We start from the raw sequence: 144,179 nt of genomic DNA on the forward strand, positions 1-144,179 counted from the left end.
ATGTTTTCAATCCACACACATGAGTCTCGGAAGATTGTGCTCTCTTGTAATGGGGCTAAATATGGGGTTAAGTATAGCAGAAAGAATTTCATTCAGATCTCCTACAGTACAGTACATAGAAATATTAGTTATAGCTTGAAATTCTTATTTTAAACAATAACTTAAAAAAAGAACAGATTCTGACCTTTGCTCTCATTTAACGTAACCACTGCAGCTCTCTGCCAAACTATCCTCTCTCTTCTTTAATGGTGTTTCCTTCATGTACCATTGTCATGTAAACTGTCTTAATGTTGGAAGAAATGGCTTTTCTAGTATTTTTAAAAGAAACATACCATTTATTGTACATCTGGAAATAATGCATTATATAGCTTTCTTGCAGCATTTGTTTTCTACTATCTATTTTGGGAACCTAACAAATTTCAAAACCTTTTATTGAGATTAGTTAAGTATATATGCAAGTCTTGCTGACAAGTCATTTTTCAAAACCTTATCCTATGTCACTGGGTGGGTGGTCCCCTAGTCAGAAAGAGAATTTGGAGAGGGCTGGGGTTGAAGGGAAGAGGTACATAGAGTTGATTGATTTGTCCAATATCAGGTAGGTTACTACACAAATCCTATGGGGCTTTTTATTATGTTATTGTCATTTTGTGTGTGTGTGTGATATAAGTAATAATTCAGTTATAATTCATACTATAGGAAATATTTAGCAGATCCCCTCACACACATGAATAACATCCAATAATTTTCACAAAAAACTATAAGGGTCATTTTACATTATATAGGCTCTCCAACAACTTCTAATCTAAGTGAAATACCCTCTTGGGCTACTACTTCCACCAAGTATATACACACATAATACAGCAAAACTTCACTAATATGCACACTTTGCCATTTTTTGTGAAAATTCTAATCTCTCCCACTTCTCACTACATATTCCCCAGAATGCTGCAGTGAGTTTTATTTAAGATTAGATTATTTTTATGTTATATTATATCATGTTTACTAATACATCATTAAATGTTCTCATAAATAATTAAAACCAAGCTATAGCCTCTGATTCTGCGGACGTAAGCATGTGTGTAGCTATATGCACATGTGTAGTTCCAATGACTTCAGTGGGGCTAATCAAGAACCTGATTCAGTGCCTATCAAGGCAATCATATTCTTAGCATTGATTTCCAGGGGTGCGGCATCAAGCCTCATCTGAGCAAAGTATGCACAGGCTTAAATCTTTAGAGGATCAGGGCTCATTGCAGAATAAAATGAATAAAGTAACTTTTCTGATGCAGCATCCTTTCTTTTTTGTTTGTTCCTTGAGTAAGTCACAAAATTCAGTAATTCACAGTGGAGCTCTCGTTTATTAGTGAGTGTGTAAGGTTCTACTTTAGGACATGTAGACAGCCGCATGCCTCTGACTTCTATTAAAAGTTGCTTGTAGGCTCAGCCTGCAATACATGATGTGGGCAAACAGCACACACACTCTCCCTCTGCTCCAGGAGACACTGTTGCCCATTGCCTAAACCACACTGAGGGCCTGACTAGCATAGCTGAAACCTGAAATATTCCTCAAATCTTACTTCACCTGGAAATAATGCAGTAAGCACTCCATGCTGTGGTGATAGATGTGGTGCAAGAACCTGAATAGAATCCAAATAACACCTTTGAAATAAATTATTAAACATGAAAAAACATGACATTGTATAGGAAAATTAACAACCCAGCATTAAAACATGAACTTCTCAAACAATCACACTAGACAATATTTTAACAGACCAAAAACTACATGCAACTTCATTTACAGCAGCAGAGAAATAAATAACAGCATGACTTTCAATTGTCACTGTTTAGAAAACAGGAGTAACACTTGTGGGAGAGATTCTTGGCTCCTGCAGAAAAACTGAGTAATGGAATTTGAGCTCAGGAACGAAGATGATTGTAGGGGAATGAAATTCTCCCCCTTCCAACCAGGAGTCAGGATATAGGGTAACAGTGCAGCTAGTCCACAAGTACCACTATAAGCTGCTGTAGAAGAAGCAGGCAGCTGTGCCTCTCCATCTATATGTAGAAATAATGGCTGGTAGATCTGTTCAGGTTGCTGACCCCAGTGGCCATGCCCCCACCATTCTCCTCTAGGATCCACAAGTTCCCCTCCATCCTCCTTCAGAGTGGGCTGCCATGGAGCCTTGATTCAAGATGCACAAGAAGCTGAGTAGTCCTTCTAACTGGCCTCTGCTAAGTCTGGCCTCCAGTGCAGTTACAGAAGTTCTGCTGCATTTCGGACCTTTCACACCTCTTCTCCAGCAAGGTGGATTTCTCCCATGGTTCATAATTATGAAAATAAATCTGCTTCAATCTCTTTCTCAAAGGCAGCCTAAGTAAACTTTGTAGCCTCCACTTTCTTGGCTTCAGTAAGTTTCATAACATCCTCAGGAGAACTGATCACAAAAATATGTATGTCCCACAAAATTTACTTTCAACTTGGCCAGGTACCATACTGCTGTAGCGATGCCAAGGTACCAAAGCTCTTTTTGACATCATCAAAGGTGTCTTTGTCTGTATGTTGTCTGCAGATTTGAAAACCTTTAGAATACTGTTTCTTCAGGAAAGTGAGACACTGGGCCCAGTGGGTTTTGTGAATGTATATATTCTAACAGTTCTGCACATACATGTGTTAGTCTGTTTAAAGTATGAGTGTTCAAGAGCATATACCAAAGATTCCCCCCAAAAGGGAAATTGACTTTGAATATTTACCCATAAGGTTTTTTACACTCCTAACTGATATTGGTGACACATTTTCAGAAAGTCTTTATAGGCTTCGTAACTCTTACAGCCATTTTGCAAAACATTTAATATATAACTTGCTTGATTCCACTTCTTCTGGGGCCTCAACAATCTACCAATTTATTAATTCTCACTTTTAGTTTTCATTAACATGGTGTTCAGAGAATAGTATTTTAATCTAATCTAAGTATCCTGTACAGAAATTAGTATACATCTATTCTGTTATAAAAGGATCAAAACTATTCCTTACCCTCATTTTAGGCTGCTTTCTGAGTTGCAGCAGCCTCAGTAATTTGTTGTTATTACTTTTATAATTTTATATATAATATTTGTAACAGGGTTAGCACCCTCCTCTTGCGAGCACCTACTCTGGTTGGGTGTATCTGCATTCTTTCAGTAAGTAGTCCCAGCCCTGGTATGGGGCCATATCCCCAGGGCTTTCTCCCTGAAGACACTATATTCCTGCAGCCCTCCCCAGGCTCAGTCCCTACTCAGTCCCCACAGCCAGCCATGAGCTTCCTCAATGCTCTCCCGGTCCCTGCTACCAAACTGTCTTAGGCACAGTCCTAGCAGCAGCCTCTCACTCTCCCGGTCCCTGACAGCAGACTGTCTTTAGTACTACTGCTCTTCCAGCCAAGCACACAGTCCTTTCTTCTCCAGCTCCAAGCATCAACTAACTGCTGCACTATTCTGCAGCTCCTTTTATATAGTTTTATATAGCCCCTGATTGGTTGTTCCAGCAGCCCCTCTGATTGGTTGCTTCCTTGCAACCACTCTAGGCCACTTGGGGGACCTCTCCACTGCTCCTTTCCTGGGATGGGTGTGGCAGAACCCTGAGGCTTCTAGCCTTTGGGCCTAGTCCACCCCATCACAATATTGTTTATTTATATAGCATGAATAATGTCCTAAAATATCTTCAGGCGGAATGTGGCTGAACTGTTTCATGCCTTGAGCTGTATAAAGCTTTATAATGGAATTGTGCTCTGAAGATAGCTGAATTTTTGTATTATTGTAATTATTATTTTTTTACAGAAATCGTGGATTGGGGCTCCATTGTGGTAGGCACTGTACATACACATCTTTAAAAGATAGTTCCTGCCCCAAAGAGTTTACAATCTAAATTACATCAGGACACAACAGGTGGACAAAGCAATGAGTGGGTGGGATGGAGGAGAGATAGAAGTGGAGAATGAGATAACAGTTAAACAAGTATATTTCAGCACAATGAGCATTAGTTCACCACCTGCCTAGCCATTGTTGACTCTCAATGTCTCAAAAACATATGATGGATGAGGTAATGCCTAGGTGGATTTTGTTGGAGAGTTTTTCCTATAGTTAAGAAGGCACATAGGTGAAAGAATGAAAGCATTTTGAAAAAGCTGAAATGCAGTGGAAGCTGAGAATGTTGGTGGAGTTTGGATAGTGATTGATGTCACAATGAGTTAATGGACAAGCTGGACAGCTCGGGGCTAAGTTATAAGATCACTTCATGTAGAATCACCAGCTGAAGTTTTGGTATGGTCTTCCTAGCCTGAAGGTGATCAAGCCTTGCAGTACTGTGACTTGGTCAGCATTTAAGATGAAAGAGTCATAGAGTTAAGCACCAGAAGGGACCACCAGATCATCTAGTCTGACTTCCTGTATCTCACAGGCCTCCAATACCACCTAGCACCTGAACACTAAACCCAACAACTGAAAAGGCACAATCTCTTGGCTTTCCAAAAAGTGAAAGAAGACATCTCTCTGGCCTGTATCTTCAGACACAGACTTGGACAAATAAGACTTAACAAATGGAAAAAGTAAAAAATAAAATAAAATACAATAAAATAAACCTATTAACAACAATAGCAAAAACACCTGTGTAACGTTACAGTGTGTATTAATGCTACATGCTATTTTCAGTCTCATCTTTCTGTAACCATATTCTTGTCCACTTGATTCAACAAGAAAAGTCACATGGCAAGATACACAGTGCCTGTAACACATCAAGAATGGGTCCTCACCTGACACTCCTAAGACAATTTGCCCAGCACAAGGAAGCAGTTATCGGCTGGTGGCTCCTTCATGGGGCTGTGAGCATAGGCGTGTACTTGGCGCGGTTTACCCGTCCCAGACACCTGCCCTTTCTGTGGTGTGAGGGAGACCCTGGCTCACATTTACTTGGAGTGCGCCAGGTTGCAGCCCCTATACCGGCTCCTCACCAATATTATGTTGCGTTTCTGGCTGCACTTTTCCCCTCACCTTCTTATTTACGCACTCCCTATTCATGGCCCCACAAAGTCACGGGACTTCCTGGTCAACTTCCTCTTAGCCTGACTAAACTGGCCATCTATAAAACCAGGGAGAGGAGGTTGGCTGATGGAGGCTCCTGTGACTGTGGGGCCTGTTTCCAATCCTCTGTCCGTTCATGTATCCGGGTAGAGTTCCTCTGGGCAGCGTCCACTGGCTCCCTTGACACCTTTGAGGAGCAGCGGGCGCTGTCCGGGGTTCTCTGCTCGGTGTCCCCGTCAGGTTCCCTTCTTTTGACCCTTTGACCACACTCTTGTCCCTGTTATTACATTAGTTGTCCCCTGAACTTAGTTGGTTTTTTGGGTCTGGTAGATCCTCCTCTTAGGCTGGAGGAGGGTGGGCTTCCGTCCACTCACTTCCTGGATCTCAATAGGTACAAGGAAGCAGTTAAGTAGTGTTAATAGTCCAGGCTGTATGCGGAATTGTAAATGACTAGCAAATAAGCTATTAATTAAAATAGAAATTGAATCCATCTTATAGGATTCTCAAAAGGTCTTGTTGGAGTGCTCCTATAATATAGCTAGAGGCAGTATTTTAATTTTCAAATAATCCAACTCTATAATTAAAGTTACATTTTGCTGTAAATTTTAAAATATTAATAAAACTTGAATAAATCTGGCCAAAGTGTTGGTAGGCAAAAACAGAAGTATGCTAATGACTACCTTTTTCAAAGAGATATGTATGAAAGAGCCACATTCCAACTGACAAAGTTCACTGGTCTAGTTTAGTTGTGCTTTGTAATTCTAATTAAGTTTTCTTTATCAATCAGTTTTTAAAACAATTTTTTCCTTTCATGGTTCTGAATCAGACATTTAATTAAATTTATCTAGAAAATGTAATAACAAATCTTAGGCCATCTTTGTTTTAAATGCTTTGTTGTTTTTTGCCACCAAGGATGCAATATTAAGAAAAATTAATAGGTGATGTATAAAGTGGTGTACATTAATTGTTAATATGTGCATGCTTGGAGAATTTCCAGAAGTCTAGCTAAAAACTGTCTTCAGGCTGAAACATGGGGTTTCACAAAGTTTCTAATTTTTAACTCATATTTTGTGTTCTATGGCTGATATCAAGTGTGTCTTTGATCTGCAGGCAATCACAGACCTTGAGAAAGCTGATGGGCATGCCAGCTATTTTGTAAAATATGGAGTAAAATAGCTGGAGACAGTGGAAACCTTAGGCAAAGACACTACGTCACATGCAAGGCCTGGCAGCTGTAAAGCCATGTGAGCTGAGGGGTTTCCGTGCAAATTGAATGCAGATGCAGGGGCTGGGGCATTGATTGGCTGGAAATGTGTATGAAGAGCTCTGTGTGACTTGAAAGCTTGTCTCTTTCACCAACAGAAGTTGGTCCAATAAAAGGTATTACCTCACCCACATTGTATGTGTCAGAGGCAGAAAACAACCAGAATGCCAACAAGAATGCCAGGAGAAAGTGAGCAGAAAGCCAGAGAAACAGTCGTCAGCATGGACCAGCCACAGGTTTTTAACTGCAATGAGACATACTCTAAGAGGCTATTCTGAGAGAGAGAGTGAGATGTCATGTGCTCCACTGTGAGCGGTATGCTGAGAAACACCCAGCTGTATATCTCATTATCACAATGCCTAGAGAAAATCAGTTCCTGGAGCAGCTAGCATAAGCTCCACATAGGTAAGGTCTAAGTGATGCTTGTTGGTAGGATGGCCATATTTCCCCATGCTGAATACAGGACACCTGGTAAAATTACTCATATTCAAGTAAGTTCAATGGCAATTAATCGTACAAACGTTCAAATTAACATCAAGTTGACTGAGCCCCTGTTAAAAAGAAATACTGCGTAGTTGGATTCTTTTTATTTACCTTGTTATCTTTAAGGCTCTAGGGTTCACATGGGGAGAGGTCACACACACACACACATTCTGGTACACCTCTCTCACACAGAGGGGTGACCCATCGACTTGATCCTCCCTGCAGTTGCTCTCTGCCCTCCATGCCTGGCTGGGCCTGCCCCCCCCCCCAAGGAACCGCCTGTCCTTGTACCTGGTGCTGCATCTTCGAAGGCAAAACATGGAGGGGCACACAGGGTCACTTGACCTCCCACCCCCGATTCCTGCCAGAGTTCATACCAGAATGTGGCCAGCAGCAGCCTTTCCTCATTGGGCGGGAGGGAAGAGACAGGAGCTGCTTCCAGTCGCAGGGGAGGAAGAGAGGGGAAGGGATGACCTGCCACGCGCCTTTGCAGAGCTCATCTCTTCTCTCCGTCACACAACCTCCCCTGTGGCTGGAAGCTGCTTGTCCCTTCCTGCCCGCACAGTGTCGAAAGGCAGCTAACACCTCCAGACTACTGCTGGCCACCGACATAACCCAGCCACCTCCTGTACCCTGGCTATAGCATGGGCAGGAAGGGGTTAAGCCCTAAGGATGCATTGTGCACCAGGGCCCAGGGAACCTGACTGCAGGGCCTTCAACTAACCTGGCCAGAGAGGTGGCTCACAACAGGGGTGGGTGCCTAGGGGATGGAGCAGCCCTAGCCCTGCACTCCCTGGGGGCAGGACCCAGGGCAGGGGGGGTGGGGAGGTGAAAAGGGTGCTAAGCCCCTGCCCAGGGGCATGAACAGGCTGAGGGGTGGAGAGGCTTCCCCGTGCCAATGCTGTGTGGGGCTTTGGCACATGCAGGGCTCGGCTCCTCATGGCCAGCGCCCCATGCAGGAGGCTCTTGGTCCAGCCAGAGGCAGTGGGGGAAGGAAGGAGCCTGCCGGCCAGGATGTTAGTGACCTCAGCTCTCTGATCAGGAGCTGGATTTCTGCACAGCCCTGGGAGTGGAAAACGCCCTGCCGGGGGCAATATGGAGGAGCAGCCGGGCTGGGGGGGCAAAGGGGTAAAGCAGGGAGAGGACAGCGAGAAGGGGAGCATGTAAAGGGCCGATGGGTGGGCAGCAGAGGCAACATTCAACTGGCCGCCACCTGGCACCTGTCCACACTCACCAACCAGCGAGCAGCCAGTGCTGGCCAGAAACTGGACGCAGGACGGGGCCCTGCTGGCTGAGAGCAGGCACGCAGTACATGGTGCGCTGACCGACTAGCAGGGGGAGTGGCCGGACCCAGTGTGCTGCAGCTATGCCCCGCCACCAGTCTTGCACATCCACACCCATCGTCAGCCACGGGACCCCCACACTCACTGCTGGTGGGCAGGCGGCTGGTGAGCAGGGATCAGGCCAGCAGCAGGATCCGCCAGTACTGATGGGAGGAGACAGAAAATACAGGGCAATTTGCCCGTTTTTAAGAAAAAGTCAGGACACCTTCAGGAGGGCTTAAATATGGGACTGTCCCTTTAAAAATGGGACATCTGGTCACCCTACTTGTTGGCAAAGGGAAATGGTTGGAAGAATTAGCCAGGCCTCTGCCCTCACTTGTCCTTAAACCATAGAGCCACCATTTCTCAAAGCTGTGTGATGCCTCAGGGTCCAGTTTGACCCATCAATGAGCTTGGATAATCAGGTAGCATCAGCGACTTAAAATGTCATATGTCACTTCCAGCTTACTAAGAAATTTCACCTTTTCTTCCCAGATGAAGACCTGTCCACAGTGATCCATGCATGGGTTATCTCCAGACTGGAGTACTGTAATTCACTGCTCCTGAAACCAAATATGAAAACAATGCAAAGACACCCAGCAGATACAAGATGCAGTTTAGGTTTGTGTGAGCACATCAGTTCTGTGCTCCAGACCTTCCACTGATTTCCTGTCTGCTGACAGTCTAATGCCTTGGTCCTAATTTTCAAAGCAATTACATTTTCAAAGCTGTAACATTTTCAAAGTTGCCTAAGTCCCATTTTCAAAAGGGCAGATTGCAAAGGTATTTTGGCACCTAAAGATAACTCCCATTGACTCCTAGGGGCCAAGACTGCCTAGGCACTTTTGTAAATCCTACTATATCATAGAATATCAGGGTTGGAAGGTACCTCAAGAGGTCATCTAGTCCAACCCCCTGCTCAAAAGCAGGACCAATTCCCAACTAAATCATCCCAGCCAGGGCTTTGTCAAGCCGGGCCTTAAAAACCTCCAAGGAAGGAGACTCCACCACCTTCCTAGGTAACGCATTCCAGTGTTTCACCACCCTCCTAGTGAAATAGTTTTTCCTAATATCCAACCTGGACCTCCCCCACTGCAACTTGAGACCATTGCTCCTTGTTCTGTCATCTGCCACCACTGAGAACAGCCGAGCTCCATCCTCTTTGGAACCCCCCTTCAGGTAGTTGAAGGCTGCTATCAAATCCCCCCTCATTCTTCTCTTCTGGAGACTAAACAATCCCAGTTCCCTCAGCCTCTCCTCATAAGTCATGTGCTCCAGACCCCTAATCATTTTTGTTGCCCTCCGTTGGACTCTTTCCAATTTTTCCACATCCTTCTTGTAGTGTGGGGCCCAAAACTGGACACAGTATTCCAGATGAGGCCTCACCAATGTCGAATAAAGGGGAACGATCACGTTCCTCGATCTGCTGGCAATGCCCCTACTTATACAGCCCAAAATGCCGTTAGCCTTCTTGGCAACAAGAGCACACTGTTGACTCATATCCAGCTTCTCGTCCACTGTGACCCCCTAGGTCCTTTTCTGCAGAACTGCTACCTAGCCCTTCGGTCCCTAGTCTGTAGCAGTGCATGGGATTCTTCCGTCCTAAGTACAGGACTCTGCACTTGTCCTTGTTGAACCTCATCAGGTTTTTTTTGGCCCAATCCTCTAATTTGTCTAGGTCCCTCTGTATCCGATCCCTTCCCTCTAGTGTATCTACCACGCCTCCTAGTTTAGTGTCATCTGCAAACTTGCTGAGAGTGCAGTCCACACCATCCTCCAGATCATTAATAAAGATATTAAACAAAACCGGCCCCAGGACCGACCCTTGGGGCACTCCGCTTGAAACCGGCTGCCAACTAGACATGGAGCCATTGATCACTACCCATTGAGCCTGACGATCTAGCCAGCTTTCTATCCACCTTACAGTCCATTCATCCAGCCCATACTTCTTTAACTTGGCGGCAAGAATACTGTGGGAGACCGTATCAAAAGCTTTGCTAAAGTCAGGGAATAACACATCCACTGCTTTCCCCTCATCCACAGAGCCTGTTATCTCATCATAGAAAGCAATTAGGTTAGTCAGGCACGACTTCCCCTTCGTGAATCCATGCTGACTGTTCCTGATCACTTTCTTCTCCTCTAAATATTTCATAATTGATTCCTTGAGGACCTGCTCCATGATTTTTCCAGGGACTGAGGTAAGGCTGACTGGCCTGTAGTTCCCCGGATCCTCCTTCTTCCCTTTTTTAAAGATGGGCACTACATTAGCCTTTTTCCAGTCATCTGGGACCTCCCCCGATCGCCATGAGTTTTCAAAAATAATGGCTAATGGCTCTGCAATCTCACCCGCCAACTCCTTTAGCACCCTCGGATGCAGCGCATCTGGCCCCATGGACTTGTGCACGTCCAGTTTTTCTAAATAGTCCCGAACCACTTCTTTCTCCACAGAGGGCTGGTCACCTTCTCCCCATACTGTACTGCCCAGTGCAGCAATCTGGGAGCTGACCTTGTGCGTGAAGACAGAGGCAAAAAAATCATTGAGTACATTAGCTTTTTCCACATCCTTGGTCACTAGGTTGCCTCCCTCATTCAGTAAGGGGCCTAAACTTTCCTTGATTTTCTTCTTGTTGCTAACATACCTGAAGAAACCCTTCTTGTTACTCTTAACATCTCTTGCTAACTGCAACTCCAAGTGTGATTTGGCCTTCCTGATTTCACTCCTGCATGCCTGAGCAATATTTTTATACTCCTCCCTGGTCATTTGTCCAATCTTCCACTTCTAGTAAGCTTCTTTTTTGCATTTAAGATCAGCAAGGATTTCACTGTTTAGCCAAGCTGGTCGCCTGCCATATTTACTATTCTTTCTACACATCGGGATGGTTTGTTCCTGCAACCGCAATAAGGATTCTTTAAAATACAGCCAGCTCTCCTGGACCCCTTTGCCCTTCATGTTATTCTCCCAGGGGATCCTGCCCATCTGTTCCCCGAGGGAGTCAAAGTCTGCTTTTCTGAAGTCCAGGGTCCGTATTCTGCTGCTCTCCTTTCTTCCTTGTGTCAGGATCCTGAACTCGACCATCTCATGGTCACTGCCTCCCAGGTTCCCATCCACTTTTGCTTCCCCTACTAATTCTTCCCTGTTTGTGAGCAGCAGGTCAAGAAAAGCTCTGCCCCTAGTTGGTTCCTCCAGCACTTGCACCAGGAAATTGTCCCCTACGCTTTCCAAAAACTTCCTGGATTGTCTGTGCACCGCTGTATTGCTCTCCCAGCAGATATCAGGGTGATTAAAGTCTCCCATGAGAACCAGGGCCTGCGATCTAGCAACTTCTACTAGTTGCCAGAAGAAAGCCTCATCCACCTCATCCCCCTGGTCTGGTGGTCTATAGCGGACTCCAACCACGACATCACCCTTGTTGCTCACACTTCTCAACTTTATCCAGAGACTCTCAGGTTTTTCTGCAGTTTCATACCAGAGCTCTGAGCAGTCATACTCCTCTCTTACATACAACGCAACTCCCCCACCTTTTCTGCCCTGCCTGTCCTTCCTGAACAGTTTATATCCATCCATGACAGTACTCCAGTCATGTGAGTTATCCCACCAAGTCTTGTTATTCCAATCACATCATAGTTCCCTGACTATGCCAGGACTTCCAGTTCTCCCTGCTTGTTTCCCAGGCTTCTTGCATTTGTGTATAGGCACTTGATAACTCATTGATCGTCCCTCTTTCTCAGCATGAGCCAGGAGTCCTCCCCTCTTGTGCACTCCTGCTTGTGCTTCCTCCCAGGATCCCATTTCCGCACTTACCTCAGGGCTTTGGTCTCCTTCCCCCTAGTTTAAACTAGTGAACCTAGTTTAAAGCCCTCCTCACTATGTTAGCCAGCCTGCTGGCGAAGATGCTCTTCCCTCTCTTCGTTAGGTGGAGCTCGTCTCTGCCTAGCACTCCTCCTTCTTGGAACACCATCCCATGGTCGAAGAATCCAAAGCCTTCTCTTCGACAACACCTGCATAGCCATTCGTTGACTTCCACGATTCGACGGTCTCTACCCCGGCCTTTTCCTTGCACAGGAGGATGGACGAGAACACCACTTGCGCCTCAAACTCCTTTATCCTTCTTCCCAGAGCCACGTAGTCTGCAGTCTATGCATCCGAAGAAGTGAGGTTTTTACTCACGAAAGCTTATGCCCAAATAAATCTGTTAGTCTTTAAGGTGCCACCAGACTCTTTGTTGTTTTTGTAGTCTGCAGTGATCCACTCAAGGTCATTCTTGGCAGTATCATTGGTGCCCACGTGGAGAAGCAGGAAGGAGTAGCGATCCGAGGGCTTGATGAGTCTCGGCAGTCTCTCCGTCACATCGTGTATCCTAGCTCCTGGCAAGCAGCAGACCTCTCGGTTTTCCCGGTCGGGGCAGCAGATAGATGACTCAGTCCCCCTGAGGAGGGAGTCCCCGACCACCACCACCTTCCTCCTCCTCTTGGGAGTGGTGGTCATGGAACCCCCATCCCTAGGACAGTGCATCTTTTGCCTTCCAATCGGTGGAGTCTCCTTCTGCTCCCTTCCCTCAAATGGGTCATCTAGTCCTCTCTCCGCATTAGTACCTGTAGAGAGAACATGGAAATGATTGCTCACCTGTATCTCCATTGCTGTTGCATGGACGCTCCTCTTTCTCCTTCTGGAGGTCACATGCTGCCAAACCTCTTCACAATCCTTCTGTCCCTGCTGCGCCTGCTCTGAATCTTCAGAACATTGTGGCCGTAGAAGCATCTCCTGACGTCTGTCCAGGAAATCTTCATTTTCCCTCATGCAACGCAGAGTCGATACTCATTTCTCCAGCCCTCGAACCTTCTCTTCCAATATGGAGACCAGCTTGCACTTTGTACAGACAAAGTCGCTTCTGTCCAACACCTGGATCCAGATGGATATTGGCAATTGTTTGCCTCAAACCCCAAACTGTACAATCTAAGTAGATAATAAGTTTAGCTGCTCCTGTTTCAGTGGAGAAATCTGTATGTACTCTGATGGATCCCAGATCAACAGCACTGAAAAAAACTCACATAGCTGGTGGATCCTGCCAATTTTTAACCTCAATCCCTTAACTTGTGTTGTCTATACAGTGTGTGTGTGTGTGTGTATATATATAAAACTCCTAGGGCACCGAAAAACTCAGACCCTGCTGCAAACTGGGGCAGCAGTACCAATGGATAAATGTACCTGGCACAAAGTCAGCTGGATCCTACCATTTTTTGGACCCAAGCACCTAATTCATCAAAATAGACAACATGTTACCATTCCCGTCTTGGCTAGAAAAATCCAGGCTCTGACAAAGCTCCATGTAAGAACAATGCAAAACCACCTATTTAACAGCTAAGTCTTGCTGCATTCAGCACCCTTTTGGGTGATAAACTTCTAAATTCTACTGCGGGGAGATCAAGTGCAGCTGCTCCTACTCTATCTGGTCCCTGATAACTGGATGGATCCAGCAGGTTCCATGTGTTGGATCTGAGTTTTTGCAGTGCTGCTGTGCCCTAGGCCAGTTTTTGTTGTTGGGTTTTGTTGTTGTTGCAGTTGGACCAGCCATCCCTTTAGCTGTTAGGTTAAACTGTAGGGACCGATGGGGCAACATTTGGCTGGATCCAGGGGTTTGACTTGGGTTTTTCCAGGACGCATGTGCTAGGATCTAGAATGCTTTGCTGCAGTTGGAGCCGCATTTGTCTTGACCTGATTTGGGGTTTTTAAGATTTGGAGCTTCACGGCCAAAACTTGGCTGGATGCAGCTGCAGGATCTGGGGTTTTAACGCGCCCTTGCTGCGGCTCTAGATTTGCTTGGTCCAGTGAGGACCTTTGTTCTCTATTCTGATGGTACAATTTGGGGCTAAACAATCTGCAGGACGGAGGCAGGTAGCTGAAGCTCAGAGGGAGACAGCTTTTCCCTCTGCAGGCAAGGTTTGAGCGGCGCTAACAGAGCCCCTTTCCGAGTCTCCTGGCGGTGCCGGCAGGCCGGCCGGGCGGGATGCTGGTGGGGCGGGGTGGCCAGGGCACGTCACTGGGGGCGCGCTCTAGGCCCGGGATAAATGGCTGGGAGCAAAGGGGAAGCAAGCGCTGAGCTCCTGGCACGGGCAGCTGCAGGGAGCAGGAGGGGGCCTTCGAGAGGCCGGAGCGAGCGCGGGAAGGGGACTCCCACGTCCAGAGCGGAGGGCAGGGAAAGGGTCTACGCTGAGGGGCTGGGACTGGTGCACAAACTTCTCGCAGAGTTTGCAGGCGCAGCCTCCAGCGCGCCCCGGCTCCTACTCAGCTGTCCGGGCAAATCCGGCGCGTCTCCCGGCTCTGCGAGGCGGGGAGGAGACGCGGGCGGGCGGCGGACCGAACTCGGCTGTGGCTGGGTGGCTGCAGCCTGGACCTGGGTGTCCGAAAGGCCGGGAGAGGTAAGGGCTTGGCTCAGCCTCGCTTGGGAACGGCTCCGCGCCTTTCAGCCCTGACTCCCGCAACAATCAGCAGCGCCCCAACTGCGACCCTGCGCGCGCCACACCCCCCCCCCCCCCCGCCCTGCGGTTCTTCCCACGCACGAGTCGGGAACTTCCCGGGAAGACCCAGCTCCCTGCCTGGCTTTTTGTCCAGTTCGCCTCGCCTTCCCAGCCGGGGCCGTGTAACAAAGGGCCTGAGGAGGGAGGGGCAGGGGGAGAGCTCCAGGTCTGACCTGCTGGAAGATTTAACTCTCCGCAGAGTTGTTGCTCCATCGCGCGCTCACAGGACGCGTGCTGCTGAGAAGCAACTTTGGGGCAGCAGCAGTTGATTTGTCCTTAGAAGCCGGGCGGGTGTGTGGTTGAAATGCAGCCCAGGGAAGGCAGATGGATGGAGATATATTCATAGGAACGGGAGCCAAAAAGCCAGACTTTCTCATTTCGGCATCTTTATTTAATGTCTAACAGGTGTGGAAAGTGCAATTTGGCCCAGTAGAATAATACGCTATATCTTCCCTATTGGAACATTGGGTATACTGGGCACCTAGGCAGCTTCTCTGTGCATTTTCTTCAAGATGCCAAATGTTCCTTTCCCCGTCTACCCTCCACAGCTAGGTCGATAACTGGAGTGCTAGGGGATTGGTGTTACAGTGTTAATATATTTTGAATTGGGATGAGGGAGCTACTGTAGATAGAGAGCGCTGCAGCTTTCCAAACGGTAAACCTTCAAGCAGTAGCAGGCATCAGAAGAACATTCTTGATGGGAGAACTGCATTTTAAAACCTTCTCTTAAAATAATTCATCACTTTTGTTCTGCAAGCATAATAAATAAACCCTGTTTGACTAACAGGTTTTAATAATCTAAGTTTTGTTGTTAAGTTTGGAGACTCAAAATATTTTTAAATCATAAAACAAAAGCTTTGATAGTTCTGATTTTTTAAAGCATATTTCACATTCTTTTTTGGGGTTGTTTTCATTTTGGGAGTCGCTGCAAGAGGACCTAATATATTATAGAGGACCTAATTCATTTAATCATCTAATTTAGATTGCTTAAAGGCACTATCAGATGAAGGCAGTTTATGAAAAAATTCCTTTTATTTATGCAGACTCTTAAGTGTACTTTACATAACTACCTGAATGATCTTCAATTCATGAGGTCAAAGCCACACTGTAAAGGATGGGTGTCTATGTTCTCTGGCATCCCTAAAAACCACACTGGCACACTCCCCTCCCAACTACAGTTTGACTTTTGTTATTTAACAGATTAATTCAGGCCAACATTTTAACCTCAGAATCACTTTACTCTCTCTTATGCCTTTGCAGCCAACAGACCTGGAAGAAAGATTTTGTCCTGGAATTAACCCTGGGGAGTCTTGAGGTCATTCATCATGAAGTGTGTAGCACAGGAATGGCTCAGAGTAACTGTCTTGCTATTCATAGCTCAAACAGTTTCTGCAATGGTTCTTCCCAATGGTACATTATTAGAGGAACTTTTGGAAAAGTACATGGACGAGGATGGTGAGTGGTGGATCGCCAAGCAAAGAGGGAAAAGGGCTATCACAGACAGTGATATGCAAAGTATCTTGGATCTTCATAATAAATTACGGAGTCAGGTGTATCCACCAGCTTCCAATATGGAATATATGGTAAGGATAAATTGATAGTGGTGTCTAGAAAGAAATGTTAATGCAGTAGTTGCTGTCATTGTGTAAAATAGCATATTTTCAGTCATTGTTTCTTGATGTTTGTCTGTTTTAAAACATTGTTATAAAAGGATGAAATGCAACACTATCTTCAGGAGCTAAAAGATAAGCAGGGTGCTAAACTAGAAACATTGCATTGCAAAATAACACAGGTTCTTCCTAGCTCCTAAACTGGTATATTTCTATGTTTAATATATTAGTATGTGATAATTTCCCTTAGTTTTGGGCCTATTTATTTATTTTGCCTCAGTGTATATTTGGTATTTGTTGAACCTAAAGCTTTCACTTTTCTTAATTTCTGTGGTGTTGTTGTGTGGTGTGTGTTTTTTTTTTTTTTTTGTTTTTTTTAAAATAGGATAACTTAGGTTTCATTATGACTAGGGCCCTACCAAATTCAGGGTCCATTTTGGTCAATTTCTAGCTCATAGGATTTTAAAAATAGTCAATTTCATGGTTTCGGATGTTTATATCTGAATTTCAGGGTGTTGTAATTGTGGGGGTCCTGACCCAAAGGGAGGCCATGGAGGGGTGGGGGGGTAGCCACAAGGCCATTGTAGGGGGGGGGGGTTGTGGGATTGCCACCCTTTATTTCTGTGCTGCTGCTGGTAGGGATGCTGCCATCAGAGCTGGGCAGCCGGAGAGCAGTGGCTGCTGGCTGGGTGCGCAGCTCTAAAGCGAGCATCACCGCCAGAAGCAGTGCAGAAGTGAGGGTCACAGGGCATGGGGAGTTGGTTACCATATGTTCCAGTTTTCCTGGCAACCTCCTGTCAGAGTCCAGGGCTGACAGCCACCCTCACTTCTGCGCTGCCTTTAGAGCTGGGCTCCCAGCCAGCAGCTGCGGAGCTTCCTGCAGCCTGGGGAGGTCCCCAGAGATGGGGCTTCATGAGTGGCCCCTGCATGGGAAGAGGAAGTCCCATCCTTAATCAGCTTGGGCCAGGATTAGCAGCTGGAGCCTGGTGCACGGTAGGAGCCCCCGGCTGGGGCACTCACAGCCCTGCCCTTGCCCTCCAATAGCCAGATTTTTGTGGTCCAGGACACATTTTTCACAGCCAGGAAATTGGTAGGGCCCTATTTATGATCCTACTAACTTATTGGAGCACATTGGGAATACTAAAATTCTATCCTTGGAACTCCTCAAAAGGCCAGTGGCCTGACAAGAATGGGGCAATTGTATTATTACTCTTACATCTGCAGAAAAATTAAAACTTTTGTCACAATGTTCATGTTTTATTTTTCTGACTATACAAATATCAAGGAGATTGCATTATTATAGGCAGGGCTGATTGTACCCCTTTTACTAAGGTTGCCCAACAGTTCCCATCATAAGATCCTGTTTCAGTTGCTTATAATTTAGCCAAACTTGAACTGCTCAGGCTGAAATTTTCCATGCCAGGTATCTGCCACAGGCTAGTGGGTTTTTTGTTAATTTCAGCCACAACAGTTCAGCCATATGCAAAAATGAGGCTAGGAAAAAATGTTTAGTTCTTGCTAGAAAATTCTGATGACCATTGAAAAGCATGCTTTCAAACAGGAAATTGTTAAGGCAGTGCTTTTGTTATCCATGTGAAATCCACCCAAGTTTAAGACAAGTTAGAAGCCTTTGAAAAAATCTCAGTTTGCACATGCTCAGTAGAGACTTCTTAGAACTTTAGCAGCTAAAGTTCCTGACAATTCTATTTGTGCTGAACATTCTCCAGCGCGGGGCTGAGCAGGCCCTACTGTGGGCCAGGTTTGGGCATCTGAATTGAAAGCAGGAAGACAATTTCGTCTTTGCTGTCAATGACCCCAGTGCTGGGCTCAGGCCTGGAGGAAGAACCTTCCTTCTTTGAATGCAGAGGGAACAATAGGCGGACCTGTGCAGGGTGGGGTGAGGTAGATGGGACAAGGAGTCGAGAGAGGGATTGAGACTGGGACTAGAGGCTAGTTGGTGGTGGGGCAGGAGGAACTGGGACTTGACAGGAAGACTGGGACTCAGAGCTGAGGGGGGACTGACTCACCAGGCAAAGACATTGGAAGGCAGGAAAGGAAACAGGTGAGGGAAGATACTGGATGAGGAACCTTGGCAGGAGACTGGAATTGGTTGGTTAAATAAACTGTGACAATGAAGTGGTGGGATAGATGTAGGTGGATGCTGTGGTTGGATCAAGAGCCCCAAGAAGGAGTTTGGAACAGGGAGGTATTGAAGATAGGGAATGTGGGTGGGAGGTAGCTGGAGGCCAGGGTGGGGGGAAAGAAACAGATTGGATGAGGAGCCAGGAAATGGGGACCTGAAACTTACTCAACAAGGAGACTTGGGACATGGTGCTAGGGGTGGGAGGGAACTAGGACTGGTTAGTCAAGAAGACTGAGACTAGGAAATTGGGGGAGAGTGGGATAGAGAGTCAAGAGTGCTGAGACTAGGATTGGGTGGGCCAGGAGGCTGGGACTGGGATGGAAAAAAATTTGAAGAGTAGAGACTGGGACAAGGAGAATGGGACTGGGATGTGGTGCCAGGGATGGGGAAGATATAGGAATGGGTCAGCAGGGCTTTGGAGCTGTGCTCTGGCTCCACTCCAGCTCCAGGCAAAAACCTGTAGTTCCCCTGCTCTGGAGCTGCTCCGGGCTCCGCTCCAAAGCCTGGGTCAGGGACAGGTTGGGAAGGAAGTTATGGAAGAGGTTATGCTGGAGTGAAATGGACAGAGTCTGTTCCCACTAGAACACACTTCCCCCAAGAGCCTGGAATGGAACCCAGGTTTCCTGAGTCTCATCTATCCTTTCTCTGCTATCCACAAATATTTGTGAAACCCACTGGCAAAGCCTCTCATCCTCCTCTAGTGTTGGCCCACTTAGAGGGTAACAACTTACTACTGCTATCACTTACTCTGTTAGCTCAAGTGCCAGAGGTGAGTGTAGTGGATATAAAGGTTCCAATTCTGCTGATGACCCACGTGGGTGTCAATATAATGCTACATAGTGAGGTTTCTGATTTTTCAGTTTGCTTTTTTCATAACCTAGGAAATTACAAACAAAAAACAATGTTAAAAGAAAATAAGGTTGCAAAGTGAAGCAAACACTCAAAAGTTAGGAAATACTATAATTAAGGTTAATTACCTTCTCCACTTGTAAAGTAACTCCCTTCTCTTCATGTGCCAATATATATTTATGCCTGTATCTGTTATTTTCACTCCATGCATCTGAAGTGGGGTTTTTACCTATGAAAGCTTATGCCCAAATAAATCTGTTAGTCTTTAAGGTGCCACCGGACTTCTTGTTGTTTTTGTGGATACAGACTAACACAGCTACCCCTCTGATATAATTAAGATTGCCTATGCAACCTTAATGCCACCCCTTGTGTGTATGTGTTACGATACAGTCTTTAATTATATGGTCAAATACTAATTTTTCTACAGGACTACTGCCTAATTCACTGGCCAGGATGGATTTGCTCATAGATTATAAGGCCAGAAGGGACCACTGTGATCATTTAGTTTGATCTCCTGTGTAATACTAATAGGTCTTCCCCAAATTAATTCCTATTTGAACTAGAGCATATTTTTCTAGAAAAAACATCTTAACCAGGGTTGTTTAGTGTGGGACATTGTTGTCTGTAGGCATCCCTGCTTTGTGTTGTCCAAGTTGGAAAGCATATAATGAAAGAGACAGGAGATAGCAGGAAGAGAAAGGATAGTCTCGTGGTTAGGGCAGTTGAATACAGTATACCCAGGCGAACTGAATTCTGTCCCTGCCCTTTAGACAGGTTTCCTGTATGATTCTGAGCAAGGCATTTAAACCAAACTCTTATAGCGGTCACTAATTGTGTTTTCCTCATTTTCTGGGTGCCTGACTTGACACCATGGGGTCTGATTTGTGGAAGTGTTGAGTACTCACAGTGCAATGGAAGTCCATGGGACCTATGTTTTGAACAAACAATGTTATATAATGTTAAGTACTCTGAAAAATCAGAGCCTGTGTGTCTCAAATTGGGCACCCAAACTTAGTGAACACTTCTGAAATTAATCTTTATATGCCTCAGTTCCCCATCTGTACAATAGAGAAAATACCACCTCTCAGCGGTGTTGTGACAATAAATGCTCAAAATGAGTTAGGCTCCTAACTTCTATTTAGGCTTCTCACTTCCACTGATTTCAGTAAAAGTTAGGCTCAAATTCCTTTTGAGCATTCAGCCCTTAGATAGTATAGTGATGAGCAGGACCGTCCCTAGGGTGGTGCGGGGCCCGGGATAACCCCCAATTCTGGCCCAGGCCCCACCCTCACTCCACCCCTTCTCCCAAGTCCCTGCCCCTGCTCTGCCCCCACCCCTATCCTGCCTCTTTCCAGCCTCCGCCCGCTCCCCCGAGCGATGCCAGGAGCCAGGCAATCGGATTAGGCTGGGTCTGGGCTGTTTGTTGCTGCTGGCACCAGGCCGCCCCGCTAACCACCCAGGCTGCCCTGGACCTAGTGTCCCAAAGCATGGGGCCCCCCAAAGCGCAGGGCCTGGGGCAGTTGCCCCGGTCTGTCCTATGGACAGGATGGCTCTGGTGATGAGCAGCAGAGAAAAGTTTGTGAGGAAATTAATAATGCCATCTCCAGAGCAGAGTTGAATTAAGTGCATTACGTAAAGCACGGGAGTACATACTGAAGAAAAATATGAATACAAAGACTTGGATAGCTGTTTATTATTTGAATTCCGTCCATTCTGTGCACTGAATGACGCCAGGGCCCCGTGGAAAAAATCATATGTGATCATGTAATGACTGTATTGTAAGGCATAAACATCTAGTGTTGCACAGGCAATCTTAATTCTGGTATTTCCTAACTTTCAAGTGCTTGACTTTGCAACTTTAACATTTTTTTGGGGGGGGAAAGGGGGAGTAGGTAATATAGTATATAAGAGAATTAAATGCTGAGACCATCAGTACACATTTTCATGGTCCAAGACAACACACTTTAGTAATAGAAAAGAGCAGTTTTTCTTAAAGAAATATTGCCTTTCAAAATAAGGAATAGCCACTTGCAGAATGTCTGGTTTTAGGAGTTGTATGGTCCTATGATTTCTGGTTCTGGGTTTCAAAACCTAAGATTAAAGTAGGCAAGATTTGTTGGCTGCTTTTAGATATTGTTAGCATTACAGTTGGGTGCTGGTTTATGACTGGGTTCCTAGATGTGCCTATAATACAAATAATAAATTGATGATGATAAAACTGAGCCTTGGCTGTTAATTGAAAAATAAAGATGGGGGACCAAATTTTATACTCTGATTTGAAGCACAAGCAACAATAAAAAATGAATTGTAGAGACCCCATGCAGATTTTTATGCCCATTAAAAAAATTTCTGCTAGTATTTTACATTAGGAACATCAGGTCTTATTGAAAGTTGAGCTGCACCGTTCCTTAGTAGCCCTAAGCTGTGGAGGAAGAAAGGCTCTTTCTTTAACAGAGAAAGCTTTTATCCTAAAACTTTGTCAAATTTGACAGGAGTTGAGCAGGATTTAATAAAAACAAAAGGGTGGGGAAAAAAATCAAAGTTTAAAAGGTTCTCCTATTCTCTTGTGTGCTCCCTGAGTGGAGTGGGGTAGGGAGAAGAGTCCTGTGCTTCCCTACCCCCCCCTTTGATATTCCCAAGGGGAGTGTATCCAGGTTGCTGGGACTACAAAGTATAGCTGGCTGTAGCGGGGTGGTAACCCCGCTCTGGTCCAGAGAGGGCTGTGGCTGGAGAAAGCAGCTTTTAGGCTGAGCTGATTGGGGGAAGTGGCTGCAGCTGGGGCCATGCCCCAAACAGACTCAGCTGGCCCTAGAAAGGCCAGGGCAGCCAGAAGCTCAGCAGTCCACACTCACTCACCCCCCCTCCCCTCCCCTCCTCAAGAGCCTGGCTGCAGGGAACTAGAGCAGAGTACCTGGGTGGAGCAGGGCTGGGGAAAGGCTGAGGAGCTCCAGCCTGGAAAGCCCCAGACTGCAGCCTAGTGTTAGGCTAGGAGGTACTAGGGGTTGCAGAGGGCAGCCCGGAGATAGGCAAGGTTGGGTTTGGGCCTGCTGCCTTGGCCTGTGATGAGTAGGCTGATACTGCAGTCTGCCCCAGGGAGTGGGACTAGATAGTGACTGGCAGCAGCTGGATACTGAGGCGAGGTAGGGTTAGTGGGTGGGGTTCCCCTGGGAGGGGAGACCTAGCAGTGTGGGTACTGCAAGGGCACAGCACCCTGGACAAGGGGCAGCGGGGTCCTGGGAGGGACATGGGGCCCAGAAGTAGAGCAAGGCAGATCACCAGCCTGCAGGGGGCGCTCCGGAGGCTGGGTCGAGCTAATTCCCCGAGAGACCAGCAGGAGGCGCCACAGGAGGCGCTTGTGTTACACTGGCCCTTACTTGAGATGTGCATGGGAGAGACTTCTTACACCCTCTGTTCTTTGGCAGTAGCCAATATAAAGATTCAGGAGGCAGACAGAGGGAAAGAATAATATTAATAAAATAAATGAACAATCATGCATGATTTCCTGATGACATTACAATGACTGGATTTTGATTTTTGCCTCAGCCTGAGATGTTGATTTGCAATGTCAACTGTATATGATGATGTTACACTATAATACCCCTGTGAGAATTTTGTGCCACTGCGCAATACAGAATTCTGCAGTAATGTTGGGCTGGGCCTGCAGAATTTTCTTTTCCTCCCCTCCACACCCCCATTGGGCTGCAGAGATGTTGGCTGCCACTAGGAGTCACTGGACCCAGCAAAGCCCAGCTCGCAAATAGACAAGGCCAGTGAGGTGGGAGAGGGAGGAATCTCGAGGGTTCCCAGGACTCCCTGGAGGAAGGATGCAGCAGTGTGCAGGAAACTCTGTGGAAACCTTGGGCTCTAAGAGGGTAGGGTCTATGAGTGTCTGGGCCAGGGGCCCTGCAGCTGGCCTCTGGGGGATAGGGGATTTGAGTGTCTGGCCCCCTGGCTGGGCTCTATTGGGGAAGGGGCAGAGAAGCAGGAACTGGGTTGTCATGGGGGTTTCTTTAACTTTCTACTCCAGGGGGAATTTTTGTGTGTGTCTATACTGTTGATGAAATTTGGAGGAGAAATAAAATAGTAATAGATGTACCCACCAAGATCTGCAACAAGATCTGGCAGACTGGTGAGTGGCCCTCCATCTGGACACAGTCACTAATCATCACTCTGCTAAAGAAAGGCAACCTGCAATTGTCAAAATTACCAGAACATAAGCTTAATTAGCCATCCCAGCAAAGTGATGTTGAAAGTCATATTGAACAGATTGACGCAGCAAGCGTAGAATATCATCACTGGAGAACACCAAAAGCCAGCCTGCTGGAAGAAGTACCACAGAACAGATTTTCAGCCTTTGTGTTCTATGTGAGAAGTACTTACAACACCAGCAGGACATCTACCACATCATTGTTGACTTTAAGAAGGCATTTGACAGAGTATGGCATGAAGCTCTCTGGGCAACCATGAAGAAGTACAATGTTGGTTGTGAGCTTATTCTTACCATTAAAGAACTGTATGTTAAGGCCAGCAGTGCAGTTCTTGTCAATGGCATAACAGGAATGGTTTTGCACCACTGTTGGAGTCCGGCAAGGCTGCCTTGTTTTGCGCACACTATGCAACATCTACTTGGAGCACATAATGACTAGAAGATCACACATGCACAGTCAGCACTGGGGGTGGGGGGTGAACAATCTCAAATCTTCGGTTCACTGATGACATTGATGGCCTAGCAGGCAGCAAAGATGAACTTGGTAACCTTGTGAAACGATTGGATGAAACCTCCGCAAAATGGCATGCAAATCAGTGCAGAGAAAACCAAACTGATAACAAACATGATGGGATCAGCTCACATATCATGGTCAGTGGACAAGAGCTGGAGACAGTGGAACAGTTCAAGTATTTGGGGGCAATCATCACTGATAAAGGATCCAAGGCAGAAATTCATGCAAGAACTGCGCAAACAGCAGCACTGGCAAAGCTAAAGCCAATTTGGAGGAATAAGAACATCTTCCTAGAATCCAAACTGAAACTGCTGCATGCACTGGTCATCTCCATTTTTCTGTATGCATGCAGAACTTGAACAGAAAATACAGGTAGTAGAGATGAGATACTTTGGTTAAATCCTGGGCATCTCCTACTTCAACCATGTCACTAATGAAGAGGTCCACAACATCATCACCCAATGCGCTGGGTCATATGAAGACCTCCTGATGACTGTGAAGAAGCACAAGCTGAAGTGGTACGGCCATGTAACAAGATCATCTGGCCTATCCAAGATCATCCTCCAAGGGACAGTACAGGGAAAGAGGAGAAGAGGTAGACAGAAGAAGAGTGGACAGGAGTGGACTTCGGGGAGACTTGAGCACTGACACACAATCGTCAGGGGTGGAGACAATTGGTTGGTTGCTCATCAATGATGGTTCCCCAACGACCAATGCGGTTATGGAACTTGATGATGATATTGATACAGACATACTTGCTGATAGGTATTTTGAAATAAATTTCCAAAATAATTGAAACTGGTGTGATTATATAGTGTTTTGACAAATAAAATTTGCAGAATTTTATAGACTTAAAATTTTTGGCACAGAATTCCCCCCAGGAGTAACTGTAATTATGATATGGCTCTTGGAGATTCCACTGCATCTGTTGGTGTTTATGGCTGGCTACTAATTATTTAGACCCTGATATTTTATAAAATAAGCTTTCACTTTAAATCCTAGTTTTCTTTTTTGCTATGAACCTTACCTTTCCTGTCATGTACAGAAAAGTTTTAGTCCAGAAATGTATCAAATCACAAGCTACCATAAGATCTGTATTAGCACTAGCTGTGTATAGTTACATTGCTTCTTTTTTTACAGGACACTCTCTTGAACAGTAAGGCAGTTTTTGAACCCACCCTCAAATAGTTATTCACATGAACCCCACCCACAATGTGACAGCAGTAGAATCAATACATCACTTTAGGTTATGAGAGAGTCATAACATGCATTATGAAAATACTACATTCAAGGGAAATGTACATATGTTATGTAAATGTAGGCCCGTATTCTGCCTTCCATTGTACAAGTATGCTACTGCAAGAAGCATGAATAAGGAGTTTATCCTCTTCTTGTTCCCCACTGCCCCCTTGTGCACCTGTGCAGGAGGAGCAGGTCAGGTCTCACTAGCACTCAAGGGAGCACAACGAGGAAACAACTCTGCTTTCTGACTGTCTACACCCTCTGAGGAGCAGCATGTGTTGTGTAATGTGCTCCATTCAGCCTCTAGCAGTTACTCTGGTGTGTAGCATATACTAAGCTAAGGTGTTTGCTAATCTGTTTTAAAAACATGCAGATTTTTAAAACTGTCATTTCCGATCCTGCACCCTTGATTATGGTGTTTGCATTCTAGACTCTGCATTACTTCAAAGGACACCTGATTTACTCTATAGTGAGTGTAGTTTTAAATATCTTGTTGAAGTTCATAGTGCAGGAGTACATGAGGCAATATGCTGTGTTTGTGGCTATATTCTTCATTTGGCATTTCACCATTCTTGGAAAACCATTCATGGCCTTATAGACTCGTCTGCCATGAATGTTATCCTTTAAATAATTCAGTAAGTAGCATCAAAAGGACACTTAATCAAATAAACCATGGAAGTATTACAAATCAGAAAGGCCTGGTAGCCATATTTACATTTGTACTGTTTGGAAAATACAAGGAACTCTTTCTACAAGCTATTTACTCCTGTATTCCTAATAGGTGGTCAGGGAGCTCCATGTGCTGTTCCCGCCCTTGAGCACTGGCTCCACAGCTCCCATTGGCCTGGAGCCCGCACCCCAGCTCCCTGTCCCGGCACAGAGCCCCCTCCTGCACCCAAACTCCCTCCCGGAGCCAACACTGCTTCCCACACCCCCAACCCCTTGCTTCAGACTTGAGCCCCCTCCTGCACCCCAATCCACAGACCTGAGCCCCTTCCTGCACCCACACTCCCTCTTATGCACCCCCATCTCCTACCCCAACTCTGAGCCCCCTCCCATACTCAGAACCCCTCAGCCCCAGCCCAGAAACCCATCTTGCACCACAAACCCCTCATCCCCAGCCCCACTTCAGAGCCCATACCTCCATCCAGAGCCCTCACCCCCTCCTGCACCCCAGCCTAGAGCCCCCTCCCACACTCCGAACCCCTCGGACCGAGCCCCACTCCAGAGTCCACACCTCCAGCCAAAGCCCTTTGCACTGTACAGGAGTTGGCCGGGGCTTGACCCACTCCAGGGCGGCGGGGAGCCACACCGACTCACTACCTGCTGGGGCTTGAGTGCTTTGTCTGGCTGCGGGGTCTTGCCCGGCAGCCCTTGCAGTCCTGAAAGATACAGGAAGCCTGACCCCAGCTCAGGGTGAGCACCAGCATTAGGTCAGGGCTTAGACCCTTAGTTAGGGTTGAGCAACAGTAAACAAAGTATTTAGCCCAGGCCCTAGGTCAGGGCGGGGCAACAAACACTGAGGCAGAGTTCAGGCCCTCAGGCAGGGCTGAGCCACAGTAATAGGCCTGAGCCTCAACAGGCCTGGGAGAGGAGGAGACTGTTGAGGAGACCACAGGTTGGGTGGCAGGGGAGGACGCAGACCCTCCCACTCCACTGCGTCCCAGCCCGGGGCCCTAGCAGCGGCAGAAGACCCGCTGCTTCATCAGTGGGGATCCTGGCCGCACCACACTGACGTCGGCTCTGGCAATGCTGCAGCTAGACTGGGGTCGGCTGCCCCCGGGCTACTTCCAGACTCCCCCTCTGGGCCTACCTAGGTGCTGGCATCGGCCTCGGGGGGGATCCTGGACCATGGGTTCGTCTGGCCAGGGATCGTTTGGTAAGTCCGGGAGCTCCTCCGGATAGGAGGTGCAGGGCAGGCCCGGCGGGTGCTTTGGGTAGTAGGCTCCGGTCAGGCCTGGGGGCTCCTCGGGGTAGCGGGCGCAGGGCAGGCCTAGCAGCTCCTCGGGGTAGTGGGCGCAGGGCAGGCCCGGCGGCTCCTGGCGGTCACTCCGGGCCACGGAGGTTTCCCAGCCCCAAGCTAGGCTGGAGATGTCTGGCCTCTCCAGCTGCTGGAGCCAGACTGAGTTCTGGGGGTCCGGTTTTATTTATTTAGTCTTCCTGTGGCCTGATTCTCTATATAAATTACCATAAATCTATAACTTAAGAATTTTTAAAATATATTTTATTTCACAAACCTGGGGAAGGAGATAAAACCAATGACACTTTTTTTTTACCTCAGACCCAGTTCTATTTTCAGATGTAGCCTTATGGTATTGGCAACTATACATGTGTATATGAATGCAGCATTTGATCCCGATTTTGTTTATTTGTCACAGAAAACGAAAAAATAAATAATTAACATCTACAGAACTGTTCTCAAATGCTTGCTCAAGTTTTCTGTTTTTACTTAATCCTTACTCAGGCAAATTCCCCTTGAAGTTAAGAATACAGCATAATACAAAACTTTGGGTGATGCTGACTCATTGCTACACAAAGCCGTTCTGTGAATGTGATGGTAAGCTGTTATTCAGCCCACCAACCTGTTGGCAGGCTGAGATCGTGGCTAAAGACCTTACTCGGACACCATAAGGTTCTTTTGGACCACAGGGTCTATATAAGTCTGGATCCAGTAGTCCCATCCTCCCTACCCATTCCTGTCAGCCCCATCTATGGTAAACTGTTTATCAGCCCCATTTTAAAGCACACTCCAGTTACAGAGTCATTATGGGTATGTCTGTACTACCTGCCAGATTGGCGGGCAGTGATCAATCCAGCAGGGATCAATTTATTGTGTCTAGTCTAGATGCGATAAATCGATCCCTGAGCGTTCTCCCGTCGACTCCTGTACTCCAGCGCTGCAAGAGGCGCAGGCAGAGTCAATGGGGGAGCAGCCGCAGTTGACTCACCATGGTGAAGACATCACGGTAAGTCGATTTAAGTACGTCAACTTCAGCTACATTATTCACTTAGCTGAAGTTGCATAACTTAGATTGATTTCTCCTCCCCTCCCTTCCCCCCCAGTGTAGACCAGGGCTATGTGTGGTGGAGCCAGTCTCTGTCGGTGTATTGTGAAGAACTAAAAGGGAGCTTAGAAAGTGTACAAGGACTTTCACTGGCCTTCCACACTTTGGTGAATTTCTCCATTCTGTGCATCAATGCCCATATTTAAGTTCCTAGGCCTTTCTGAAACATCTCTGGCGTGTCTGGTTTTTTTGTCATCTTGTCAGTTTTTCCAAAGCTTCACAGGGACACTTGAAAAAACACAATTCCCATTCCTTTAGTGCTGAGAACTATAGTCTGTGGAATCCTTTAAGTGGCTGGAGGGCACTTAAAAAAACAACCTAGCTCCCTTTTAAGAGCGAACTTGTCTGCTTCCTTTCCGGCTTTCCACTTTCCTGCTTCACTTCAAAGCCTGGTGGAAGTGCTTCAGCTTCTTTGCCCAGTGCTAAGAGGCTACTGACGCTGCCTCAAAGAATACTGTGACGTTGACTTGTCCTCTTATTCTATCTGGCATTTTTCAGCAAAAGATTCTGCAGCTTGAAAGTGGCCCAGTGAACAAGTGGGTAAGTCCATGTTATGACTTTGATGTAATGCCAGTAGCAACTAAGTGGCTCCAGCAACAGAAGCTGGAAGTGGGAAAGCAGCAGATTGGTTTACTGTTTCAAAATTTAAAAGAGCTTTACCAAAATAAAAATTACAAAAGTAGGAGGGATGCAATTCATCTGTCATTTTTATTTTGCTGTCAGAGAATTTCTTCACCACTGTTAGCAAAATTATTAATTTGCAGTAGCAGAACATAGAGCGTAAGCAGTAAAATCTATAGTGAAGACAGAAAGAATTGTTAATTTACACTGAGTAACTCTAACATGTCTTCTCCATATTATCCGACTGGGAATCTGATTTAATTTAAGATTTGTTTATTGAGAAACATTGACTGAAACTCTCCTGAATACTATGTAGATGACAGGCCAAATTCATCCAAAAAGAGGTGCCATCAACCCTTGATTTTACATGAACAAAGTAGCTTGTGAGGCCAAAAGTCACTCTTAAAAGAAAGCAGCTTTTGTCCGTAATGAGAACCCTTTTTTCATATTTTGTGAAAACAATACCATTTCGTAACATAAAATGAATTTACTTCAGTCATTATATCCAATGTTTGGGGTGCATTTACAAGAAAGACAAGTATTCGTTAAATAGCTCACCATATTTGCCCTGGGTCCCATATTGGCCCTAAAATCAAAATGGCAAGCAACTCTCACTTGAAGACAGTCGCTCAACTCTGTTTTTTATGGAAAATATTTAAGCAGATCTCTTACAGGGGTGCTAAATCATGTCTTATTACTCTGTCGTCCTTTCCAATATTCCATTTCTACTGCATTAAAATCAGATTCACAGGAGTCACCATTAAAAAGCTAATATTCATCAGACCATAGTATCTGAGACACTGCAATTACTTCCCGCAACACCTCTTGATATATTATATGGTAACAGTTGTTAAAAACTGGCTTGTAATGGTGGTAGGAGGTGATTAAAGGAATATTTAAGGCTCTGATCTTCACACAGGAGGATATATGTAAATATGAATAAGTTGTAATAGAAGTGGACTAAACAACTTTGTCAATAGAAGGTGTTGGGAAATTAATATTATCGCAGTTCTTTTGCTACTCCATAACACTATTGCTCTTAGAATATACAGTTAATAAGATGATTTTAAAATATTGTGGATTTTATCTAGTTTTAAAACAGCAACATTGACATTGCAGACAAGACACCTTAGAAATCTGAATATTTCAGCAAGATCTTAATATGTTTAGATTACACTAAAAATAAAATGTAATTCATCATTTGTGCTGTTCTTATTTTTGTTTTTGACTCTTCTAACACCAAAACTGCAAACGCATGAAACTGCAATAAAGGGTTACTTCAGAAATTGGTGTGGTTTACTCAGTGTTCAGGAACAATATTTTTGGCTTCAGACCACTCTGCTGTTTCCAGGGAAAAGCCACAGTTTTTCCTGCTTTCTACTCTTTTCCAAAAGAGTAGCTGAAGCCTCTGGGTCTGTGTAGGGATCTTTTTAAAACGTTTTATAAACATCCGTCTGTCACAACTGGAAGATGACAAAGTTCTTGCCACTTTCCTTCCAGTTAGTTTTCAGTGCTATAGTTGAAAATGGGTTCATACTTTCCTCAGTAAGGGAAAGTATAATAATGTCATCTATTCCCTCTTTTTTTACTATCCTAAATATGCTTGATTAATAATGGAACTGGTAGTCTTTAGGGTGGTATAGTTGTTTTTGTATTTGGAAGAAGGGTTATGTAATGGTTGGAGCAGAAATGGAGCATTTGATCTCAACTTCTGTCACTCTCTGTGTGGCCTTAAGTAAGACACTAAGTCCAAAGTTGTCATGGCTAAATTCAAGAGCTAGATGCATATTTAACTATTTAAATAAGTGACCTGATTTTCAGAGGTACTGAGCATCACCACTTTCCATTGATTTCTTTCAGGTGCCTAAATATAAATTTAGATGTCTAACTTCAGTCATCTGCATTGGAGAATTTGACCTTAACTACTCATTGTGTCAGTGTACTCCTCTGTATTAAACAGTATAATAATTTTTACCTATATTGAAATGATATTGAGAGGATTAAGTGTCTGTAAAGTGCTTTGAGATCTTTGGATGGGATGTGCAATGAAATTCAACTTCTTATTATTACATGGAACATATAGTCATCATAAAGTGAGGCTCTGGGCACCTTGTCTTTCTTACTAGCATAATATGCTGGTGATTTTTATTTATTTTTGGCTTATTTGACCATGGTATTTTTCATCCAATATTTCATCCTTCCTTTTTTCCCTCTCTCAATGTAATTGGTCTTAAAGAATACAGTGGAAACTATTAAAACTTAAATACCATACTGTACCATGGTATTTTTGTTAAAACTCTACTCCCAATATTTAGAATGTATACTGCTGTGAGGTATTTATACCATGCCATGGTAAATGTTTACTTTCAGTGGTACTCACTGTACTTATTTCCATCTTTAGCAAGTTTAAATTTACTTCCATAGAATCACGGAAATGTAAGGCTGGAAGGACTTTGAGGTTATCATGTCCAGCCCCTGCGCTGAGGCAGGACTGAGTATTACACCTCTACCTCGATATAATGCTGTCCTCGGGAGCCAAAAAATCTTACCGTGTTATAGGTGAAACCGCATTATATCGAATTTGCTTTGATCCACCGTAGTGCGCAGCCCCGCCCCCCCGGAGCACTGCTTTACCGCGTTATATTCAAATTTGTGTTATATCGGGTCGTGTTATATGGGGGTAGAGGTGGATCTATACCATCCCTTATAGGTATTTGTCCAACCTGTTCTTAAAAACCTCCAGTGACAGGGATTTGGCTCCTTTGGAAGCCTGCTCCAGTGCTTAACAATTCTTATACACGTCTACCCTGAGATAGATATAGAGAGATATTGATATAGATATATCTATCTATATAAAACGCGGTAAAGCAGCGCTCCGGAGGGGCGGGGCTGTGCACTCCGGCGGATCAAAATAAGTTCGATATAACGTGGTTTCACCTATAATGCGGTAAGATTTTTTTTTTTGGCTCCCGAGGAAAGCATTATATCGGGGTAGAGGCGTAGTTAGAAAGCTTTTCCTAATATCTAATTTAAATCTCCCTTGCTGCCTTGCTGCAGATTTAAGCCCATTACTACTTGTTCTACCTTCAGTGGACATGAAGAACAATTGATCACATTCCTCTTTTAACAGCCCTTAATACAGTTGAGCACTTCTCTTCTCAAGACTAAACATACCCCCCCCCCTTTTTTTTTACCTTTCCTCATAGGTCAGGTTTTCTAAACCTTTGATCATTTTTGTTGCTCTCCTCTGGCCACTCCCTAGTTTGTCCAGAATTAGACACAGTATTCCAGCTGAGGCCTCACAAGTGCTGAGTACAGTGGAAGAATTATCTCCTGTCTTTGACATATGATGCTCCTGTTAATGCAACCCAGAATGACATTAGCCTTTTTATTTCCTACTCTATCATGTTGTTGACTCAGATTCAATGTGTGATATGCTTTAGCCCCCAGATCCTTGTCAGTAGTACTGCCTACCCCATTATTCCCTATTTTGCAGTTGTGCATTTGATTGTTGATCCCTAAGTGTAGTACTTTGCACTTGTCTTTATTGAATTTCATCTGTAATTCCCTGGATCCCCTTTGTTTCCCTATTTAAAGATAGGTATTATGTTTGCCTTTCTCCAGTCCCCTGGGACTTCACCTGTCCTCCATGAGTTCTCAAAGACACTTGCTAATGGTTACTAGGTTGCTTCTGCTAGCTCCTCATTACCCTAGGGTGAATTTAATCAGGTCTTGCAGAGTTTAATACATCTAACTTACCTAAATATTCTTTAACCAATTTTTTCCTTATTTTGGCTTGTGTTCCTTTACGCTGGTTGTTAATATTAATAGAATTGAGTATCTGATCACCGTCTTTTTAGTGAAGACTGAAACAAAACAGGCATTAAACACCTCAGCCTTCAATACACTGCTTTATGCCTTTTTTCCCCTTACCCAGAGTATGTGAATTTCTATCTAGCTATGTAAAATGTTATTTCAGTATTCTATCTCCCGCTAGAAAGTGCTTTGGGATTCTGTTTGAAGGTGTTACAAGGTAGCTAGATGCTGCACAGTTCTAGTGCATGAAAGATTAACTCAGATCCCTGCTTGTCACATGGGTGATCAAGGATGAGAGCATAACTGCAGAGGAAAAGTAGCTGTGTAAATGGTTCCTTAGGAAGAAGGGTACGTTTTTCTTCTTCTCTCAGCAGACTAAAAAGCTGGAAGGGTCTCTGGCAATTAGGACCCATTGTTCTGAGTGTCTTTGTTTGTTTTTTTGGAACTCCTTTTTTTATAAATCAATAAAAGCAAGCCTTAAGGAAAGGGATTGAAACTCTGCCACTGGTCAGTATTATTCATCTTCTTTGGCTGGGGATTCTGCCCATTGGCCTACAAAAAGGATGCCCTCAGTGCTTAATGTGTAATGAAAGAGGTGCCGGAGCTCAAGCAATTAGATGCTGGGGCTCAAGCAATTTTTTACATTCATAACTGATGCAGCGAGCTCAGGTGTGCTGGGGCTCTGAACTGCTGAACCTAGAGGTGCTGGGGTCAGCCCTGACAAGCCCTGACACAAATTAAGCACTGGCTGCCCTATACAGATATATGAGCACATGGTAGCAACAGGAAGAAATGAAAACAAGTGACTGCACACACAGCTGCCAGACTTTAGAATAGTTGCTGTGAAGAGAGTCATTATTACAGTTCATTGTTGAATATTGAGCCAGGGCGATGTTAGGGGTGTTAGAGCTCGAATGCTTGGTCTCCTCGGCTTTAGACAGAAGGTAACAGATTGACTGGGATTGCTGAATGACTCTGTCCCAACTTCTGGAAATTAATTTTTAAAGTCCAATCCTCTTTTAATGCCTGTCCTCTCAGTTACATCAGTCAGTTTTAAAATTCATATCTTGGGTTCTGAATAGTAGTAATGAAAAAGTGCTCCTCTTTTCCACCTGATGCTATTGAAATCAATGGCAAAATTCCCATAGACTTCAACAGAATCTGGATTTGGCTTCATGTTAGCAAAGACAAAAGCAAAATTTGGCAAGCTATCTGTTTGCTATTAACAAGCTTTGAAGGTCCAGCTCAAGAGTCTGATTAAATTGATATTCTTAATACCTTAATTTTGAATAGAGAAGTTGCTTCACACAGTTGATTTCCATAGAAGCATGCCACTCTGAGGATGAGTCTCATGCATTGTAGTCATATACATTTTTGAGATTTGTATTCTCTTTTCAGACCTATTACTAAAGTAGACTTTGCATCAATAGCCACCAGCAACTTTGCAAGCTATGTTTTTCTGATTAACCCCCAAACAAATATATATATTTATCCACTTAAAAAGAGCCTTGTCCAGACAGATGTAAGAACAAGATCCTGTGTGGTCTTTTCAATGTGTGGATTTTTCACATCCCTGAGAAACATAGTTGTACCCATGTAATTCCTAGTGTAGACCTGGCCTGAGTCAGTATAATGATTGTCTTCTTCCTGAATGCCATGAGTTCTGACATGAACCAGAAAAAAAAAATAAAAATCTGAAGGCTTGTCTACAGGGGGACACCCAAGAAAATTTAATCTGAATTAACTAAAAGTGTGAATTTGAAGTGGATTAGTTAAACTGCATTAAAGCCCTGTTGGGAAAACCTCATTCAAAAGTAAAGCGGCCTTAATTCAGTTTAGTTTAATTCAATTCCAGAGTGAATTAAGCTAAACCAAATTTAGACCACTTTAATTTTCAATAACATCTTCACAGGGACCTAATCTACTTCACATTCACACCTTTAGTTAATATGGATTCATTTTCCTGGTTGTAACTCTTCATTCCACCACCTTCCTATATGCCAGAAATACGAGAGAAAGATTGACAATAGATACTGTTATTAAGAAGCTTAGTTCTGTTGTGTTTTCTGGATAATTTTACTTCACTGAATGTTTAATAATATGTCCACGTAAAATATAATTTTATGTGAAATTGTTGTATAGTGCCCAGAGCAAGAATAAATGAAATAAAAAACACCTTCCGATTAATCCTTTTTGTTTTGATGCTAGAGGTAATTTTTCACTGCACTGTAGATGGATAGCTCTACTTGATGTCAAGAACACAGTTTCAGCTGGGAAGGGGCCATGGTCTTAATGTATTGTCCACCCATTTCTCCACAATTTCCCCCCTCTCTCCTTTTCAAAAGAATCCATTAACCAAATGAAACCATCTGATAGACAAGAAAATCACCATACTTTTCTGTCAATATGCTATGGTAGCTAAGTGCACTGTCCTCTTCTACTGGTTGGTCCATACAGAGAATAAGATTCATAGATTCTAGGACTGGAAGGGATCTCAAGAGGTCATCGAGTCCAGTCCCCTGCCCTCATGGCAGGACCAAATACTGTCGAGACCATTCCTGATAGACATTTATCTAACCTACTCTTAAATATCTCCAGAGATGGAGATTCCACAACCTCCCTAGGCAATTTATTCCAGTGTTTAACCACCCTGACAGGAACTTTTTCCTAATGTCCAACCTAAACCTCCCTTGCTGCAGTTTAAGCCCATTGCTTCTTGTTCTATCCTTAGAGGCTAAGGTGAACAAGTTTTCTCCCTCCTCCTTATGACACCCTTTTAGATACCTGAAAACTGCTATCATGTCCCCTCTCAGTCTTCTCTTTTCCAAACTAAACAAACCCAATTCTTTCAGCCTTCCTTCATAGGTCATGTTCTCAAGACTTTTAATCATTCTTGTTGCTCTTCTCTGGACGCTCTCCAATTTCTCCACATCTTTCTTGAAATGTGGTGCCCAGAACTGGACACGATACTCCAGTTGAGGCCTAACCAGCGCAGAGTAGAGCGGAAGAATGACTTCTCGTATCTTGCTCACAACACAGCTGTTAATACATCCCAGAATCATGTTTGCTTTTTTTGCAACAGCATCACACTGTTGACTCATATTTAGCTTGTGGTCCACTATAACCCCTAGATCCCTTTCTGCCGTACTCCTTCCTAGACAGTCTCTTCCCATTCTGTATGTGTGTCAGTTTTCAACTCAGATGGTAGAATCAGATGCTTTTGGTACTTAGGTTCAGTCCCCATAGACCACTTATCATGTGGGGGATATATTATAATACTTATTTTAGATGGGAGCACAATGGAAGCAGATGGCTGAGGCCTTCTTCCATAAAAACCACAGAGGAGAATTACTTGAACTCCTGAATGCTCTGGAGTAACTTCATGAGTGGTGTGTGTGTTTGGAGGGGAAGAAGATAAGGAATTTGGCATTATTTGCTGCAGAAGCAAAGTTTATATGCATAGTCTCTCTGCTTTCTGGTTGGCTCCAGATCTTTCCTCAGCTCAGTGCCACTTACATTTTCTTTATGACCAGGTTTCACTTAAAAAATGATTATCTGCCAAACAATTGCCTATTTTCTTTAATACACATTTTAGTCATGACTTTTCATCAGGACAGCTCATTTCCTCTTTTATCGTGTCAATGAATTAATTAAAATAATATTAAATTAATATCAAACATTGATATTGTATCGTATGCCAGATATAGCAGTAAAATGGGCAACTTGATAGAATTTAATTTTATAATTAAAATGTGTATAAAAGGGAAATCAACTCTAAGTGATATAGCTTTGAACAAAATATTGTAAACTTTAATGACCTTACAGGCAAACCGGTGAAGAAAGAAAGAGATTGCATTTATATTGTGTTTTTTGTTTCGCTTTTTTAGTTTAAGAGATAAAGTGAAGAAGTAAGGCTAATGTTTGCAATCAAACATGTTTTTGCTATTAAGTTAGTTGAAATACACTTGTGCTGAAAGAGGCGATAAATAAAAGAACTGAAACCAAATAGTGTGTGTATAAAGACACTTGACCACAGAGTGTAATGATCAGAAATTTAACTGTTTTATTAATAATATATGGACTCAGCTCATCCATACATACTAAGATTCTACCATTGATGTTAAAACAAGGAGATCATAGGTGGAAGATTTATCCAGCTGTTCTGGCTTGCTGGAGAACAACAGTTCTTGAAGTGACTTTGCATTATATAATGGACTGTTAAAACAAGTTTAAAAAGCATCAAAGAATATGGAGAAATTTGTATACATTATATGAATGTTAAACTGGACAGTTCATCAGCTAGCATAGTGTTGATGGAGAAACTGCAAGTTGAGCAAGAATAACTGCAAAATTGGCCAAGGTATGCTCCACAAACAGGCCCACAGAAAGCAACTTGTGGAGGTAAATTGCTGACCCAAGCAAGCCAGCCGTTGTTCAAAGTATGTCCAAGATGGTTGTACCAACAGTTAGAGCCTAACTGATTATCTTACACAAGCTGGTGTGACAAGATGTTACTCAGAGAGACTGGAAAATTCCAGTTGCAGTTTCAAGAACTCAAAAGCTGATGTCCCATTTCGTAATTGGATGGTGAGAGAGGATGACTTTCATTTTCGCTGGACATTTCAAATCTTAGCAAGAAGTATGGGACACTATCTGGTCCATGCCAGCATTTTCAAGAAGAGAAACCAAGTTGGGTAAGAACCAAGAAATAGGATAAAGTGGCTTGTCTCCTTTAGCACATTGCTTCCTGAAAGCAGAAGACACCTGTTAAGACAGAAGACTGAGGTCATGGGCTAGTCACTGGTGGAGTCCTCCTAATGAAATCAAGTACCTGTCTTGGATAAGCACCTTTAACTGTCTCTCTTTCTATTTTCCAGCAATTCATTTTGCCCCCTACCACATCACTAAAAGCTTATGATAGTCGTATCATCCTTCTTTGCACCTGTTTGCATTGTCGATGCCTGCTGTGAACAATAACTGAGCTTAAGGTTGCCAGCTGAATAAAGATCTGATGATAAGTAACGTAGACTTTCTCTTGGGTGGTGACCCAAATCAGTCAGTTGACCACTTCCTGAAATGGAGTACCTGATTAGTAAGGAAGTAAACATGCTTTTGCATGTGCTCTAAAGATAGTCAGAGATATTGGAATAGGTTCTGATTAAGGTGGTTGTAAACTAGCTTTAAAACTGAACAAGTTACTGTTAAGTAAGATTGTAAAACTACATTTTGTGTACCATTGGTTATGGTTTTGTACTGCCTTTCAAGTTCTAGGTGTACACAGACATAAAATGAGACCAAATGAGCAAGCTTCTTGTCCTGTACTCATTCTGTATAGTCTGTTATAAATGTAGGAGTTTATTTGAGGTAGTTAAGAATTTTAGTCAGATCCTGGGGCTAATCTTACTCCTTAGGAAATAGGTTAAAAGGGTTGATTACTATAGATTGGGAAGAACAACTTGGTGAATTGGCATGTAAGTAATTGATCAAAATGTGTTGTGATCTAGCTTTGGATTGTTTTTCCTTTGTGTCAGCAACACTGGAGTTGATCATCAGTTGGCACAAATGAGGTCCTATTCTGAGTGACTCTTAATCAAAAATCTAAACAAAGTCACCTTCCCAAGATAGTAATTGAGTATATGTTATTTTCTATTGTGATTGTGTAATTTGATTCTGAAACCTGACTGGTTATATCAACCAATTTTCTGGTTAGTGTTAGCCAAAGCATAGTCAAATACCATTTTTCCTTTTTATATCCTATGCTATTAGTTGCTATTGTTACAGATATTTAATAAACTCTATGAAATTAGTTTCAACTATTGCGTCCTTTTTCTTTAGTTATGCAATTGAAATTAAAGGAACCCTAAGAAAGGTGTCACAGGTAATCAGTTAAGCAGTTGATTAACAAAGGTTTGTTTTATACCCTATTCGTTTTATAAAACGTATTCAAAACTAAATGCGTGTAGTAATTTCTGGAATTTTCATTACACATTTTTCATAGATCTTTTCAATGTTGATATGGATGATCTGATTTTTGAGAGAGTTGCTATGAGCTATTAAGAAACTCAAATGTTTTGCAAATGCATTGTAATGAAACCGACTGAACTTTAGGCATCAAATTCTTTCTACAAAGTTTTACAAGTAACCGAAGTTATCAGAGCTATTATAAAACATTATTTGATAATTGGATTATATAATTTATCAAACAGATTAAAGAGGTTTATTTTATTGTGCCAAATGCTGATGTCCTGACTCCAATTAACTTGCTTGAGAAAATAATAAAGAATAAAAAATTAAATGTAATTTGTTTCCTCTCACTTAGAGCTGGTTGGATTTTTTTTTTCCTGTAGAAGATTTTTACTTTTTATCAAAAGAACTGAAAGTTGAAACTTTTTAGCTAAAAACTTCTTAAAAACAATTTATTTCTAGCATTTGTTGTTTCGAAAAATTGTATCTCTTTGAGAGAAGACGCTTTCCATTAAATTTTTCATTTAGATGAATATCCATGTTTTTGTCAAAAAAATTAGTGACCAACAATTTTTGACCAGCTCAACTCTGGTTGTCACCTCTCCTCAGCTGCTAGTATGTACTGTATCAGGGACTGAAGAATCTTTGAGCTTCTCTTGTGTGACAGTCCTTTTTTGTAGGTAGAGAAGGAATGGCCAAAGAGGGGTGATGATATCATTTCCTGGCATCCATCTTAAAGAGATAATCCTCCAGACTGGGCGATGCAGAGGGAAACCCAAGAGAGAAGCCATACTGTCGCAGCCCCTACACAACTGGGCCTTGCTCACCTTTACTGCTAGTGCTGCCACACCCCTAAAGGAGAAACCCTGTGTAAAAATCCCACCTGGGTTGCAGACACTCCAACAAAGCAACCTAAGCAGCAAAGACACTGGGCACCAAAGTGGAGTGATTCTTTGAGTTTTTTCTATTTGTAAATGGAGTATGGGGCCATACTAAACTCACTAACATTGGCTGTAGATTGTTTTAAGTGACTTCTTGTTTATCTGTTTCATTTGCTGAATATTTTTTTAACCTCCCGATCTAAGTTCCTCATCCTCTCCGCCTGTATCTAATAAATGTGCTACTTTGTGGCATATACCATTTGATAACTTCAAAATCCCAATCTGACTACAGAATTGTGGTGTTCCCCTTATATTGTGCAGTTTGTTTGTTTTCCTGGAGATTTCCAGTTGGAAGCACCATCTGCTAATATAAAAACCATAATCCAGGGATTACCCCAAGGCCACAGTTTTAACCTCTGCAACATTAAAACCTAGAGTAGTTATGTATCAATAGTCCTCAGAATGTGTCCCATTATGAAACTTTGAGGCCCCAATCCTATGACACACTTTGGCTGTTCTCAGCTGCTCTGCCACAACAGATCAGCCCTAACCCTGTAGACCCAGGCCCTAGAGGATCTCACATGCATAGAGGGATCTTCAGTTGGAACAGAGCTCCTACAATGGCTCATAAAACACTACTCTCCTGCTGCTGCAGTATGGGCTGTGGCTGGGAGGCATGCCTAAGGCATCCCTGAACCTCAGTAATCCACTGCTACTTGAATGTTTCCTTGAATCCATTGACAGCTGGTGCAAGTTAGAGCAACCTAATCCAGGAGCCTGGAGCAGGAGAGAGCTGTTCTAAGATAGGGAGTCTGCACAGGCCGCCTTTGCACCCGCTCTACTCAGCCATGCAGAGTGTTTCTCAACTGCAGCTGAAGATGTAGCCTAAGAGCAGGAAGAATTGTACATTCCTATTTTTGGTGGAATAGAGAGGATATTTTTTAATGTGGACAAAGAAGAGATGAGAACACTACACTATATCTTCTGGCCAGAAAGCATTTTGAAAAATGGAAACATTTCAGAAACTTTTTGAAGACTAAACAGTCTCAACAGTGCCCAAGAGTACAGTTGTTCATCTGTCATCAGCAGTGACAATTAATAAAATGTTTTCATCAGAGACTGTTCTTGCAGCTCTCTTGATGGATACATGTCATCATTCTCTGCAGAAAATGTATTAAAAGTCACTTGAGCATCAGCTTTAGGTCTTGCAGTCACAAACAGACTAACTAGATTAGATCTAGCAGTAAATCAGAATTTGATTTTGGATTAACTGTATAAAGTATTTGAAACTTCTGAAAAGGAAGATGGTAAAATTCTTTTCTGTGTGACTAACTGCTTTTAAGGAAGAAGACATAATGAGTCTTCGGAATAGAATGTTAATATAGTTTGGGTGGTTCTTTAAAGAATAAAATTAAGCTTAGTTTGCCTTGGAGACCGAATATTCTAGAGATTTGCAGGAAAGAAGATTACAGTTTGTTTTTGTATTAATGCAAAGCACATCCCTAAGATCTACTTAATAAGACCATCCATATGGGTAATTGTTTAGAGTGCAGTTTGGATTTAAATTTGGACAGGGCACAGAGTTCAGAAAATATACGAAACAGCTTGAACCAGCCATGTTCACGTTCACTGAACTAAATCTAAATATAGCAAAATCTGAGCAGACTTGAATGGAGTAGCATTGTCACAATGCACATAGCAAAAGCACAGTGTAGTGACCTTTAAGATGCAGCATTACCAAGTCATGCTGCCATCTCAGAATGCTACATAAACTGTACTGCCATTGATTTATAAGGCATGATTAAAAGAGCTAACTCTCTGTGGTCTTCTACTCTCACCTCAGCCAAGGCAAATGTGCCAGAGGAGCAGAAAAAATGCTACAGGGACCTCCTCAAGGCTAATATGAGGAAATGTAACACTGATATCAACTCGTGGGAACGTATAATCCAGGATTGACAATAATGGAGAAACTCAGTTCTTTGAGAATCAGATGTGATTACATGTACCGGAAAAATGGAAGTGACAGAGCATGCTCTGGCCCAAACCAGTACCCCACGTTCACCCTCCCTGCTCAGAAACATGTCTGCAATGTGGCAGAGTCTGCGACTCCAGAATAGGCCTTGTCAGTCATCAGCAGACCTACTGATAATTTTGAAATCGACAATCCATGAAAGACAATCATTCTCAACTTTGAAAGATTCCCGATGATGATGATGATGGTTAAAGATAAGATAGAAGCCACTGTGTTAGACTTCTTGAAAGAAGTTTTTGTACTCTGAGAGACAGTTTTCGGAGACTGGAAAGGGGAGATAAAAGTTAAAGTCTCTAAACTTCTTGGTAAAATGTTTGCATAAGCAAAGGCACACTGAACTTACAATAAGTGTCTGGTTACTAAGGTTGCAAACAACCAGATCTGCAACATCGTAGGAAGATATGATGACAATGAAACATTGACTGAAGATATATTATGACTCAAGAAATTTGGCTGAATTTCATGGGACATGTCATCTTCCTATGATGTTGCACATCTGGCTGTAACCATAATAACCAGACTCTTCTATATTCTTCAGCTCTAGCTTAGAGTTTTCAAATTTTAGCTCTGCTATAGATTTTAGATAGCAACTCCAGCTTTTGCATGCGAAGTGGGGTTATGAAGCACTGAACATTTTTTTTTAATAACACAAACTCATTTTTAAGAAACTGCTAAACCGAACATACAAAGGAATAACTTTGTTTTCCATCAACAAACCTATTTACTTCCTAGAAATATTCCAGTTTGCTGACCTGAGTAATTTCAGCTCCAGTGAATCCAAGATAACTTTTCAAATATTTGGAAGCAGTTTCTGTAACTACCAATTAAGAGATAGAAGTCAGGCAGCATTAATATGGTGCTTGAACTAAAAAAGGAGATACCTGCTCGACTTTGACAAAAGCCTCTTCTAAAATTAATATTGCATAGTTAGTGCAGTACAGACAGTACAAACATAGGTAAGATGTGGTCTCTACTGGTGATGTGCATCAGAGAAAAGGTTGGTTTTCACATATGGTTGGAAGGAGAGGGAAACTTCCAAGTTACTGTTTCCCTCTCAGCAATAAGCTTATTCCGACAATTGCTTCTAAAGGACATTGTGATAAACAGACCATAATTCATATATCAGTTCATTTTACTTTTCTAAAACATTTTGGAATGGACAGAAATATTTTTCACTTAGTGGCATAGTGAATTGCTTCACATGCTGAACATAACCTATTTTACCAGCCTAACCATACAGTCAAGACAGTAATTTTGTTTATATTCTGGAAGCTTGCACTATTCTTCAAGTAGATGTTTGCATTGTATGTTATTTCTACAAAAGCTGATTATGAAAAAGGAGGAGAAAACCCCTTGATTTCAGATAAAGTATTGGATTGGGGGGGGGAACCCCTTATACTGAAAGTGTGAAGGATAATACCCTTTTGGCTAAGAATTGTGCCTTCTACTATACAAGAAATCTCACAAAACAGAAAATATAATTCAGCTCAGAAAGTTGAACTGAGCTTGTCACTTTCATAATTTCTCTTTCCTGCACTGAACAATGCTGCTGAAATTATTTAAATTGGGGGGGGGAGACATTTTTTAATATTGTGAAAATATTTCTATTACATCCTGGTTTTATAAAGAAGTTTTTTCTTACATAACCCAAATGGGGGATAAGCTATTTAAAGCTGCCTTTTTAATTGAAAAACAAGAAACTTAAAAAAAAGAAAAAAAGAAAAAAGAAAAAGCAGTTTTGGTGAAATTCTTTTCAAATACATGAAATAGGCACGACCTGAGATATATTTTGTGGCTATCTTTTTTTTTCTCTTGAACTGTAGGTGTGGGATGTAGAGCTGGAGAGATCTGCAGAATCCTGGGCTGAAACTTGTCTGTGGGAACATGGACCTGCAAGCCTTCTTCCATCAATTGGGCAGAATTTGGGGGCACATTGGGGAAGGTAGTTTAAAATACCATTTTATCTCAAACAATTTTGAATCATAAGGAAATCTATTTCTTATTTAAAATCAGAGTGATGAAAGATACTTTTTTTTTTTTAGGGTTGTTCTATAGTGGTTATAATTTTATTAAACATTGTCATTTTTTTTATAGATACAGACCTCCAACATTTCATGTCCAAGCATGGTATGATGAAGTGAGAGACTTTACCTACCCTTATCCTCAGGAATGTAATCCCTATTGTCCTTACAGATGTTCTGGTCCTGTTTGCACTCATTATACACAGGTATGTGTGTTTTGGTTTACCACAAAGTTATTCCTGTTTTTCAAAGTTGTAATCCCATGGGGCATCAGGAGGACAGCATTAGGGAAATACCAGAAAGAAAATGTGGAAGCACCATGTTCCTATGATTCTTGGGAGCCAAAGTCTATAGTCCTTACTACCTTTTCACTCAGTTTCTACTCTTATCCATTCACGTTGGGAAAGGACCTTAGAATTTAACTTATTGTTAAGTTTAAGGTTAGCCAAATATGTTCCACTGAAGGATGTTTGGGTCTACTGAATTCATCGCTGGCTGTAAATCCACACAATAGGTGGTATGGAGTGGGGTTGTGCTGCATATCTATTGACTTCCTGCAGCTTGGGGACCTACGAGTGAGAGAGTGAGAATTCCACCTTCTCAACCTATGCGGGGATTCCTTACAAAGCCCAGTTCTCAAGGATAATGGGGGTGCGGTTGTGTGAATTCCATCCACTACTTGCAAAATCCTCTTCTCAAGTCCACTTTGCAGATTGCAGATTCTTCACTTAGCTAGTTGACAGCAAAGGAAGTTTCATGTGCAGATACGCAGTAGAGATTTATAGTGCAGAAAAGAAAGAAGAGATTTGTCCTATGAATAATCAGGAACAAACATCATATAGGAAATAAACCACCTTTTATATAATAATAAAGAATTATAGCAATGGACTTATGTTACTGCTATTGTAGCAATATTTTGAAGTGGCATAGGATCTTCTGTTTTCTGTATGCGTCCTCTCAGCACCTTGACTATCATGTGGGCTGGGCGGGGTGAACTCTTTCTGAGAAGTTCCCACCATATTGCCTTGGCATTGACAGACAACTTCAGGCACAAACCACTGCAGCCATGTATCAGTAAAAGTAGTATTTAACTTGAAGCCTAAGCATAGTGTTGTTAAAAATGGATAAATAAAAAGATTTGAAAAGTACCAGATTGCACAGAAATAACCAAACAGGATAACAAAAAATTGTTAAAATTATACTTAGTCACTACACTGTCCCAAATAACTCCTCCTATCTAGAACATGTTTTTCAGTTCGCAAAGTCTCCTTTGCCTGAATGTTTCTCCAATGCTGTGTATTGTATGCTTCTAAGTCAGGGGTGGGCAAACTTTTTGGCCTGAGGGCATCGGGTTTCATAAATTGTATGGAGGGCTGGTTAGGAGAGGAGGTTGTGGCCCGGACCCCACCTCCTATCTGCCCCCCTGGGACTCCTGCCCCATCCAACACCCCCATCCCCTGACTGCCCCCAGACTTCCGTCTCCCCATCCAACCCCTCCTCTCATTCCTGACGGCCCTCCTGGGACCCCTGCCCCATCCAACCACCCCTTCTAACTGTCCCCTGACTGCCCCTGGAACCCCTGCCCCTCACTGCCCCCCACCCCTCCATCCAACCCCCCTCTCCTTCCTGACTGCCCCCCGAGACCTCTGCCCCCATTCAACCCCCTGTTCCCCCCGACCGCCCCACCCCCTATCCACACTCCTGCCCCCTGACCACCACCCCGAACTCCCCTGCCACCTATCCAACCCCCCTCCCCGTTCCCTGCCCCCTTACCGTGTTGCATGGAGCACTGGTGGCTGGTGGCGTGGCCGGCTCGAGCCAGGCCACGCTGCCGCCGCCACTGCCACCATGCAGCACAGAGACCGGGCCAGGCCGGGCTCTGCAGCTGTGCTGCTCCAGGAGCTCACAGCACCGCTGCCCAGAGCATTGCGCCAGCAGTGGAGCAAGCGAGCTGAAGCTGTGGGGGGGACAGCAGGGGAGGAGCAAGGGTGAGTCTCCTGGGAGCTCGGGGGCCGGGCAGGACGGTCCCGCGGGCCACAGTTTTCCCCACCTTTGTTCTAAGTCCTGACCTAGGAATTTCTCTGTTATTTGGCAATGAAAACAAAAAAGTATTGCTAACTTCTACCAAAGTCTAATATGTCCAATTCTGATTTTTTTCCCCTTAAGTACAACCAAATCATATTTCCAGCTAGAGCAAAATACATGATCCTCACATTGGATCAATGTGCACACACAATTTTAGACTGATTTCTAGAAGCCTTGAAAATTATTTCTTACCTGAAGTTATGCCCACACAGTAAAGGACATTTGTACGGAAGGCTTATTGTCAATTTTTTTGCTAGTAGTAATTTGCATAAGTCCATTTTACCTAATATTAAGACATGTTTCCTACTAAAGTTCTTTTAGAAACTTCCATAGATTACCCTTCTCCATTACAGGCAGGATCCCCACCACATGGGTATTCTTAGGCTGTATCTACACAGTGAGCCCCTGATGGTAGGGTGTAGAGTGTATGTGTAGCTACACACCACAATGAAAAATGGGCTGTGTCCACCCTAGTGTGTAGCTACACATGTCAGAGAGAGGNCCACAATGAAAAATGGGCTGTGTCCACCCTAGTGTGTAGCTACACATGTCAGAGAGAGGCTCAGGTGGGGGAGGCATAGAGGAAAGATTCTGGCAGCTCCCTGCTGCTGAAACCATTTATTGCAGCAAAGATAAGAGCCTATCCTGGCAGTGGGAAGTCTCCAGAGCCTTTCCCTGCTGCTGGACTTTTTCTCTGCATTGGGAAAAGGCTCTGGCACTTTCTGCAGTGGAGAAAGGCTCCAGGGAGCTGCTGGGGTCTTTCATAGAATCATAGAATAGGGTTGGAAGGGACCTCAGGAGGTCATCTAGTCCAACCCCCTGCTCAAAGCAGGACCAATCCCCAGACAGATTTTCGCCCCAGATCCCTAAATGGCCCCCTCAAGGATTGAACAGTAAACCTTGGGTTTACTAGGCCAATGCTCAAACCACTGAGCTATCTGGTCTCCCCCCCCCCCCCCCCCCCCCCCCTTTTTTTTTTTTTTAATTAAACTGAAGAACTGCTGCAGTGAACCTAGGTGCTGTAACTATATGAAGATATACCTAGCTTATAGAACTGGAAGGGACCTTGAAGGTCATCGAGACCAGTCCCCTGCCTTCACAGCATGTCTAGGATCTTGCCAGGATCTGTCCCTGTGGTGGGGAAAGACTTCCACATCAGGGTGGCAGCGGGACACCATCCTGCTAAAAATAGCAATGTAGACGGGAGAGGTGCTGCTTGGGCATGTAGAAAGCCATGTAAGTTATACACCCACAGCATTCAGGCGTGTCTTTAGTCACTTTAGCAATGCCTCACTGTCTACACTGCTATTTATACTTGTCTGTGTGTGGGGGGGTGGGGGGGAGGAAATGTAGTGTATGTACTCTATACTCCAGTGAAAGGAGTGTGCAGTGTAGACATACCTTTAATGTGCTGGTGGTTCTGCACAGAATCAATCTGAGCCTTTAGGCTGGGATGCTGCAAGAGCCTAAGGGAATGAGATTTGCACTGCACCTAACTCCCTTCAGCACTTTTGAAAATCCCACCCTTAGTCTTTCAGAATCTTTTAAAAATTCTGTAATGAGAGTTGTTTCAACAGCTGAATGAAGGAAATACAACTTTCCTTTCAACTGCAATGACATGAATTACCTAATTGTTTAAAATCTGTGGTCTGTAGTAGACATGAGTATTTTCAGTGAATGAAGCCTTTTGTTAATAGTTTAATTACTTGTGTTAATTGCTAGCAATTATTGGGTATTGTCTGTCTACCCACCTAATTCTGAATTTCTTCTGTGTTCTTAGATTGTGTTCATAACTGTGATATGTAAGAGCCCAACTTCTCACAAGTATCAGAGGGGTAGCCGTGTTAGTCTGGATCTGTAAAAAGCAACAATCACAAGTTTAGGGGTTTTTTTGTAAAACCTTTATGCATCAGCATAAAATTGTTCCTTATAACAAGGGATATAACTGAATGGCCATATCATCAGCTGGTGAAAATCAGCATTACTCAGTTGATGTCATTGGAACAACACAGATTCATACTAGCCAAAGATCTGACCAGCAGCAACCAATATACATGACCCTTGGTATTGAATGTTCAAAAATTAAATAATAGTTGAATTCCATGCATGAGTGTTTCCCCTATCCAAAAGTATGTGTGTGAGAGTATGAGAGAGACCGAAACATTGCTGCTTTTTTGTGATTTGATTTTTATAATTCAGTGTTTCATAGATATGTTTGTTTTGTGTTAATCACTCATTTAATTTTCACATGTATTCTTGTTTCCTGTCATCTAGGTGGTATGGGCCACAAGTAGCAGGATAGGTTGTGCTATTAACTTGTGTCATAATATGAACATCTGGGGACAGATCTGGCCCAAAGCAGTCTATTTAGTGTGCAATTATTCTCCCAAGTAAGTATATACAGTAGGCTAACACTTTCTGTAAAATTTATCTTGAAAGGGGAAAATACTTCATAATCCAGGAGATAATCCCACAGAAAATCAAGCTAAATTTTCTAGTTCTGTACAGCCACAAAAAGATACTTTGTTTCTAATGAAGCCGTAACTGAATGAAGCAAAAACAGGCTGTTTGTTTTCTGGCCTTTCTTTTAGTGCTCTGGGGTTAGAGACCTTTATTTTCCAGACAAAATGATACATCAGACCACAATAAAACTATCTCCCCATTGTTATTTTAGCAGATTTATAACATTAGCAAAATAAACAGTAGATTCCTCATTTAGAGAGCCTACCGTGCCTAGGGTAAAATTGTGCCTTCAGGTGACTGAAGTCCAGGACAGCAGGAGTCCCATTCAGTTCTTGTGGAGGAATTTAGCTTAGGTGGCATACTAGTAACAGGGTCTCACCTGATCCAACACTGGATCATGCTACTGCCTCAATTTCCCCTTCATGAGTGTCTCAGTGACTGAACCCAGACTCTTGTAAGTCAAACACCCCTTTTGGGGGCCTGGTTTATTATAACAACATCACAGTTCAAATGTCAACATAAATAGAAACCGGTTTTTCCTCATTTTGTTTGACCACATATTGAAATGATGTTAATATTAACGATGAATGCATTTATGCATATTTTTTAATTAGCATTTTTATTTTTAAGGGGCAACTGGTGGGGTCATGCTCCTTACAAACATGGCCGCCCTTGTTCTGCATGTCCACCTAGTTTTGGAGGAGGCTGCAGAGAAAATCTTTGCTACAGGGGTATGTACCATTTCAACAAATGCAGCTGTAATTGGATTTTGTGGTTGGATACCATAAATGTAACATTTTTGTTTACTCTCTTTATTATGCTCTAAGACAGTGGAGTATACTATAGTATAATTTTGCTCAGGCAACTATTAAAGGCCTGATGTTGTGACAGTCTGGACCCTTTTTATGAAGAGTTATGTGTGCTGAGTTCCCACTGACTTCAGTGGTGGCTGAAGGTGTAGAATGCAGCTGCATACTGTTTACATCACTTACTGATGAGTAAGGCTAAGATTTTTTTTCATGGTTATTTTTAGTAAAAGTCACGAACAGGTCATTACTTTACTACAAATTAGTTGCTCTCTGGTCACCCTAAGAAAAACCAGGACAGGGATGGGGGGGTAAGAGGCGCCTGTATAAGAAAAAGTCACCAAAACCGGGACTGTCCCTATAAAAACAGGACATCTGGTCACCCTACTACAAATAACCAGGGGCAGGGCTAGGAAAGCAGGGAGGAATGGAGTCCCATGGGGCAAGGAGGGGACGACTGACAGGCTGAGCCCCCCACCAGGGCAGGGGGCACAGCCTTGACTCCAGTGGCCGCAGCGGGGGTACAGCCATGCACACAGCCCCTGCTCTACAACTGGCCCAGGTGCAGGACAGGGGTGCACAGCCCCCAGTGCAGTTCCTGCCAAGCCCTGTCTCTAGTGGGTGGGAGGGGGGCACAGGGAAGCTGCAAGAGGGGTGCACGGCCCCCAGCTGCAGCTCCTGGGAAGCCACGGGGCTGGGGCGCACAGCCCTGACTGCAGTCCCGCCAAGCCCGGGACAGCACAGGCCTGGGGTGCACGGCCCCAGCTGCAGCCCCCCAGAGGAAGCAGCGCGGCTGGGGCTGCAGGGTCCTGGCTCCAGCCAGCCCCAGTTACAGGGCAGGGGCTCACAGTCCTGCTTCCTCCTCCTGAAGACCTAGAAGTCATGGAGGTCCAGAAAGTCACGGAATCTGTGACTGCCGTGACCTCAGTGATTAAATCGTAGCCTTACTGATGAGTCACTGAAAAGTCTATGTAATAATTTATTTAACTGGAAATTCCTGCTATCTCAGCAAAATACCAAAGGGAATTCTATAAAGGAAAAAAAACAGTGTCAGCAAAAAGAACATATTCATTCCAGTAAAATGCCAGCTTGCATCATTATTATCTTCTGTATTTTTCAAAATTGTATTAATTACATTTTGTAACATTAGAATGAAGCATATTATGGGGCTTATATTTCTTTTTTTTTTATAAGTGACTTTGAAAATTACTTACATTAATACTTTTGAAAAGTAAGATTACTGAATACAGTTCTTCAGCTGTTCAACTGGGTCAAGGTTGAGTGCCTAAATCTAGGTACCTAAATAAGGGACTTACGCTCAGATGTGAACACCTCTGAAAATTAGGATCCTTATTAACTTACCTAGAAAAGGGCCTAATTTCAGGTGGACATAGATTTAGAAGCCCAATTTCTTTAATTATAGCAAGCTGCACTTAAAAGGTTGGTTAGGTAGCATCATGTGAAGAAATACCACTATTGGTCTATGGATTCCCTCATGACAGAGGGAAGTTACCGCAATAGAAATATTGCCAGCACGTTCACACTTAAAACTATGCTATCAGTGCTACAAAGTGAGCAAGACATCCATGTAAGACACCAGTAAAGTATATGGTGTATGTTACCAAACATCAGCTATTCATCTAGCTGATGAATCCCATGAGTCAATGGAAGGATCAAATTTTTCATTTTATTCATCTCTTTTTAAACCGTTCCATGAAAACAAAATATTAAAAGCATGAATATTCACAAAAGTTGCCACATTTATGTCTGTGCCGTTTACAAAAACGGACTAAAAGCTGTTCTGAGAAATTATTTGTCTCATTCATTCACTAAAACAGAGGGTTCAGACAGGCATTACTCCCCTCATGAGCCAGAGGAGGAAACCAACGAGATTGAACGGCAGCAATCCAAAGCACAGGATAGAACATCACAGAGTCGATCCAGGACCCATTCACCTGCAGGCTCTACAAGGAGCGATGATAGTGAGAGAAATGAAGTAATAAGCACACAACAAATGTGTAAGGAGTTTGCATTTTTTTTCATATGCCAACTAATTTGAACCAAGTGGTACAAAAAGCATTCTAAAACATTTTAATGAAACTGGCTTTTTGTTATTTAGCTCAGATTGTTTCTTGTGAAGTAAGGCTAAGAGACCAGTGCAAAGGGACAACTTGCAATAGGTATGATACATTTTACAGTTTGCCTATCTGAGATTATTCTAAACAGTTGTGTGTATGTTAACTAAAATATTTTCCCTGTTGCAATCATAGGATCTGAAACCAATTTGTATTTTAAATCTCTAGGTATGAATGTCCTGCTGGCTGCTTGGATAGTAAGGGCAAAGTGATTGGAAGTGTTCATTATGAAATGGTAAATATATATATATATTTTTTTAAATTGAGTTTAGTATAGATATAATTAATGAAATTCTGTCTTTTTAATTTGGAATATTAGCTAAAATGTGTTATCAGCAAGAATGCATTCTGAAGAAGTCTATGCTCAGAAAAGTAAAAAGCCTACTGCAAATTAAGGTAGCCTCAACCTGGTCTAGATTTGTTCCTGCACTTCTGAACATGTAATTTTTGGGTATATAATACCTCACATTTTTCCACATAAGCAGGATTTGCGTGTGCAGATCATTTAGACAGCTATAAATCTGTACAAATGCTGTTTACGATTTTGTGGGTGTATATTTATAGGCTGCTTTTGGGAATATGGGTCTAGATGTATAAATTTAATCCTTTGTTTTAAATATCTGGTCCTTCAGCTTTATTCTGTTGCATATCATTGTGGGGCACTAAAACAAAAGGGAGGAAACAATAGACAGTATGAAAACATACGCTTTCATTCTGAGTTATAGGAAAATGACATTTTCTTCGTGTGGGGTGGTGGCTGTCCCAACTACATTAAGCTCAATAGGAATGTCTGTGGAGGCTTCAGCCCCAGCCGGTAATGCTACCTATGCTAAGTTTGGTAAGGGCTGGATTCAGGACCATGCTCCTACCGCTTTGCCTCGCTTTGAGGGCACAAGCAGCCAAAAAGTGGTTTCACTGGCTACCTCTGTGTAGGGGAATCCCCGAGTGGTGAAGGCCTCATGTAGTGACTCACCACTCACCCTCCCAGTCCCCAGAGGGTGTGGGCAGGAAAAAAATGGTGGATTTGCTACTATATGTGACTGATCCCTGGCTTTTGGAATAGCTTGATGGGCATGAGGACTGCAAGGCATAAGATTGAGTAGCTTTAACAAATGCAAATATTGGATATTGGACACAGTTGTAATGAAGAACTGCCTTTTCACATTTAAAATATAATGGAAAATAATTGTTTCACCTGATGTGGAAATGATTTTCTTGCTCCATTTTTTAGCAATCCAGCATTTGTAGAGCTGCCATACATTATGGTATTCTAGACAACGATGGTGGTTGGGTTGATATCACTAGGCAAGGAAGGAAAAACTATTTCATCAAATCTTATAGAAATGGCATTCAGTCAATTGGGTAAGTCCAAGATTACTGATACTTTGAGTGCTTACAACTAAAATGTGTGATGTTTCCAATATATTGCATTTTTTTTCACCTGAAATAAGTCACAATAATAGTTTTCCCATATACTTTTTTTCATCCTGAAGGATCTGAAAGCATCATAAAAATGACACATTCTGGAATACAGTTATCATTCTGAAAGTGTAGCCATTCTTAAGAGCATATTGCAAAATGACAAAACAGCTATGGGCTAGGAAGTGACAAAAATGCTATATCAAATAGAAGAGGCAGGGAAAATATATAATGGTTGCCCTTGGCAATTATGTCAGATAGTCAGACCTGAAGAAGAGCTCTGTGTAAACTAAAGCTTGTCTCTCTTACCAACAGAAGTTGGCCCAATAAAAGATATGAACTCACCCCCTCCCTCTTGTCTCTCAAATAGCTAAATTAATATTTATGATTAAATTACCTCAATATTTGCAGCATTCATCTATTTCTGATACAAATGTAAAGATGTACCTACAAAGGAACAGTGCATACTGAAACTGAGTTAAGGCAGGTCTATGCTACAGCTGGGATTGACGTTCTGAGATTGATCCATCGGCGGTCGATTTAGCAGGTCTAGTAAAGACCGACCAAATCGACTGCAGATCGCTCTCCAGTCAATCCCTGTAGTCTACCCCTGAAGAGAAGAGTAAGGTAAATCAACGGGAAATGCAGACCCCGCAGTAACTTGACCTAGGTAGGTTGACTCCAGCTACGTTATTCACGTAGCTGGAGTTGCGTAGCATAGGTTGACTTATCGCAGTAGTGTAGACATAGCCTGAGTTAAAATGATCTGCTCATCCTGTGTAACACTGGTACTGTAATGCTTTTTTAAGGACTAACCATGGCAGTGCTGCCTAATTTTAGGAGATTAATAATATTGTTTATACAATATGGGTTACAGGCTCACCAAATAATCTGATCAGAAGATAATAAGGTTCTTGTCCCTGAATCAGGCTACACAGAGTTTGCAAGGACCCTCGGGATGTATGACAAGGACACTCATACTGAGAACAAAATACACCTTAAAGACTTTTATTGAGATAAAAGTAATCAAATAGAAATCAAATGGAAAATCATCAGAATTACAAAGGCAATAATATTGTTTTAGAGGTACATGTGATATATACTGGAAAGGTTTCTAGATTAGCATACTCACACCTTTCCTTGATAACCTGGTGGAAAGAGACAAAGGACCAGCCTTGCCTCTTGCATGCTAAGAGAGTCCAATGGTTCAGGTTCCTCAGTTCTCAAATGGTTGGTGAATAACTTAGGAGAAGCTAGAGCTAAAAAGCTATAGAAAGACTATAGAAGCTAACTTAGAGTTTGACTCCACTGAGTAACTTGAGAACTAAGAATTAAGAACTAACAATTAGGAATTAAGAAACAACTACAAACTAATGAACTAACTGAACAATGATGAACTGCCCTTTAATATAGTGGGTTACCCTTCATATAGAACCTGAGCACTATGTGTCCTCCTTCCATGTCCAAACTGAATTTCCTCACCCACAAAGTATCAGGGTACATGTACTCTATAGGCTGGCATGTTTGAACATATTAATGACATATTCATACCTATTAATGACCATTCACTCATTCTCACATCTGTTATTTCTGGCTGAACCGGTTATTTCCATGTTCTTTGGGTTGTACCTGCAAAGTTTAAAGAGGGTATGAACTTAGGTAGCCCCTACCTATACCAACTTGATTGAGCAACTTCATTTATCTATCTTAAAGGTCACAAATATATATATCTCCTTTCTGCTTTAGCTCATCATCACCTATCTAGGCTAAAGGTCTCAAACGTATGGATGCCAACTTGCCTTAACTCAACATACAGGATGTGGCCTGTAGTTTCTTTGAGTTATGGCCAAAAATACTCTAGCACAAATCTGTAAACCTATTATAATAAAACAAATAATCAAACCCATAAGAAAAGCTATATAAGCAAGCAAACAGGCTAGCCCTGTAGGGCTACAGTAGACAGAATATTCTGTAATAATTAGCTAAACTGGAATTTTCCCAGGATACTGGAGCACATCCCTCTCTGCTGTTCTGAAGAGTGCTATGGGATCTTTAATAACCATAAGAAATTGTATTTAGAAGTGAATCACTCCTACTACATGCTCACATAAAACACGAAAGTACAGCTATTTAAGTAAATGTTTAACAGTTTCCTTACAAGGCTAAGTATCTGTATGTGAAACTTCAGGCAAATTTACAATTCTGTACTTGGCACAACCTTTTACATTTGCTAGTGATGGGATAACTTAAAACACTCTGGAGGTCTGATTCAGAAATGTGTGACAAAGTTTGGATCCTTATCGGGAGACTTGTTGGAGTGATTGTACAGGAAAGCAGGTCCAACTACTTCTCAACTTGTAAAAGAAAACAAAAAATGTGGTGGGTGGGAATGGAGGATATAGTCTGCCAGGGTTCAACTATGGCGCAGCATCAGTACTAACTCTTTAGAATACTAAGAGGTTAATGTTACTTCAGTGTTAATATTAACAAAGTAGGGTTCACCCTAGCATATTATGATAAATTGTCAGTTGCTGTTTTTGTTCATGTCTATCTTATATAAACCGGGATGTGGAGTGGATGGAACCTGGCCTCTGACCCCACAACAGGCCAGTGAGGTGCACACAGGCTGGTACAGCTGAACTAGCACAGAGGAGAAATCCCAGTTTACTTTCCACTTAATACAAGGAGAAGCAGGGGCAAGATTGGGTCTGAGTTCTCATCCTGCTCTAATGTGCTGCTCCTTACTCAGGCTGGATTGCCACATGCAAATCTAGTTGTTTGTTTCTCAATGATGCAAACCTGAAAGAAGATGAAACAGCATGTGATTAGCCAGAAGACATTACTTGCAGTGTGAATATTTGTAATACTGACCTCGCTCCCAATACTGGTATTTTTAACCATAGAAGATATCGAAAAGAAAATCCTACAAACCATGACTGACTTTATATAGCATGTGGGAATGTAATCTAATACTACTTTTACTACCTTGGTAAGGGAAAATGCAATAATGTCCAACTATTCACATGCTTCTGTGTGTATAGAATAGTGTGCAGTATTGAAAAGTCCAGAGCAGGGTTACAGTGCTAAACTAGGGATTGGACAGAATGTCATGTGAGGAAAGGTTTCCTGAGGTAAGGCCCGTTTGTCTGGCTCACTCTGTAGTTTGCATCAGCCATGCAGCATAAAGAGGACAGAAACTGGCTTCGTCCTCACAGGTGGAGATTATCCCAGTTTGGAGGAACCTCCAGCAAGCATACAGCCAACATAGCTGACTGTTACCCAATTTTCCTTCAGCCCTTGATGTGCAGGGTGGAAGCATGGTTAGAATGCACTTTGCCCAGTCAGTCTCCAACTGGCAGAAGTCCCCTTGCATGCCCTAGCCAGATGGTATAGATTAGAGCAGACTCCAGGTCTATCTAATCTATGTCGGGGCAGGGGCCATGGTAGAGACAGCCATAGGAGCTATGAACAGTCCCTTGTTGCTCTCTCTGCTGTGCCCAGTGGTGATCAAGCTAGCATGCCAAAAATAGAAGTGTAGTTGTGGCAGCAGGAGGGGCTAGCTGCCCCAAGTCTGTACTTAGGGTCTTGGACAGGACCATACTTAGGGCAGGCAGCCCCTTCTGCCACTTCCACCACTACAGCTACACTTCTATTTTTAGTGCTCTAACTCAATCAAAGCACCAGTATGTCTACTCAAGCTGAAAATTATACCTTCCAGCTTGAATGTCGACACATCCTGAGTGTGTTAGATGGTCAAGATGAAGCTAGACTTGAAATCAGACTAAATTTTTCCATTTTTTCCCTCTATTGGGGTTCACCTTGATGAGCTAGCACATGTTAAAATACAACTTGCCCTGTCTATGCCACCACCTTTATCCTAGTCTAGGTGTACCCTAAGGGAGCAAGGATCCAAACTATTTATATAATAGGTTAAAACCAACGTCTTGTATTGTAACTGGAGGCAAATTGGAAGACGGTGGTGACTTTAGAGCACATGTGCAATTACCATCCAATAGGAATAAATAAATTAAATAAGCAGGCAAACCATTCCAAGTACAGGATGTAGCCCAACAAAAACACATCACAGTAATCCATTCTGGAGATGACTAAGGATTCATCTCCTCCTTTAGTAATTAAACTTACCAAAGTCAAACAAGGTCATTTACTTCTTGGTTAAGGGTGTTGTAAAAAACCCAAAGATTTTAGGACTAGATCCCTTGAGATGAAGAAGTAATGAAGGAAAGTACTGACCAGTTATTAGATAAAAGTTCAGAGACAGGAAAAGGAATTTACATTTCTGATGACCATGTAATTATTAATAAAAAGAAAATTGGTATCCTTTTTGCTGACCTGATGATACCAGTAACAAACTGAATGTAAAAGCAGAACTGAATCTGAAAAACCATGTTCCAGATTCTGACACTGGTTTTGACTGAACGGCATCCTGTGCCTGCATGATGCTAATGCTGTGGTTAGGTCCTTAATGAGGAAACAGTCAATGGATGCTTCTGCTGATTGGCACTTCTGACTAAAACAGAATCACGGAACCCGATTACATTAGCTGTTATTGTACTGTCAAATGAAGTCATTGACAATGTAGGAATTCAGAGCTTAACACATCTTTGTGCTAATCATTGATTTCATACTGAATTTCACTGTGAATGTAAACTAAATGTAGTAATTGTAGTGAACATGCAGGGATTCCATACTTGGGGTCTAAACTAGTGGATTCCAATAAAGCATAATCATTGTTGGGCCTATGTTTGGAAATTAATTAAATACATTGTTTGATTGTTGACTTTTTCTTTTATTTCTTCTTTCTGTTAGCAAATATCAGTCTGCTAATTCCTTCACAGTCTCCAAAGTAACAGGTTAGCATTTATTTATATATTATCTTCATCATACATTGGACTGTATTTTGACTGCATATATCTATTAGTTTGTGTTTTATTTCTTCAGTTCAAGCGATCACCTGTGAAACAACAGTGGAACAGCTATGCCCATTTCAAAAACCAGCCTCGCATTGCCCAAGGTAAAAGTCTTGAATCTTTCTGTCATATCAAAGCACAAAGAAATAGTCTTTTTTAGTCAAAGGTGTTGAGCACCCACTATCGTTACCGATGTTAGTGGGAGCTGTTGGTACTCAGCACCTTTAAAAATCTGGCCACAAATGTTTTGCTTGTCTTTCAGTCTCTGGTTTAAGAACACTGTCAGCTAGTAAATACATTCTGAGGAGAGGAGGATCTGTATACTTTTATTTATTTTAAATAAAGGATCTTTTACACTTTCTATAGCACATGAGTCTTTTTGCACTTTTGAGAAGTGTGGCCTAGTGGTATTCCATTCTATATTACGGACTTGCTGTGTGCCTTGGGCAATGGACTTCTGAGCCTCAGTTTACTCCTCTGTAAACAGATATCATGAAAGGGTCTGACACAGCCCTGTGTCTTAGGTGTTGTTTGTTTGGGTTTTTTTGGAGAATAGTAGGTCAGGAAAATATTTATGTTTACAAAGAAATATTAATAGATTGGTAAAGTAGCCCATGGTGAGAATCCTGTGTATAAGCCAATTTATAGCTTTCAGCAAAATGTGTGAGCTGTGTATTTGAACTGTGTATTTGAAATCAACATTTTCACTCTTTGAAAGAAGACTGTGCCTCAGTAGTTTGAGGAAGGAAACCTGTAACAGTTCTTAAAACCGTAGATGAGTCAGAGGTAAATACAGTGTAGCATGATTTACCGTGAGATTGGAGATAGCCACGAGTAGTTTTATAGCTGTCCTACAGTCAATAGAGGAAGCAAACACAAAGCCAGAACTGCTAAGAAAACATCCCATAATGTAGCATTTGGGACCTTGGACTCATGTGGTGTTTGGCTATAGCTGCATAGTCTTGCTGGATAAGGTGTAGAAATAAGTAAATGAATGAAATGCAGGAATGGATGGCGCAAATCCCATCCTTATACCCATCTTTCTTCTCTCTTGTTACTACACAATATAATACATTCTGAAGTGAAAAAATAGAAGCCATTTTTAGGAAAACATTTAAAAATAAAATCCTGAAGTCAAAGAGTGACAAAGAGATCAGTTTTAAAAACTCCAAAGCAAAGTCCGATCCAACACTGTCTGGGTGCCCTGGACACACATCTAAAAAACACAACCCAGCAAGTTACAAGCAGCAATAAATTGTGGCAACAGCACTTCTCCTCCACGGTCTCCCAACCACGCTTCATATACTAATCACAGGTGACACAGGCATTAATCACAATGGCAAGGTCTGCCTTCAAGAGGAAAGGCTGTAGCAGAATGGCCAGGCACAGATTGGAGAAAGGTAGTCTTGGTCTCTGTTCCTAGTTGATCATCCAGAAGCAGCTAGGAGTCTAACCACAACCCCAGATCACAACCTTTGGTCACAGATGTTGGAGGAACTGATATAACTTCCAGCTTTTGTGCTTCCTTCCTCCAACCCCCACATCACCTCCATAGTCTCATGGCAAAGTTTCATCCAGCTCACTCTTACCCAGGCCCCAGAGGTGCCTAGACACTGGGAAAGGCATTTGTTTGTTCTGTCTGGATTGGATGCAATAGAGATGGCTGTCATCAGCACAGTGAAAATAATTTAGCCGCTGTTTTTTTTTAACCCACTTTCCTAACGGTCTTGCACGCGCATTGAATAATAAGAGGGAACCAAGCAGATCCTTGTGGCACTCCAAATATATATCATAAAGGGGTCTGACACAACTCTGTGTTGTTTCATTGGGGAGGTCTGGGGTTGGAGGATAGTAGGTCAGGGAAATATTTGTTTACAAAGAAATATTAATAGATTGGTAAAGTAGGCCATGGTGAGTATCTTGTTTATAAGTCAATTTATAGCTTTCAGCAAAATGTGTAAGCTGTTTCTTTGAAGCCAACATTTTCACTCATCAAAAGAAGCTTATGTCTCAATATTTTGAGGAAGGAAAGCTGTAACGGTTCCTCAGGGCAGAGGCAGTAGTTGCCCAGCATTGCCCTTTGGGTGTTCTTTGTCAGAAAAGCCCAGAGCTACTGAAGTCCTCCACCACCCACTCTTGCCAGGGACCAGAAGTGCATCAATAACGCCTATTAGTCCATAGCATCAATGCTAGCTGATCGATCTAATATCATCAGTATGGATACCTTATCTTTATCCATCACTGAATTCATTGAGTGTCAAATCTTGAAGCCCAGTTTAATGAAATAACATGTGGTATTGTAATATTGTAGTTACATTCTTAAAATGTATGTTTGTGTTCAATTTTCAGAGTGTATTGTCCTCGCAACTGTATGCAGGCAAACCCACACTATGCTCGTGTAATTGGAACTCAGATTTATTCTGATGTAAGTAGCATGATTTATTCAAGCATATTCATAAATGTGGATGATGAAATAATGGAATATACAATGAGAGGATATTATATAGTGTGACAGTTCAGGCCTGATCCTATGTACCTCATGCACTCAAAGACCAAAGTTTTCAAACTTGGATACCTAGTGTTAGGCATGTTTACTGGCCTGATTTGAGCACACACAGCTCCCACAGAATTCAGTGGTACTCAGCTCCTCTAAAAATCAGTGCCTTGCATGGTGTCAAGTATCAGGGGGTAGCCGTGTTAGTCTGTATCTACAAAAACAACAAGGAGTCTGGTGGCACCTTAAAGACTAACAGATTTATTTGGGCATAAGCTTTCGTGAGTAAAAACCTCACTTCTTCGGATGCATCCGAAGAAGTGAGGTTTTTACTCACGAAAGCTTATGCCCAAATAAATCTTTAGTCTTTAAGATGCCACCAGACTCCTTGTTGTTTTTCTAAAAATCAGGACAATTACTTGGTGCCTAAGTATAGATTTACATGCCTTACTATAGGCACCCAAACTTGAAAATTTTGGTCAAAATTGCCACTGACTTGTATGACATGAGCAATGAATGAAGGGTTAGACCCTTAATGACCCTTTCCAGATACAAACATATTTTCTAGACTTCAGTGAAACAAAATACCATGTTATTATAAAAATAAATATACATAATCCAATTATTTTGGACGTATCTCAGTAATGTACAGTCACATATTTGTAGCAGTCTTCAAAATTATAAATAAGACTTTCTGATGGAAAGCAAAAGAATACCATAAAGCTATTTTTGGAAATCTGAAACTGAAATCTATTTCTCTGTCATCTCTTTTTCTCCAGTGGGAGTACAGTACCCATTCATTGTTGTTGGAGAATGGCCCCTGAATACTGAGATGCTGACAGTTATTCATGTTTAATTCTTTTTAAAGAATGTTTGAAGCATGTTTTCAAACATACAGCATGAAAGTCATCCCCCAGCTCCCCCCACTCTCTCTCTCTCACATACATATATGCTTGGCGTGGGTGGAGTTCATCCACCAGAAGCAGAGCACAGCTCCATTTCCCCTTTTTGAATACTATTTAGCCCTTGTCACTGTAGGGTTCCTGGTCACAAAATCTGTATATGGTGACTGCTCTTCCAATCCCCCCAAAAGCTCTCCTGATGGCAGAGCTGGAACTGGCACAGATTCCACTCCTCTCTGTTCACAATGTGCTTATATGACTGTACCCTCTGCACTCGTATACGTTCCCCTTGGGGGTTCATATTGTTTCTCACTGGGCTCATGAGAGGGTTGAGGTGAGGATCTCTCCTACTTTGTGTGGAAAGGGGGGATTGGATTTCTCTATGATACTTTTCCTCCTGGACCTAGCGATGGGATCTCTGAATGGGCTAGGCCCAACACAGTGAATGGACTAGGGGTTGAATCAGAGGATGGGGACACACATGATCCTCCCTCTGGTCCTGCAGAAAATAGTCAAAAAAGTTAGTTCAGACACTAGACTGTGTTTTCTCCTGATTCTTCGCAGTGTCACTTGGTGCCACCTTGGCACAGAGGGGTCTCTGGTAATGCAACTCTGTTTGAGCCATGATAATTCAATCTTTATATTATGGGAGAGCCCAAGGTCCCCAGGTAGAGCCCAAGGTCCCTAAGCAGGACCACATTGTGTTGGGTGCTGTACAAACATGGAAAAGAGGCAGTTCTTGCCCTGAAGTGCTTACAGTCTAAGATGCAGACAATGGATAGGGCCAGAGCATACAACATGCAAACAAATGGACCTGGTGAAGATTGGCCTGGCTTTATTATACACATGTATAGTATTTTTTTTAATTGAGATTAGAGGTACTGAAAAATGGTATAGGGAAGGGAAGACCCATGATGGCAAGCAGTCAGCAGAGCTGCAAGGAGCTAGTATGAGTGCAGGCCCATCCACAAGATCAACTGTGTTTTGGAGTAGTATTACTATGGAAGCAAACACCACTGATTGGACAATGGAGGGGGGGTCTCCTCAAGGAAATCTTCATGGGAAATCTAATGAAAAGTCCCCTTCCATGGATTTGAATACGAGGGAAAATCTGGGCCCAGGATATTGGATAGAGAACTTTTGTGGCATGAATGTCACTTAAAAAGAATTGCATGAATCTTCTCCAAAAAGTGGAAATGAGGTCAAATTACAAAGGATTAATATTTAAAAAAAAAACTATACAAGCATGTAGGGACAAAACTAGAAAGACCAGGGCACAAAATGATATTAAACTAGCTAGAGACAATCTATAAATACATTAGAAGCAAGAGGAAGACCAAGGATGGGTAGGCCCATTATTCAACTAAGAAGGAAAGACAATAACAGAAAATGTGGAAATGGAAGAGTTGCTAAATGACTTTTTTTTCTTTCTTTTTTCACCAAAAAGGTTACTAGTGATCAGATGTCTAACATAGCGAATGCCAGTGAAAATGAGATAGGATCTGAGGCTAAAATAGGGAAAGAACAAGTTAAAAATTACTTAGACAACTTAGATATCTTCAAGTTGGCAGGGCCTAGAATACTCACAGAGCTGGCTGAAGAGTTATTTGAGCCATGGAAAACTCATGGAAGGCTGGAGAGATTCCAGCAGACTGGAAGAGGGCAAATATAATGCCAATCTGTAAAAGGGGGAATAAGGACAACTCCGGGAATTACAGACCAGTCAGCTTAACTTCAGTACCAGAAAGATAATAGAGCAAATAATCAAGCAATCAATTTGCAAACACCTAGAAGATAACAAGGTAATAAGTAACAGTCAACGTGGATTTGTCAAGAACAAATCATGTCAAACCAACCTAATAGCTTTCTTTGACAGGGTAAAAAGCTCATGGATGGGGGGGAAGCAGTAGATGTGGTATATCTTGACTTTAGTAAGGCTTTTGATACTGTCTCACATGACCATCTCATAAATAAACTAGGGAAATATAGCCTAGATGGAACCACTATAAGGTGGGTGCATAAGTAGTTGGAAAACCATTCCAAGAGAAACAAGATAGACCAAGTTTTAGACCAATTGACTTTGACAAAGTTCCTCTTTATCTATCAAGTCCAATTTTGTTCAGTTAATCATTTGGATTATACTCATTAGGCATTAAAATTGTCTACATTTTTACCAATTATGATACCTGGCAACACTTTCCTAGTTTTACCTTCAGTTTAATTGTTAATTGTTTAAAAATAGGTGGGAACTCTTCTTCACCTTAATCTATGATCCTTTAAACTGAACTGCTTTTTGACTTTCTAACAAACCAAATCCATTTCCTAAACATCCATTTTTCAGTAAGAAAACCAATGGATTTTCCTTTATCTATCTATTTTGAGGAGAAAGTTGTTGCAGCAGAGCAGAGGTGCTACTCGGAGTTGCGGCATTTTGCTATAATATGCAGGGGACTTTAGATACAGACTGCACACTGTTTCTAACCTGTGTAGGATTTTTACATAGGAGGAGATATGCTTAGTCTTGGAGCAGGCAGCAGGGGGGAAGTAGGGAGGATACTGTGTTCCTCTGTCATCTGTCCAGAGAGCAGCAATGGGTTAGCTGCAGAGGAAGCAGTTCACCGTTTTCCCAGTAAGAGGCATTAGCCTGCATATTTAATCAGACCTCAGTAGTGTGATGACAAATAGCTGGCCAACGTGATGATACTCAAACACTTTAAAGCACTTGGAAATCTATGGATGAAAAGCACTATTTAAGTACTAATCATTATTATGAGAAAGAAGTAATACTTAGTAAATAACTTGGGCTCCCACCTTGCAAACACTGATGTACATGAGTAACTTTACATATGGGAGTAGTCCCTTCAGTTCAGTACATCTCACTGAGTTATTCATGTGCATGTTTGTTAGTATGTATGTCAACAGGGGAAATGGAAAAGTGTGTGCCTTTTGAGGAAGGAATTACTTTCAGCTCCTCAGTAGCAGTCTGAAGTCAATGCCCTGGGGTCAAGATGAGTTAGAGGAGATTATCCTGTTAGAGGATAAACACTAATTTCTACTTCCCTCATTCAAGCAAGAAGTCCCATTGATCTCAAAAGGCCAAATCCTGTGCGCTTTGCTCAGAAGTAGTCCCAAATAGCCTCTAATTAGGCTCCTAAGAGTTCTGCTTTTAAACAATTTGCTTTCTCAACATTCATCCATGTTGTACAGAAATATTTGCAGCCATGTTGCTGGGAAAAAATGCATCCATTGTGCAAAAGAAATAAAAGGTTTTGCAAACCTGTTTTTGCAGCATTCGTGAAGCTCTAATTAAGACTTTTTTTTTTTATACTAGCTAGGGTAGAAGGTTGAAAATACTGCTACACAGCAGGCTGAGCAAAGTGTTTTATTCTTAAATTGATTTAGAAAATTTTGGTTCTGCTCCCATTCTCCCTGGATCTAAGCAGGGACGAATCTGAATCCTCCATGGTGCCCCACAAAATTTTTGCTATTTTCTTCTCTTACCATTTCCATCAAGCTCTGAGGTTACAGTGACTGCCCCTAATCTTGATGAGATTGCTAGTCATTGCATTACCCTCTGCTCTGCCAGCAGTACCAGTCTATTTGTCAGCTTTTCCCACAAATTAACACAAAACCGTGTACTTGTGCAGAGTTGTCAGTAACCACATGCGTGTTTCTGTCACTGTTACTCATCCTCCCTTCCCCTGTACCCTCCATTGGTTTGTGCAGCCTCTTGTTTTGTCTTATCTTAAAATAGATTATGAGTGCTTTGAGGCAGGGAGTGACTCTTACTCTGTGTACGTACAGTGCTAGGACAATGAGGTTCAATGCTAAATAGGGCCTCTGGGCACTATCATAATGTAGATAATAAATAACTATAGTATATGCCACTCTCACAACAGCTTCCTGCTTTCCACTCATGGGAGCAGGAAGTCCATGCTTTCAGCTTCCCCTATTCCAATTATCTAAGGCTCAGAGCCTTATTTCTGGCATTTTGATATTATGCCTTATGCCACAGAACTTTTTAACAGTATTTGCACTTCAACAAACAGTTCAATGTTGACTTTGGTGTTTGCAAAAGGTGTAAGATTTGCAGAAAACTGAGTCAGATGAGAACTGAGATGAACTGTCAAAGCTTTCTGGAGATGCTTTTGAAGCACCTACTTGTACAGTGACTGGCTTTTGTCACTGCTGTTAGTCCCTGATTCCGAGCACCAAATACACCTACAGAATAAAGAGAGACTTTTGAAGTTGCCAAGTTATCACTTGTTTCACACTTAGAATTTGTTTTGATAAAAGATTTGATGGGCCCAGTTCATGCCTGGTATGACTCCATTGACAATGATGACTCAGTGTGTTCTTAGCTACATCCCACATATCTTCTCTCAAAATAAACTCTTAGCAAATTCCTGTTTCATCATCTTATTTTCATTCCAGGCATCACTGCCCTGAGAACAATCTCTTTTGATAGAGAATCCTGTGGTAATATTTTTGAGTCAATCACAAATGTTAAAAAGTGGGTCAGATCCTCAGCTGATGTAAATCAGCCCAGCTCCATTGACTACAGAAATTAAAGGAACTATGCCGATTTACACTAGCTCAGGGTCTGGCTCATATTTATAAATGCTTTTGCTTCAGTTAATTACATGGAAATACTTTTCCTAATATCTTCGAATAATTGTCCATAGCATTCTGCCGAGAGAAAAACAGAACTGTTAGCAATACTATCTGTTATAAAGGACATTGGGAACAATTGCCATTTGTGAAAGGGAGGCTTGTGGGTAAAGTGCCTTTGCAGAGTAATGCTATGCTGTGGTATTTTGCTGAGTAGCAAAAGAGGGAAAATGATTAAACAGCTTGGTATTCAGATTCTATGACCTGTTAAATACTGACAAATATCAGAGAGTTCACTGCACACCGATGAAGTAAGGTCATATAATGCTGTATGAAATGTTTGTTACTTTAAAAATGCATGATGTTGCCTTATATATGTTTTGGGCTGAGATAATATCTGAATTAAAGCAACAGCTCAAAGCTACTGATGGAGACTTCCAGGGAGAAGTATGCCTTTAAAGCTGCTAATAAAATGACTTGCTAAGTAATATTTAGAAACAGAAAATAAACCTGTGGGGGTGAAATCGTGGCCCCACTGAAATCAATGGGAATATTGCCATTGACTTCAATATGGCCAGGAATTCACCCAAAATGTTTACCCAAGAATGGGTAAGATGTTAGATGGTCTGACCCTTCAAAATAGGAAACATCCCCCTATTTAAAATAAATTTATTTCAATACAAAAATTAGTTAAGAACTAAGACTGAAGGTCCAGTTAACACCCAGGATTAAATGACACCTCCTTTAGAAAACTTTATAAATTTGTCCCATATCCTCACCTCTTGCATCAGCCCACAGAGCAGGCCAGGACATCAGGGTAATCAAGCTCCTCATTCAAGCCCTCATCCCAGGTCTTCACTACTGTAACCTCCTATTTTCTGGCCTTAACTACTGCATATTTGCATCCCTCAAGTCTATTCAGCTTTAGCTGCTGCTAAAACCAACTTCTTGACTCATTATTCTGACCACATAAACCCCACCTTTGAGTCTCCCACTGGCTTTCTCTTCCCACTGTATAAGCTTCTTGTCCATATTTTTAACACCCCAAATATCATATCCCCATTCCACCTTACTGATCTAGTAACCTATTGTGATGTCCGCTCTGCCAGTGTTCCTAACCTTTACCATCTACCCTTCAGCTTCTCCCTTAAACACCTCCAAGCTTTCTCCCACACTCTCCCTTTTGCTTAGGGAAAAACACACTGATAAAATCCAAGGAGCCATTATCTTCCTTCAGATCCTTCTGGAGCATTCACCTCTGCCATGATACCTACAAAATCCAGCCTGCTTGTCATGCTTAGACAGGTGACAAGCTGTGGCCTTTCCTCTTCTTCTACTTTCCTTTTCCTACTCCCTTCCTCACTTCCTCTAATGCCAATTAAAATCAAACAAGCAAATGAACCCCTTAAAATACATGTAACTACCTGGGCCAATTCTTCACTGTACTCATTTGCACCATACTCGTTGTGGTACATTGCATTCACATCCCCTACCCTTCATTTGTATCTTTAGATTGTAAATCCTTCAGTACAAGGATTGTCTCTCTTCTGTTTTTGTATGACACCGAGCACAATGGGACCCCAATCCTAACTGGGGTCTTTGGGAACTACCATAATATTAATATTTAAGAGCAGCAATAGCCCTAAATAATTTAAATTAGTCTCTTGATTACTGGCTGCCAGGTTGGGAATACAGCAAAATTCTAAGGCTGTTAAGGAGGAAGGAAAGAAAGGTACTGAATAATATAAACTGTATCCCCTCTGGCTTGTTTAAGAGCTGCAGTCAATCATTCTGAGGAGGAAAACTTAAAAGGGCCTTTGGATAAACTTTGTCAAAGTTATATTCTCAGAAATTTTGTGACATTAATGGACTGACTATATAACAGTGAAACTGGCAACTTCGATGGTTGGAATAGGAGTTGGAAAATAATTGCTATTTTCAATTCCTGTATTTTATATAGCATTTAGATTATAAAATAACTACAGTTACAGATATATGTTGTTCCAATTATAGCTGGAAGGTAATGCAAGCCTTGTTTAAACTGGTCTTTCAATGTTGATATTTATACTGGTTACGTTTTTAATGTTGATTCTGTGGAATCCTCTTACAGTGAAGACATTTTTTTTCTTCTTTACAAAACAGCTTGGTTTTAAATGGAGATTCCCTGTAGCTGGAGTTGCAAATTGCACAGTGCTGTGCATTGAAACAAATAAAGACTCATCTTCTACAGTATAAATGGAGTTTCACTAGATCTGCAGTTCGCTGAAAATAGCATTAAGTTATTAAAAGTTTTAAGTAATTAAAAAGAGAGATTACCAATTCTCTGAGTAATTGACTACTCTTTTTTAGCATTATCCTGTTTCATATCACTTTGGGACATTAAAACGAAGTGAAGGACTGGTGAAGGGAAACCGATGTGGTGGTGGCTTCAGCTTCCTCCTGCAAAACACCACATTGGTTTCCCTTCATCAGTCCTTCACTAATCTATGTACATCCTGGTGTTGGCAAAGCACCAGGATGTATATGCAGATGGGTATAGATTATTCTATACCATTGATCTTGAAGTGCTGTTAACTCACCTGCCATTCTCATAGCAGTAGATGGAGCTGGTCTTCAGTGGCATTGTTCTTTTTCTCTCAGGGCGTTCTCTACAGGTAGTTGTAGGCAATTGCTCCTCTTCCCAAAGAGTTCTCAAATGCAGAGTACCATTCTGTCTCCCCTCCATTCCTGTAAAAATGGGGCTGGTAGGAACATTAGTGATGAGGCCTCTGGTTCAGAGTTTTCAATATGCGGATGGCACCTAACTCTGTCTCTATATCATCTGATTGAGATGAAGTAGTTCAGCTCCTCAATCAATGTCTAGTGGAGATTTGGGCATGCATGAGAGCACTCTGAAGCTCAACCCAGACAAGACTGAGGTGATAATGGCAGTTTGGGGAAAGAGCAAGAGGAGCTGGCAGAAGGAACATCATCCACTTTGATGGAAGGAGTATGTCTGTCATTAGAGTTTGCAATTTAGGAGTGATTTCAGATGCAGACCTTACCACTGTTATCCAGGCTTTTGTTACCTCTCAAGGTTTGACTATTGCAACATGCTCTACATAGGGCTACCCCTTAAAAACATTTGGAGACTGAAGCTGGAACTTATTGAATGGGGCATCTTTCTGGGAGACTTGCTGTCCATTGGTCTCTGGCTGGAGTTTATGGTATAGGTTATAAACTTTAAAGCCCTGGAACTGGCCTACCCAAGGGACCACCTGTCTTGCTGTTTTTTATGGCATAACCATTAATTCTTATTGAGGACAGACTGTCTGAGTGCAATGTTGCCACAGCAGCAGTCAGCAGGGGCACTTGAGCTGGATCCCCTCATTATAAAAGTGAGGGGGGGGGGACTGACAGGACATCCCTGTGAGGGCTACAGGATTCTGGAACTTTTTCTCCCCTCCTTTCACACCTTGGTCCTAAATATCCTGAATTTGGTGACTTTCCAGACATGTGGCAAAAAAGATACCTTGTTCTCTGGACAAAGCTAATGGGGCTTGCTTCCAGTTGATGGAGGGGGCTGGTGGCCTGCTGGCCAGCCAGCTGAGTTCCTGTGGAATGTATTTCAGTGCTGCTGAGGATAAATTTAATTGCATTTATTATATGACTAATTATGATAAGGTATCTAGAGCCATGGATATGCTTATTTATTATTATTTGTAAATCTAAAAGTTAATGAAAAGTATAATAGAACTAATGCAAACAAAAACTCTTCTGTTCTTTTCTCAGGTGTCTAGTATCTGCCGGGCAGCAGTACATGCTGGAGTAGTTCGCAACCAAGGAGGCTATGTTGATGTTATGCCAGTAGATAAAAGGAAGGTGTACATCGCCTCCTTTCAAAATGGAATATTTTCAGAAAGGTAAAAAGCTCAGTTTAAAAGACTGTTGTTTTCCCTTCTCCTAGTAATGCATGCCATCATTTTCAGATTCTTGCACTAAGTCTCTGTGTGTGGTGAGGTTAAGGGGTGTGTGTGTGTGTGTGCTTGAAAGCTAAATAAATAGGCTAACATGGGTGATTTACAGGGTTGTGTAAGAGTCACAATGACTGGAGAAGCTGCGGTACCAGAACTGCCTGTCTCCTCTAAGCTCATAAATCATAACCCTAAAAAGCCGCTTATAAATCAAAACGACTCTCTTGTTTATTGATCCTGTGGCAAATAATGCAATGTTTGCTAAGAAAATTACCTTTGCCTCCTTTTACATTTTTTAGATAAGTGATTCATTCATTTTAGGTGAGTGGGATTTGGAATGGTCCAGTACTTGCTGTTTATATGGCACCCTCTTATTGAGGGTGGATTATATGAATGGCCATTAACTTTTTGCATATCTTTGTATCAATAAGCATAGTCTACAAATGATACAGACAACAGATTAACGTATAGCATGATTTCCTAAGACATACAGATGTGTATCTGAGTCTTTTAAAATCACTTACCATTATATAGTACCTTCTGTGATGACATGTGCCAGCATATTTCCAGTTAATTTGAAGCTCTGAAATATTTTTCCGGGTTCTATCAGAACAAAATTTTGACTTTACAGTATTCTTGGTACATCCCATTCACAATCATGAAGCTAATTGTGAACTCTGGAGTTGCAAACACTGTGCCAGATCATCCCTTATACAAGAATTACATGCATGTGGAAAAGAAGAAAAAGCAAGAATGACTGTATAGCCTAGTGGTAAGGGTGCTCAATTGGGAGGCCCAAATTCATGTCCCTGCTTCAAGCACTATTTATTTATACATAGTGGAACAGCTCCGCAAGGTGAGATTAAGACAGCCTCCCCTGCAAGAATCTTCCATAGCCCAGGGACTACAGCTCTCAGCTATACCACTCACTTGGGATGTGGGAGACCCAAGTTCAAGTCCCTTCTTCACATGGGGAGGGTGTTTGAATTCAGGTCTCCCACAGCCCAGCTAAGTGCCCTAAACATTGGGTTATAAGGTGGGTACTGCCTCCCTTCTAATTTTATGACTGGCACCTAAGTCCCCCCCAAAAATAAATTTGCCCAAAACTATTCTGTGAATTTGTCAAATTAGTGACAATTTTTGGGTCAACCAAAACTTCATTTTATGGTAAATAAACAATATGTCTGAAAAATTTTGCCCCAGTCTAACTGTGATTCGTATTTGATTAATTGCCTGGATTTTATGTGTGCAGAAAAAAATGCTAATGGGCACTATTAACCCATTGCAGCCTTTTAACAGTTTATTAAAGTAAATAGATATCAGTTGTGTGGTCCATGTAAATGATGCGTCAGGTATTTAATAACACAGAAGAACCTGCATTGCTAATCCATATCCCCAGTCGAGAGGCATTTATAAAGTAAAAACTAATGTTTCAAAGCACGTATAGCAGTTGTGCAACCAGTTTCAAATGGAAAGATGCCAAGATAATGGCTCCAGTGTGCCACCTGACTCGGGACTGTTGTCCTACAGAACCTGCAGTTTGTCCTACAGAACCATGACACTGTTCAGCTATGAGGTTGAAAGAACAGCAAAACTAAGCAGTTCTGCTATCACTAATGTTTACAAAACAGCATTAATTCCATAAATTGTACCCTCCAGTTCTGTAATAATTGACTAGAAATAATTGACACATTCAAAGCTTTCCCCTAAATATTAGTATTCACTTTATTTGTTTTGTTAATAAGCATTTCTTTTGAAATAAAGAGCATCAGTGGTAGAGCTGTTACTATAGATTATTTTATTTCTGGCAGAAAGTTCTATCGTTCTGATAAATTAACCCAATCCTGCTCCCATTGGAATGAATAGCAGAGTTATATAGCAACTTTGCCATTGACTTCAAGAAGAACAGAAGTAGGCCCTTACTCAGAATTCTCTAAAACCTACTTGCAATATGTCATATAGCGAAATATGGCCTGAATCAACATTCCTCCTGCACAAAATAATTTGCAGGATCAGAGCCTAAGAGCCCAGTCAATGAGAGTTCTGGACTCAGAGGGCTTGCATCAGTTCCTAAGAGTGAATTGGAGTGTTGTGGTCTTATAAATAACCTCTGGGATGGTTTTATTTTTCAGTTTACAGAATCCTCCAGGAGGCAAGGCTTTCAGAATATTTGCCGTTGTCTGAGTCCAGTTACTAAAGAGTAAAAAAAACAAAATAAACTGCAACCAGAGCACTTGGAAGAGGATAATAAAGATCACTTAGTATACTTCCTAAAGTTTGTGTAAAGCTGTAACATTATTGTACAGAAGATATCAACTATTTTCCGCCAAAAGACTTTCAGCTGCATGTAAATCTTAATGGAGAAAAATCTGGAAAATTAAACATGGGAGAAAATGCATTTGAAAAACTACAATGATATATAACAATTTTTTGAATCCTGTGTTAAATATTGCTATATTTTCTTAGCAGTTATCCTATACAGTTAATTCAAATCTCATAAATGTTCTACATTTTTTATCTGAATACATTATTATATGGTGCTTTATGTATGCCACTAACAATAACTTAAAAACTACACCATGGATAGACCAGTGATTTTATATCCAATTTACATTAAAAAATAGCCATCCCAATAAATTGACACAATAAATCATGCCTGTAAGTCAGAAGTATAACACTTTTTATGATTTACTCTAGCAATAACCAACCTAAAAGAAGAGCTGGAGTGTTTTATAGTTTACACTAATTATTAGACAAATATCAAGATTTTTTTAAAAATTGGAAATGGATACGACCATTAAAATGTGTTCCTTTAAAGAAACATTTTTTGTTAAGAACGATCAATTTACATTTTTTTTTTATTTTCTAAATTAAATTTGATAATAAACACACTGTTATTGGATGTTGATAACTCAGTCAGTTCAAATAACCAGACACTGAAAGATCATTTTCACACTGAGAGGAGGAATAAACTGAAATGATTAAGTTCCCGACTCTGCAAACTCACACAAGCTTTACTTTAAGCCTGTGACTAGTTTCATTGAGTTCAGTGGCCTTCCTCACGGGAATAAAGTTAACCACATGCATAAGTAATTGAAAATTTCAGGCCTTAAACTGTACATGGTATCTGTGTACTACACATAGATTTGAGGGTGAACAGTCAACACAATCTCTACACTGTTAAGAAAATGGTAACAAGGCCAATCCCCCTTACTTCTCACAACCTGGCGGATACTCCTGCAGGCCAGGATGTATAGCGGTATGGAGCCTAATGAAGATTTACTCATTTATTGCCTCACCATTTCCTTTTAATTCATTTATGGTGAATAGCCTTGTGCATTAATTTTACCATATTATGGTATATGAAGAAAATATAATGGTGATACTATGTTTCTTTCTATGAAAAGTGTATTGTGCTTTAAGACTGAAAAGCTGTTGAACTTTATTTTTGGTGTTTTTGTTTCTGCTGATGGATTTATTATTTCTTTCTAACTTGTAAACTTATTGGTATTCTTCATATTTCAGAGTATTAATTTCTGTCCTTTGTTTTGCTACATGTACTACCTCATGTAGTTAGGCAAGCCTTGTTAGTTTTTTAATCAGTTTTGAATAAAATTAATGTACATAGTAACTGTAAAATTGGCAATCTTTATTTTTTTCCCCCACAGAAAATGTATGTTTGTCCTAGCTCAAGAAAAAAAATACCAGCTACATAAAGTTTACTTTTGTTGCTGACCAAAACATTGCAAGTGGTTTGTATGACATGGCTATAGAAAGAAGTTGAGGTTTTAAAAGCTGGCTAGGCCATTTAGCTGCATAGCTCCCATCAATTATACTGGAAGTTGTAAGGATAAGTCCTCTAGTTGGTTTGGAAAGTCACAATCAGGATATATGGGATTAGGCTTCTTTATAGTACAGTCTGTATCAGGAAACTGACTTTGTAAAAAACGCCACCACTTTACTCAATCCATCTACTTCCTTTATATGTGGTTAAATGGAATTTCACTAGTGCAAAGAGGCCCAAACAAGAAAATTCCTGGTAATATCTGTTTATAGTTCTTACAAATTAAAGGTTTTAATACTTTTTTTTTAATTCTCATAAATCCTACAGAACCCATACAGCTATGGAAGAATGAAATGGAGTCTTTTCTGTCTTGCATTTCGTCAGCAAATTGTTCACTAAGTTCTGATTACACAATATTTACTGATGATAATCGCGATCTCTAGGCCACAAAGAACTCAGCTTGGCTTTCAGACTCAAGGTTCTGGTTTGAAGAGCTGACAGTTAGCAAAAGTCGTTATTTGTAATAATTTTGGTGGGATTTTTGTTAGAGCCCCTCCTTGGGATGGATTGTGAGGTGAATTCCTCCAACCCCCACAGTTGCTGTCACCCCTCCTTTTTTCTATCTGTTCTTTCTGTCACTTTCCTTCTGGTCAACTTTTTGCTCTTCTGTGTGATGTTGCTGACTCTTCTCTCCCCTCTGTTTTCTCTAACCCCCCTCCCCGTTCAGCAGAAGGCTACGTGAGGCAGGGCACCACTGAGTGCACCCAAGCCTGAGCTGAATACCAAGGAAGCAGAGAAGAGAAGCTTGGGCTGCAGGGGGAGGGGCTGCCACCCTGTATATGGGAGTGGCTCCTGTAACCAGCCTTAGGAGTAGCTCTATAACAGGGCAGTTGCCTCCCACCCCTTGCAGCCTCAGGTGGCTCTGCAGCACTCTTCCTCTTTTTCTCTTCTCTCCTGGGGGCTCCTCAATAATTCACCATCACAATCCAATGACCGTTAAAACACTCCCCTTCCGGGATCCAATTTATTTAGTCTTTACACACATCAATACTCCACACCAGCTTTGCCCAGCTGGCCACTGATTCCACAGTTCTCTCCTTGAAACTGAAGCCCCGAGCCCTCCTTCCTGGAGTTGGGTTCAGTTCAAACTTGTCCTGTTATTCCCGGTAGCACTCACCCACAGCTGTTTTATTCCAGCCAGCTGTAGATCTCCAGCCTTCTGTCATATTTAGCACTCCCTACTCTCTTAGCTGGCATGTTACCAGCTCCCATTCAAGCTCCCCCTCTCAGGGACTACTCCAGGAGTCTGTCCCATCCTCCCTTATATCCCCACACCTGGCCTGAATTAAGCCTATGATGATTTTATTACCTTGTTCGTTATTACCCATCTGAAGAGGTGAGATGATCTTTTCAACATTTCCTCTTAAAGGGCCAGCCACCCTGTGACTGGAAGGAGAGCAGGGAAGGAGGATGAGTGGGTGACTTATCTTTATGACACAACTCTCATTATAGCTGCCTGCACCTTTTCCAGTAGATGAGGCTGCATGTTTGCAGCACATACCCTGGTGGATCTGGGCTGCTTCAGCTTTCTCCAGCCATCGTCTGAGTCAGGTTGGTCAGCCCCTTCATGTTGCAAAATTCTGCTATAAATGAACTGTAAATTAAGCCGGAGAGGCTGACAAGGAAGGTGTTTCCAGGCAGTTACAAACCTTGGGCCAGTTCATCAATAGTTGAAGTCAATAGCACTACACCAATTTACACCAGCTAAGGCCCTGTGCCCAGAATTTGATGACAGGGTGTGGGGGGTATTACCCCAGACAATCATTAGTAATCAAGAAAAGCCCATTTTTGCTATTATAAAATGTGAAAATATACAAAAAGAAACCCCTCTGTTTGCTCCACTAGCTAGCACACACCACTATCCCACAGGGAATGCTGCCAAGGAAAACTGTAAGCCGGGGAGCCTGGTGGAGTTTCCAGTCCTTTAGGTGGGTACTTTCTGCAGAGGAGACAATTTGGCCTGTCAATTCTATGTACAGTATATGGGGTAGCTAAGCCAGGGAGGCGATCCATATATCCTCAGGTAAGAATAACTTTGTGTAGAAGTTTGTCATTTCTTGAACTGGCAAAGTGCTAAATTTCAGGTTAGGTAAACATCATAGGCATTTGGGTGGAGAACATCAGCTGATTTTGAAGCATGAAAAAACCTAGTTTGTTTGGCTGTATTGATACATATGCAGAAAAATTTGAATGCCGTGTAGCTTGAGATGGCTGAGATGTACTCATGTCCTTACACACACTGTCTTCTGGGAGGCTATCGCTTTTGAAGTATGCTTTGGATTTGGCGAAGATATAAAATAATCCAGATTCATGTGAACACACTAGAGGATATTTACTTCCTGCATTTTCTCTATTCATAAAAAGGAACAGATTTAGAAATATAAATATTTAGAAATTATAAAGATTATGCATATAGTACAATACTGCTTTTGCAAGATTATGTAATAGCTTAGACTGAAATATTGTGCTGTCATATTCCTATAGTTTCTAACTATCTTAGGGCTTTCTATAGCACTTAAAAACCTATAGGGAACTATACAGAGAATGAAGAGCCTGAAGAGTTTTTTCTCATTGCCTGTGTAATATGCAAGATGCACCTTGTACAATTTTTCTAAAATACTGTGATATTATATTCTATTAACTGGGAAATAGCATGTGATTATGTAATTCAAGACCATCTTACAATGTATATATTATGCATATGAAGGTATTTAAAACCCTGACCAAAGTCAGGCCATGTGCTGGCATGATTATTTTAATTTTTCAAATGAATATAATGGGAATATAATATAAAGCCATACATTCAACCATAGCATATTCCTGCTACTAGGCACCAGTGATGATAAACACCTTTAGATCATTGGTTTAAATCTGACCCAGGTTGATAGTGAGAGCATCTGAAAGTTGTCACCAACTATTCAATAGTCCATGTTAAATGATTTGGTTGGGTTAGTCTGGGTGCTAAAAGTCTGGTGTCTATGTCACAAAATACCACCATTGTTGATTGCACAAAAACTTTATATTTATTCGTAGATTATAAGGTCAGAAGAACCACTCTGATCATCTAGTCTGATCTCTTGCATGACATTGACCACTGGACTTCCCTGAATTAATTCCTGTTTGAACTTCAGCATATCTTTTAGAAAAATATCTAATCTTGATCTAAATGTTTCCAGTGATGGAGAATCCATCATACCCAGTGGTAAGTTGTTCAGTGTTGAAAATGTGCACCCTATTTACAGTCTGAAGGTGTCCAGCTTCAGCTTCCAGCCATTTAGTATATATTATTTAATGTTTGTATTGTAGCAGTGTCCAAAGGCCCCAATAAGACATGGGACCCAGTTAGGCTAGACAGTGTACAAACCTATAGGAAGAGAGAGTATCAAGATATGATCAGACACAAAAAATATGACGGGTCGGGGTGGAAGGAAAAAGAACACACACACAAAGAAGTCAGAGTCATGATAGGCATAGGCCTTATTACTTCCAATAATTTTCTTTGATAATAAAATTAATGACTTATGCCACAGTCCCACTTTAGTTCCCAGATTCCATATCTAGCCAACAATGACTCTATTACTCTTGTTCATGACTTTACTCTTTATCAGCCAAGAGGCCAAATATTGAAGGATGTTTAGAAGTGTTGTGAATGGTCAGAGTTGAGGTGCACTGGCAAAAGCAACATGGGGAAATTTGCATTGCTGTCGTACTTGTTTAAAGGATGTACAAAGGACTTCAGTTTTCTCAATAAATCCACAGAGGTCTTTTCAAACCCATTATAGTCAATTGAAAAATTAAAATAATCATGCCAGCACATGGCCTGACTTTGGTCAGGGTTTTAAGTACCCCTGACATATAAGTTTTATTGTTGTTATGACTAGAAATACCAGAAATGCTTTGATAAGAGATAATGAATAGTTTGCTGAAACTAGGAGAATTGGTGACCCAATAGGAGTCATTGTGAGTTATGTGCTTTATTTAAGTTATCTATAAAAGATTAAGCAAAAGGATACACTTTAGAGCAGTCCAAGGAAGCTTTTCTTTGTGCAAGGAGCTGACACATGAACTTCCATGGAAGGCCCCGGAAGGCTGGTTGTTGATTACTCGAACCCAATTCAGACTTTGGGTAAATATAAATGTTTGGAATGCTCTAAACCTACTGCTACAGCATACATGTGTGTATCCTTAAGACCTAATAAAAATAATTTTAGGTAAAAGCACTCTGGTTTGTATCAATAATTTATCAGACAGAGGGGCTGTGTCCCCTTTGATTTATTCTTGAGAGTGATTGGAGAGAAACAGTTAAATTACCACTGCTTTGGGTTCAGAAAACCCTAGATTTTCTCCAAGCCAGCCAGGAGTGGTGGAAAGGAGTGGACAATTGGTATAAAACAGTTTGTCTGTTTGTTTGCTGGCCAATAAAGGGGGATGGTGGGAAGGGTAGAAACATGTAATTTTATGTGACGTAGTCCCTGGGTCAATTTATGGATACATTCTGTTACTGGGACTCAAGGCTCAGACTTGTAGTTGGTCAAGTGAGGAAACAGAACACCTGGAAAGAAAGAGAAAGAAAGAAAGAAAGAGTTGGAAATGGTTTTGGGAAACAGCCTGACCAATTTTGTACAGGAGCATTGTAATGGTCTTTGGAAGCCTGGAGCCTTCACTGGCCCCAGAGCATTCCTGCAGCTCTGTAATCAAATGGTAGTAGATAAACAGATAGATCAGTTAAAGGCAAAAGTGGAGGACTCAGAGAAGGATGGGTCAAGAAAGAAAAGGAAATAAAGGAGTTAAAGAAAGATAAAATTGAGAAAGACCAAGAGACATCCAACCTGAAGGCAGAGTCAGACATGCTCTAGGTGACAAACCTGATTCAAACAGAGAGAGTGAAGCCATCATAGTGGCTATGATTCGAGGGAGTTGTAGTCTGGGAAGGGGAGATGGGTTAAAGGACCCCAGCTTGTATCTTTCTTCTCGTGATTATGACAGGGATGATCCCCATGAGCTTTCCTTTTATCTTGGGCCCTTCAGGGCAGTCCCCATATGGTCCCTTGCTTGAAACACTAGAAGAATTGCAGAAGCCCCCACCCATAACTTCCATAGTAAACACCCAGTAGAGGAGATTGGTCCCCAAGGGGCTAACCAAGGTGAGGAAAAATGAGTAGATGTCAGGCCTTTCTCTCCTGATCAGGTCAGAGTTGCAGGGAAATCGGTTGACCCGTTAAATTGGAGCACAGCCTTGGGGTGGCTGGTGAGGATCCCCAGATCTCACTTCAGCAGATGTGTTGGCATCCCCCACTCTCCTCTCAGAGCCAGGTTAGGGGCCAGGAGTATGGGTTCCCAGATGCTTTGGCCAAGGGAACTCCACTTCTAGATTTATTGCTGTCTGTAGTTTTTCTTGGCTTAGGTTTCCCTTGCTTCCTAAGTTGTTCTTCACACCCCGCTCCCACTCCCCCGTCCTCTTCCGCTTCTTCTTTCTTCACATGCCCCCTTATATTTCCTCCCCACACACACACTTTTTCTTTTCTTTTGTGTTTTATTTTTTTGCTTTAAAAGTTAAGGGTTAATGCCACAGCTGGAAGTATTTTACTGTCCTTGAAGATATGGTTGCCAAGCAATAGGAATATTAACTCTGCTACTGATCCTAATTACTGCCTTGAAAACAGTTTTGAGAAAAGTGATAAATTAACAAAAGAAGGATCGAGCCCAAAGATTGCCTTTTATTTTTATGGACATAAGGGGATCTGTGTCTCAACATGAAGCAACCCCGTTTAAAGCAATAGCCTTCCCAGATAAGACTCTAAAGGAAGATGAGAACTAAAGGGGAGAAAGGAAAGAGACAGGAGACAGGCTCTGCAAAAGTCGGGGGAGAGCTTCTGATCCCTGGTGGGTGGAAATTTGGAGACAGCTCCTAAGATATGAGCTGAAGGAAAAGATGGATGGCTTGTCCACTGTGGAATGTTTGTTAAAGCTAGCTGAGTACATAGGGAAGACCCTGAGTGCACCTCCTGCCACCTCTCCTTAGGGAGGCTGGATGCCCCTAGCTTTCCCATAGTGGCACGTTTGGACACTGATGCCCACAGGAGGTTCACAGTTTATGGGGAATTTCAAGGAGGGGTGTTCAGATTCAGAATTTGTTGTTAGACACAATTGCCACTTATTCCTTGATGAGTACCCAGAATAAGAACCTGGTTTGAATCTCCGGCTGGAGTTAAGACCTTACAGGGATTTAATGAAGCAGGGGGAATTGTTCCCTTTTGCAGAAGGATTTTGTATTGGGTGGGCAAAGGAAAATAAAAGGGCAATTTGGCTTAAGGGATTTGGGAGGAGAAGGGATCCTGGGAATTGATGTTTTAAGGGAATTGAGAATGCTGGTTCATTTTGCTAACAAGGTCCTTGGGAAAATGCTTCCTGGCACACCCTGGGAGCCAGTGGAGATTTCAGTGAGTTACCAGCTAGCAGCCCTTAAAGCATCTTAGGAACTGGAGTGACAAGTGACCTCCAGAAGTTCTAGCAATTGCAGAGAAAACACCAGGAGGTGTGGACCAAGAATAAAATAGAATGTGGTAAAATTGATGCAGAAATCCCAATTACAAGCCCCGATCCCCCACCCCAGAATCAGTATAGGTATTCAAAAGAGGCAGGAGCAGCCTGAAAGAAACAATTGATGGGCGCTTAATCCAAGGGCTTTTAGTGGAACAGTCAATTCCCAATAATGCTGCCCTATGGCCGGTCCTTAAAGGTGACGACAGGACTTTGAGGCTGGTAATTGATTTCCACTTCCTTAATCAGGTGAGCCTGCTGATGGCCTCCATTGTAGAAGGGACCCAGTGTTTTTTAATCTGAGATTTGACCAATGTTTTTTGGTATCCCTTTGCATTGGCACAGTTACTATAAATGTGCATTCATATTTAAAAGAAGCATTTGTGTTTTGCCAGGGTCCCCCTGGGCTGGATCAATGCCTCTATTAATTGTCATTCCCATGTAGTCAAGATATGGGATGAGATGCCAGAAAGAGACAGTGTGATTTCTTATGTGGATGATATCCTTAGACCAGGAAGAGAATCTGGAGGTGTTGGACAGGGTGTTACAAAAGATTCAGGAAACTGGATTTAAAGTAAGCCCAAAGAAAACCCAGTTGTGCTCCCAACAAGTAAATTATCTTGGAGTGCCTCTGGGATAGGAGGGGTGTTCCCCCGACCAACAGGCTGTGTAGCTGATCCTTAAACTCGAGCTCCCACAGATGTAACTGCTCTTAGATCCTTTCTGGGAATGATTAATTTCTCCCAAGATCTCATTGAGGGATTTTCAGAGGAGGCAGCCCCACTGCATGAATTGTTGAAGGAGGGAGCTGAGTGAGACTGGGACTCTCAATAGCAGCAAGCCATGGTCCAGTTAAAACAGGCCTTAGTTCAGGCTCCAGCTTTAGCATGTCTCCGGTTGGAACAGCCGTTTGTGCTGCAACTGGAAACTACTAAGATGGGAGCTGAACTGAGTCAGGAAAATGGCACATGCCTCTTCCCTGTGGCATATGCCTCCAAGCTTTACGTGAAATAGAGAGGGGATTTACTCTGTGTGAAAAGGAGGTTTTGGCACAAGTTTGATCTTTGCAACACTGGGAGTATCTGGTTGGATTGTCCCCTCTGTTACTGAAAACTGCCCACTCTCCAGTAAAATATGTACTCACCGGCAACATTAATAATGGCCATGTGTTCAGCCCCAGCAAGTCCTGAGCAGATGAGGGCTGATGAATTTGCTGAGCCCGAAGTGGTTGCTCAAAGCTCAGTTAAAAGTTCAAGAGTCCCCTCCCAGAGAAAGTGGGAGGGAGGAGAGGAACTCAGACCCTAATGGCTCGGAATAAAAGTTAGTAAGTTTAGCTTAAATGTCTAGTGATACCTCTTTCTATATAGAGAGAGGAAAGGTTTGTTCTGCTTTGCGTTTTAGGTTATTAACTGTGTGGATGCTGGAAGACCTTGGAGATGATCCACTTCTGTGTGCTGCTTTTGCTGGAATTTTGATTGCAGACCTGCTCCTTTGGTGGTGTGAATCCGGAACCTGTTGTGTTCGAGGCATGGGGAAACTTCCCATGGATAACAGTGTAATGTAAAGTGAACAATACCCTCAACATCACTACCTATCCCAACATCCCAGAAGAACAAATCACTCTTTTAGGTCCCCTGGAGGGATATGATCTCACTTCAGTAAAATTGAAAGGCTTGGACTTGATAAATATTAGTGTGGGAATGTGTGTGAGAACTGGCAATGTATACTTATTTGGGTTGCAAATGGTCTATGCTGGTGGCTATGGAATCCCTGTCACTTTGGTGGCAATATCACCATGCTCATGTATACACAAGGGGCTAGAGGGGGGAGCAGACTTGTTAGTGGAGTGGATTGAAAGCTACCCAGATTGGAATGGTTTTTGCTAGGTGTCACTGTGCCTCAGTGGATCACAACTGAGATGATCAGATTCAGGACAAACTGCTAAGAAATAGGGCAGACATACTTCAAAACTGGTGGTTATTCTTCCATAAGATATACCATACCAGTAACAAAAATAAACTTCAGTCTCACCACATTGGCTAAAGATACTAGACAATGATGAGTGGTTATTTAAAACCAATTCCATCAACTAAAGGGTTCTTCTGATCCCAAAGGACCAGACACATACCCAGGTCAATATATAACCCAGATCTTACCCAATAATCACGCTGTTGCTAATCCTTTAGTAGCTAATATCTAAAAGTTTATTTGTAAGAGAAAAGAAAGAGGAGAGTTAAAATGGTCAGAGGAAACAAACACATACAATAATTGCAAAGTTCTTGTATTAGGATTGAAGAAGTGATTAAATAAACTGCTGGCTTAAGTCAAGTCTCTGGTTGCTTCCAAAAGGTTGGAAGGTCCTCAGTTCCTTGATTAGAATGCTCCCATTTGTATAAGCAAGGCCGTCCCTAGGAGGGTGCGGGGCCCGGGACAACCCCTTCCCTCCACCCCAGGCCCAACAGGAAAATGGCTCCAGCAGAGACCCACCCCATGGAGTAAAAGGTATAGAAGTGTGGATTTTGGAACCATCTGTAATTAATTTGGTTGAGGCATATGTAGTTCAAACCAATGTAAAGAAGCAACTGGTAATTAATCGAACCCACACCCTGAAAAAGGTTATTGTAGATTTTACTTTAGCAAACATCTTGGCAATAAAAACCCACTTTGAAAAGTTATATGAGGGTTGGAAAAATTGAATTAATGTTCATGATGCTCCCAGATCCCGCAAGGACTGAGCAAAAAGGGACATATTGGGAACATTTGGCACAGGGGTAGGGGTTTTTAATAGTATCAATGAGGAGGTGGTTGAGAATAAAATGAATGCAGTGTAGCAACACCTAAAGGTATCATTAGATCAGCTAAGCTCCATTCAGGATGGGGTGGAATAGGAGCAAACCCAAGAAAAGGACCACCTCCACCTCTTGAAGGTTATTGGTGCTCTCAAGAGTAATGTTTCCTTGGCTCTGGCATGCATGCAAATGCAGATGTGAATTACTGATGTGGTAAAGGACATGATTCGAGATAGTATGAGTGAGATACTCCCATTGGAAATTAGGAGCATTATTTGGAAAAATTCCACCCAGACAGAAAGAGATTTGCAATCCTGTTGGAAAAGTGGTAAATTTTATCAGAGTCTGGAAAAATCACTGTGTTTGTCTTACTAACGTCAGAAGCAGAAATAAAGTGGGTTCCCCCCATTGTAGCATTGGGCCTTTATGTTAATCAAATAGTGATGGAGCCCATAGGCCACAGGGTATGGGTAACAAAAGAGGTCCAGGGTAGAAGAGAGTAGAATTGGGAGCCTGCTTAGAAGAACCTGGGATTGGATATGAATGCACCAAAAATACCTTGCAGCCACAGGATGTGTGTTTAGAAATAACAGGGAAAATGTCATTATGCCATTAATCCATTTTAAAATAAATTTGTGATTGTATATGTGGGTGATAATCGCATATGTCTTAAAAGCTGGTGCCCAGTGCTCACAATTAAGTATATCATGTACCTCATAAACCCCATGAACACAACATGTTTTTGCTATATTGTAGCTATTGAAGGATGCAAGTTTAAATTTCAAGTGCCTGAGCTGAAATATAGCCAATTAAAAGTGAAATTCACATTGTATTCAAATATCATCCCTGTACCCATTGTAATAAATGTAATTGTTTTACAGATATTGCTTCAGTATTCTGTTTTAAGGAATTATTTACACGCTGCTAAAAAGAAAGCATTTAAAATCTTGATCACTGTCCATCACTCTACGAATAAAATTAAAACAAGTAATTGAGAGGGTTAGCAAAGATTTGGAACACAAATGGTAGGAGTCATGTTGGGATGGGCCCCCACAGATTTTTAATCTGGCTTTACATCCAATTGTGGTAGTTTTGGTCTTTCAGATATTGGTGGTTGTTTTGTTCCTGGCACTGACATGCTGGATCTGGAGGAAGATCAATCAGTTGCAGAAGGAATTTATCAGTTACAAGGGAATTTACATGAGGTCTGGTCTCTAACAAGGCAAAATGAAAACTGAGAGTGCCAGTGAGAAGATTATTTCTCAGTCTCGGTCGAGAACCTTAAGCCCATGCTGGGCCTCACTAGCAACCCAATAAACTGGTTGTGTACATGTGTATAGATCTTAATATTAAAAATATGTGAGCTGCAAGGAAGGGAGTGTAACCCCACAATTTAATGTTACTGCATGTAACCCCAGGTCTTGATATGTAATATTACTGCATGTAACCCCAGGTCAGCCGTTTTTGTGTGTATAGCCACTGCTAGCTGGAACCAAATACCCCATAGCTAGGAATAATCTTAGGACCTGAGAGGCAAGGCTGTGCGGCTGCATGTTTGCAGTTCTGCTAATCAGAATGGGAGGCTGGGACAGAGAGTTAACGTACCATGATAATGGAAGGAATATTTGGACAGTCAACCTGACGTATAAGTATCATTGTTGTTATGACTAGAAATACTAGAAATGCTTTGATGATAAGAGATAATGAATAGTTTGCTGAAACTAGGAGAATTGATGGCCTATTGGGGTTATAATGGTGACCCAATAGGAGTCATTATGAATTATGTGCTTTGTTTAAAGCAACAGAGGGTCCTGTGGCACCTTTAAGACTAACAGAAGTATTGGGAGCATAAGCTTTCGTGGGTAAGAACCTCACTTCTTCAGATGCAAGAACACGGCTACCCCTCTGGTGCTTTGTTTAAGTTAGCTATAAAAGATTAAGGAAAAGGATACACTTTGGAGCAATTCAAGGAAGTTTTTCTTTGGGGAAGGAGCTGACACCTGTACTCCCCAGCAGCTGGATGAAAGGAGGGCCCCGGAAGGCTGGTTGCTGATCACTCAAAACCATTTTAGACTTTGGGTAAATATAAATGTTTGGAACGCTCTAAACCTACTGCTACAGCATATATGCGTGTGTGCTTAAGACCTAATAAAAAGTAGTTTTAGGTAAGGCATTCTGGTTTGTATCAATCATTTATCAGACGGAGAAGCTGTGTCCTCATTGATTTAATCCTGTCACCACCTGGAGAGAAACAGTTATGCTACTACTTCTTTGGGTTCAGAAAACCCTGGATAATAATTACATGTGGATTGGTTTTTAGACAATATCTAACAAAGCTGTATTCATGAAACACTACAAATGACGTTGTAATGGGGGTTTGGAGGACCAGGCAGCCTAATGGTTGTAGTTTGGGCATGGCCTGTATAGTTCAAGTTCCTGTGGTGGCTTGTCTGCATTCTACTACAGTCCCAGGTTCCTCTAGGCAAGGCAGCCATAAGTTTGGCAGTGTTGGAACCTCACAAGTTCTCCGAGCTTCAGTCACCCGGGTTCCTCCTAGGCTGAGTGTTCCTAGGCATCTTTCTCAGTCTCCTTTGGCCAGGAAGATGCTGCTTGGTTCCTGGTTGCTGACCTGGTGATCCTTCCTCTCAGGTAGGGAGGCAGCTAGCTCCTGCCTCTTTGCCAGTCAGCCCTGAACTGAGCCAGGCTCCCTCCTTTTCTCTCCCCTCCAGGCCTGGCATTGGCTGCAGGTATAACAGGGAGGGGCTAGCTGGGCCCAAAGGCTCACTTTAACTTTAACTCCGTGCCGGTGAGCGGCTTATCTACTTCACCACAGATGTCACAAGGATTTGTACATACTGTACTACAGACTTTGTTTATGAAACAATGTCCTCAATAAGGGTCTAGACTTAAATGGATTTCAGGGAAAATATCTTAAATACTCATTCAAATTATATTAAATTAACTTGCGTCTATATATTATATAGCATTTGCAAGGATTGAAAGATTCTGCAAGGTTTTTTAGCAATATTAGGGCTGGTCTACCTGGTGCAATAGTGCATATCAATGGGGTGTGAATTTTAGTTCTCACCAATGTGTTGCACACTAACTGGCCCATGTAGACCTTGCTGATGTGCAGAAAAAGTTCCCTAGTGCACTTTACCATAGTACCATTTCAAGCAGAACTATGTTAATATGCACTAGGGAACTTCTCATGCATGCCAGCAGGGTCTACATGGGCTAGTTGGTGTTTGACACATTGGTGTGTATTAGAATCCATACCCCACTTGACATGCAGTACTGCATTGTATAGACAACCCTTACTTTATTTTAAGTTTTGGTGTTATATTTTGCAAACATTAGCAAAGAAACAAAAACTGCTGCAGAGACTTCTAGCCTTTCAAATTTAACCTAGAGTTTGAAAAGCTAGTACTTCAGTTGTTTAATTATTTACTTAAGGTTACTTCCCCCTCACAACACTGTAAATAGCAAATTGTTTCTGATTTGTCATGAATTGCTGCTACTGTATGGCATCTCAAAGATAAATCAGAAGCATTCACTAAATAAATCTCTCTTTAGTCCCCAGTCTTCATTCCTTGTTTATCTGTTAAAATCCATCTGTTTCTGGGGTTTTGAGTTTTTGTTTTCTTTTGAAAGATCATGTCTTCTGAAAAAACATTTCTATTATTGTGTCAGAACAGCTCCAAAACCTTTTTGGGCAGCAGGCTGCTTTAAGCACAGAAACAGAGCAATCGTTTTATGCAAAAGGACTTAATCTCAGAGTTTTGGATTTAGCCCAATTCAGTGCACAAAGATTGGTATTGTATGAGTTGATTTAGTGCTTGCTGCACTGGAGGTGATATTCCTACCCTGGCACAGCTATAATTGATCCAACAGCTAAAGAAATGGCTTAGTGAAATACTCTGATCCCCTCTCATTCATCTAGTAAGAATTATGGGCTAAATTAGATCACTCTGCATTTTTTATAAAGCAATCACTTGACAGTGGGGTTAGGATAAAGCCTTGCCCTGTCATCAGGGTTCAAGTATGGTATGTAAAATATATTCTATGGTCTATGGATTATCTGTCAATGATTTTAATAAATTTGACATTATGGCTAAACACTGATGTAAGATCAATTGGCACTAGTCATTGGAAGCTTCAGACGCAGCTATGTAAGACACCCGGGACAACGTCAACATGGTTTAGGGGAAATTTCCCATTAGTTTCAAGTCAGTTGTTTCAGCAATGTGGAAAGACCTGTGCTAGGAATGATGAAATCATACCTAGAGTATGATGAGCATAAGATCTGAGGATATGCTATTTGGCACCTAGTAAACAATAAGGATGGGTAAGGAATGGTGTCCCTAGACTCTGTTTGTCAGAGGGTGGTGATGGATGGCAGGAGAGAGATCACTTGATCATTACCTGTTAGGTTCGCTCCCTCTGGAGCACCTGGAATTGGCCACTGTCAGTAGACAAGATACAGGGTTGGATGGACCTTTGATCTGATCCAGTACGGCCGTTCTTATGTTCTTATGACTATTAAAATTTCCAGCTTAATTTAGCACTAGCAAAACTTCAATTTCAATTTGTAGTTTTCATGAGGATCCTAATCACCCACCTCCCCCAAATATGCTGTCATGATCTAACGAAGGAAAAACATAATCTCCACTCTTGGAAGGCATTCAGCTGCAGTTTTGTGTTAGACTATGGCGAAGCTGCAACTGAGAACCAGCTCTATAAACTGAGATCTATGATGCCCAGAAAGTCTGTTTTACCCCGACTGCTAATTTGACTCATGTAAGAAAATAAGGCATGTTCCATTGAAGTACTGAGCACCTCCTGCAGTGTACTAATCATCCTTAATTCCTAGTGCATGTCATGGGATCAGGCCTTTAATTAGAAGGGCAAGAACATATGCTGAAGGCTAATTTAACTGGGGGCTCCAAGAATAAGAAAAATGCCTCTTATCTACTGAGAAGGATGCTATGATGTATTCGAAAACAGATGTTCTGTGTTTGTACAGCACCTAGTACAATGGGTACTAGGTGCTGTACCCATGATCCATGACTGAGGCCCCTAGGTGTTACTGTAATTCAAATAATAAGTAATAAAAAAGATGAATCTTACGATGCTAAAAGTTTCTGGCTACTAGTCCAAATCTAATGACCTTCAGGGCATGCTGGAATATGCAGGTTTTCTTCTAGATATTTGAAAACAGGAGAATCAAGTGGAAATTGAATGTTGTAGTAGAAGGGTGGTTTTCAACTGTAATTTTCCGGGTTGCCAGATATGAGTTTATTGAAAGATATTGTTGGACTTTAGTTATGTTGGAATGTTATGCTGAGGTGATTTTAACTTTCAATTAGAGGCACCAATACTCCATATGCAAATTTTGTCCAGGAGACTTGTCATTTGTGCAGGCAAATCACTTAACTGGATGTCTATTCAATTCTTGTGTGTAAATGTAACCTTTCTATGCACAGTGTCAGGAGGCTGGGTCAAGGCTGATTTGAAAACATGGCTCACAACATTGATTGGGGATAATCCTAGCCTGCAATAACACATACACTTTTGTAAATAATAAGTCGGGACCTTTATGGTTGGATTGTGTCTCTAAGGGTATGTACACAGCAAAGAAAAACCTGCAGCTGGCCCGTACCAGCCAACTCATGCTCATGGGGTTTGGGCTGCGGGGCTGTTTCATTGCTGTGTAGACTTCTAGGCTCAGGCTGGAGCCCAAGCTCTGGAATCCAGAGTCCTAGAGCCTGGGCTCTGGCCCAAGTTTGGAAATCTACACAACAATGAAACAGCCCCAGAAACTGAGCCCCACCGGCCTGAGTCGGCTGGCACAGGCCAGCCATGGGTGTCTAGTTGGTGTGTAGACATACCCATAGGAGCAGCTCTATGTTTGGGAGCTGCCACTGATCTAGAACTACACTACCAGCTCATGCAACCAAAGCCACTGTGGAAGTGGCCAGCTGCATTCTGCAACAGCTGGACTTCTTTCAGCTCCAGGGACAGTGTTACAGTACCCCAGTCTGGAGATGATGAATGTGTGGATCAATGTGGACAAATGCTCACACAGAAGAAGGGGCAAAATTCCCTAGTAAACTGAAGGTGGGTTTTTTTTGCCGCAGTTGTTACCAGGGTTGTTTAGACCGTTATAAATATATTTCTTGAATTATTTTGTGAGGTTTTCTATACAGGGCCGTCACCTGGGTCTGTTTCTGCCTGGAGGACATAAATAGTTCTCCACATAAGTTTGATAACTATAAAGGTGCCAAGGTAATTTTTATTTTATTCAATTCTCAAGAATTAAAAATGAATTAATTGCCCACTAGTCCACTAAACTCAGCCCTGTACCCTTTGTTTGTCCTTTACAAGCCATGTTCATGAAAAAAGCCATCCTTACAAGCCACAGATCACTATTTTTTCTACCAGCTCATTAGTTAGCAAAAACCCATGATATGCCCCACATGTATAAACTCCCAGCTGCGACGGTTTCAGTAGTGTAAATCAGATTGCTTACTAGCAACAAGAGTTGAGAGATTTTACAGATTGTAAGTTTTTGTGAATTTTGCATTCACCTCACAACTGGGAAGATAATCTATTGATGGGAAATCAAGTTTGTGCTCCCAGCAAACCCAGGAAGAGGAAATAATTTAATTTCTCTAAATCTGCTGGCTACATGGCATCATTCAGCTGACAACAGCACCAAAGTGGTGAAGCAGTATATCTTGTGGGTTTGACCTTGGAGCTACTCAGTAATACGGCTACCACTCTGAAACCTATACAGTTGAAGCTGCTATCCTACTGTCACTCTCATACCTCATGTGGCCTCATAGATATGACTCTGAAATAGCAGTAGTGTCCCTCCTCCCACCTAGCCCATCTGCTTTGAGTCTCAGCAAGAGCATAAATGCCTATCTTCCTCTTAGTCAGAGGTGGGAGTTATAAAGTGAAAGAAAATCTTGAGAGTTACTACTCAGCTCAGCAGGGCTAGAGGGATGGCAGACTCCTTGCAGGGCTCAGTCATATTCATATGACATCAAAAAGAGGGGGGGGGGAACTCTTCAGTTCCATGATCAGGTATGAAAAAGTGTGATAAAAAGGGGAACCTACTGCAGAGTAGAACAACTAAAGAAAATGGAAATGTTCATGCACAATGAAGTTTAACAAATCACGTATTATACTGTATTGTAGCTCTGAGGGAGTGAATTGTCCATTCATCTCAATAGGTATTAATTTAGGTACCCAAATATGTCAATATAGTTAACCATTTCACTGTTTTCAAAGCATGTAAGAAAGGACTGGGAGGATCACAGATATGCACCATGAGTGACATCTCATCTTGCTGCCACAAATGGATGGTATTTGGGAGAAGACCAACATTTTTCCCCCATGGACTCAAAAGGCCTGAGGGGAGGAATGAAGCCCAGAGGACCTCTGAACTCTTTGAAGGAGGATCCAATCCCATATTGCCCAGAGGGGCATCCACATCTTATAAGGATATTCTAATCCTGTACAAACCAGTTGGAATCTTAGTGTCATCCCCCTACATTAGATTAGTCTGCCATAGTGGTCAGTGTGGGGCCTGAGAGTTTCATCCCTGGAAGTAGTGGTTGCTGCTCTTCCTTCTGCTGGAGGCTGGCTGCAGACTCAGAATGCCTATTTCTTCATCAGTAGATCTCAAAGCTCTTCACATTCTTTAATGGATTTATCCCCTATGAGGTAGGGAAGCATCATCATCCCCATTTTAGAGATGGCACAGAGAGGGTAGGCGTGGGATCCACAAAGGGACTTAGGCTTTGCAATGTACCACAAAGGGACTTAAGCATGTGCTGGTCATGCCTGTGCCTTACACGGGTATTCACAGCTGGATTATCAGAACCCTGTTGAAGGAGAACCCAGTGAAGACCAGCATGTAGTGTGGAAATCTTCACTATCTGCTGTAAGTGACATCTCATTTTGACGTTTCAAGTGGCCAGAGCCTCGGAGACTTCCACTACTATTTTCTCCAATTAAAACCCTGCATAGCTTTATTTATGCTAATTTACATCAGTTGCAGATTTGGCCCAATGGCTTTAGGGAGTAAAAGACAGAGTAAAAGTGAGGAGTCTTTGGAGCACCAAGATAGGAGGTGAAAATCCACAGAGAGTGAACCCTTTCTAAACTGGCTCTGTAAACAACCATTTTAGATACAATGAAAGCGTCAGGAATATGATGAATGAACTAATGTAACAAAATTCCCTTTACTTTGCTTTATTTATTGGATAGCACTTGATGGAGCAAATTACACTAGACAGACACTGTGGTGGAATGATTGGGGAATTGTATCCTTGGCATGGATCAAAGACACATGAAAAAGACCAGGAAATTTTTCTAGGAACACAGTATGGAATTGGTCTCTGAAGTATTTAAAAATACCATTCTAATTCAGCACATTTGCTTCCATATTGTCTGTATGTTAATAAGGGAGCCTGGCTTTCATTTAAATTTAAAAACACTGATTAATTTCTCAAGAACTGATGCCATATTTTCAGATGGTGTAAACAGGCATGGAGATTGGCTCGTTTAGACCAGCTTAGGGTCTGGCCCTTGGTTTTTAAAAATACAACATTCCAAAAGAGAACAAATAATGACAAGATCTCTTTAAAGGAACTGTAACAGGATGGCTTGCCCTTGGGGTGGAGAGACTGGGCCTAAGCCAAACGTGATTAAAGGACAAGCCATTCCCGTGAGGAATCAGGTGACTCCTGTATAAAGGAAGCTAGATTTAAGTGCTGCAAGTGTCCAGCTAGGGAAAAAGTTGCAGGGCGCTGAGTCAGTAGTGTGGAATGGGAACAGGAACGGGAGGCAAGCACGCAAGCAAGCAAAGAGCTAGGAGGCAAGTTCTCCAGGCAGGCACCCTGACCATGTAAGGAGACAGTGATGAGGCAGGGAGGCCTGGTAGAGACTCTGACTAACTGGAGAAGAGTTTGGGAGACCTGGAGGGGAAGTAAAATGGCAAGGTAGGAAGTAGCCCAGGGAAAATTGAAATATGGTTAAAGGATCTGACCTAGCTGTGTAGTGAAAGACCCTGGGCTGAACCCAGACTTGAGGATGGGACTGGGATCCCTTACTGGCTCCATACAAGGGTAGTTGAGCCCAGCAGACTGAACTGAGGATTAGGCTGAGGAAGAGCCCAGAGAGACAATCTTTTTGTTTCTGTTAAAGGCAGTTTTGGACTTCAGTTTGGACATTTAGGACCTCGGAAGGGGTGGCCTAAAGGTTGGAGGACCAAGTTACCTGAAAGAGAAACCAACATGGCAACTGTCAACAGGAGGTACTATTCTGTCCCTGGTCATGAGGGGGCACCAAGTGATGAGTGGGCTCAGTTATAGGAACTTTCATTGGGCTTCATAAACTGTCATCTACAAATTACGGATTATGTGATTTCTTGTGCCCAGTATCCATGGTTCACTTACTGGTCATGCATAGTCGTTGCAAGGTAAGCAGGTCTTATTGTCTTGTCCCATTCAGTGTGGGGATATAGGATGCAAACAGTGAATGAGATTTTCTTTAAATAGATTGTGTAAGTGTGATGCTGGCAAACCAACTCAGGTTAAAACTAACAGGCCAGATCACCTGAATATGACCCTTACAGGCATATGGAGAGGCACTGCAATTCCAATCAGCATAATTTACTGTGTGTGGATATTAAAGAGATGTTCATTGGGCTGACAATTAACACACATTGTGTTGATAAGAAATCAAGGGAAATGTTGTTTGTATGTTGACTTCTGTCTGTATCCTGTACTCAATTAGTCTTAAGATCAAAGATGAGTATACACTGCATGAAACTAAAGAATCTTTCCTGTATTGTCCAAACCAGTTTTAATGAAGGACTGGCAATTGCCTAATGTAAATCAGTATAAATGAATTATTTGTGTATGCATGGGAAGTAGGTAGTTACTTCAAAGCAAGGGTCCTTTGTCTAACAATGGAAGATCACACACTGGATTACCTATTCTTCCCCAGAGGAAAACCCATGCTGTGCTAGCAACACTCACCAAGCCTGTTTCAACTATAAAAGGGGCTTTGGGAAGGATTCTTTTTTTAATCTCTAATCTGCTGAACTCTAAACAGGAAGAGTTTCAAGCCATTGGAGTGAGATCCCCAAAAGTTTACTTTGGGAAATCCCCTGAAGGATTTATGAAAAGACTCTACATCTGAGTGATCACCTGGACTACAACCTTTAATATATGTTGTTTGCTTCAATCTCTTAACTTTCATTTTCTTAATAAATCTTTAGCTTTTTAGATACTATGGATTGGCTAACAGTGTTATTTTTGGTGAGATCCTGAAATATCCAGTGACCTGGAGTGAGTGACTGATCTTTTGGGACTGGAAGAACCTAATGTGTGGTGTTTTTGGTTTTAATAACCTTATGTCACAGAAGTCCAGTTTGTCTGGATGGTAAGCAGAGGCCGGAATGTCCAGGGGACGGTCTGTACTCTGTGGTAAATTAGTATAGTGATCTAAGAGTACCCTTTTATTACTGGCATGGTGAAATCTAATGATAGACTATGTCACCAGTTTGGGGTGTCTGCTCTATTTTCTGGCAGTCTGTCCCACGCTTGGGCTTTCTCAGCTGTAAACCACTCTTGGCACCGTGACAGTAAGTATTTTTCAAATTTTGTTGTTGGTGAAACAAATGATTTCTGCATAAATGTATGGGGACACAGAGTGCCATGGAGGACAGCTCTTTGAGAATTCCATCCGTGGAGATGTTTGGGAATGACGTGGCGGAGAATTGGATTTTCAGCATATGGGACAGGAATTGTAGGCATTACTGCAGTATCAGGGCTGCACAATGCAGCAATTCTGCTGTCTTTTCTCTGCCTGTGGCGAAGAATTCCTTTTGCTGGTCCCTGCAGTGCCCCTGGCATAGAGCCTGGTTCTTTTTCTCTAATCACTAGGCCAAGATTTAACCTACAAAGCATAAAAATCATGGATGACGTAGAAGGCCAATTGTTTAGAGCAGTATGTAACAAGCTAATTGGAACTGTTTTTATTATTTCACAGACAAAAGGGATTGATGTTTGAGTTTCTGATTGTATTTTGCTTGGCCCAATAGCATCCCAGATGCTAGGAGAGTGCTCTGAAGTGAATATTTATGAGGAACACAACAGGAAACTATAGATCAAACTGAGAGATTTGCTATTGATATCAGGGTGAGTAGAATAAACCCATGACTTGTTTCTTGATCCCGTTTTAAAAGAGAGATGCCTGTTCTCAATCCGCACACATCTTTCCTCAATCTAGTGAACTTTTAAATAGTAATGAATTCATGGAATTCCTTATACACTTCCTTTTAAAAATGCAGATGGATATTATCTGGACATGTTTTGCTAATCTGACTGATACCCATTTAAGCCTTTCACAAATCTAACATATTTTGAGAGAGATTAATAAATTTATGAGTTGCATGATGGGGTTGCTTGTGATGGTAGTGGGCAGGGCTCGGCAGCCTGAGAGTCCCTTCTGGTTCATGTCTAAAATTCCTCAAATTTCATGCTTCAGCCAATCACGTTGCAGGGGTCAGGAAGGAATTGCTTCCTGCCCCCAATGTCTTCTGGTTTTTTTTGTGTTTTTTTTTTCCTCAGAGATGGGACACTGGATGGGGTGGGCTGGCGCTCAGGAGCGGTACTGAGCATTTCCTCTCTCTCAGGTGCTTGGCTGGCTGGTTCTTGCTCACATGTTCAGATCTAACTGATCCCCATATGTGGGTTCAGGAAGGAATTTCCCTGGATCAGATTGGTGTGACCTTGAGAGAGTGGGGTTTGCTTTCCTCTGCTGGGTGGAGTGCAGGCTTCTTGCCGGGATTATCTGGGTATATCTCTCATCATCAATTCCCTGCCATTGCAAGGGGGTTAGAGCATTGGTACACCTCTATTCCTCCTATTCTATGCCTGCCACACATGAACAGTTTAGAGCAGTGGTGGGCAATCTGCGGCAGGCTGCAGGTGGCCATGCCTGCGGACGGTCAATGTGAACTTTCTCATGGCCCGGCAGCGGATTACCCTGACGGGCCACGTGCAGCCTATTGGCCACAGGTTGCCCACCACTGATTTAGAGCAAAGTATTACAGCCCACAGCAGACTAACTTCAGCTGTTGGGCTTAAGTGTGTGGGTACTAGGTGGTGGCCTGTGATACATAGCAGGTCAAACTAGATGATCTGGTGGTCCTTCCTGGCCATGAACTGTATGACTGTTATTTATATCAAGGTTCTCTATTGAGTCCCAAGGAGAGACAGGAAAGTAGAAGCTGACTGCAATGTGTGCAGGGTTGATCTCAATTTTCCTCTTTTGAGTTGAACTTGTTTTGAAATGATAGAGGTTTGGGGAACACAGTAGTGATGTTATCTTGGAGCTAGGAGAAGCTGCAGTGTCTGCTGCTGGAGATGAGATTCTATTTTGAGTCAAGTAAAGGGGGCTGGCTGGGGTGGGGCTAAGGGACTACAGCACCTGCTACTCTAGTCTGGTGGCGCTCATTTCAGTTTGGGAGTTCAGCTGAGACAGAAGCCAGTTCCAGCCCTAAGAGACTCTCTTCAATTTGAGAGTTCAGTACATCCTGGAAGCTTTTTATAATCAGAAGATTGCCCCAAGTTAGAAATCAGGAGCTTGCTCTAATTTCAGGAGGTAATTCCAATGCTGACAGTTTGTAGGTTAAGTGTTGCCAGTTCTAGCAATCTGACTGCAAATCTGCTGGTATTTGGCATTCTCCTTAAGCCCCAGCTTCTCAAGTCAAGTGACTGTGTGAATCTCAGCTTTCTTTTTAGGAAAACAAAAGGGGTGAGGAAGAGTTCTAGCTGTTTAGAAAAATATGACCTGAGTGGGCTCTCAAGGCTCAAAGAATAATTTAAACATATATAAGCCAGGCTGACTTCTTAGCTTGCTATGTGATACACCAGTAGCATTAATTGCTATGTAGGAGACCACCCCCACTCCCCTTTTTCCTTGCACTCTGCTTCTTGAGGTCTTGCTCTCATTTACATTTGTTTTACAGTGAAGTGATTCCATTGACTTCACTGGTATGAAAGAAACTTAGGTCCTATACTTCCTATTACAGACTCCTGCTTGGTAACAGTGCTTTAGGAATGGTACACACACACTCTCTCTCTCTCTCTCTCTCTCTCTCCTTCCTCATCTGAAAGATTCATCTGCTTACCACTTCCTTTGGAGTCATTTGAGTGCATCTTTGACTGTTAGCACACTGAATAGCTTGGGGCTTTTTAAAGGGCTAGTCTGAATTATTTGCAATTATTTCTGTCCCTGTAGGTGAGACTTCCATATTTTATTTAGATATGAAGCAATCTAATTTAATTTAGATTTTGTTTTTGGCAGGCTCAATGAAAGTATAATCAAAACTACAAACTGTGTGTACACAGCAAAAATAGCCTTCTTAATGTGAATGGTAAAAGTAAATAAGTATATTCCAATGTAAGCAAAATCATTTGCCAATATGGCAAGATAAATCTCTAAAAAGGTTTCAGGAAACCAAAAATATGGTTGTTTTATTACAAACTGTATAAAAGCTGAAATCTTTCATAGAACAAAAAATAAATCTGTTATAGTTAAAATAGCATTAGTGGTTATTCAATTTAAAATTCTATGTCCAAAGAAAAGAACTTTAAGACTCAATTTAAAAATAGAGTAGTAAAATGTTAGTGCACTAGCATTGCTAGTTGAAACTTACATAATGCTTTACATTCTAAAAGTGCTGTATGATTAACTAATTAGCTGAAACATGACAAAGTAGTAGAATACCAGAGACCATAACAGTATTCAGATGGCACTCTAAGCACCAAGTGACATTACAATACTTGAATGGCCCTACCACACCATTCACTCTCCCAAATATCAATCCTCATCCATGTGCCCTCTTCTTATTGTCACCAAGTTTCTGGATTCTCCATCTTTCCTGTTTCTCCAAACTCCTCCTCCAAGTTATTGGTGGTTCTACCTCTCTTCTCACCCACCTTTTTGAGTAGCTGTTCTCTGGCATAGCGGTTCTCAGGAGATTTTTCCAGTTATACTGGCATAGTTAAACAGCTATAGTTACATTGGTATAACGTGTGAGGACACTTTAAAAAAAAATCTGAAAAAAGTGACATTTTCAGCTTACCTTAAACTACTTTAAAACAACAAACTAAACCAGAAGGTGACTTATACCAGTAAATATAGTGACTTTAAATTCACACCCTACCTTATATTTGTGTAACTTTCCCGTGTAGATGAACCTTACCACTATATGGGCATCTGGCAAAGAGACTGCTACTGCCATCTTCTATTCCCTTGCAACATATTCCCTGTTGCCATATTTTGCTTCCCAGCATGTTATACAAGGGATTATGATGGAAGCTGGAGTGCACAGAATGGTAGGCACACTGATGGGCAGCCCCAAGTGGCTGCAAAGTAAACACCAAATACCTCCTACAGCTGGTAGAAATGTTTTTAATTGACTGAAAAATGGTTTTTTGTCAAAATGAAAATGTTTACAGGAAAACAACAATTTATTTTTAACAATTTTTTCTGGCTTTTCAATGAATAACCAATTTTGGGGGGTAACTTTCAATCTTCAAAAACAAAAATGTTAACCAAAAATTTTTCAAAAAGAAAAATGTTTTGTGTTTCAGTTCTGAATTGAAAAACTGAAACACTTTTTTTTTTTTTTTTTGCAGAAAAATAAAATTATTTTCTGAGTGTTCATGTGGGAAGAATAATTGGCATTTTCCAACTAGCTCTAAATGAACATAGGATTAAAGGGACCTCCTGGGTCACTGAGCCCAATCCCCTGCTATTGAAGGCAACCCCACCCCTTAGTGTAAAAACTTCCTTGTTTTGAGGACAGGTTTGGCAGCTTTTGTCTTTCCTGTTGGACTTTTTCTTTCCAGTGCTCTCTGGTGCTGCTTTCCCACACTCTCCCTGGAAATCAATCTGAAGCAAAGGAAGGGGCTGCCTTTGAAAACTGATTCTTTCTATTCTATCTTAGGCTAGGTCTACACTACCCTCCTGAATTGGCGGGTAGAAATCGATCTCTCGGGGATCGAATTATCGTGTCTCGTCAGGACGCGACAATCGATCCCTGAATCAATGCTCTTACTCCACCAGCAGAGGTGGGAGTAAGCGCCGTCGACAGGGAGCCGCGGAGGTCGATTTTGCCGCTGTCCTCACAGCGGGGTAAATCGGCTCCGATAGGTCGAATTCAGCTACGCTATTTGCGTAGCTGAATTTGCGTATATTAAATCGACCCCCCCCTGTAGTGAAGACCTGCCCTTAGTGAAAAGTCATTTCACAATGGTAAAGAACCATAGAAGGAGTCTCATTCTTCTGACACTTTATTAGAAAATAGAAAGTATTATTCCCTAAAGTGTCTCTATGCTTCATTGCAGAGCATCTATCTAGAATGTTCTTTGTTTTGTAGAGAGCTTCATTTAGTAGCTGTATCATTACTTTGCAAACTTCAGGTGAAAGTAACAAAATTTAATGGAAGCTACATAAACTTTGAAGCCATTGATATAAAGCTGCAGGGGGACAGTAAATTTAACAGAAATTATGGTTTCCAAATTAAGTTCTATGGCATCTATATCTTTAAATTGTGTTATAGTGTGGCAGAGAAGCCCTTTAGTGGTTTACTACTGTCAGCAACTCCTGTGAGGCCTGATATATTCACTATATCTGACAGTTATAATCTTTATATAAAAGGTGTTATGTAAGATCCCTAGAAAACTAAGTCACTGATCATTAGTATCTTTGTGTGACTTTGTATACAGCATGTTTACAAAGTTATAAATATGTGCTAGCATTATGATCTTAATGTGTTTGGCAAGCAATAAATATGCACAGTCTGCCTTTAGACAATGGAATGTATTTGTCTGAGTAGCCTGCTGGTTGTTGGGCAGACACAGTGAAGGTATATTTACATAAAAGGTAAACAAACCCATCAACTGAGTGAGTGGGGGGAGAAGCCTCTTGTGGGGGTCTGAACCTCAAGTGATAAGTGACTGAATCAACTGATTGTATACAATATTACTATATTATAAATGTATCGAGTAAGGTATTTTATGAAAGCTAATGACACACTAGTGACTAATAGTACGAATGTACACATTTTACAGTGAGATATATTTGAGAAATAATGGATATTTAATAATATATGCTTTAAAGTCTTTGACCAAACACAGATAAACAGTTTTTTCCCCCCAAACAGGAGGGAAGGGAGCTATCTATAATGAAATTAAGCAAGGCAAGGTGTGACCAAAAATAATGGAAGTCTTATTTACGTCCAAATCATCAGGGGGATGGGAAGCCCCCAGAAACGGAAGAACAGCATGAGGCCATCCTGAATCTGGGGACAAAATATTGAATTTGGGAAGATATAAGAAGAGGCAATCTTGGCATCCATGATGGGATAGATACAAGGGAACAGAGTTCTTGCAGCCTGAGAAAGAGGGACCCTTCAACCAATGGGTTTGGAATCTCTGGGAACTGAAAATATATATGAGAAACCTGCTTAGGCAAAAACTTTTCACTTAGGATGAGGAGGGAAACCAGCACCTTGTGCTTCTCTAGAAGGTCCTAACTAAGTCAGGAGAAAAAAAGAGATTGGTAAGAAATTCACCTTGAACCAAGGCTGTAGCTTGTTAGTCTTAGCCACTAGAATGTGTATTTTACTTTTATTTGCTCGTAACCACTTTTGTCTTTATCTCTTGTATTCACTTAACCTCTCTGATTAAATCAACAAGTTTTGCTTTTAATCTAAACCCACCCAGTGCTATGTTTGAATTGATGCAATGCTCCAGTTAAAGTAATAAGTTGTGCTTTTTGTCTCTCTAAAGGAGCAACAAACCTTATTAATTCTCTGTTCCAGGAAAGGGCTGGACATGTCAGGGCAGATCATTTTGGGGGAAATTGGGACTGCAGGTATGTTGATCATTCTGCAAGTAGTAACTGAGGCTGATGGAGACCAGGGTGCGGTTATGTTGTAGGCAGGTTGCTGGGGTCAGAGTGCTGAACCATGGCTGCATAGCATATGTGCTGTGGGAACTTCATACTTATCTGCTGGCTGTTGGTATCTGAGCTGTGAGCCCCAGCAGCAGAACATTTAAGGCACCCAGGGGTACAGGACAGGCAGTGACACAACCTCTCATTCATCTGACTTGTACTCCAAAATATTACATATGGTTAAAGATATGATTCTGTCATGGAGGTCTTGGATTCTGTGACTTTCAGGGACCTCCAGGACTACTTCTGGGGCAAGACTGGAGTAGCTGTCAGCCATGGGGCCACCGAAGCAGCGACCCCATGGTTGGAGCAGCAGTTGGAGTGAGGTCAGCTTCTGACACAGGAGCAGCGGAGGGGCTGGAGCAGCTGAAAGCACCTGGCAGAGCTCTGACTATTTGTCCCCCATCCCAGGGTATTTTTAGTAAAAGTCAGGGACAGGTCACTGGCTTCTGTGAATCTTTATTTATTGCTTGTGACCTGTCCCTGATAGAATCTTAACCTTACATAGGGTTAATGCAGATCTGAAATTAAAGATGTTTTTTCTAGAAGACATGTGAATACCATTATTAGAAATGACTGATTTTGAACACAACTCAGTGGTGCTAGTATAATTAGGCTGAGTTAAGGTGTTTCTTGTTCTTAAATGTAGTAATACAAAGAACCAGATTCTGACACTGTTACTCATGGCCGAGACAGACAGCAAACATAAAATGTGTATCACTTGTACCACTTATTTTGAGGATGTACGTGAGAATTATGCATACGCTTCATGCTGACCCTCTGCACAGGGGTGAATTTCACCCCCATATGAGCAACAGTGACAGAATTTGTCCCATAGCAATTGGATAGCATTTTACAATGGGAAGAGCAATTGTAAAACTCTGATTACAAAGGAGGAATGTAAAGGTGGGGAAAGGCCACTTTGGAGTACTTATGAAGGAAGGTAAAATGTTTTGCTTTCTTCTTGACCCCTTATATACTGAAGGTAATGCTAAAACATAATACAACTATATTTGATTCCCTGTCGTGCAGTCCCAATGGTACAAAATCAGTTGCCAGTGATCTTTTTTGTATTACCTTGATTAAGGAACACAACACCAACACAGCCCCCCTAATGCAGCACTTAGCGTACCTCCTCTCGGACAGCTCCCAGGCAAACTCCCGCTGTTAGCCTCTGCTGTTCGCCGCTTGACAAAGCCCTGGCTGGGATGATTTAGCTGGGAATTGGTCCTGCTTTGAGCAGGGGGTTGGACTAGATGACCTCTTGAGGTCCCTTCCAACTCTGATATTCTATGATTCTATGATTCTATGAAGGAAACAAATTTTAGTGGGGAAAAGCAAAAATGTTAGGAGTAATATATTAAACCTATTTATTCAAGGACCTTTAATCTGAAACTCTTTATGACTCTGGTTATGTCTTCCAGTATAAATCCTTACCAATAACTCCTCCATCCCTGAAACCCCATTTATCTGCATGCTTTTGATGTTCGCAAAACACTTGTATTATCTGGGAGGAGGAAAAAACAAAAACCCACTTCCGTCTTTCAGCTCCTGTCATCATTTCATTTGCTTGTTTCTGATATTATTTTCTTTCATATCTAAACCAGCATGTTCCTGGAGTGGATGCCTGTGCCTCAAGTTGGATTGCTAGTAAATACTGATATTAAATTAAGTTCTTTAACTGAAGAAGCTGTTTGATTTTGGGGGAGTCTCTTGGTGAATATTTCCAGGCTATGTTCAATGTTTTCACTGGGGAAAACTACTTCATTTTCAGCTCAGTACTCAGTGGGTGAAATTCACCCCTGCCTACAAGGGTACAAGAGTTATGGACCACTAAAGCTGGGTTGTTGTTCTTGTTGTTGTTTGAGAACTTAAGTGGGATTTAAATGGTGCAAGAGCTTTGCCCTGGCCCCTCTCTGTACCCATTGGTAAAATTAGACTCTGTAGCTTGTTTTTATAAGGCAATTTCATATTTTCTTTTAAACAAGCAAATAGTAGTATGATCTATCCCAAACAAATTGCTCTAGACAAACAGATGATGCCAACTTAATTTCAGTTAATAAATAATTGTCTGATAGGGCAAACTACTTAGATTTCTGGCTAAGAAGCATGGCATGCATTAAAAACAAAATTTCAACAGGAGTTCTTTTTAAAATCTCATGGCATGTTATGGCACTCTGATTTAAATTGATCTAAACCAGGGATGGGCAAACTTTTTAGCTTGAGGGCCATATCGGGGTTGCGAAACTGTATGGAGGGCTGGGTAGGGAAGGCTGTGCCCCCCCCAAACAGCCTAGCCCCTGCCCCCTATCTGCCCCCTCCCACTTCCTGCCCCCTGACTGCCTCCCTCAGAACCCCCAGCCCATCCAACCACCCCTTCTCCTTGTCCCCTGACTGCCCCCTCCCGGGACCCCGTGCCCCTAACTGCCCCCCCCGACCCAACCCCCAATCCAACCCCCCCCAATCCCTGTTCCCTGACTGCCCTGACCCCTAGCCACACCCCTGCCCCCTGACAGGCCCCCCGGGACTCCCACGCTTATCCAACCCCCCCATTCCCCATCCCCTGACCGCCCCTCCCAGAACCTCCACCCCATTCAACTGCCCCCTGCTCCCTATCCCCTCACCTCCCCTTCCCAGAACCTCCACCGCATCCAACTGCCCCCTGCTTCCTGTCCCCTGACTGCCCCTCAGGACCCCCTGCCCCTTATCCAACACCCCCCCACCGTTCCCTGCCCCCTTGGCGTGGCTGTGGGGAAGGGGGACAGCAGGGGAGGAGTCGGGGACTAGCATCCCTGGCCGGGAGCTCAAGGGCCAGGAAGGATGGACCCGCAGGCCAGATGTGGCCCGCGGGCTGTAGTTTACCCACCTCTGATCTAAACATTAAAAAACTGGCTGCACGGACAGACAGAACTAATTCACAGAACTGCAATTCATTTTAAGTATTAGTTCAAAAGTGCAGTCTCTTTCTTGAGAGGCATTCTGAAATTATTCTCTGAATTGAGTGGTCCACAGAGCAAAAAAGTCATGGCCTCTGTTCTATATTGTGTCAGGAAGCTACATCTTTCAACATAAATAAGACTTACACGTTTCCTATTTCTTAGGAATTTTGCAAGCAGTTGCTCAAATGGTGAGGTCCTTAGTCTCTGTCTGGGCTAAGGACTGATACTAATGTAAGTAGGCAGTTGATAACTGCATAATTTCACCAATGTACTCTTTTTTTCCAAATACATAAGTCATTTATTTTGTATATACAATTTTATATTTTATAATGGTGTCTCTAGTGGAATAATCAGGAAACGAACACAGGTCTCCTGAGTTCAAGTTCAGTGCCCCAATCTAGTAGAGGGATGCTGGTTCCCCATTCTGTAACACACTTGTTTTATGGCTCAGGCTGCTGTAAGTTGACTGGAGGCTGTACTTACCACCTCCCTTTGCATTCCCAGAGATCAGAGTGATGGAAAGGTCATGAAAGGCCACCTTTTAGTCCCCCCAGTTGCCCTGGAGCAGTTCTTAGGGCAACTGAGAATCTGGACTTCAATATTAAAGGGATACATATATTACAGGAATTTAAAATATTAATTATTAATAATCTGCTGCATGTATGTATATTTATTATATTTATTGTTAAATGCTCAAATGCATTATGTCAACTTTTCCCACTTCAATATCCCTTTTTCATTTAAATATTTAGTTGTCCCCTTTCACTTTTATTAACCAACTTAGATGCAGCTCAATCACTTGCATGTTATTGTTAGCACAGTTCTGAGGCAATTTATCTGAATCTTTTAAGTTGGATAGTCTAAGGGTATGTCTACACTACCTGCTGGATCGGCGGGTGGTGATCGATCTATCGGGGTTCGATTTATCATGTCTAGTGTAGACGTGATAAAATCGATCCCCGATTGCTCTGCCATCGACTCCGGAACTCCACCACGGCGAGAGGTGGAAGCGGAGTCGATGGGGGAGTGGCAGTGGTCGACTCACTGCCGTCCTCACGGCCAGGTAAATCGACCTAAGATATGCCGACTTCAGCTACAATATTCGTGTAGCTGAAGTTGCGTATCTTAGGTCAACCCCCTCCCGCCACAATGTGTAGACCTAGCCTAAGCAAATCTATCTGCCCTGGTAAAGGGCTGGGGAGCTTGATGAGACTATACGATTCAGAGGCATGATTCCTTCCTTGCAACTCATTTGCTCCAGTGGGGTAATAGTCTATTGCTGGCCCTTGACCGTAAGAGAATACTGCATTCCACCGACTTGCCAAGACTTTGCCTATTCCTCATCCAGTAGCTGAATGGAGAGTAGTGGGTGTGCAGATCTGGCCTGGACTCAGAGAGAGCTGGCAGCTGTTTGTGATCATGGAGAAAGCTGCCTCGCATGAACTGACCTATAGCTAATGTTAATCCACAAGTAATTATGACCTTCATGCATTGTTTTGAAGTCCAACTATTGGTCCATGCTAACTTACTGTTCTCATTAGTGTGTTCTGTATGAAGGATTTGGCATCTCTTTAAGAAGCTAACACCATTTCTATTTTCATAGAATAGATGCCCCACACTTTCAGGGGTTTCTTATGAGATCAGATGTGCACTGTTTTCACTCTGGTACACAACTGTCCAGTAGACACAGTCTTTCCCCCACTCGTTCTAGCCATGAAAAAGCAAGACTTAAGGTCAGATTCTCTTTTACAGAACACAGGAAAGCTGAAATGGTATTTCCCTGTATCACCTGGGAGGCTGATACATTTATGTCTCCTAGTCTTCTTCAGCATTTCTCCCTAAGGGAGGAAGCTTTAATTTCTGCATAAAAGCCCAACTGGTGGAGGCTAGAATGGCGACGAACTGAATGAACACATCCACAGTTACCTTAGCCATGCCCTCACTCCACTCAGCGCTTTCCACTTGTATTCCTTACTGCCATTATTTTGATTTCATCTGCTTATGTCCATACCTTCATGTTTTTTGTTTTTTCCCTCTAGGAATAGATGACACTTTAGTTGTTTCTAAGACTTTCAGATTTATGAAAGAGATACAGAATGAGGATCTCAAATGAAGTGAGATTTCTGATGGCAAACTAAACATTGTTTTTCGGTGTTTTGTTTGGGAGGGTAATATTGGGGGGTGGTCTCTTGTTTTCTTTTTATATTTCAGTGGTCTGATTGCGAATGAGGCATTTGGTAAGATAGACGCATATGTGGCTTAGTCCTATTTTGAGTTGGAATACACTTAGTGGGAGCATGCATTTCACTGGCATTTTTTAACATTGTTTTTCTGCACTGGTGATCTGCCAAAGTCATCCCCCTCTTTAGAGGAATGTGTATAAAAATGCTTATCTTACTGTATGTAAATAGCTCACTTTAAAAAAAACAGGGTTTTGGAATGCATTACATTCTACTTGGTGTTTTAAACAACAGGGGCTCCTTACCATGCAGGCATCCCACAGAACCAGACGGAGAATCAAACTGAAATTTTCATACTACTACAACCTCAGTAATGCTAATAGCAGTTTTACTCTCACAAAGGCTACTTTTGTTCTTTTCTTGTAAGTCTGTTAAGGGTCTGGATAATGACTTTGGGTCAAATCCTAAAAGTTATCCTCAGTGGGAGTTGTGGATGCTCAGTATATCTCAAGGTTTGACCCTATAAATATACAGAACAGTTTTCTCCATTTTTTATTTATATATGGAAGCGAACTGGGACATTTTGTTAGATTTCTTTCTTTCAACTGTGTGTTTTAAAAGTTTTAAAAAAACAAAAGGGAGAAAATTCAGAAGTGAATCAAACAGCGTTCTGGTACAATGAAGCATGTAAAATCTGCCCTTTGACCTACCTTTCCTGTAGGCATGTCACTTGATAAAAGGAGAGCTGGTCTGGCTGGCACAAGTTACATTTTAAATATTTAGTTTCAGAAACTCTTTACTCACAGCTGATCAAGTCTGGGGCTTAGCTTACTATAAATCAACCAAATCAATGCTTTTTTTTTATTATTTCTATAAATGCAGTGAGAATAAACTACTGCAGCATTTCAAAATGCTGTTTTGTCTTTATCTGGCAAATTCCCTTCTAAATTGAGCTGATATGTTGGTTTCTCTCTCTATTTTCTGTTTCCAATTCAGGATCTCCTAACTTCTGATGCCATTTAACAATCAGTTAGCCTCTATTATGAACAATAATATTGTGTCCCTTCAGCTGTTACAGAAATCTTTTGCAAGTCACGCACAGTTGTCACTACACTAATAGGTGCCTTCCTGTGCAGAAAATAATCACCAATAGTAATAATTTGCAATTTTATAGCCCTGTAGATATATAAAATGGATGTTTTGAGAAACTTTGCACATGGATTACTTTATTTAGCTGCATTGGAGTGAAATGTGAAATTGTTTAAAAGCACACAAGTGCAATGCTGCACAAAAGTTTAGGATTGAAAGTGAACCAATGCTCTATCAAATTTAAGTAGACATTTGGGTTTTGGCTGGCACACTGTTTAATACCTCAAGTATGAACATACTGGGTCAAATCCTCAACTCGTATAAATCAGTGTCATGCCTTTGAAGATACTGGAGTTATGCCAATTTGCATCAGCTGAAAGATCACTAACTAGCAAGACTCATGCAGTTTCTTAGCATCCCTGAGTTTGAAGTTTGACTAACTGGGGCTTCAAAAGTTGTAGGATGCTGCTGGAGTTAAGTTGCAACCACTGTTTCAGTGACCTTTGCCCAGAAAGGAGAGGTTAGGGACTGGGTGATTGGTGAAAAAAGTGTTTTTCATGTTGTCTTGAACAAGAGCTTCTTCACCAAAATGTGTGTCATGGTTGCAGATTGCCTATTCGCTCCAGCATTTCCTACTGGCTCTGACCAACTGTAGGGGTCAGGCCTTCAACTTATAGAAGGCTGCACAAAGTTTTCTTAGAGCATTCATTACCTTGATAAGAAAGTGGATGGCATTCACTCAAGGAGGACATTGTTATTTTTTTTTTCATACTGTTTGATGTTATATCTCTAGATGGATTGCCTCACATCTGATCTCTCTTAGCTGCAAGGTATGTTGACTACTTCTCATTTCAGTTAGTCTTTGTCAACTCTACGAATGCCTTTTCAGTAGAGTTATACTGGTATAACTATACAACCAGAGCCCTCTACTACAGACACAGCTTATATCAGCCGAAAAATTTTGTTGGCGCCACCAACACCACTATTCTGTTGGCATAGCTATGTCTACATTGGGGATATTGCCTGAAGAGCTATGGAGGGTGTAGTTTTTTCACACCCTGACCAAAAAAGCTGTGCTGACACTACTTAACTGTGTAGACCTGGCATAAGAAAATATTTCATCTGGGATCTGGAGGAGGTTAACTCAGTTTTGCTTCTCAGGCCTTCGCAAATGCTGTGTCAGAGGAGAAGGGGGATCTCTTAATCATTGCTGTGGCATAGAAAATCAGAACACTTTGTCTCAGTCAGCTGGATTCAGCACCAGGCTTTTACCACTGAATTGTACCCCTAACCCTCCTCTTGTACTGGCTGTTTCATGTGGTCAGTAAAGCAAATTGACCTGGGAGGACAAAATGGAGGGAAGGGACAGCTGAGTGAGAGATTAAGGGTATGTCTACACCACGAAATTAGGTCGATTTTATAGAAGTCGATTTTTAGAAATTGATTTTATACAGTCAATTGTGTATGTCCCCACTAAGCGCATTAAGTCGGCAGAGTGTGTCCTCACTACCGTGGCTAGCATCGACTCATGGAGCGGTGCACTGTGGGAAGCTATCCCACAGTTCCCGCAGTCTCCGCTGCCCATTGGAATTCTGGGTTAAGCTCTTAATCCCTGATGGAGCAAAAACATTGTCGCGGGTGGTTTTGAGTACATGTCGTCAGTCTCCCCTCCCTCCCTCCCTCCATGAAAGCAACTGCAGACAATCATTTCGCGCCTTTTTACCTGGTTTACCCATAGCACGGCAAGCATGGAGCTTGCTCAGCTCACCACTGCTGTTGCGCGCATTGTAAACACCTCATGCATTATACTGCAGTATGTGCAGAACCTGGCTAAGAGACTGCAGCCCGAGGACGATTGTGAGGAGGACATGGACACAGACATTCCTGAAAGCACAGGATGTGGCTATTGGGACATCATGGTGGAAGTGGGGCTGGTTGATACAGTAGAACACTGATTCTGGGCCCAGCAAACAAGCACAGACTGGTGGGACCGCATAGTGTTGCAGGTATGGGATGATTTCCAGTGGCTGCAAAACTTTTGCATGAATAAGGCCACTTTCCTGGAACTCTGTGAGTTGCTTTCCCCCGCCTTGAAGCGCAGGAATACCAAGATGAGAGCTGCTGTGACAGTTGAGAAGCAAGTGGCGAGAGCAATGGAAGCTTGCAACGCCTGACTGCTACCGGTCAGTCAGGAATCAATTTGGAGTGGGCAAATCTACTGTGGGGACTGCTGTGATTCAAGTAGCCAATGCAATCACTGACATTCTATTATCAAGAGTAGTGACTCTGGGAAATGTTCAGGTCATAGTGATTGGCTTTGCTGCAATGGAGTTCCCTAACTGTGGTGGGGTGATAGACGGAACGCATATCCCTATCTACCAGTACATAAACCGCAAGGGGTACTTCTCAATGGTGCTGCAAGCACTGGTGGATCACAAGGGATGTTTCACTGACATCAACGTGAGATGGCCATGAAAGGTGCATGACGCTCGCATCTTTAGGAACTCCGGGCTGTTTGAGTAGCTGCAAGAAGGGACTTACTTCCCAGACCAGAAGATTACTGTTGGGGGTGTTGAAATGCCAATAGTTACCCTTGGAGACCCAGCCTATTTCTTGCTCCCAGGGCTCATGAAGCCATATACAGGCAGCCTGGACAGTAGTAAGGAGAAGTTCAACTATAGGCTGAGCAAGTGCAGAATGGTGGTAGAATGTGCCTTTGGACGTTTAAAAGCTCGCTCGTGCTGTTTGCTGACTAGGTTAGATCTCAGTGCAACCAATATTCCCATTGTTATTACTGCTTGTTGTGTGCTCCATAATATCTGTGAAAGTAAGGGGGGAGAGGTTTATGGCGGGGTGGGAGGTTCAAATCGCCTGGCTGCCAATTTTGAACAGCCAGACACCGGGGCGATTATAAGAGCACAGGTATGTACACTGCACATCAGAGAGGCTTTGAAAACCAGTTTCATGACTGGCTAGGTCAGTGACCGTTGTGTGTGTTTCTTCTTGATGCAAATCCGCCCCCTTTATTGATTTTAATTCCCTGTAAGCCAACCACCCTCCCCTCTTTGATCACATCTGGCAAAGGAAATAAAGTCACTATTGTTTTGAAACCATGAATTCTTTCTTTATTAATTAAAAAAAAAAAGGGAGATCACTTATAAGGTAGCCCTGGTGGGGTGAGGGAGGAGGCGAGGAGGGAAGGACAAGGCCACATTGCTTATTGTAGCCACACTACAAATCAAAACTGTTTGAATGACAGCCTTCTGTTGCTTGGGCCATCCTCTGGAGTGGAATGGCTGGGTGCCCGGAGCCTCTCCCCTCCTTCCCCCCCCGTTCTTGGGCATCTGGGTGAGCAGGATATGGAACTTGGGGAGGAGGGCAGGTGGTTGTACAGTGGATGCAGCTGCGGTCTGTGCTCTTGGCTTTCCTGCAGCTCCACCAGACACCTGAGCATGTCCGTTTGCTCCCCCATTAGCTTCAGTATTGCATCCTGCCTCTTCTTATCATGCTCACTTAATGCTTGCCTGGACTCTGCCACTGAATGCCTCCATGCATTCAGCTGTGCCCTATCAGTGCATGAGCTCGAAAACATGTCATCGCAAGTGTGCTTTTTTCACCTTCTAATCTGCGATAACTTCAGGGACGGAGATGATAGAGGGACCATAGAAACATTTGCATGTGCAGGGAGATAAAAAGGGAGAGTAAAATCTAAGATGATACATTTCTGAGAACAAAAGGGAGACTCTTTCACGGTGAATCAAGCAAGTCACAGCAGACAGCACATGTGCTTTAGGTACAAGGTCGCATTGTGCCTTTTATATTGAGCACCTGCTGGTATGGTGATACATCACACATGGCTGGGCAACAGAATTCGGTTTCCAGGCAGCCATGGTAAGCCAAAGGGTATGCGGGTTTGGTTCCTGACACCTTCATAACATGTGGGAATGTTTTCAAACTGCAGCACCCTCCGTTCACATAGCAAGCAATGCCGGTTGGGACGTGGAATAGCCCCCTTGTCATAGCCAGGACACATGGGGGTAAATGTGCTCTCTTGCTGTCATGAGATGCTGTTGAAAGTTTTGAATATTAAACAGCTGTTTCAAACATGCTGTATGGGCCTCAGCAAAAGTAATCTCTCCTACAGCTTGTCATCATTCCCTCAATGAAGTCAATGGGAAGTTTGCCAGTGACTTATGAGGTACTCTGTACCTCAAAGCAGGACCCTGGAACCTCCCTATTCACCGCATATATCATGGCATAATTATGAGATGTTTTGTACAAAGCATGCCTTGTGAGGTATCATTTTAAAAGTCTTGACCTGTTGAACATTAATATTCTGTTGGATTGTATGTGCTTTCATTATATATGAAGTTATGAAGTTTTGCTATGTGTGTGTAGCGGGGTGGTTACCCCGCTCCTGCCCGGAGGGGTTAAAGCACCCCTGGAGAGGGCTGTGGCTGGGGAAAGGCTGATTGGGGAAGCAGCCACAGATGAGGCCACGCCCCAATCAGGCCACAGCTGGCCCTATAAAAGGGCTGTGAGCCAGGAACTCAAGAGGAGACTCTCTAGTTGCATGAGAGAGAAGGACCTGGCTGCCTGGGAAGCTGAGGAGGGTACCTAGGGTGGAACAGTGCTGGGGAAGGGCAGAGGGAGCTGGGGAGCTCCAGCCTAAGGGCCCACAAAAGGGTACTAGGGCTTCAGAGGGGCAGCCCAGAGCTAGGCAGAGGCAGTTGATCCAACCCCCCTTGCCAATGATGAGTGGTTTACAGACTGCAGTCTGCCCCAGTGAGTGGGGGCTAGATGGTGACTGGCAGTATCCACTGAGGCAAGGTGGGGATAGAGGCTTGGAGGTTCCCCTGGGAGGAGAGACCCAGAGATGGAGGGGTTACTGCTAGGGGCAGAACCCTGGTATACAAGGGTACTGGGGTCTGGGAGGGACATGGGGGGCTAGCGGCAGGTGAGACACCGGCCTGCAGAGGGCACTCTGGGCTGGGAGAGCTAATTCCTGAGACAACCAGCAGGAGGCGCCGTGCCGGTGAGTCGTCGCCCTGCCACAGTGTGTTACTGAAATAAGTTGTGAAGTTGGGAACATCACAACCAGCCTTTCAGACACAACAGTGAAGTTGCCAGACATGCTGATGGCCCATTAAAGAGAATCCACTATCCCAGGAACTGTATACAAAGGAGACTTCTCAGAGAGTGCATAGACAATGACGACTGCTTGACCAATGGGGTCGGACTCCCACGTCACAAGCAAAAGATCTTTCCAGCAAGCTGGAAGAAATTATAAAGAGGGGAAGTGACATATCTTAGCCTCACTCCCCCCACAACTCAACACCTTTGAACCAAAGTAGAGGAGAGCCCCAGCCTGTGTATTGAACTAAATCATCTGTCAGGATGAGACACTGTTTTATTCAAATCCAGTTTAGTTAATAGAACTTAGACTGCAAATTTATTTTATTTTTTTTAGGTAATCAACTTTGATCTCTATGCTTGCTACTTATAATCACCTAAAATCTAATTTTCTGTACTTAGTAAGCCTGTTTTATATTTTACCTAAAACTGTGTTTTGGTTGAAGTGCTTGAGAAATCTCAGCTCAGTTTACAAAGGCTAGTGTGTGTCCTCTCCACATCAAGGGAGTGGCAGACTGGGTAATGAACTTACATTGGCCAGGCTTCTGACCAGGGCAAGACAGTACAGTTCTGGGGTGCAAGGCTGGGGGGAATTGGCTGCAGCCTCTCTGTTGTTGGTTCATGAGTGGCTGGGAGAATCATTCATGTACCTCGGTTAAGTGTGTCCCTGCCTGTGGAGGTCTGTGTAAGTGCAGTGCCTGTCAGAGATTTGTAGCTTGCCAACGGCATCACAGTGTGAAAGGGAGTCCAGGTTGGCGGGACAAAGGGCTCAGCGATCCCACAGTCAGGTTGCACCCTGGGAAAACCCATCATAGGCTCCGAAAAACTAAAAGTAATCTCTCCTATGGCTTGTCATCCTGCCCTCAATGAAGTCAATGGGAAGTATGCCAGTGACTTCAATGGATTTAGGATTAGAGCCTTACAGAACTTGCTGCTAATCAGAATGAACCAATGTCTAAGTAGTCTTACAATACAATAAGTGGTCAACTACAACTTTTAAAGTTTTCATTAAATTCAAGTGCACCTACAAAGAGAAGATCAGTTTTAAAAATATATAGTATCTAATTTTTAAGTTCTCTGTCAGCTGTTACTGCCTCTATCTTATCTGTTAATGAGTGTGCCCATTCTGGAAGCTGTCCACTTTGTTTTCTAACTTGTGATATAGTGCCAGGTCTCTGCTCTGTACAGCAGTGAGATCATGATGCAGGCATGCCCATGTGTTTACATGTCTATGAGAGAGGATAATCGCAGACTCAGACAGACTCTAACTCGGAGTACATTTTAACAAGGATTTATTCTATACTAACTCTGGTCACTGACCTCAGCGATGGGAAGTATGTGCATAATTCAATGCCTGCTCTTGATTTAGCTGCCTTTTTTTTTTAAGGAAAAAGAAGATTAAAAGCTCCTAAAACAATCTGATATAAACACACTTGGCTGTGGATTGTAAGTAAAATATAAAATAAAGCAGATATGAGACTAATACAAATTCCTTAATGTTTTCAGGCCAGATTCTGCTCTCACATCATTTGTCTCAATAAGCAAATACAGTACAAATAGTAAGGCATTAATACTTTTAATGTACTGAGCACCTTTTATCTAAAAGGTCTCCAAGCTCTTTGCAAACATAAATTTGACTTCATAACACGTAGGAAAATTGAGGCACGAAGCGGTTTGGGTGATTGGAGTGGGAGGGGGGGAGCAAGATCACCTGCAAGTCAGTTGCAAATCTAGGAACTAGTCCTGGGTCCCAGATTGTGGATTAATCACTACATAATTACAGGCCAAAAATTTAAAAATAGTTGCACTCTCATCAAACTGACTTGCATTCTTTGTGTACACACAAGTGATAGAATATAACTTTGGGAGGAACTTTCATTTTCATATCCTGCCTGAAAATTTAACTTTTATTCCACTCGAGGAACAGCCATGCAGTAACTCAAGGCACTATTATGCACAATAGCTACAAACATTGTGTTGCATTTTCCCATAAAACTATTGTCCAGATGATTTTTCTTGTTGTACGTTAGCTATAAGTTGCCAGTGCATGAGATATTTGTTTTTAATGAAGGCATTGAGTAATATTTATTCAGTGCTATGTTTTGAAGCATGTGAGAATCTAAAAGTAAATTAGAAAAATAATTGCTTTAAGAGGACCTTATCTGAATTGCATGAGGAGGGAGGATTGAAGCAGGAATCTTCTCTGAACTGCAAAGATGAGTTCTGAGCAGTGCTCACTGAATTCTGCCCAACAAAGCTCTTCCATCATGCTATTAAGTGGCAAATCACTTAATCAAATGTGCTAGAAACATTACATCATGTGAACACCTTGTCACTGGGTGCCTAGCAAGCAATTCTGAGGAGAGGATACCATTGCATTAAAAGTGTTGCTCTTCCTCAGGGGCCCAGTCTTGCTCCCCATTAAAGCCTTTGGAAAGACTCACATGAAAGGCAGTGGGAGTTGTATAAGGTCCTTGCACTCTGAAACAGCAAACTTCATTTAAAAAAAGAACAGCCATAAAAACACCGATTCAGCAAAGCTCTGAAGTATGTGCTGAATTTTAAGCATGTGCATACACCCAGCCCGATTCAGAAAATCACTTCAAGCACCCTAAGTATATGGTGAGATGCTTTGCTGACGGGTACAAAATGAACAGTTAAATATGTTTTTCTTTTACAGCCCCTAACTAAAAGCTTCCTATTACAGAGAGATCCAGTTATCACACAGGATCACATTAATCCCTGCTATAACTCCATTCCATTAGAGAGTTGGGTCAAATTCATGCCTTATATATTGTAGGCTAACTAAGAGGATCTTGGTGTATATATCCTTTCTTTTCTCCCCCAACCTCCTTCCCCCGCATCCCCCCAAGTATAACAACATTTGTGCTATCATTGGAAAAGCTTGAATTGTCTCATCTAGACATTTCCTTATGGAAAGGTCCTGTAGAATTTAATAGGGATGAAACCACTAGGTTCCTATAGGAAGTGTCACTCTAAAAAAGCTAATGTAATAGCAAATGATGTCTATAGACTTCTATATAGGAATATAACTTCTCATAAAATCTATAAGGTGGTTCTAACCCCCAGGCCATGGGCCTGGATCAACCTCTGCTGCAGAGAAACCAATGAAAACATCGTAAGGGGAAGAAGTTTCTGCCAGAATCATCTTGCCAAGATTGCACCTCCAGTATCATCCCATTGAGGGTAGGAGTTTGCTCTCCATGAAATAAGCTGCAAAGTCCACACCCAACCTGGTAGACCTCCAGGAATTTGTATGGATTCTAACCCACCCACGCAGGCGTCTGGCACCTCCACAAGCCCTGGCTCCCTAGTCACTTCTCAAACTTTGGTACTGTGGGCTCTCAACAAAATACAGTAAAGTCCAGGAATTCCCGTGAGGCTGAAAATTATATAGTCCTCTCACCTTCTGCTTCTTCCCTGGAGCTGCTAGAGTTCACCCATTCTTCCTGCATGGGCCTCGATCCATGGGACAGGGTGAAGACTCTTTTATTTTTATTTTTATTTTGACTCTAAAGGTTGTGGGAGGAATGCTGTTGCAGACATGACTTCATTCTGCACTGAAAGGGGAAACTTTATCACAAGTCTTGTGATATTTAAGGATTTTCTTAAAGCTAAACTCCTGGAGTTAGGTGATTACATGAGAATTTAGACTTTTTTTTTTTTTTTTGAGAAGTTTTTTACCCTTGGTGGTTGCAGAGAAGTTGGAAAATGACCCAAAGGCAGCTCCCTAAATGTTCAAAAATCAAAAGGCAAAACCCCCAAATGTAATTACTTTTTAAAAATCATATGAATTTTAAGCCAATCTCATGATTTCTTTGGGTGCTGACTCGTGATTTTTGAATGCTTTGGGCTGGCCATACTGGGGAGCTCTCTATCCTGACAGGAGGATCTGCGCCACAGAAAGTTTATCAGTTCCAGTTGTATCTGAGAGCACTTTCCCAGCTGGCTGGCAACTTGAGACTCCGCAGACCCCTCAGGCTATTCCAAATCACTTGCTAGCATCTGTTCCATATGAATTTTTCACTTCTTTCATTCATTTCCCCTAGCAATGTTATTGGACTAAGGCTTTTATTTACGTGCCCTGGTAATCCTGTTCTTCTATTTCCCTGTCCCCTGAACTGTCAGGAACGCAGCAGTGCTATGGCAAGATGGCAGCCTTAGTAAGAGCAGTTCTATAGTTATGGTTTAGGTGGTACCTTCATTCTAAACTGCTATTTTCAGACTTGTAACTTTCCGGAAAAGGCTACCCTTAGGATTGAAATTTATTATGTTTAGTTTAATGTGTGATCATTTCAATAAACACCGTTGCAGTATAGTAGATATATGCACACTGCCACACTTGACTCTCACGTTGCACATTGAAATAAATGACTGCATGCATTTATATCCATTTGCAATCAAGCAAGCTTTTTCCTTTTAGCTGGATTTACTCTTTTTTTTTTTATCATTTGACTGTTGCATGCACACAAATCAGACCCAGGATGTTTGTACATTTTATGTGCAATTGCTCACACTTTTTTAAAGGCAAGGGAATTCAATGCACAGAAATGTTAATACAACATTAGGGATGAGAATTTAAAGAATCCAAGTCAGAACCTTCTCAACCAAATTATGGTTCCCACAGCAACATTAACTCAGTACATTAAATATATATCCATGAAGAATAAATCAAACAAGATACAGTTTATAGTTGCATAAAACACTACATATGTATAAGGGGATGATTCCTGAAGAAACTGTAACTCATTCTGGATTTGTTACAGCTGCTGAGGGAACCATAACTTTGAAATTTCAGATTATTGCATGCTTACATTCTCAACCATAGTGTTCCAGTTTTTTCAATGACTATATATTTCAAGTTTATCTGAAACTATTTGTGGTAACACACAAAGACAATCTACACTGTGTATTGGAACACCTCCTACTGAATACTTGAGGTCACTGTGTAGCAATTAAAAATTCAATGGGACCAGAGGTGCGGGAACAATTTTCATACTGGGGGTGCTGAGAGTCATTGAACCAAACCGTAAACCCAGAATATAATGGAAACCACTTCTAGCCACGAGGTGCGGCAGCATCCCCAGGACCTCTGGTTCTAGCATCTATGAATGGGACACAGATAAAAGAGACAAAATCCTCAAAGGTTCCTCAAATGTCACTGCACATGCAAAATAAAGCAGCCTGTAATACCTCTTTAAAGAGAGTTGAAGTAGGAGTGGTTAAGATCTCTAATATAACCCATTACGTATTGTTGGGGTTTCTGCTGCAAAGGCATGTTTGCTCACTGACTCAAAGTAAGGTGATAACAGCAACTGTTGATTTGAGGAGTGCAGGAAGGAAAAGAAACTGGCCATAGATATTTCAAATACGTGGATTGTAGTGTATTTAGAGCTTTACATGTCAACAAGTGAAGCCTGTCATTCACCCTTAGGCCTTGTCTATGCTGAAGTTGGTGGGTAGGGTATGTGTCGCTACATGCCACAATGAAAAGCAGACTGTGTACACGCTGTGGTGTGTAGTTACATGTAGCAGGGAAAGGCTTTGGCAGCAGGGAGGCAGTGGGACACTGTACTGCATAAAATAGCAGTGTAGATGTGAGAGGCAAAACTTGGGCATGTAGTGAGCCTGTAGGGTATATACCCTATGGTTCTGGTGTGTGTGTCTACTCTACTCACCTAAACAGTGCCTCAGGCTTCATTGCTATTGATATCTATGCTAGTGGGGTATGCCACGGTATGTTCTCTAGCTGCTGTAAGTGTAGACATAGCTTTATTTAGCTTGTTAGGTCTTCTGGGCAGGAAGCAGGGAGACAGAGCTTTCTAGGCACAGAGCTCACTGGACTGGCACACTTGGAGATTTCTGAGCAAGGACACTTCCTGCTGCTGTTTGCCTCTACTGTGTTCAGGGAAACAGGATTTCATGTGCATATTTGTAAATAAACAAGATTACACCAATAATGTATCTGCCTTTTATCACTTATTTCTCAGCCTAGTGGAAACAACACTTCAAGGTCCCAAATTTTGTTTAGCTGCGTGGGCCAATGGTACATTTATTTTTGAAGGAAGTTCCCTCTGTAATAAAGCTTCCTTTTGGAGAATATGTCCATGGCACTAAATGAGGTTAAACAAAACAACCATGAATCAGACTTCCATATAGGAAAGTGAGGTGGACTGTAACAGTTGAAGCTATTATGAAGCATCAAATGAAGATGAAAACTTGAAGTTAGAATTGTATATGGTGAGAATTTATATTAGAGTAACCATCTGTAAGAAGATGTGTCACAAATTCAGTGGACTATAATAAAGTTGATTTAGGACAGAAGTGAGATGATTTCACTTCTTGGAGTGTGCTTCTGATCTTGACCCCTAAAATTTAGACAGTAGGAATGCAGAGACTACATGATAGAATTGCAATAGCTAGAAAGGAAACTGTTAAATCATGAACAAGGATTTCAGAGGAGCTGAAGTCATGTGTTAGTAATGTAAGAAGGTGGTGATAAGCAGATTCAAGTTAGAGAAATATGTGTGTGTGTGAGGGGGGAAATTTATCTGTAAATCCAGATTTATTTGAGAGTTGCTGAAGAGCAAAGTAAAGAGAGGAGTTGCAAAGTGATAGCAGAGTCACGAACATCAGAGATGGATGAGAAATCACCTTTGTTTCAAGTAATTCAGTAACAGCAAATGTAGCAGGGTGTAATTTATGTGTCTACATACATACTGTCAATTCATTGTTTCCAAGATGTATTGATAACATGTAGTAATACTGTTTTTCTTCTTGGATTTTGTTCAGTGTTAGCATGTTGGACATTATGCTTTTCTTTTTCATACTCAAGTTATAAAGCTGCTCAATAACTTGAGTTATATTTTGTCAGCTTGGTCATCAATTTTTAAAGTAACTACTATCAATTGCAATATAGTAGAGCTAGGATGAAGATGTAGTTCTGATCTCAATCTGGATTTGAGTTAGACTAGGATTAGGGTTTGGATTCAGCAATACCAAAATCTCACTGCTGCAATGTTCTGGTCCATAAGGGTGCAAATCTTGTGAGTTTTCTGCTGTTTTGAATGGTGAAGATCTCCAGATGCCATTTTGTGCAAGACTTGTGCCATTGTAGCTCAAATCTCTTCAGAACTGGTGATGAAGTGAAATTCAGGCATGTTTGCACTGGAACTTGAAAATAGATTACTGCTGGTTTTCAAATCCAACCCTACATTAAAGATGTAGAGGCAGGTTCAGACTTATAGGCTTGAATTTAAGGATACTTAGACTTAAGATTCTGGTTTTAGCCCACTTCTTAAATACACTATGGTAAATTTCCTTTCCCCATCAAAATAACTAATAAACGGAGTACATATATTCTGAATATATTTACTTGTTCCCATAATATAAGAACTAGGAGCCACCAAATGAAATTAATGGGCAGCAGGTTTAAAACAAATAACAGGAAGTTCTTCTTCACACAGTGCACAGTCAACCTCTGGAACTACTTGCCTGAGGAGGTTGTGAAGGCTAGGACTATAACAGGGTTTAAAAGAGAACTAGATAAATTCATGGAGGTTAAGTCCATTAATGGCTATTAGCCAGGATGGGTAAGGAATGGTGTCCCTAACCTCTGTTTGTCAGAGGGTGGAGATGGGTGGCAGGAGAGAGATCACTTGATTACTACCTGTTAGGTTCACTCCCTCTGGGGCACCTGGCATTGGCCACTGTCAGTAGACAGGTTACTGGGCTGGATAGACCTTTGGTCTGACCCAGTGTGGCCATTCTTATGTTCTTATGTTCTTATGAATTATGCCTAAGGCTGTCTTGAGAGAATTTGTTTCATTATTTAATAGTCTACTATTGTTTTGATTATGGTTGTGTTTCTGTTTACTGTGCAATATTTGTTAGTCCTTAAGAAAATAATTCTGGTTTGTCTTCTAAATAACAATATTTTAAAATAGACTAATTCTGATAAGGGGTAGATATTTTTCTTTAAAACACAATTGGTTTAAAGTTCAGTGACTGTTCATACAGGCCACTGCTAATTCAGCTGGTTTCATTTAACGTAACCGGCAGAGAAGAAGTAAATGCAGACATATATTTAAACAAAGCCTTTCAGGATTATTTGGTTTAAAACGGAAATACCCAGATCCCAGGTGCTTGAAAAAAATGCCAGGTCCTAAAATCCTGAAGTGAACAATTAATTAATTTTCAAAAACAAGTATTAGTATTGGGGAAATTAGCAATGCCCCTCTGCCATGTACATTGGCCAAACCGGACAGTCTCTACTCAAAAGAATAAATGGACACAAATCTCACATCAGGAATCATAACATTCAAAAACCAGTAGGAGAACACTTCAATCTCCCTGGTCACTCAATAACAAACCTAAAAGTGGTAATTCTTCTACAAAAAAACTTCAAAAACAGAGTCCAACGTGAAACTGCAGAACTGGAATTAATTTGAAACTGGACACCATCAGATTAGGCCTGAATAAAGACTGGAAGTGGTTGGGTCATTACAAAACCTAAACCTAATTTCCCCAACACTAATTTCCCCCTACTGTTACTCACACCTTCTTGTCAACTGTTTGAAATGGGCTACTCTCATTACCACTACATAAGTTTTTTTTCCCTCCCTTGGTATTCTGCTGTTAATTGAATTGTCTCATTAGACTGACCTCACACTTAGTAAGGCAACTCCCATCTTTTCACGTATATATACCTGCTCCTGTATTTTCCACTCCATGCAACTGATGAAGTGGGTTCTAGCCCAAGAAAGCTTATACCCAAATAAATTTGTTAATCTATAAGGTGCCACAAGGACTCCTCGTAGTTTTTGCTGATACAGACTAACACGGCTACCACTCTGAAACTTAATTTTCAGGTTTCTGTGGTACAATGCAGATCTTTCTATGGCTGGGTGGGAATGGATCTTTTCTATACCAATTTCCTAATTACAAGAGCCAATCTAATACCTGTTTAAAATTTGAAAAATCGAGTATTTAAAAGGCAGCTTGTGGAGTTAGGAAATGAGGAAGTAGAAGACTCACTTTAGAGATTTTCCAAACTCTTTGTGACAAAGTAGAGTAACTCCAAGTATAGAATTACTTGCTGATTTACTGGTAAATTATAAAACTAAAGACTTAGTCAAGTTTGAGTTAAGGTTGAAAATAATTCCCACATCAGTAACTCTAGGAGAAATGCTATAATAGCACAGTATCATTTAAAAAACAAGCTTATGCTTAAAAAAAACTTGTGAAAATATAGAAATACAAATTTAGGGTCACCCAAACCAACTATTATCTGCTTCCATCACTCATTACCCTTGTATAGTCACTTACACCAGTGCAAGGTTGATGTAAAATACCCCTAGAAGAGAATGGTAGCATTTTAAACTCACTTTTTAGTCACTTACACCAGTACACAAAGCAACAGAAAAAGAGACCTGAGGTGTGGGATCAAGACACTTGAAGGAGGTCTTACAATCTTGCATATCTTGCTCTGGCACACTTAGTATGTCAACCAGAAACATTTTGACAAGGATTTTAACCTTGGCAAATTTAATTTCTTAAATTATGTATCTTTTCAAAATTCACTTATGAACTCTATAAGGGCTGGATTATGTTCATAGTAAAGACAAGTCTATATGTAATAAAATAGTTGCCAGTGCTTAACCTCACAATGTGTCAGTAACTTGGCATATTACACTTTATATGCCAAGGCTTTTTTTCTCCTGACTATGATCTTTTCACCTAAGGACTTTAAGTTTTCTAACAACTGTATCTAACAGGATGCTAATTTATGTTCACAGTGAAGACCGGAACATGTAGCTGCAGCTATCGAAAGTTCATTGCATTCCACTTCAGCTACCACAGCAAGGTGTATCCAGCATATTCAGGAGGCTATACATGATTTAAGAGGACTGCATCTACAGATCCTTGGACAGCTTCAGACATAAAAAGTTATAAAGATTTAAATTTTCAGTTTATGGCCACCCTCCTCAGCTGGTAAAGTGAGAACCCTTTGCCTGTTTCTTTAGATTTGTATGAATTGCACTGTAGTGTGCGTTTTATTTGTGATTTGTTCTTTCAAGTAGAAGAGGAATGGATGAAAGATCTTGTATGGTGTTCAGGTGTAGGGTTATTTGTTAATTTTGGCTGGGGTGGGGGCAGAGTTAAATTTGTTTGGCTGAGCTTAACTGTTCATTTCTATATTTTCAAACAATTGTTTTTTTTGGTAAGTGTAATCCTAATTTTGAATGTGCTGGTTCCTAGCCCTAAACTAGTAACACAGCAAATTCTCGTAAACCTTCTAATGGCACTAGTCTTTTCAGAAGCTGACAGGATACAAAATACGGTGACTTTTTAGGCCAATATCATTTTTGAGGCAAAAAATTAGGAAAATTTCCAAGAAATCACAAATTTATCATTTTTTAAAACTGCAGTATCTTCAATAGAATACCAATAAGCAAATAATTCCAGCCTCAGATCACATATGGAAAACCTCAAGCAGACTGCTGTACTCTCAGCAAAGTTAGATAGGTATGGGTATCCAAATCAGACATATAATGGAAAGCTAGCTTCAATAACTATAGAGAGACAAATGCCCACCTATAACTAGGTGTTTTCCACTTGCTGTACTATCATTAAAGAAATGAAGTACCTAGTACAGGGCTGCATTCTGAACTCCTAACCAGGCAAAACAACCCTTTTTAAAAAATGAATGTCCATTCCTTTCTTGTTGCATGCGAACAAACCTAGCTATCGCATCCAGTTCCATCTATATAGAGAGATGAATGTATCTCTAAGAATTCCCTATTGTTTTTAAATATGATGTCTTGCTCTTGTAACATGGCCTATATCCCATAAACAGATGGGATATGTCACCACATGATGCGTCACTGTGGGACATAGGAACAGATGTGCTGTTCAAAAACCTGTGGTCAAAACATCTAATGTGTGATTTAAAGAAATATTTATTTTTCAAAAGTAAAAGATTTCCTACCCACAGAAAATGTTGGTCCAGTAAAGCTCATGATTTTCAGTTGTAAGAAAGTTCATGCTTTTAATAACTACATGTGAATATTGTACTGTATGGCCCCTGATCTGTTTACCTGTAGTGAATTAAAAAAAAACCCCAAAACTAAGAACCAATATATTTGTTTTGTGTCAATATGAGAGCCCGATAATATAATCCTTACAAAGAAAAAACTCCACTCAGACAACAACAGCTTTGCCTGAGCAGAATTTGCAGAACAGGGAATTTACTTGAGATATTAAGTTTGTATAATAAAATCCATGCCATTACTCCAGCCTATAACCCTTTTTTGACAATTAGTTCACTGTATTTTAAGTGACATGGCTATAAAAATGTGTTTCTTCTTTTACAATACAATTCTACAGAGACTTCTAGGACTCTTTAGTGAGATATTATAGGCTTCAGGCAGGGCTGCAAGCATCCTACAAAAGCACTCTTCCACTATTTTTCTTAATACTGCTAAGTAAGTCATTGTATTTCTTTCACAAACTTTGAAATTTTAAAAATATATCGTTGAATAGATGCCAAGATAGTAAAATGTATGTGCTGGACTCTTTGCTTCTCAATTGAAAATAAAATTATGTGTATAGTTTTTAACATTGGAATAGATTGCTCCTGATCCAATTATGGTTTCTTTTGGAAATAGATGAAAAGACACAAAATTAGAGGGGGTGGGGGGAAGCTGAGAAATAAGAGTTTGTTATGAGGCAGAACGTTCCACAGCCTAAGGACCACTTTATTGATGGTCTGGTGGGGCATCATAATCTTTTCCCAAGGCTATTAATACAGTAGCTCTTTTTCCCAAGGCTATTAATACAGTAGCTACCTTTTGCACCATTGGTTGACCAAGGCATGTGCAGATGGCTTGTGAGAAATGAAGGCAGCATAGAGTTGACCAGAGTACTGATGACCAAAATTATGCTCTAAGTTTCTCCAGTCATGATAGAAAGCATTTATAAAGATTTATGATTTGAAGTACTACCCCATAACTGGGTTGGAGGCAAAGAACTTTTTCTTGTCCTTCCCCATAGTTTCTGCAAAGTCTTTAAACCATGGGACTCTTCTGGATGGTAGACCAGATGGTGAATCTTAGCTGTCCTCACTCAAGAATGGAGTTGTTTCTTGCTGTGAGAAGTCTTCCTTCTCCAATCACCAGACTGTATTAATTCAGACAGATTAGTTGTCTCTATAGTAGCAGTTCCATGTCAGGGGATGACAAATGTAAAGTAATCTCTGGTAAAGTTTTAGCCAGTTTTGCACAACAAATTTCTGAAAGTGCTGCTTCAATTTCAAGATGAAACGTATGTCCTTCGTGGCTGGCAAAATCTAGGCTGGCCTGGTGACTGCTAAAAAATGTGCCTCCTTTTAGGAGGATGAGGGTCAGTATCTCTTAAAGCTTAATAAGCTCATACTCTGAGAATATTGCTTGATGATAAACTTACCATTTATTGCCCTGTCTATAACCTCCGCTTATGGGGGAAAGAGGTTTAAGAAGTTTATGGTAAATCAGCATCTGGAGTCCTCAGATTTCCTTGATTTATTTCAGAATGACTGTGAACTTGAGTTGTCTTGGCTGGTGAGCTTCTTCTGATGATGGACAATTGTCAGATGAGCATATTGACCTTTTTTCTGTATACCACTAGTCTTTGGTACTGTTGACCAAGAGGTAAGTTTGCATTTGCAGGCCCTGATGGGGTAGAAGGAAGAGTAGTCCCCATTCTTCCTCTGAAGAATATCCCAGAAGGAGGTGTTGGACCTCTCTGCCCCAAGAATTTTCTCATGTGTGATACCACAGCATTTGTTTGTCACCTCTCCATTCTCAATGTATGTGAGGCCACTAGCGAGATAGTGAACTGTTTTAGGGTGAAATTTCATCAGGAATTAGATTATTTTTTAGTATGGCCCAGGAGGTGTCCTTGGTTTTCCCAGTGTTTGCCCTGTTTGGATAAGAGCTAGATGGCTGAAACTCAGTTCAGATAATGTTAGCTTAAGTGGTGAAAGAGCTAGGAGAGATGGTGGATGTGATATCCTTTAGTGGCTTTTGTTAACAGGATTCAGAATCAAGGAGTCCAAAGGAATCCTAATTCTTGCTTTTCCAGATATTAGCCCTAGTCAAGAGTATATCACCTGTTTGCAAATGAGCATGACCGTTCCTTCTAGAAAAGAGTACTGTCACTTGTCTCTTGGGTGGGATCACTACAGTGCATTCTACTAGGGTTTTCCACTGAAGAATACTTAGACTTCAGCTAGTGCAGAATGCAATGGCCTATCTGCTTCAGGATGTTTCTGGCATGGAGCATATTAATCCCTGGGCTACAAGGGATTTCATTTAATTTTCAGGATGTTAATTTTGATTTATAAATCCATAATGGATTCATTCTCGCATATCTTTATAATTGCTCCAAACTGGCATTGAAAATTACTTCAGACATTCTTGCTAACAGACCTGAGATTCTACATGTGGAGACCAAGGCAGGGTGTTCTCCAGAAAGGACCTTTGAAGTGGGAATTTGCTGAATGGTCTGAGCCCAAAATTATTGTCCTTACATGCACATTCAATATAGGTAGGACTTGCAGTCAATTTTTAATAGACTTTTCAGTGACTTTGTGCCAATTTAATTTGGGCTAATGTATGCGTTTTTATTGCTAATTATGCATTTAAAGATGATAGATGCATTTTATAAATTGTAAAATAAATAACAAATACACAGGTACAAGTCTTGTTGGCAAGTGTTCCTTATTGGCATATAGGTCATGCCATTCAAAGACTTTTTAAAGGATGGCATTTGAAAAGATGTTTGGCTGTTCTTCTGATGAAGGAACATCATGTCTTTCCATAGAGAAGGGAGGGGAAGGTGCAGCTCTATATGGAAATACTTGTTTTGTACAAAAATGAGACCACAACATTAGCCTTGTACTTTATGGAGATAAGAGAATAAGAAGCCAGAAACACTTAGTAGTTTAATATTTTATTTGTAGATTTTTTTTATAGCTGTAGAACATGCTCCTTTCATAGGACAAGAAAAAGCAAGTGCAGAGAAAACCTGAGGATGGCAGGGAAATCTGGGATTTTGGAAAGCAGAAAACAATAAGAGTTCCAGAAAAAAGTATGCGATGAGAGAATAAGACACACACAGTTAGAGCTGGAGACTGAGAGTCTGACTATTGTGTTCAGTTCTGCCCCCAAATCTGAAATGACTGGAGGCAAATCATTTAAAATCTCTGTGCTACAGTTTACCTAGCTTTAACAGAGGGTATTTATTAGAGCTGGTGAGAAAATGGAGAGGGAAAACTTCACAAAAATGTTGTTGAATTTTTTTTCCCTTTTTTTAAAGCAATTCTAAACTTTAGCAAACATTTTCCTTGAAATTAAAAAAATAATAATCTGATGAGGTCTAATAATGTACTGACAGGGTTGTTGTGAAGCATAGGGCAGGTTTACACTATAGCCTAAGTCACTATAACTTGCGTCATCCGGGTGTGAAAAGCCTCCACCCCACCCCGAGCGACACAAGTTTCACGCTGTCCACATCAGCGCTATATGAACCACTTAGAGTTCCTTGGATAAAAGATGGCCTTCCCAGGCAGAAACATAGGATCCCGTCACCACCTTCCTTCAGGAAAACCCTCAGGAGGGAGCTCTGCAGGGGGGAAAAACTTCATGAAGATCAGACCGCCTCAAGGAGTTTGAATGAACTATTCTGCAGCGTAATGAAGTTTTCTGACTCCCATAAATGACCATTGGGTCTGCTCCCCTACCCAGTGTATTCCAGAAGATCCTCAGGAGAACTAGGCCATCCATTCAGATACCCAACCTTCATCAGCCTGGTGGGGTCTTTCATACCCATCCCGTTCTGTCTACTGGAGCCGTGCTACAAGATCTCACCCTGGCTGGAAATGCCACCAGACCCTCCTTAAACATGGGATCTCAGGCTGAATTTATTTTGCTTCCCCCCAGCAATGATGTGTGTGTGTATCCCAGTCCTACCTCTCTTGTCTTCTTCCTATATATGATTCCCCAAACCCAGAGAGGGTTCTCTATAGGCTGTGGGGAAAAAGACGATGGTGCCACAGATGTGTTTTGAGATATCTTCTTTGCTCAGGTTAGGGAAGACCCATGTAAGAAGCCTTTTTTATGCTAATAATTTTGTGGGTAAGAGGGAGTGGGAGTGGAACAGCAGTTAAGATGGAGTTAAGGATGAGCACTACCAAAGAAGTTTAGACTATATGGGGGCAGAGGTGCCAAAGCCTACATTTTGAATAGTCATGCTGGGAACTTGAATAGGAGAAAATAGGAAGTGTTTTCTCAAGTATTTAGCCCAAATCTACTGTATTGCTAATATAATATAGAAGTGCCTGAGGATAGGTAGTTCAAATGTGTGGTCTCCCTTGCACATTTTTCTATCATTACAGTTTGGATTTCTGAAAGGTTAATGAGAGGTACAGCTTGTGACTTCAGCTGCCAAAAAAAATTCCAACAATTTTGGTTACTCTCCCAGTATTCTGAACATCCTGTCTCTTTAGAGAAAGAAATAACTGGTCTCAAAAGAAACTGATGATCCAAGATGTGCTCTAAGTAGATTTTTACTGTGTGTCAGCATTTCAATGACACATATTCAATTAAATTCAACATATATTAAAAGAATGTTACAGTTGCAAAATTAAACACTCAAAAGACTGGAAATGAGAAAGTTGCTTTCATAACCTTAACTCTGCTCCCTTGTGCATATGCATTAAGATAATGTTAATGATCTTATACCATTATTTCCTCAGGATTCCTGCCCCCTTCAAGAGGAAGTTTGTCAATATGCAAAGGACCAGTAAAAGGTGGAGCATAAGTAATGCATGTACTGATGCGCTATTTTGAGTCTGCATGGACATTGAACTAACACTTTACCCATGGGTGAAATTTTCCTCTCTGTGTACAGGATGGAAACAGCCCTGCTCCATTCCATATGGATCTTTAATATATTGTTCTCCGGGGCAGCAACTGTAAGTATATATTACTGCTACCTAAACTACTATCTCCTCCTGGGACACTCAAACCCCACTGACTTCTTCAAGCCCTTGTCTTGATCATAATGACTATATTCAGTGAGAGAAAATACCATGTGACAAATATGAATAATCATAATGAACCAACATAGCTTTACTTTAGACGAGGTGTGGCCAACCTGAGCCTGAGAAGGAGCCAGAATTTACCAGTGTACATTTCCAAAGAGCCACAGTAATATGTCAGCAGCCTCCCATCAGCTCCCCCGCTCACAGTGCCTCCTGCCCACCGGCAGCCCCGCCGATCAGTGCCTCCCCATCCCTCCCCGCACCTCCTGTTCAGCTGTTTCGTGGTATGCAGGAAGCTCGGGGGGAATGAGGGGAGGAGCGAGGGCATGGCAGGCTCAGGCGAGGGGGCGGGAAGGGGTGGAGTGGGGGCAGGACCTGTGGCAGAGCCAGGGATTGAGCAGTGAGCACCCCCTGGCACATTAGAAAGTTGGTGCCTGTAGCTCCAGCCCCTGAGTCGGTGCCTATACAAGGAGCCGCATATTAACTTCTGAAGAGCCGCATGTGGCTCCAGAACCACAGGTTGGCCACCCCTGCTTTAGACTATCAGGAGCTGAATATGCATTGAACTACTCATCATCAATCCATAAGGGGCAATAGTCAGCAAATCATTATGAACTATATTGAATAGTGACAAAGCCAAGGAAATATCAATCAACTTGCTCAGGGAACCTAACTTCTGAGGAGATTATCTGATATAGCCCACAACTGAGTACGTCCTTATTAGAAGGCCCCACTTTATTAGCAGGTTATATCTATTAAGCAAACTATTTTACTCCATCTCTTGCTCCAAACAGGTTTCAGTGCGTTATATACGTGGTAGGATTGTGTCCTGTAATAGTTTTATTAGTATGAGTGTTGGATGGCCGCAATCCATTTGTCCTATTTATTTACAGAAAGGCAATCAAAATAATACACATTACAAGAGTGTGGTTGCCTGAGAAGTAAAGCCCATTTCCCATTCAATAGTTATCCAAGCTGCTATCAGGAAATGCAGAGCATCTGTTGTTTTTAAAAGTAATTATTCTTAAATGTGATTTAGAGTAAGTAAAACTACTATACTAGCATCCGAAAGTACTGCTTGCTGCTGGTGACTCAGAGGATAACACATACTGCACTGTGTGCCTCTTTAGTGCTGAATCATCCTTTATCAACCAGGTTTTCTTAAAAAAAGAGATGGGGCCAGGAGTTACTTTCGACAGACGTCATTTGGGGTCTCTAGTTTAATAGGGTGCAAATATACCCTAAAATTAAAACCCAATGCTCTGTTTATTTCGGCTTTTTGGGAAGCAGTCAATAAACTCACAACAACATAGTCTCTCTAGTAAGGTTCCAATGTCAGCTGCTCCTGTGGCCAACTTTAGCTACTGTGAATGGACTTCATTCAGTTTCCCTATCCTCTGCATACAGTAGGCTGACTATCCAGGAACCATATTTTATTTTCAGCTTCTGTTACTTTTCCACTGCAAATAAAAACAAAAACTTATTCATGCCTCCGGGGTTACTCTGTTACCACTTTTCATGCGTTAGAAGAATATAATATTTTATACTTATATAATGTAACCCAATGTTCTTTGCCAAATCTGTATTCCGGTACCACTTCACCCATCACTAGGGAGCAGCTGCCAGCCGGGTGAAACCCAAGAGCTGTTTAACTGGGCACAGTAGCACTACACAACAGTTCCAGTCAGTACTTACATCCAACAGTGATGGAGCTAGAGGAAGTCCTAAGACAGCTAGAAACTGTGGAAAAGTACTGTATCCTAATTGTAAATGTTATATTTTTCATATACAAACATCCAGGTGATACAGTGGTGGTGTGTACAGTGCACCCCAAGCAGGAGCATATTCTTTGTTGACTTCCTGGTCCCTATTTACTCTCCTGCAGTGCAGAGTTATAGATTTTTTTTTAACTCAGCATTTCTTTCTGGAGTTGGCCCTTTTAAATTTGGCAGAGCCAAACACATGCAGACCCCAGAGCCACTTGGCAAGTGTCTGCTGCCTGGAGCTGGTAAGTACTACTGTGTTTAATTCCAGTTTCCCTTTTCTTATGCCTGAGGAGATGGTACTTTACCATAAGCAATCCTATAGCTTCAGTCTGATTTATGTTAGATTATGAGAAACTAAACCACAAAGACAAAAGTTAAGTCTCCACAGAGCAGACGGGGGAGGAGGCACAGTGTAAGTTGCCTCTATAACCTGCTGGATCAGCTCTACCTCTCAAATGATATCTTACTTCTACACAGAGCAGACAAACAGGCAAAGTGATTTATATATAGCAAACAAATTGTGTAATATACACACACCACAGCTGCAATTTTTCTTAAACTCTGTGTGTGATCTTTTATGCACATTTTATAATGAACTATTTTGTACAGTTGTGGTTCATATGACCATAAACTTCAGCTTATGGCCAATGAACCCTGACCTAAGCCATGACAGTTGTATCTGCGGTAGGTGGGACGAGTTTGTGGGGCTGCTAGGGTATGCCATGCTCAGCCATCGCTCTGAGCCTGCGGTGCTTGAAAGATCCTCTTCAATGATCAGTTTCAATTGCCTCTGCATAACAGAACATGGGCTTCTGTTGTGCCTGGCCCAGATGTGAAGCTAAACCACTTTGGGTATGTCTATAGTGCAAAGTACAAGTGTGACTGTAGCATGGGTAACAACGGTAGTGTAGATGTGGCAGCAGGGGCTAGCAACTTGAGTATGTACTCAGGTTCCCAGGCTAACTGCCTGAGTACAAGTCTGTGGGGTCATGCCATTATTACCCAAACTAGTGAGATTAAAGCTACACCCATGCATACACCTTAGAGGATCACAAGAGGAAATGACCTCAGCTATATGTCTCAGCTGAAAGCCAGCACTTCCAATACGAGGACACTGCTCTCTGAGTCAATAAGGAAGTTGACTGCAGTGTAGGCATACCCTAGGTGGCAAATAAAAACCTGCGGTTGGCCCATGCCAGCTGACTTGGGTTGTGAGGCTGTTTCATTGCAGTGTAGACTTCCAGGCTTAGGCTGCAGCTTGAGCTCTGGGAACCTCCCACCTCGCAGGGTCCTAAAACCCAAGCTCCAGGTATAGCCCAGAAATCTACATTGCAGTTAAACAGCCCTTTAGCCCAAGCCCTGTGAGCCTGAAGGCCAGCCGCAGGTGTCTGCAGTATGTACATACCCCCAGAGTCACTAAAACCATTTTCTGCAATTCCTTGGGTTTTCATTGGCATTCTCACCTCCAGGTACAGAGCTGGCCTAATCTTTCATAGCTTTTAAAACTACTGAGATTCTATCTGGAGGTGGTATGTCATCTATTTCCCTGTGACTCTTAAATCATCTCTGTTTTCAGAAGGAAATGCTACACTATATTTGAACTCACCTTCACCCTTGTGTGACAAACCCTGGTCCTCTACTACCTTTGAATGTATATTAAGAAGCAGAAAATCTTTCTTTCTAGGACCTTTCTTGTCTACCTCTGAAATTATCTCTGATTCTGTTGTCCACTAATACACCTCTTCTACCCAAGTACTGAATTCAGATGTTCAGTCAGCATCCTTGCTACTAAAATGTTTTGGTCAGAAAAGTATATTAACTTGAGAGTGATGTCATGTGGCAATTCCATGCCAGAAATAATACCTCTTTTGCCAGAGAACACAGTGCTGGGTAGATGGGTGGCTCAGAATCCCGGGAAAACTTAATTGAATACAATTTTCCTATACATTCCTCGTGGTACATTAACATTCTCTGATAAAGATGATGTAGCCATTTGCCTAATGAAACTGGCCTTGGTTATATTGACTTACAAGAGACAAGTACAACAGGCATCTGTTGGCCTGTATAAAATGTATCTAGCTGAAGGTACAATGCTACTTATTTTTTTTCATACTGCAAGCTTGTATTATTTATTAATATTATGGTCAACGAGTAGGGCCACATTGTGGAAGGCACTGTGCGGGCAGGTAATAAAAACCAGTCCTTGCCTCACAGATCTGACAATGAATGTAAATGCCAGACAGCATACACTAGGTGGAAGAAACAAATGGGATGGAAGGATGAGTGAACAATAAAAGAGTTGAGCACAAAAACAGGAGTCATTCACTCTTTTAAAAATACTTGTATTGCATTGTTAAGTCATGTCTCATTTTGCAGCAACTTAGAACTCAACCTCTTTTGGGTTTCTTTTACTATTGTCTAGTGTAGGGGTGGGCAAACTACCACCCGCGGACTTTGGACCCAGCCCACGGGATTGCCCACCATGGTGCTGCGGGCCCTGCACCGCTCTGCAGAAGCGGCTGGCACCACGTCCCTGAGGCCCCCAGGCGGGGGGGGTGGGGGCAAGGGCTCCGTGAATTACCCTTGCCTCCAGGCACTACCTCCCACAGCTCCCATTGGCCGGGAACGGGGAACCACAGTCAATGGGAGCTTCGGGAGAGGTACCTGGAGGCACAGCAAGGGCAGCGCATGCGGAGCTCTCTGCTCCCCCCTCCCCCAGGGGCCACAGTGCTTCCTGGAGCAGCACAGGGACAGGGACAGGGCAGGCAGGTAAGGAGCCTGCCCTGGCCCTGGTGTGCACTGCTGCCACCCTGAACCCCTCCTGAATCCCACCCCCAACTCCTGACCTAAGCCCCCTGCCTGCACCTCGCACCCCTCCTGCACCCCAACCCCATGCCCTGAGCTCCCTGCTGCACCCTGCACCCCTGTGAACCCCTGCCCTGAGCCCCCTCTCCCAGTCCGCACCCCTCCTGCACCCCAACCCCCTTCCCTGAGCCTCCTCATACACCTCTCCTCTGCCCCAATCCCTTGCCCCGAGCCCCTTCCTGCACACTGCACTCCCTCATGCACCCCAACCCCCTGCTGCGGCCCTGCACACAATTTCCCCACCCAGAAGTGACCCTCAGCCCAAAAAGACATTGGGAAATGACTACATTAAGGGTATGTGTGATGGGGCAGCTGCCCCACACAAGCAGGAGAAGTGTTAAGGCAGCCTTGGAGAAGCTGCACAGAATCCAGCCAATCAGGAAAGGGTTTATTGGGAGAGCCAGTCAGGAGAAGGCTTGCTGGAGCAACCCATATATAAAGGGCTGCTCAGGAGAGTAAGGGGCAGTCCCTCCCTGGAGGGCAAGGGGGAAGGACTGGCTGCTAAGGAGCACTAGAGATACTGCAGTGCTGGGCATGGTAGTGAGCAATAAGGGAGCTCTTGGCTGACCATGGCCAGATTGAGGCCCTGAAGCAAGAGTGGGGAAGGTGGTATGGCTACAGGGGAAGTGGCCCAGGGAAAGTAGGCAGCAGGAATGGAGGCAGGGCAGTACATGGTGCCAGTTGTAGGGTCTTGGGCTGGGACCCAGAGTAGAGGGAGGGCCTTGGTTCCCCCTCCCCCTTTTACCTCTACTTGCCCATGAGGAGAGTGGCCTAAATCCAGACTGTAGTTTGCCCCTGAAGCCAGAGGTAAGACTCAAGACTGTAGTTGGCTGCTGAGGAAAGTGGAGGGACTGAGAACTGCCTGTCCCCTGAAAGGGGGGAGACATTGGGCTGGGGCACAGCCAGAGGGCCATGTCCTGAAGAGAATGTCTTGGTCTGGGAGATGGTGGAGGAAGTGGAAGTAACAGCAAGTGAGACACTGACACCTCTAGTAAAAGGCACCTGGAGGTCCAACAGAGCTAATTCCCAGCACAACCAGAAGGAGGTGCCATGGTGGTGAGTCAGCCCTGTTACAGTATGTCTTCCCTAGAAATGCTACAGGTGTTATTGTAGTATAGACGTTCACTACAGCGACAGAAGGGGTAAGAACTTTCCATTCTTGCTGTATTGCTGCAGTAAATCCAGCTCTCCTGAGAGGCATTAGCTAGGTCTAGCAACTTAACTACATCTCTTAGAGGAGCTTAATTACATCTCTCATACCTCTGAGCTATGTAGCTAAGTTTTTGCTTAGTTGACCTAAGTTTTTGGTGTAAGCTAGGCCTGAGTGATGTAGGCCTTTGCCTCCCCTCTGCTGCACAGTGTGACAGGAGCCTATGCTGACTAATTTTGTAACATGAGACAAGAAAGTGAAATACATTGTTTGTCATGCCCTCTCTTGCACAGATAGACAATGCCATTCCTATGCAAACTATGTTAAATTGAGGTTCTGTAAAAATTCATGGGGTAGGACAGAGATGGGATGTCACTGGTGAACAGATACTTTGTGTATTGCCTCACTCTTAGGTGGGTTATCAGCAGTTACTCCTGGGCGAATTCTATGCCCCAAAATTAAAAATTTTGCGCACAGTATTTTAAAACTCTGCAAATTTTATTTGTCAAAATAACACTATCTAGTCATGCCAGTTTCAATTATTTTGGTAATTTTTTTCAAAATACCTGTCAGCAAGTTTGTCTGTAACAATTCAGACACACACACAATTCCCCCAGAAGTAGAAAATTAAAGAAACCCCTACGACAACCCAGTTCCTGCTTCCCTGCCTCCTCTGACAACCCTGAACCCAGCCATCGGCCGCACCCCTAGCCCACCCCAGAGCCCAGCTGTAGAGCCTCCCTGGTCCAGACATGCACAACCTCTACACCCCAGAGTTCAGCTGCAGGCCTCCCCTGGCCCAGACACTCTCCGACCCTACCCTCCTAGAGCCCAGGGATCCAGAGAGAGAAACAACCTGATGCTGGGTCCCGGGCTTGCATGGAGTTTCCTTAGGGTTACCATACGTCCTCTAAACCCCACAACAGTCACTTTGACTCCCCCAGCCAGTGCTGCAGGGATGCCTCATCTGGTTGTTGAGCAGGACAGCCAAGATAATGTAGTAGGTGGTCTTCTGCACTTTGACAGGGTGAGCAGGCACTGGGGCACAGTCCTACCTCTCCTGCACCTCCCAAACTCTCCCACTCAACACAGCATCCAGCTTCTCTGCCATAGCCCCAGAGGGTCAGCAGCCCAAGGCATAGTGACAGGAGGGCACCAGAGGGTTATGATGGCAGAGCAGCATAGTGACCTGAGAGCCCCCAAAAGGGGGGAGGGAACCTAAGGAGTATAGAGAGCCCCACTGGTGTGGGGATGCAGGGTGGGCAGTAGGTGACATGGGGGCTCCAGAAGGGCAGATCTCTTCCCACCCCAATACTGAGTATCCCCAATATTCAAGTGTTACAGTCCCAGGGAAGGTGGGTTATTGGGGGAGGTTAAAATGTAAATGCTCCAGTGAACTGAAGGTATCTAGGGTGGGTGGTGACGGTGGAAGGTTCACTCCCGAAATATCCCCAACTCCCTGCACTGACACCTCCCTTTGGGATAAGCAACAGAAAGGGAGCCCCTGAGAGCTGGGGAGCATGGGGAACTGGAGATCAGAGTGTGGTATGTGGGTGGGGGACCTTGAAGATGTGGAGGACACCCTGATAACTGAGGAGAATGGGGGGCTTTGGAACTGGGAACCTGGGAGCAGGGGTGTAGTGAGGTGTAATTCGGGGCGCGACCAGGCCCTTGCCATATCACCGGAAATGGATTGTGGATGAGGAGGTACGGGCGATGCTGGACTTGGGGGTGATTGAACCATCGTACAGCGAGTGACGAAGCCCCGTCGTGCTGGTACTGAAGCCCGACGGTTCCCAACGGTTTTGCATCGACTTCAGGCACGTAAATGCCATCTCCAAGTTCGATGCATATCCCATGCCCCGGATAGATGAGCTTTTGGCCCGGCTAGGAGAGGCCGGCTATATCACCACCCTCGACCTTAGCAAGGGGTACTGGCAGATCCCCCTGGAACCTGCTTCCAGGGAGAAGACCGCGTTCGCCACCCCTACGGGCCTCTACCAGTTTATCCGAATGTCTTTCGGCCTCCACGGGGCTCCAGCCACGTTCCAGCGCCTGATGGACCGCCTCCTCCAACCCCATCAAGATTATGCAGCGGCTTATTTGGATGACATAGTCATTTACAGTCCTCAGTGGGAAAACCATCTAGAATGGGTCGCAGCCGTCCTGAGGTCTCTATGGGCAGCCGGGTTAACAGCCAACCCGAAGAAGTGCCGCATCGGCCGGCAAGAAACCACGTACCTGGGATATACTATCGGACATGGACAGGTAAAGCCACTGGTGGATAAGGTACAGGCCATTACAACCGGCCCTCTGCCCGCCACGAAACACCAGGTACACCAGTTTCTGGGGTTGGCAGGATATTATCGATGGTTCATCCCCCAATTCGCGGCGATTGCTGCCCCCTTAACGGGGCTCTTGACCAAGGACAGTCCGCGGCAAGTGATTTGGACCCGCGAGTGTGATGAGGCCTTCCAAACCCTCAAAACGAGCCTCTGCCAGAAGCCAGTCCTATATAGCCCCGATTTTAACTGGACCTTTGTCCTGCAAACGGACACCTCTGAGGTGGGACTCGGGGCGGTCCTCTCCCAAGAGGTAGACGACGAAGAGCATCCGGTCCTCTACATTAGTCGGAAGCTGTTCCCCCGCGAGAAAAACTATGCGGTGGTGGTGAAGGAAGCCCTCGCCATGAAGTGGGCTTGTGACGCCCTGCGGTATTACCTCCTGGGCACCCCGTTCACCTTGGTCACCGACCACTCTTCCCTCCAGTGGTTGGCCCGCATGAAGGACCATAATATGCGGCTGCAGAGGTGGTATTTGGCGCTGCAGCCTTATGTCTTCACCGTTCGCCATTGGGCCGGAAAGGAACACGCGAATGCCGACTTTCTTTCCTGCCTGGGGGGTATGGAAGAGTCTGGCCCGGGAGCCAGCCTTGAGCGGGGGGCCGTGTAGTGAGGCTCCCAGCCGCCCCTGTGAGGGACGAGCCAGAACAGCCGCCAGAGTGGGCGGAGTCACTGCCTGTCCCCGCCCCCCGGAAGTCAAGGGGCGGGACAGGAAGTATAAAGGCCCGGCCCCAGCACTCAGTTGCGGCCCGACCGCGGGAGAGGGCAGACGCTGGTGCCCAAGCTCCTGCTGCACCACGCCTGCCCCGAACCCGGAGTCCAGAGGAGGACTGGCCCCACCTGCCTCGAGCCCGGTATCCTGAGGAGTGGACTGAACTTACCCTCACTGAGGGTCCGGAGGAGCCGCCCGACCTATCCAGCGCTCGCTGCCCTGAGGAGCCCATGATCTGGGACACGGCGGACGAAGCTCAGGACGTACAGGTACCCATGGAGGAGGAGATGGGAAGTGGCCCGGGGATAGTCGACCCCGAACCCATGTCAGTGTGTTGCGGTCAGGATCCCCACTGACCCAGCAGCAGACAGACTGCTGCTGATAGGGCCCCGGGCTGGAACACAGTGGAGTGGGTGGGCCTGTGTTCCCCCCTGCCACCCCACGCCGGGTGGCAGTCTCTCCTCCTCCCTGCCGGAGGGCCTGAGCCCCTAAACTTACTGCTTGTTTGCTCAGTCCCTGCCTGAGGGCCTGAGCCCTGTACTACGGTTTGCTGCCCGCCCGACCTAGGCCTGGGCACGCAAGACTGAGCTGCTCCCCGCCTCATGTAGTGAGGAGGCCTGGCTCCCAGCTGCCCCTGTGAGGGACCAGCCCCTCCCTGGGACGTCTACAGGAGGGCACAGGGAGAACCCCCCAGGAGCTAGGACATGGGGTCAGGACCACCCCCCCCGACTTACTGGTCTCTTTCTCCTTCAGTTTTAGTTTCTTTCCCGTCCCAACCCAGAAGAGGCTGGCAACTGCCAGCTCCCATTGGCCAACCGAGATCCCACACTTGTCTTCCATTGGGCAGCATCGCTTTTCATTGAGGCTGCACATGGAAGGAGGAATGACCAGGCTGGGACTGTCCCGGGGAGCGGGTGGGAGAAGAGCCTACCGGCTCACATTGTGCAGAGACGGGACTTGGAGCCGGGCTGGGAAACCTTGTGGAGTGGCAAGCAGGGGGCCTCCTCTCCCAACAGGGAAGTGGATGCTCCTGCTGCTCCAGGCTACACACTGCAGGCAGCAAGGGGGAGCTTGAGCCTCTTGCCTCTGCTGCACCACGGCGCACCCTGACTATGGTGCCCCTGGGCAGACGCCCAGATCACCTTGCCCTAAGGCCAGCACTGGGTGAATGCTTTAATAAAACATACACAAAAAATAATTTAACTTGGTGATGTGTGTAGCCTATAGGAGGGTTATTTAGTTATGTTATGTAGAATTATGTTCAAGTGTAAGTAGAAACTGGACATTATCCTCAATTATGCAAGTGCAGAGGAGTAGGGGAAATTGAATGAGTTAGTGTGAGCAAAAGTTAAAGATAAGTTGGAGGCAGTAAGGGAAAATTGAATTTAGCTTGGTCATGACCCAGGCTATGTTTTGATTATAACTGATTTTTAGCAGAATTTTAAATTAATATATTGGAATATTTTGGTAAAATGCTCTTTTTGATCGCATAGGAAGTCCACTGGTGTGCGTATAAATTTATATAAGGTGTAATGTAAAGAAGGTGGCAGAAATGTGCCTATAATAATAGGTAGGTTTAATGTTAATGAGTATTATAAGAGGCTATAAAAGGAGTAGCCTTGATAAATTGCAGGTGAGCTTGAATTACCAACAAAAGGGTATTGTTAGGTTACAGGTTAACAAAACTAGACTTCATTCTGTTGGCAGTGGACTGATCACCCATTGAAACCCCATTCCATCTATGCATGTGACTATCATTGTAGTACTGGTGTCAATGGTAATTGTATGCCTGTTTGTTTAATTCATCAATTTTCTCTTAAAATTTGGTTCTATCATTCAAAGTGTCATCCAGCATCATCTAGTAAAATAAATTGTCTGTAACCAGACTAGAGGCTTGAACCTGAAAACTACGTTTGGTTTAAGCTAAGAATGTAGTAAACCAATTAACATTAATTGGGAATATTTAAAATTCAAGCTTACATGTGTTTTACTCTACATCTTAACTTCATATAAAAACATACTTGTATGTCTCAGTTGAAAAGAACTCTTATAGACCATGATGAAAATCTGTTAGTCTGAAATGCATTTCATTGTAATTCTTGAAATACACACTTCTTGGTTGGGAGTATCAGAGGGATAGCTGTGTTAGTCTGAATCTGTAAAACAACAGAGGGTCCTGTGGCACCTTTAAGACTAACAGAAGTATTGGGAGCATAAGCTTTCGTGGGTAAGAACCTCACTTCTTCAGATGCAGAAGAAGTGAGGTTCTTACCCACAAAAGCTTATGCTCCCAATACTTCTGTTAGTCTTAAAGGTGCCACAGGACCCTCTGTTGCTTCTTGGCTGGAATCTTTTTGGGGGACCTGATCCAGCTTCCATTAAATCAATGGAAATCCGCCTATTGACTTCCATTATGTCCAGGGAAGATTCAGTATTTCAGTCTATGACTAAAGTCTCATGTTGGGAGGTGTGATGAAACAAGTAGTTTTCACTGCTACCAATATTCAGAGGGATTTCATGATATAGAAACAGCTGCAATTCCCTCTTGGGTGTACTGTAAGAACTTGAGGATTAATGCTCTGTTTTAATTTCATTCTTTTCTATCGTTGTTAATGTTGGCCATTGATATATCTAGAATATCTTTTAAAAGGCTGGAAAAGATAGTCAAGGAAGTTCTGCAGGAGGACCACTGGGTTGGGTCTGTGAGGTAAGAATGTCCAAAGGCTTCAGTGTTTTAGAACATAGTTAAAGTGAAATACAACTTGTTGTTAAGGGTAGATTTAAAACTATATACAGAGCTGGCTATTCTGGAAGATGAGAGTAGCCTGAGAAGTTAACTCCTTAAGTAAAGCTTTAGTGGTTTGTTTTTGTTTTTTTGTTTTTTTTAAGTAATGGTCACTGCTAATGTTATGGCCAGGGACTGTCCCTTTACTACAAGTTTGTACAGTATCTAGCATATTGGGGGGCCTTGATTGGGATTTCAGGCTGCTAATGGAGCACTAACAGATACTGGGCCATTCTTGAAAAGTGTAAAGCCCCTCCTGCAGGATGCTGTGTCCTCAACTCCAAATGAGTCATTCTCATTTTTTTTTCTCTCTCTCTTCTCCCCACTGCACCCCGCCCCACAATGGAGCAGTCATTGGGTAAGAGAATGAGTAAGAACGACTCTGTAGCGCACTGGTTAGGGCACCCACCGGGGAGGTAGAGAGTAGTAGACTGGGCTGGGAGTCAGGAGAGCTGGGGGGTCTCATTCTAGAGTCTACCTCTAATCTGCTACATGATCTTCAGATAGTTGCTACCTCTGTTTACTAGCCCAGACTTTGGCTGACTTGTCTAGTGTCTCTCACTCTGTTTGCACAGAGATGTCCTGAACTTGGTTGGGACCTTTAGATCCTACTAGGCACTACTGCAGTACAAATAAATAGTGATTGTAATATAGGGAGATGATAACATATGTAATTTCACAATGTCGCTTTTCAATCAAAAAGAACAGGAGTACTTGTGGCACCTTAGAGACTAACAAATTTATTTGAGCATAAGCTTTCGTGGGCTACAGCCACTTCATCAGATGCATAGAATGGAACATATAGTAAGAAATGTATATACATACTGTGACAGACCCAGACCAGTGAGATACAGGAGTCTGGTAGAGGGCAAATATACTGATCACTGGATGAGTAGTTTTCTGTTCCCTGAGTGACCAGAGCAGGCACTGTACTAGAGTAATCAGGAACCTACTAGAACCAGTTAAGGCAGGCAGGCTAATTAGGACACCTGGAGCCAATTAAGAAGAAGCTGCTAGAATCAATTAAGGCAGGCTAATCAGGGCACCTGGGTTTTAAAAGGAGCTCACTTCAGTTTGTGGTGTGAGTGTGAGGATCTGGGAGCAAGAGGTGCAAGGAGCTGAGAGGAGGTGCTGCTGGAGGACTGAGGAGCACAAGCATTATCAGACACCAGGAAGAAGGTCCTCTGGTGAGAATAAGGAAGGTGTTTGGAGGAGGCCATGGGGAAGTAGCCCAGGGAGTTATAGCTGTCATGCAGCTGTTACAGGAAGGACTATAGACAGCTGCAGTCCACAGGGCCCTGGGCTGGAACCCGGAGTAGAGGGCGGGCCTGGGTTCCCCCCAAACCTCCCAATTGACCTGGACTGTGGGTTCTTCCAGAGGGGAAGGTCTCTGGGCTGTTCCCCAACCCACATGGTGAATCTCTGAGGCAAGAAAATCCGCCAATAAGCGCAGGACCCACCAAGATAGAGGAGGAACTTTATCACAAAACAAAGAACATGAAAAGGTGGAAGTAGTCATACCAACTGTAAGAGGCTAATTAATTAAGATGAGCTATTATCAGCGGGAGGGAAAAAAAATTTTTGTAGTGATAATCAAGATGGCCCATTTTAGACAGTTGACAAGAAGGTGTGAGGATACTTAACATGGGGAAATAGATTCAATATGTGTAATGACCCAGCTACTCCCAGTCTCTATTCAAACCCAAGTTAATGGTATTTAGTTTGAATATTAATTCAAGCTCAGCAGTTTCTCGTTGGAGTCTGTTTTTGAAGCTTTTCTGTTGCAAAATTGCCACCTTTAAGTCCGTTACTGAGTGACCAGAGAGGTTGAAGTGTTCTCCTACTGGTTTTTAAATGTTATGATTCCTGATGTCAGATTTGTGTCCATCTATTCTTTTGCGTAGAGACTGTCCCATTTGGCCAATGTACATGGCAGAGGGGCATTGCTGGTACATGATGGTATATATCACATTGGTAGATGTGCAGGTGAACGAGCCCCTGATGACATGGCTAATGTGATTAGGTCCTATGATGGTGTCATTTGAATAAATATGTGGACAGAGTTGGCATCGGGCTTTGTTGCAAGGATAGGTTCTTGGGTTAGTGTTTTTGTTGTGTGGTTGCTGGTGAGTATTTGCTTCAGGTTGGGGGCTGTCTGTAAGCAAGGACTGGTCTGTCTCCCAAGATCTGTGAGAGTGTGGGATCATCTTTCAGGATAGGTTGTAGATCTTTGATGCGCTGGAGGTTTTAGTTGGGGGCTGAAGGTGATGGCCAGTGACGTTCTGTTATTTTCTTCATTGGGCTTGTCCTGTAGTAGGTGACTTCTGGGTACTCTTCTGGCTCTGTCAATCTGTTTTTTCATTTCAGCAGGTGGGTACTGTAGTTTTAAGAATGCTTGATAGAGATCTTGTAGGTGTTTGTCTCTGAGGGATTGGAGCAAATGCGGTTATATCTTAGAGCTTGGCTGTAGACAATGGATCGTGTGGTGTGTCCTGGTTGGAAGCTGGAGGCATATAGGTAAGTATAGTGGTCAATAGGTTTCCAGTATAGTGTGGTGTTTATATGACCATCGCTTATTAGCACAGTAGTGTCGAGGAAATGGAAACTTTTCAGTCAGTTTCACTCAACTTAATTAAAAAGTGGGTAGAGAAAAAATAACTACTGTCAGCAAAAGTGTCACACAGCATAAACAGGTCTACAAACAGAACACAAAATATTGCATTCCCAAGCCAATGACTGCCTGACCAATTAATTGCCTGAATTTAAAGTTCTTCATGATCTGAAAAAAATGAGTTGTTTATATAGGGACAAGGGTAAAGATGACTCATATAAAAATATTGAATAGAAACCTTGTAATATCTTCATCTGTATACCTCGGCATATTGGCATACGGTTAGTTTTTACTTATTGTGGTTGGCAGTGGTTGTAAATTGGCAAGCTAGTCTACCAAGTTTTGTGTAACTTTATCTGTTTGCATCATAATATTGAATGATGGCATATTTAGCTTTTTTTCTGCCAAATTTTAAATTTCCAGATTTGCTTGGCTCTAGCAACTGGGAAGTACTCCAAGGAAATAGATCAGATATACTCATTTTACCTGAAGCTCTTAGAATGACTTAGTCACATAATAAAGAAAAAACAAAAGCTGAATACAGTAGGTCTTCAGTGATTTCTGAGTTTATCCAGATGTTTATATAAATGTTCTCATTAGCCTTTAGTCTTAGCAAAAGATTTGAATTGGATCTGAGTTTTACTGAATTTTAATTCCAAAGCAGCCTATTTTTCAGATACACCCAAGCAGTTCTTCTGACATAGATGTTCTGCCTTTCTAGGACATCATCATCATCTAGGAAAGAGTTTGATCAGCAGATTTTAAGGCAATCCCCATCTACTTTGTGTTACCTCATGTAATCCATGTTTCATGATGGTAGAATTCCTTGTTTGAAAGCCTAGAAAAAGAACAGACTGAGAAAAGTGTTAAGGACTAATGGCGAGAATCAGAAGGCTTATGAACCACGTAGGCCCTCAAGAGTAGGGCCTCGGCACAGAAGAGGATTTCTTTTAGGTAAACAATTTTACGGTGGTTTTGTAAATGTTCACATAGTAAATTGAAGTGTGTGCATTGGGTTAATGGTAGTGGTGGTAGTGAAGGTCCAACACTAAATTCAACTTACAATATTACATGGTCTTAGTATAAATCTTACCTATATGACCAGCAATACGGGGTACTCAATGTGCCTCAATAAGGAATAGGCAAGTAGGAAATGCAGGTATCACAAGTGAAATCTTAAAAAAAAAAAAATGACTTCTTGCTTTTTTTCTGCTTTTTTTCTAAATGTTTAGAACCAAATGTTTCTCTTTGAAGATAGGAGCAGGGGAAGGAGAAAGACAGTGGGGGAGAAATTATGAGCTTTGGGGACTTAAAAGGGGGGGGAACCTGCCTTCCCTTTCTGTAGCTTGCTTCCTCTTCCTTTGTTCCTGTTCTCCAATGGCTTCAATAAGTATAGAATCAAGCCTCAGAAGCTCCCATTAACTTTAATGGAGCAGGATTAGGGCCATGAAGAGGAAAATTTGGGACTTAGTTTCTCTTTCTCTTCTCTTCCATTCCACTGCTATATATATATATTTTTCTTTTTAACCCATCTTTCTTTGCCCTATTGTCAGGGCTTAAGAGGTACATAAGTGGTGCCCAGGCATTGTACAGTCCCTTATCATAGGGTTGAATTTCATGCTCTGAGGTTCTTTTGCCTTTACCTGCAGGGTGATCCTTTCTTGCTCACGTGTTTAATCACATGTGACAACAGGACAGGGAATTGGATGGATGTTTCTGCCTTTTCCATCAGTTGCTCTGACTAAACATTTTAATTCTCATAACTCTTGTATCTGTTCTTCAGCAATTGATTAAAATAGATAAATAGGTAGCACCTCGCTGAATGATAACTGATAGTAACTTTCTAAAAGTATCTCAAGCATATAAAACCAAGGATGAAATGCTGGCCCCACTGAAGTCAAAGACAAAACTCCCATCATTTCCATGGGGCTGGGATTTCACTCCTAGGATGGAGAGAAATTGTTTATGGTGGCACAAGGAGAAATAAGTAATTTGATGAAATTAAGAAGGAATAAATTCCTATCAGTAAGATGTATTACACTGTGGAACAGTCTCTCAAGGGAAGGAGTGGAAGCCCTATTGTTTTTGACATTTTAAACTAGGCTAGAACAAAGCACTAGAAAACGTAGTACGAAACCTACCCTATTATAGGTGTGGATTAGATGACATAATGGGTCTAGCTCATATCCAATTTCTATAAATGCACAGAGCTCCAACTGCTGCTAACCTATTCTGTTTTCTTCTTTATCAACTGGTCCCAGCTACATAAGTTAGGGCTAGATACAAAACCCACTGAAGGCAAAGGAAAGACTTCCATTGACTTCACTGGGCTTTGGATCAGGCTCACAATGAATAATGCATTCAATTTCCATCAGTGGTTGGTCTGTGGTAACCTCTTTCTGCCTCGCATGAACCTAATGGTGTTTCTAGAAGGTGACGGGGATTTCAGCCTCTGTGGGAGCTGTGACACACCCTCATAAATCATCATTGCCTTGACTTTCCCCTACTACTTCAATTTCTGCTCTCCTGTGAGCTATACTGTGAGTAAAAATGTATGACCTCAGATCCCCCCCATTCCCTTTTATTTTGCACAACCAAAGGGAGGGAACCATACAAATTTTCTAAGTACCTTGCTTGTAAAAGTGGCTTGTACAAAAATTAGGGTGGGGGGGGGGGAGTTTCTGAACATTCATTAAATTTGGATGTGAGTCTCCTTTTAACTTGTACTAATTTTCAGCTGTGTAACTCCATTGAATTCAATATAGTTACTCCTGATTTACTTTGGTAGAGGAGGCAAATAAAGCCCGTTTTATCCATATTAATAAAGGTTATGAATATTAACACTTTAATCACCAAACCCCACCAAAAAAAAATCCCAA

At 42.4% G+C, this 144,179-nt stretch overlaps 1 protein-coding gene across 1 annotated transcript; it reads left to right on the forward strand.

Annotated features, from left to right (window-relative positions):
* Window positions 1-14,182: 14,182 nt before the first annotated feature.
* CRISPLD1 (cysteine rich secretory protein LCCL domain containing 1) lies at window positions 14,183-73,029 on the forward strand. Its single transcript, XM_034763153.1, has 15 exons — window positions 14,183-14,538; window positions 15,898-16,220; window positions 43,405-43,523; window positions 43,676-43,808; window positions 47,962-48,077; window positions 48,781-48,881; window positions 50,795-50,974; window positions 51,076-51,136; window positions 51,260-51,326; window positions 52,323-52,453; window positions 57,338-57,381; window positions 57,470-57,542; window positions 59,788-59,863; window positions 69,217-69,347; window positions 71,531-73,029. The coding sequence occupies exons 2-15, from the start codon at window positions 15,963-15,965 to the stop codon at window positions 71,580-71,582; spliced, it is 1,542 nt and encodes a 513-aa protein (XP_034619044.1). The 5' UTR covers window positions 14,183-14,538; window positions 15,898-15,962; the 3' UTR covers window positions 71,583-73,029.
* Window positions 73,030-144,179: the final 71,150 nt, after the last annotated feature.

This window comes from Trachemys scripta, chromosome 2 (assembly GCF_013100865.1).
Source record: "Trachemys scripta elegans isolate TJP31775 chromosome 2, CAS_Tse_1.0, whole genome shotgun sequence".
NCBI classification, from domain to species: domain Eukaryota; kingdom Metazoa; phylum Chordata; order Testudines; family Emydidae; genus Trachemys; species Trachemys scripta.

Bases quoted from the DNA above. Each gene is read 5' to 3' on its own strand.
- CRISPLD1 (XM_034763153.1), top strand. From the start codon at position 15,963: ATGAAGTGTGTAGCACAGGAATGGCTCAGAGTAACTGTCTTGCTATTC. The intron at 51,137-51,259 runs GTATGATACATT...TTAAATCTCTAG, and splicing joins AAAGGGACAACTTGCAATAG to GTATGAATGTCCTGCTGGCT. The intron at 59,864-69,216 runs GTAAGTAGCATG...TTCTTTTCTCAG, and splicing joins GAACTCAGATTTATTCTGAT to GTGTCTAGTATCTGCCGGGC.